This window comes from Cynocephalus volans, chromosome 6 (genome assembly GCF_027409185.1).
Source record: "Cynocephalus volans isolate mCynVol1 chromosome 6, mCynVol1.pri, whole genome shotgun sequence".
Classification (NCBI taxonomy): domain Eukaryota; kingdom Metazoa; phylum Chordata; class Mammalia; order Dermoptera; family Cynocephalidae; genus Cynocephalus; species Cynocephalus volans.
The window spans coordinates 149,615,946-149,760,124 of NC_084465.1; the positions used below are offsets into that span (position 1 = coordinate 149,615,946).

At 36.2% G+C, this 144,179-nt stretch overlaps 1 protein-coding gene across 3 annotated transcripts; it reads right to left on the reverse strand.

Moving 5' to 3' along the window:
* Positions 1-25,078: 25,078 nt before the first annotated feature.
* EPC1 (enhancer of polycomb homolog 1) lies at positions 25,079-116,442 on the reverse strand. Of its 3 annotated transcripts, none has more exons than XM_063100066.1 (15): positions 116,244-116,442; positions 55,308-55,467; positions 43,870-44,015; positions 43,147-43,353; positions 42,252-42,400; positions 40,953-41,112; positions 38,309-38,485; positions 38,131-38,220; positions 37,902-38,050; positions 36,103-36,455; positions 28,991-29,109; positions 28,842-28,910; positions 27,772-27,913; positions 27,298-27,661; positions 25,079-25,445 (listed from the first exon to the last, which is right to left on the reverse strand). In XM_063100066.1, the coding sequence occupies exons 2-15, from the start codon at positions 55,405-55,407 to the stop codon at positions 25,373-25,375; spliced, it is 2,298 nt and encodes a 765-aa protein (XP_062956136.1). In that variant the 5' UTR covers positions 55,408-55,467; positions 116,244-116,442; the 3' UTR covers positions 25,079-25,372. The 3 variants fall into 3 exon arrangements, with proteins under 3 accessions (XP_062956136.1, XP_062956133.1, XP_062956134.1); XM_063100063.1 differs by lacking the exon at positions 116,244-116,442 and adding an exon at positions 90,821-91,228; XM_063100064.1 differs by lacking the exons at positions 28,842-28,910; positions 116,244-116,442 and adding an exon at positions 90,821-91,227.
* Positions 116,443-144,179: the final 27,737 nt, after the last annotated feature.

Below are 144,179 nucleotides of genomic sequence, written 5' to 3' on the forward strand. Positions count from 1 at the left end.
CCTAGTGTTCTGGCTGCAGGCACCGCACCAGAGTTGACTGGGTACATACATACATTGGCGTGATCATCTACTGAATATGCATTGAACTGCCCATCAGTATGACTGCAGGATTCAAATGGTGACTACTAACTGGACACATGTGGCTAATCGTTAAAAGAACAGAACTACAAGCCTTAAGGCATATGGAATAGACGATAGGTTATGTAAATGTAAGGGTCATTTATCCTCACTAAGGGAACATTGTGGAAGATTCTGAATGTGTAGATTGTACTGCAAGGGACCCTGAAGGGATGGATTGTTGGGAAAATAGAATAATTTAATCAGGCCCCCTCACCTTAGGGATGGTTGGGGTGGTGCAGCACATTCTTTGCAAGCAAATTGTGTGTGGGAGGGTGGAGTTGGTGTGCATGTGTGGCGCCACAACCTTGGCTAGTGTCTGCCCACACAGCTGTGCTCTCCAACCTATGGCTTCCAAGGACCTGTTTGCCAGTTACCTAGCTCATAGACCTGCGAGTGAGGGGTCTGGTGACCCAGCCTGGCGTGTGAGGGGTTTGTGACCCAGTCTGTGAGTGGGCTTGAGGGGTCTGTGAGCTCCAGACCCAGCCCTAGCTTGACAATTGGCCCAGTCGGCAGGATTACAGGCAGGTAAAAGAGCATGACACCCCCTTTCCCCCTTTCCCAACTCTGGTAACCTCAGTTCTATTCTCTCCTTCTGAAAGTTCAACATATTACTGTGATTGTTGTTTCTTTCTTTCTTTTTTTATATATTTGCTTATTGTTTTAGCTCCCACTTATGAGTGAGGACATGGGGTATTTCTCTTTCTGTGCCTGGCTTATTTCACTTCACATAATTTTCTCTAAGTTCATCCAATTCTAAAAGTGGATAACAGTGAGGGTTACACATCAACGTGTCTGTGTGCCATTGGACTGTACTCTGAAAAATGGTTTAAGTGGTACATTCTATGTTATGTATATTTTACCACAATTAAAAAAAATTTAAAAGACTAGGAGGAAAACAAAAGAGTCTAAGGGATATCTCATGGCCTTTCTGAAACCCTGGTTCTACGTCATCATCTCTGGCCAAGGGGGGCCACCTTTCCCAGCACCTCGCCATGGGCAAGGTCCTGCCGGTCCTTTGGAATGTACAGAATTCAGCATAACAAACTGGAGAACATTTTAAGTTCTGTCTAAATGAGCTCTGGGACACTGCTGTCACTGAATTTAAAAGTCTTTTTCCTGAGAGGGGGAAAAAAATGAAGAGAAAAAATGGTTGCAGCTGGAGCCTGAATTAGCAGTTTTGTCTTCTAAGACCAGGAAACACCTGGTCCCAAGAGACTTTCTATTGAATTTTATACGGCTTTCAAAAATAGACTAATTCTTAGCTGACTAGATTTTAACTAAGCTCAAGCAATCATACAATATTTTATTTTGTAGCAGGGAGGGAGTATGCAAAATTACTGTCATATCTTTCCTAGATCAAACTGTGGTTTTGGTAACTCAGGAAACTTATAACAGAGAAAAGCACATACTATTGGAGAACACCTGAATCAGGATACATGACCGAAAGAGACTATACTAGAGACAGGGTTCTTGGACAAGCATTAGCATATCCTCAGAGTTTGTTAGAAATGCAGACTCTTCAGCCCCACCCCAGACCTACTGAATCAGAACCTGCTGTTTAATAAAATCCCTATGAATGTTCATTAAAGTTTGAGAAGCAGGCTGGCTGGTTAGCTCAGTTGCTTAGAGCATGGTGCTGATAACATCAAGGTCCAGGGGGTCCATCCCTGTACCGGCCAGCTGCCAAAAAAAGTCTGAGAGGCACTGCTATAGAGTACTGTACTCACAAGGTGGTCTGTAGATCTCCCTCAGCTAAATTGCTGGAATACTTATTAAAAACGCATATCCCTGGTGCCTTAGGCAAATGAGCTTGAGAACTATTGCTGTAGGTGTCTGTTACAAAAGCTTCTCTGATTCTGATACTTACCCCCACCCCACCAACACCTCAGAACCACAGTTGTCCGAACTGAGAGGTTTCCCAATAACCATGCGATGGGAGGAGAGAGAACTGAGAGAAGTGAAACGCTGTGTGCCAGTGGGGTTTGAGGCAGGGGTGGGGTAGGGTGGGGTGGGGTGTCCTTTGGCTCTACACACCTGATTTGAATACATTTTTAGGGACATTTCTATTATTCTCACATCATTCTCTCAATCTTAATTTCTCTCTAACCCCCCCAATACACAAATACACTGGGGCTGAGACAAGAAAGGGAGTCAGGGGAAGAGAGCCTTTGCACGTAAATCTTCTGAAGGATAAACTCTACACTGGTAGGAAATCAGACCTCCTGCTGAGTCATGGGGACTAGGTGTGGCTGTCACTACTGACCTCCTCTCGTTTTATTCTATAATGCTAATTATCTGGCAGCTTCTCCCTCAAAGGTTAGCTTTGAGTAACAGACTTGTGCGTGATGAGACCTAACGGGCCTAGGGACATTTTCTGGCCAGCTTGCAGTCACATCTGAGATTTCACCATGTAAGCGCCACTTCTCCAAGCTGAGCAGCGGCAGGTGCGGACATCCTGGGAGCAGCGCTCCGCAAGGCGGCTCAGCCAACACTGCAAAGTGGATTTGTTGATTCAGGCCATTCTGACCAAGGCATCTAGTTGGGAGCTTAAATCTACTGGTCCAAGATAAAGGCCAGCAGTCTGGGAAGAGAGAGGCTTGCAGCTTTGCAATACAGGGAGGAAAGAAGGAAAGGACTTCAATAAGAGATGTCACTTACTTCTTGGGTGCTGAAGACCAACTTTGGTAAGCTTAGATGAAAGCACACAATGGAGACCTATCCTCCCTACTCCGTTACCTCAACTACCTGTGGGGCCTGGATAAAGGTGACCAGAAGTCACCTGAACTAGATGCTGAAGCTGGAAAGCACAGTGCATGCAGCGTGGCTGTCCTGCTCATTCACTCTGCACATGACGATCCTGAGTCCCCAAAAGGCCCAGGCAACCTCAAGGAACCACAGAGTGGTGTGAAGTGGTGAGGTGTGACCAGAACTGTGGCTCTGGCAGAGAATTGTGGCTTTGGCGGTGTGATGCTCTCTCAAATGTATCTTTCTGCCTTCAGGCAGGAGGCCAGAAAACGGGGTTTATAAGAACCGAGTTTGAGTCTGGCATATGATAGACGATTTTGTAGCTGCAGCCAGATGGCAGGCAGCATGTTAGCTAAGAGAATAGCAGATAGACATTTAGCATCATTTACACATGGGTTCACGTCTGACCTACTGATTTGCTCATGGGACATAAGGCAGGTGACTATGCCGAGTTTCAGTTCCCATATCAGTAAAATGGGGAGAACACTGAAATGTAGTGTTGTTGGAAGGATTAATGAGGTGACATGAATAAAGTTTGGTTCCTCAAACCTGAATGAGCAGATGAATCACTTGAGGATCTTGTTAAACTGAAGGTTCTGGATTCGTGTTCTTAAGAGCTGCTGAGAAATTGCATTTCTAACACATTCCCAGGTACTTTCCAGATGGAGACAATTTTTTTTTTTTAATTTATGACTTTTAACTTTGAAATAATTTACACAGCAGAGTCGCGCAGCGGAAGCGTGCTGGGCCCATAACTTTGAAATAATTTTGTACTTGCAAAAAAGTTGGAAAAAAGAATAGTAGAAAGAGTTCCTGGTGAGCTTTCACCCAGCTTCCCCAAATGTTAACACCTTGCCTATAATCATAGGTCAGTGATCAAAACAAGGAAATTGGCATTGAAAAAACTCTATTAACTAGTCTTCAGACATTTTTCAAATTTCATCAGTTTTCTCACTAATGTCCTTTTTCTGGACCATGATCCATCCAGATCACACATAGTATTTAGCAGTCCTGTCACCTCAGTCTGCTTTGATCTGGGGCAGATTACATGTGAGACTTTCAGTGAGGGACAGCTGTCACACTGATAACCCACTTGAATTTCTTACACTTCTTTGAATTCAAGTGGTTCTGAAATGGCATTTGTTTTTTTTTTGTTTTGTTTTTTTTTTTTTTTTTTTAATAGTTAACCATTTTTTTTTTTTTTAATTTTATTTTGTCGATATACATTGTGGCTGATTATTGCTCCCCATCACCAAAACCTCCCTCCCTTCTCCCTCCCCCCCCAACAATGTCCTTTCTGTTTGCTTGTTGTATCAACTTCAAATAATTGTGGTTGTTATATCTTCTTCCCCCCCCCCCCGGTTTGTGTGTGTGTGTGTGTATGTGTGTGTGTGAATTTATATATTAATTTTTAGCTCCCTCCAATAAGTGAGAACATGTGGTATTTCTCTTTCTGTGCCTGACTTGTTTCACTTAATATAATTCTCTCAAGGTCCATCCATGTTGTTGCAAATGGCAGTATTTCATTTGTTTTTGTAGCTGAGTAGTATTCCATTGTGTAGATGTACCACATTTTCCGTATCCACTCATCTGATGATGGGCATTTGGGCTGGTTCCAACTCTTGGCTATTGTAAAGAGTGCTGCGATGAACATTGGGGAACAGGTATACCTTCGACTTGATGATTTCCATTCCTCTGGGTATATTCCCAACAGTGGGATGGCTGGGTCGTATGGTAGATCTATTTGCAATTGTTTAAGGAACTTCCATACCATTTTCCATAGAGGCTGCACCAATTTGCAGTCCCACCAACAATGTATGAGAGTTCCTTTTTCTCCGCAGCCTCGCCAGCATTTATCGTTCATAGTCTTTTGGATTTTAGCCATCCTAACTGGGGTTAGATGGTATCTCAATGTGGTTTTGATTTGCATTTCCCGGATGCTGAGTGATGTTGAGCATTTTTTCATATGTCTGTTGGCCATTTGTATATCTTCCTTAGAGAAATGCCTACTTAGCTCTTTTGCCCATTTTTTAATTGGGTTGCTTGTTTTCTTCTTGTAAAGTTGTTTGAGTTCCTTATATATTCTGGATATTAATCCTTTGTCAGATGTATATTTTGCAAATATTTTCTCCCACTCTGCTGGTTGTCTTTTAACTCTTTTAATTGTTTCTTTTGCTGTGCAGAAGCTTTTTAGTTTGATATAATCCCATTTGTTTATTTTTCCTTTGGTTGCCCGTGCTTTTGGGGTCGTATTCATGAAGTCTGTGCCCAGTCCTATTTCCTGAAGTGTTTCTCCTATGTTTTCTTTAAGAAGTTTTATTGTCTCAGGGTGTATATTTAAATCCTTAATCCATTTTGAGTTGATTTTAGTATATGGTGAGAGGTATGGATCTAGTTTCATTCTCCTGCATATCGATATCCAGTTATCCCAGCACCACTTGCTGAAGAGGCAGTCCCTTCCCCAGTGAATAGGCTTGGTGCCTTTGTCAAAGATCAGATGGCAGTAAGTGTGTGGGTTGATTTCTGGATTCTCTATTCTATTCCATTGGTCAGTGTGTCTGTTTTTATGCCAGTACCATACTGTTTTGGTTATTATAACTTTGTAGTATAGCTTAAAGTCAGGTAGTGTTATGCCTCCAGCTTTATTTTTTTTGCTCAGCATTGCTTTGGCTATTCGTGGTCTTTTATTGTTCCATATAAATGTCTGAATAGTTTTTTCCATTTCTGAGAAAAATGTCTTTGGAATTTTGATGGGGATTGCATTGAATTTGTATATCACTTTGGGTAGTATGGACATTTTCACTATGTTGATTCTTCCAATCCAAGAGCATGGAATATCTTTCCATCTTCTTGTATCCTCTCTAATTTCTCTCAGCAGTGGTTTGTAGTTCTCATTATAGAGATTTTTCACCTCCTTGGTTAACTCAATTCCTAAGTATTTTATTTTTTTGGTGGCTATTGTAAATGGGCAGGCTTTCTTCATTTCTCGTTCTGCATGTTCACTATTGGAGAAAAGAAATGCAACTGATTTTTGTGTGTTGATTTTGTATCCTGCTACTGTGCTGAAATCATTTATCAATTCCAACAGTTTTTTTGTAGAGGTTTTAGGCTGTTCGATATATAGGATCATGTCATCTGCAAACAGGGACAGTTTGACTTCATCTTTTCCAATCTGGATGCCCTTTATTTCCTTCTCTTCTCTGATTGCTCTGGCTAGTACTTCCAACACTATGTTGAATAGGAGTGGTGAGAGTGGGCATCCTTGTCTAGTTCCTGTTCTTAAAGGAAAAGCTTTCAGCTTTTCCCCATTCAGGATGATATTGGCAGTGGGTTTGGCATATATGGCTTTAATTATGTTGAGATACTTTCCCTCTATACCTAACTTATAGAGGGTCTTTGTCATGAATGAGTGCTGAACTTTATCAAATGCTTTTTCAGCATCTATAGAGATGATCATATGGTCCTTGTGTTTGAGTTTATTAATATGGTGTATCACATTTATTGATTTGCGTATGTTGAACCAACCTTGCATCCCTGGGATGAATCCCACTTGATCGTGATGAATAATTTTTCGTATGTGTTGCTGTATTCTGTTTGCTAGTATTTTAGTGAGGATTTTTGCATCTATATTCATCAAGGATATCGGCCTGTAGTTTTCTTTTTTGGTTATATCTTTACCTGGTTTTGGTATCAGGATGATGTTTGCTTCATAGAATGAGTTTGGGAGATTTGCGTCCGTTTCAATCTTTTGGAATAGTTTGTAAAGAATCGGTGTCAATTCCTCTTTGAATGTTTGGTAAAATTCTGCTGTGAAGCCATCTGGTCCTGGGCTTTTCTTTGTTGGGAGCCTTCTGATAACAGCTTCAATCTCCTTTATTGTTATTGGTCTGTTCAAATTTTCTACGTCTTCACGGTTCAGTTTTGGGAGCTTGTGTGTGTCCAGAAATTTATCCATTTCCTCCAGATTTTCAAATTTGTTGGCGTATAGTTGTTTATAGTAGTCTCGAATGATTCCTTGTATTTCAGATGAATCAGTTGTAATATCGCCTTTTTCATTTCTAATTTTTGTTATTTGAGTCTTCTCTCTTCTTTTTTTTGTTAGCCATGCTAATGGTTTGTCAATTTTATTTATCTTTTCAAAAAACCAACTTTTTGATTCGTTGATCTTTTGAATTGTTTTTTGGTTTTCAATTTCATTCAGTTCTGCTCTGATCTTAATGATTTCTTTCCGTCTGCTAACTTTAGGATTGGATTGTTCTTGTTTTTCTAGTTCTTTAAGGTGAAGTGTTAGGTTGTTCACTTGCCATCTTTCCATTCTTCTGAAGTGAGCATTTAATGCAATAAATTTTCCCCTCAATACTGCTTTTGCAGTATCCCACAGGTTTTGGTATGATGTATCATTGTTTTCATTAGTTTCAATAAACTTTTTGATTTCCTGCTTGATTTCTTCTTGGACCCATATGTCATTAAGTAGAATGCTGTTTAATTTCCATGTGTTTGTATAGTTTCCAGAGTTTTGTTTGTTATTAATTTCTAGTTTTAATCCATTGTGGTCTGAGAAGATACATGGGATAATTCCAATTTTTTTGAATTTATTGAGACTTGATTTGTGACCTAATATGTGATCTATCCTGGAGAATGATCCATGTGCTGATGAGAAGAATGAATATTCTGAGGTTGTTGGGTGGAATGTTCTGTAGATATCTGCCAATTCCAATTGGTCTAGAGTCTTGTTTAGATCTTGTGTTTCTCTACTGATTCTTTGCCTAGATGATCTGTCTAATATTGACAGTGGAGTGTTCAGGTCCCCTGCTATTATGGTATTAGTGTCTATTTCCTTCTTTAGGTCTAATAGAGTTTGTTTTATAAATCTGGCTGCTCCAACATTGGGTGCGTACATATTTATGATTGTTATGTCTTCTTGATGGATCAGTCCTTTTATCATTAAGTAGTGTCCCTCATTGTCTCTTTTTATGGTTTTTAGTTTAAAGTCTATTTTGTCAGATATAAGAATAGCCACTCCAGCTCGTTTTTCTTTTCTGTTTGCATGGTAAATCTTTTTCCATCCTTTCACTCTTAGTCTGTGTGAATCTTTATGGGTGAGGTGGGTCTCTTGTAGGCAGCATATAGTTGGGTCCTGCTTTTTGATCCAGTCAGCCAGTCTGTGTCTTTTAATTGGGGAATTTAAGCCTTTAACATTAAGAGTTGTTATTGAAAGGTGTTGATTTATTCCTAGCATTTTATTGGTTGTTTGGTTGTCTTAGGTGTCTTTTGTTCCTTGCTTTCTGATTTACTGTTTGGTTTCTTTGTTTGTTGGTTCCTTAGGTTGTAGATAGTGTTTTTGTTAGCTTGTTTTCTCTTCATGAATGCCATTTTTATTGTACTAGCGGGTTTAGATTTTTCTTAGGTTTTTATGGCAGTGGTAGTTATTTTTCAGGAACCAAACCCAGTACTCCCTTGAGGATTTCTTGTAAGGGTGGTCTTGTGGTAGTGAACTCCCGCAGTTTTTGTTTGTCTGAGAAATATACTATTTGCCCCTCATTTCGGAAGGATAGCCTTGCAGGGTAGAGTATTCTTGGCTGGCAATCTTTGTCTTTTAGTATTTTGAAAATATCATCCCATTCCTTTCTAGCTTTTAGGGTTTGTGATGAAAAGTCTGATGTTAACCTGATTGGGGCTCCCTTATAGGTGATTTGACGCTTCTCTCTTGCAGCTTTTAAGATTCTCTCTTTGTCTCTGAGTTTTGCCAATTTGACTATGACATGTCTTGGAGAAGGCCTTTTTGGGTTGAATACGTTTGGAGATCGTTGAGCTTCCTGGATCTGAAGATCTGTGATTTTTCCTATACCTGGGAAGTTTTCTGCCACTATTTTGTTGAATATGTTTTCAATGGAATCTCCATTTTCCTCCCCTTCTGGAATACCCATGACTCGGATATTTGAGCGCTTGAGGTTGTCTGATATCTCTCTCAGATTTTCTTCCATGTCCTTAATTCTTTTTTCTTTCTTTTAGTCTGCTTGTGTTATTTCAAACAGCCCATCTTCAAGTTCAGAGGTTCTCTCTTCAACTTCGACAAGCCTGCTGGTTAAACTCTCCGTTGTGTTTTTTATTTTGCTGAATAACTTCTTCAGTTCAGCAAGTTCTGCTACATTTTTTTTCAGGACATTGATTTCCTTGTATATTTCCTCTTTCAGATCCTGTATACTTTTCCTCATTTCATCATGATGTCTAGCTGAGTTTTCTTGTATCTCATTCAGTTTCCTTAGAATTATCACTCGAAATTCCTTGTCAGTTATTTCAAGGGCTTCTTGTTCTACAGGATCTAGAGTATGAGATTTATTAACTTTTGGTGGTGTACTTTCTTGATTTTTTGTATTTCTGGTGTCTTTTTTTTGGTGTTTATTCATTGTGGCAGGGGGTTTCACAGTCCACCGGTTTGAGACTAATGACTAACTAGGATGTTGCTGTGGTTGCCAATTTGGTATGGCTCCCACCGTGACTGCTCAGTTGGCCACTAGTGTCTTGTGTGTGTGGTTGCCTCGGGTCTTGGGCTTCTCCGGGGATCCACCTTTCTGGTCAGCTTGTACTCTGCTGGGCTGGTGGATCACGTACCACAGGGTGTGTGATCTCTGTTGAGCTTTCACTTTCTGTACAGGACTTCTCCCCGTTCGGTGTGCTCTGGCCCAGGCTGTTAGATCGTGCAGTGGCGACCCCACCGGGTGTGTGGTTTCTGTCGAGTCTCCGCCTCCCTGGCTGCACGTCTCCCCCCTCTGTGCACACTGTGCTGGGCTGGGGTGTGTCTTCTGCACCCCTCGTCTATCAGCTGGGCCTTCAAGACCCTGCTCAGCACCGCCTCGCCCAGGAAGTCTACCAGGTTTCTGCTAGGCACAGACGACCGGTCTCTCTGGGTGCCTTTGTAGCACTGTGTAGATCTTTCTCGGGTCTTGTTCACCTTTGTATCCCCCCGGTATAAACCGAGTCTAGTGCCCGCCTGCAGCCTGCTCTCCGGCAGGTTCAAGCGGACCTGGGAACTCTCCTACCACACTATTCCCAACCAGAAATTCGTTAGGCTTTTTTCCAAACTGGTGGTCGCAGAGATGGTATATGCCTCCCAGTAACAGGAAGTTTACCGGGCCGGAGTCCAGGGTGTGGTGGAGTGACAGTCGGCCCGCCCGTACTTCCTAGCCCTCCCAACACTGGTCGGGACGCCCCACACCCCCAGCCCCGCCAGAGAACCGCGGAGGGAGTTGGGGAGGGAGTGGGAGAGGAGGCCGGCCCGCAGGGTCCGGAAAGCCCCGCGCCAGGCCAAGCAATTGGGCTCAGTGATGGCCGAGCAGGGCGGAGCTGCCCGCACCTGGGAAAATGGAGGCAGCACCGGGGCAGTGAGTGGCCTGGTGGTGCAGGCGGGAGCCGCGCGGGCATCCACCCCCCGAACAGAGCTGTGCCAGGGATCACTCACAGTGCTGTGCCAGGTCGGGCACTCGCTCTGTCTCTGGTTTGTTGCCTTCCGTGTTCTCGGCGCTGCCGCCTCGGGCTGTTCAGTCGCGGCGCCGCTCGGGCACTCCCAGTAATCTTCTTTAATGCCGGCCTGAAACCTCGAATCCTGAATAGGGCAGCTGGCCGCCTTCAGTGCGGCCCCAGCCTCCGGGATCCTGGCTGCATCCACAGCAGCCCTGGCGCCGTGTTCCCTGTTTCAAGACTCGGTTTTGCAGCTAAGAATCAGTTCTTTTCCTGCTCCACACTTCAAAGCTGTTGCCTGTAAATGAGGCAGCCTCTCCTGCCGGGGGCAAAGTGGCGTTGAGCCCCCACGACCGGCCAGCAGCAGCAGTCCTCCCTTAAGAGATGGCCAGAGGAAGGTCCACAAGCTTCCCGGCTGCCTGAGGCCCAGTGGCCACCTTTTCCACCTCAGCTACTCCGCGCCAGCCGCCGCAGCCGCCGCCATCTTGAAAACTCCCTGAAATGGCATTTGTAAGACTGATTTTGTAGGGTTTGGGTGATGCTAGAGAATATGCATTTTTATCAGCATGCTGGGTGACTCTGATGCAGGGGGTCCGAGGACCAGATTTTGAGAAACAACGTCCAAGGGTGGCTGGCACAGTGGCAGTAAACATTTGCTGTGTGATCTCTCCTTATACAAGGCCAGACTCTGTTTCTTAACGGCAATTTTTCAAAGCATCACGTTCACGTGGTAACATTTCTAGAGATATCTGTGTGTAGAACTGCTTCCCAATCCCTACTCCCTTTCATGACACAAGTGGAAAAACAACAATGTACCCTCTGTTTTGCAGTTTTCTTTATCACCTAACACACCCTTTCAGTTTCCACGTTTTCTGGGCAGCGATGCGGTTTCACTTTTTCCCAGAGTTTGCCACCAGGGGGCCCCAGTGACTTCCTCCTACCACTAACTGCTCACAGAAGTTGCCTATTTATCAGGTAATTAGCGAATGTTTGGAGAAAGGGTTACAGAATGTTTTATCAGACAGTTTACCACCTATGGCTTGAGAAATCTGGATCTCTTTGCCTCTGATGATATTAAAATAAATTCCAGCACCAGTGACTTTGGGCAATGTCTCTATCACTAATAATGAAAGAGGTATGTTTCCAGGAGAGGTGGGGTGTTCAGGCTTGGAACAAGCCTGGGGACTTCTGCCTGAGGGGTTTGGTCTGAGCTTTCCCTGGTTAAAGGACAGTTGTGAATAATGCAGAAGCTGTGCAGAGGCTGGAACACAGAACTGTGCGTTTGACACGCTTTCCCCACCATCTTTGGGATCATTTTTACTTCCCTTTCCCTAAGCCTCTTCCTCCAAAGGCAGCCAGTGAACAAAAATAACACTCCTCGTGTGTTATCACTACTCACCCTCATAATCCCCCCAGCACCATCAAAGGTGCTTAGAAAAGAAAGGCCGCTCTGTGTCATTGATTAGTTTATCATTCAATGGCAGATAGGGCCCAAATCTAAATATATGTGGTAGGCCGCCAAACATCTAACAACCAATCCAAAAACAACCTATTTTTAATGTTAACCGATTTCTGCAGGGATAAACACTCCCATCATGGTTTGTTTCACATTATCAACATGGTGTCACTGAATGTGGAGCTGGGAAGAGATGGGCAGGAACCCAACTGTATGTAGTATGTCTACCATGTAAATACGATGCATGTAAACTCAAGAGCGTAGATAATAATCAATATACTAAAATAACTAGGATCTATAAGTTTTGAGTGTTTATTTTGTTTTTTAAAAATATTTAAATTGTGCTAAAGTACACAATACATGAAATTTACCATCTTAACCATTTCTAAGTGTACAGTTCTGTAGTGTTAAATGTATTCATGCTGTTGTGCAACCAATCTCCAGAACTCTTTTCATCTCGTAAAACTGAATATACCCATTAAACAACTCCCTATTTCTTCTTCCCCTAGCCCCTGGAGACCCTTCTACTTTCTGTTCCTATGAGTCTCACTACTTTAGTGGAGTCATACGTAGTTGTCTTTTTGTGATTGCTTTATTTTACTTAGCGTAATGTCCTAAAGCTTCATCCATGTTGTAGCATGTGACAGGATTTCCTTCTTTTCTAAGGCTGAATAATATTTAGTTGTATGCATATACCACATTTTCTTAGTTGATGGACACTTGGGTTGCTTTTACCTCTTGGTTATTGTGAATAGTGCTGCCATGAACTGAGGTGTACAAATATCTCTTCGAGATCCTGCTTTCACTTCTTTTAGATATATACCCAGAAGTAGAATCCCTAGATCATATGATAATGTTATTTCTGAATTTTTGAGCAACTACCATACTGTTTTCCATAGTGGCTAGACCATTTTATATTCCCATCAACAGTACCAAAGTGTCCCAATGTTTCCACTCCTCACCAAACACTTATTTTCTGCTTTTTTTTTTTTTTTAAATAGTGGCCGTAATAATGGGTATGAGATGATATCTCCTCGTGGGTTTTTTTTCCCTGGTGGTATTGATTTGCATCTTTTCATATGCTTTTGTCTTATCTTCTTTGGAGAAATGTCTATTCAGGTCCTTTGCCCACTTTTAAATTGGGTTATTTTTTGCTGTTGTTGATTATGTTGAGTTATAGGAATTTTTCATACAAGGTGTCTTCAAAAAGTTTATGGAAAATGTGTAATGTAAAAAAAACTAGGTATGGCTTTCAAAGAATTTTTTGCACCCAAATAAATTCATACTAATTTGATATAATGTATCTGACCAGAATCTAGTTTGATGCACTAAGGAAGATAAGAAATTGTTTGAAAAGAGCCCCTATCATAGCAACATGAATTCTGCTAAATTAAAGCAAGAACAAACATCAAATTTATGGTGAAGCTTGGGTGGAAGAATGGTGAAATCATTGATGCTTTACAAAAAATTTATGGGGACAATGCCCCGAAAGAAATCAGCAGTTTACAGATAACTTGTTTTAAGAAGAAATGAGACTATGTTGAAAAAGAATCCCTCAGTGGAAAACCATCCACATCAATTTGCAAGAAAAAATTTGATCTTGTTCATGCCCTAAGTGAAGAGGACCAGCGATTAACAGCAGAAACAACAGTCAATCTCATAGACATCTCAGCTGGTCCAGCCTACACAATTCTGACTGAAAAATTGAAGTTGAGCAAGCATTTCACTCGATAGTGCCAAAACTGTTGCGCCCAGATTGGCTGCAGACAAGAGCAGAGTTTTCAATGGAAAAATTAAGCAAGTGGTTTCAAGAGCCTGAAGCATTTCTTTGAAGAATTGTTACAGAAGATGACACACAACTTTTCCAGTAAGATAAAACACCCTCAAAGCCATGAATGCCAAGAGGTGGAAGGGGTCCAGTCAAAGCAAAAGCAGACTCCGTCAAGAGCAAAGGGTCCTGTCAACAGGGTTTTGGGATGCTCAAGACATTTTGCTTGTTGGCTTTCCGGAGGACCAAGGAACAATAACATCTGTTTTCTATGAGAGTGTTTGAAGAAAGTTAGCCAATGCTGTAGCAGAAACATGTCTGGGAAAGCTTCACCAGAGTCCTCTTCCACCACCATGACATTCCTCTTGTCAAACAAGGGCAATTTTGTGATATAGGATCAGAATCCTTGAACTTAGTGTTATAACATCGCGTTCTAACCAACTGAGCTAACTAGCCAGCCCTGTGAGAGTTTCCATGGGAAATCATTAAGCGTCCACCTTACAGTCCTGATTTGGCTCCTGACTTCTTTTTGTTTCCTAATCTTAAAAGATCTTTAACTGGCACCTATTTTTCTTTAGTTAATTATGTAAAAAAGAGTTCATTGACATGGTTAAATTCCCAGAACCTTCAGTTCTTTAAGGATGAACTAAATGGCTGGTATTATCACTTACAAGTGTCTTGAACTTGGTGGAGCTTATGCTGAGAAATATATATATATATATTTAATTTTTATCTTTTAATTCTAATTTCCATGAACTTTTTCAAGTCTTCTTGTACAGTATGGATATTGACCCTTTAGGAGATGTATGATTTACAAATATTTTTTCCCATTCTGTAGTTGCCTTTTCAAGTTGGTTGATCGTGCCCTTTCATGCATAGAAGTTTTTAATTTTAATGTAGTACAATTTATTTATTTTTTCTTTTGTTGCCTGCACCTTTGTTGTCACATCGAAGAAATCTTGGCAAATCCAAGAAGATTTTCCCCTATGTTTTCTTCTAAGATTATTATAGTTTTAGGTCTCACATTTAGATCTTTGACTCACTTTGAGGTAATTTTTATGTGGTGCAAAATCCAAATACCATTTGTTGAAGAGACTGTTTTTTCCTCATTGAAGTGTGTTGGCACCCTTGTCAAAAATTATTGACCATGGGGGCCGGCCCATGGATCACTTGGGAGAGTGTGGTGCTGACAACACCAATCAAGGGTTAAGATCCCCTTACCAGTCATCTTTAAAAAAATATATATATATATATCGACCATATAGTGAAGGTTTTTATATTTATGGGTTTTCTATTCTGTTCCATTGGTCTATATATCTGTCTTTATGCCATTACCACACTGTCGTGATTACCATAGCTTGGTAGTAAGTTTTGTAATCAGGAGCATGAGTCCTCCAACTTGGTTCTTCTTCAAGATTGTTTTGGCCATTTGGGGTCCCTCGAGATTTAAGATGAGTTTTTCTATTTGTGCAAAAATTACTATTTGTATTTTGATAGGGATTGCATTAAATCTGTAGCTCACTTTGGATGCTGTTGACATCTTAACAGTAGCAAGTCATAATTCATGAACATGAGATGCCTTTTCATTTATTTGTGTCTTGTTTAATTTCTTTCAGCAGTGTTTTGTAGGTTTCATTGTATAAGTCTTTCATCTCCTTGGTTAAGTTTCATTCCTAAGTAATTTATTCTTAGGAGTGCTATTGTAATTGTATTGTAATTGTTTTTTAAATTTTGTTTTGAGATTATTCATTCTTACTGTATAGAAGCACAATAGATTTTTGTGTTGATTTCATATCTTACAATTTTGCTGAATTTATTTATTAGTCCTAACAGTTTTTGATGGAATCTTCAGGATTTCTATATATAATATCATATTATCTGCAATCAGAAACTATTTTCTGATTTGGATGCCTTTTATTTCTTTTTCTTGCCTACTGCTCTGACTAGGAATCCCAAAACTATGTTGAATGGAAGTGGTGAGAGTACGCGTGTTAGTTCATTTTCTGTTACTTATAAACAGAGTACCTGAAACTGGGTAATGCATAAAAAAAGGATATTTATATCTTATAGTTTTGGAGACTGAGTCCAAGGTCCAGGGGGTGCATCTGGTGAGGGCCTTCTTCTTGGTGGAGACTTTCTGAAGAGTCTCAAAGCAGTGCAGAGAATCACATGGCAAGGGGGGAAAGTGGGTTAACACGCTCACTTGCTGTTCTTGTAAAGCCACTGGCGCTACTCTCATAATAACCCACTCATCCATTAACCATTAATCCATTCATGAGGGCACAGCCCTCATGATCCAGTCACGTCCCCAAAGCCCCACCTCTCAACACTACCACATGGGGATCAAGCTTCCACATGTGTTTTGGAGGGGACATTCAGACCATAGCAGTGGGCATTTTTGTCTTGTCTTGATCTTAGAGGAAAGATTTTAGTCTTTCACTATTGAGTATAATGTGAGCTGTGGGATTTTCGTATGTGGCCTTTTAATGTAGAGCTTTTACTCAGAACACTTTTTTTTTTTTTTTTTTAAGCCTATAGCTCCTGATATTCCCAGGTGGAATCTCACCCAAGTACTAACTGGGCACGACCCTGCTTAGCTTTTGAGATCAGAAGGGATCAGGCTCGTTCAGGTTGGTATGACTGTTGACTGCTCAGAACACTACTGACAATATGTGGGGTTTTTCTACACCAACAACCAGTTCTCCAACTCTAATAACAATAGGAAGAACAGGAAATTAAGAGTGTATCTGTATGTCAACATATTTGGCAAATAAACAAATAAAAAACTAGAACAAGTATTGAGCTGTAAATTATTTCCTCAATCCCCGTTTGACAGCATACGTTTAACAGCATAAAATTCAGTCCTTTCTAAGGGGAAGGAAATGTGTTCTTTATTATTATTATTATTTTTAACCTTGGCCTGAGTATTGTACTTGCACGATCTCATTTAATTCTCCCAACAATGAACAGTGTCGGAACTATTATTTTCCTCATTTTGGAGAAGACAAGTTTAGAGAGGTTAAGTAACTCCCACAAAGTCACACAGAGAGTCAGTGGTACAGCTGGGATTTGAACACAGCGGCCTCGGCCTCACCTGTCATCTGATCACACATTGACACGTACTAGGATATACATTGGCATCTGATTCTTGGTTATTCATACATAACTGTGTTCCTTGTCTTCTAATGCAGAGTCTCTGCAGTTCTGGCTCCATTTAAACTCTATCCACACTCTCATAGAAGCAAGGAGAAAATTTCAGCTGCCGTTCAATGCTACCTCTGGGTCAAGGGAAACTATGTTATGGAAGTATCTCAGGCTTTAGTCACCTAGGTATACCACAGTCATTTTGGGGGGAGATTTCTATTGGGTTATAATGTAATATTATTTGGATCCTTTGTAATATCTTTCATTGCAATTAATTTGCTAAGATTTTTAGAAGTTTTTTGTATTGATACTCGTGAAGCACCTTGGTCTATAGTTTTCTTGTAATTTTTTAAAAAAATTTATTTTTTCTGGTGGGAGTTTTGTTAATTTGTATCTTTGGAGGAATTTCTCCATTTCACCTAAGTTGCTAAATTTTTTGGTATAAACTTTTTAGTAATATTTCCTTATCGTTTTAACTAGAGTCTATAGTGATATAGTCCCTTCTACTCCTGATACTGGTAAATTGTGTCTTCTCTCTTTTATTCTAATTAGTCTGGCTATAGGTTTATTAATTTTATTGATATACTCAGAGGACCGGTTTTTGGTTTCACTGATTTTCTCCGTTTTACTTTTTAAAATTTACTTGATTTCCATTTTGATCTTCGTTATTTCTTTCTACTTTAGGTTTAATTTGCACTTCTCATTCTAGTTTCTTAAGAAGATAGAAGATTAGGTCATTGAATTTTTATTTTTTGTATTTCTTCTTTCTTGACAAAAAGAAATTTCCCTCTAAGCACTGTTTTAGCTATATCCCACAGCTTTTGATATTTGTACTTCAATTTTCATTTAGCTCAAAATATGTTTTAATTCTCTCTTTTGGTTTCTTCTTTGACTCATGTGATATTTAGAAGTTTGTTATTTAGTTTCCAAATATTTTGAGGATTTTTTTTTTTCCCTATAAACCCACTTTATTTAGTTTTTATTTTTAAATATGGCTTAAGTTACAGATGCTTGAGGATTAGAGGATGGTTACATTTTCCAGTGAAAGATTGGACAACAGTATTAAGGCTTAATGTATAACATTAGGATGAGAAACTTGTTTTTATTTTTTTCTTCACTAACGTTTTACCAACATTCCTGTGCCAGAGAGTAAAGCATAAATAAGAAATCAGAGCGGTGAAATTCTGGAGCCATTACAAATTCATCCCAAGATGTTTCTGCTCATCTGTCTTAATAAATCTCCTTTTACTAGTAATCAATAATGTTTGTGACTCACTGGTAATAATTCTATTAGCTGAAGAAAATGAAAGACTGCTATTATGTTTTTCTCAAAGATTTTGTAAGTGTAGCTGCCAGAACTTGTGCTTATGATAATTGCACAAGTAGAAATAAAATTTAGAGCAAAATAATAGTGATAATTACACACATTCCTCTTCAAAAACTCAATACTTCATAAACACATATCTGAACATTAATCACCTAGATATCTTAATTTATCTGAGGGTAGCAGATCTTTGACATATTTTTGGAATTTTAACAGATGAATAACTTTAAAATTCTCCTTGCATATAACTATTAAATTTTGGTGTATTCTTGATGTTATTAAATAAGGGAATTACATTAAAATGCACTTGCAGTCAATACAAGTTAATACAAAGTGGAAGAAATATCAGTAGGATGAGATCATTACACAGTACATTAGTATCTGGATGTCTAGTTCTGTCCTTGCATATAAGCACCTTCTGAAAGTTTACAGTGTAAACTTGAATCCCTCACTTTACTTTCACTAGCCTCAGTTTTGGATCTCTATTTAGAAGAGTGTAGATTTTCTAAAACTCAGATTTGATACAATTAAACAAAGCTGTGACAAACCCTTCCAAACTCAATTGCCTGGCACACGAAACTCTAAGTGACATATCTCTTTCTAGTTATCATCATATTCTGCCAAGGACCCCTGCTACCTTCTCCTACTGTATCTTATCAAAAGAAACTGAGTTCACAGAGCACCGGCAAGCAATTGAATGATTTCACATTTCCATGCTGCCAACCACCATCCTAAATATACTTAAAGAACTCCTGTTCCATCCTTGAGGATTCAGTTTACATATTCTCTCAATTGCAATTGTGGATTATTTCCCACCACTTTTTTAACATCCAGAGAGACATTGAAACACATCATCAATAGGCTCATCTTTCTTTCTGCATGGGAGGAGGCAGGTCCCAGAAGTCAAGGAGAACTAGTGGTCTTGGCCAACATATTTTACACGTCTTTGCTTCAAGATTTACAACTTGCTCATGAATCCATCTCCAAGACTTTTCTGCCCTATTTGCCTTGTGGATGCAGGAGGCTCACAGGAGCACATGGCCACTGCTCCCTATGGAGAGGAGTTTTGGAGGCAAGGAAGTCCAAAGTCCAGGGAACATATTCGATGAGGGTCTTGGTGGTGGTAACAGGGGTCTCACATGGCAGAAAATGGCAGAGCACAGATCTTGAGGATTTTCTGAACTCTGTTAATAACCCTAATTTAATTGTTGTCAGAGAAAATACTTTGTATGATTTAAATCCTTTCAAATTTATTGAGACTTCTATTATGGCCCACAGTATGGTACATCTTAGTAAATGTGTCGTGCATTTGAAGCAAATGCATATTATGCAATTGTTGGATAGAGTGTTCTATAGATGTCAATTAAGTCAGGTTGGTTGATGCTATTGTTAAAGTCCTCATTCATTTTCTCTCTACTTGTTCTACCAAGTATTGATGAAAATGTATTGAACTCTCCCTATTGTAAATGTGGATTTGCCTGTTTCTCCTTTCAATTCCATTAGTTTTTTTTTCCATTTATTTGGAATTTCTGTAATTAGATGAATAGATTTTTAGCATTGGTATGTCTTCTTGACAAAGTGATCTTTTTATCATTATGAAATTATCTTTTTAAATCCCTAGTAATATTCTTTGCTTTGAAATCTACTTTGTCTGATATTAATATATCCACTTTAGATTTCTTTTGACTAGTGTTAACACGGTATACCTTTCTCCATCCTTTTAATTTTAACCTATTTGTGTCTTTAGATTAGAATAAGTTTCTTGTAGGCAATATATGGATGGGTGATAGTCCGTTTTGTGCTGCTACAAAATACCTGAGACTAGGTAATTTATAAAGAACAGAAATTTATTTCTCACCGTTCTGGAGGCTGGGAAATCAAGATCAAAGTTCATTTATCTGGGGAGTGCTGCATCCTCTAGAGAGGAGGAACACTGTGTCCTCGCGTGACAGAAGGTGGAAGGGCAAGAGCAAGCTGGCCAAGTGCTGCGTGAAGCCACTTTTATAAGGGCCTTCCTTAATCCCATTCACAAGGGAAAAGTCCTCATGGTCTAATCATCTCTTAAAGGCCCCACTTCTTAATATCACATTGGCAACACCTGAATTTTAGAGGGGACACATTCAAACTATTGCAATAGGCTTTTAAAAATCCAGCCTGACAATCCCTGCCTTTCAGTTGGGTTATTTAGATCATTAACATTTAATATTTAATATTGTTGGGTTTAAATCTACCATCTTCATTATGTTTTCTACTTGCTCTATCTGTTCTGTTTCCCTTTTCTTCTTCTGCTTTCTTTTATGTCAATATTCAGTTTTTTACTTGTTTTATGTGGGTGGGAAACTAATTCTCCTCACTAATGCTTAGCAGAGCAGATCTACTTTTATCTATTTTATATATTGATGTTCTATAGAAGAATTCTTTCAAGAAAAGGATTTTGCTCTTTAAAAAACGTTTGAAAACAACAGCAACAATGAATAGACAAATAGTACACTGATCCCGCAAATATGCATTAACTATGTCAGGTGCTCTTGCTGTTGAGGACACAGCAATGCTTTATTCCTGAGTCTCATTTCTCATCTGTAAATTGAGGGGTGGTGGCAGTGCCATTTACATGGGACCACATAGGTAATAGCAGCATAAACTGTATAACTATATGCAGTGGACTTGTCAGGATCACGTGAGATAATGAAGCTCTGAGTGCAGTGCTGGCACCTCATAAGTGCTCAATAAATGTTAGCTGTTATTAGGGCTGGAGTAGAAAAGGTGAAGTAGAGAGGAATTCCGGGGAGCCAACAGAAGCTGGAAAAGGCAAGGAGCAGATTGTCCCCTAGAACCTCCAAAGGGAATGTGACCCTGCTGACATCTTGATTTCAACTCAGTGAAATTTATTTTGGACTTCTAGACTCTGGAACTGTGAGAGAATAAATTTCTGTTATTTTAAGCTATCCAGGTTGTGGTAATTTGTTACTGCAGTTATAGGAAACTTAATACCTGTAGTCAGAAATAAAGCCTTAGTAAGGGCCGGCCAGTTAGCTCAACTGGTTAGAACATGGTGTTATAACATCATCAAGGTCAAGGGTTCTGATCCCCTTACTGGCCAGCTGCCAGAAAAAACCAAAAAACCAGAAATAAAACCTTAGTAAACACTAATGTTCTACAATACTAATAGTCCTACATATTATATCAACCCTTTTTTGCTTTATTGTATTACGCATGTAGGGCAGATTATTCTCTAAGACGGGATTCTTTCAAAATGCATTGTTTCACATTTGCCTGTATAAAACATTTTTTAGCTTTTATACCTATTTGTTCAGAATATACCCTTGTGAGAAAAAAATGGAATTGTCACCTGGTTCTTCCAATAACGTGTCCCATAATTTCCAAGGCTACGTTAAGTATTACATTTATTTTTAAAATCCCAAGCAAGATGACTCAATTAGATATTTTCTTATCTAATGTTCTAACTTTTATATCATGTTTATTTAATTTTATCTAGCCTATCATTCAGTATGTCTCCTGGTGGAATGTAAGATACCTGGAGGCAAGGACTTTGATCACTGCTGTGTCCCCAACATATGTCCCTGACATAGCTGATAAATATTTGGTGATTCAATGTATTGTCTCTTCATTCCTCTATTGCTATTATTTCCAAACGTTTAAAAACCACTTTTATTGAAGAATTCTTATATAATACATCAATATAAAAAAATAGATAAAAGTAGACCTGCTCTACTAAGCACTACTGGGGAGTGTGAAGGCCTGACTACCTGGGTCTGTAATATATTATATATTGTTTTAATATTCATAAAAAATACTTCTAAATTTGGAGTTCAGGAAAGTTTTGATAGTCCTTTTGGAAAAATTAAATTTATATCTAGGGTAAAAAGTCACCCAGTGTGGGAGGCTTCTTGGGTTTCCGCTAGTGAAATGGACAAAAGCCTAACAATACCAGGGTAATAACAATACCAATTTCTTTAGAAACACAATAGGAATGAAAGTTATTAAGGAAGCTATGTTCAAATCTGTTTCCAGGATTATCCACAAAGTAGTGGTAGGCAAACAGCAGTACCTTTGGAGTCTGGCAGATATTGAGTTTAAATCCTAGACTGTTGCTCAATCACCATATAACCTTGAGTATAGTGATAATCCTAGTATCTACTTAAAAGGGTTATTGTGAGGATTAAAATAAATTATTATTATGCATAAGGTCTGCTCCATTGTAAATACTAAGTGGTAGTTATTAATTAGACTGTGTCAGGGTTCCCTGATGACCTATTTACCACGTTCCCTAAGGTCTTTAGTGTTTAAACTGCTCCTTTGTATTATTACATCCTTTACTTCAGTCCATTGCAACATTGGTAGCAAAGTATATGGAAAAACAGCAAGAGATTTAGACAGAAAACTTTTGAGAACATCTTCTTATTTTCAAATATGTATGATACTAATTTGTATTTTCTCTGCATTTCAGAGTTGGTGTGGCCAAAGAGAAAGTGCCACATGGATGATCATCATGGCTTGCCTGCTGTCATCCCCAAGGCAAAACTCATTTCACATTCCTGGTTGGGTATGCTTGACGAGGATCCACTTTCTTGTTGCACAATCCATTTATAAATTTGCCCGTCGACAGTGGGCATACTAGCAGATTTGGGGGACCTAGGCCACATTCTATCAGCTGGGTTTGTTTCAGACATTCTAATCCTAATCTTAATTATTCTTGAGTGTATTTAAACCAGCAGTTTACAGTTTAAATTTCTAGTGACGCTAATCAGCCGTCAAAACTGAAAGAATGTAGAACCGAATAAACAGGAGTAGTTATCCAAATTGGGAGCCTATACCTTTGAGACAGGAAATTCTTCTACAGGTAAGAATAACTCTAAAACGCCCCATCATTGACAGCTGTATTACACAGATTTAATTCCACTCTCTTGGTGATCTCACCCAGATTCATGTCTTTAAACTTCAACTATGAAGATGACTCTTTAAGGTTTGATCTCCAGCTCAAATCTCTCCTCCAAACTCGACTTTTACATAGAACTAATTGACATCTCTATTTGGATGTCTAATGGATATCTCAAACTGTCCAGAACAACTTCTGATCTTTCCCCAAGTCCCCTCCTCTCAGAGTGCTTTCCCTCTGTGGTCAGTTGCTCAAGCAAAATACCTTGAAGTTGTCCTTAACTCTTCTCTTTCTCATGTACCTTACATCTCTACTACATAACCAAGTTTTAATGGGTCCCTTTAAAATATAAACAGAATCCAACCACTTCTCACTACCATCTTTGTTGCTGTTATGGCCTCTCACTTGGATTATTGGCAATTAGCTTCCTAATTGGGGTCCCCCTGCAGCCTATTCTGAATACCAAAGCCAGAGTGAGCCTCTTCAGATCACGTCACTCCTCTGTTCCAAACTCCTTTCTTTCTCAAGCAGAGGAAAAGCCAAAGTCCATAAAATCATCACCAGGTTCTCTACCAGCTGGCTCCCATTACTGACCTTCGCCTACCCCTGCTATTCTATGTTCCCCTCCACTCCAGCCACACTGCTGTCCTTTTAGCACACTATGCACACTCCCACCTCAGGATCTTTGTATGTTTTGTCTGGCTGGAATGCTTTTCCTTAATTCTAAGTCTCTGATCAAATGTAACCACCTTTGAGCCTTTCTTTGACCACCCTACTCAAAACTGCAATCTCCAGCCCACCCTGGCACTGCTTTTTCCCTTCCTTTACTTCTCTTTCCAGTACTAATCAAAACACATTTTAAAATCTATTTATTTACTTATTTAGTTTTTCTCCCCCAATAAGATTATAAACTCCATGAGGGCAAGGATTTTTTTTTTTTTTTTTTTTTTTTGCTGTCGTAGGACCTAAAATAGTCCCAGGCATTGTAGTCATTCAGTAAATAATTGTTGAAAAAAATGAACTTATTAGTCATAACTCCCCATTTCCATCCCATTCTGACCCCCCCCCCCCCCCCCCTTAATGAATGACTATAATTAAAGTCACACAAAAGTTCTTGGGTTGAAAATAAAAGCAAAAGACCACTACACATTAGTTTGTCAACATGTAATGCCCTGGGTTTATTTTGTGAGAACTCTATCACAATTTTTCCAGGTGGGATTAAAAACTTTAAGGATAATGTATGCCATTGGACTGGGCATTCAGACTTCGGTACTGACAAAGCACTAGTAGTAGTCTGTTAAGTACCATTCTCTTCACAGAAGAGAGGTCAAATATTTCCAAAGGAAGGCACCCGATATTTGTGGTTCTGGCCTTGCAGCCTTCTGGAGAATCTTAAAAGGAAAAAAGCTGGCTGGCTGTTTTTAGAAACTGGAATGATGATACACGTACAGCAATTACTGCATTCTTCTCCCTTATATCCTTTTTGTAAGAACAAGTAAAGAATGAAGTCTTTAAAACAATTCGACAATAAAAAAAGTACATTTTTTGTGTGTGTGCTAAAAAAAAGGGCAAGACAACATAAACTCCAGTTGTAAGGACTCCATTTGCATACTTGATTTAACACTTTTTGGTGTGGAAGGAAATGGGACTACTGGGCTGTTTGTAGAGCAGCAACATAACATTAGTGCTTTAAGTACCAGAAACCACCCACAGCTTTGTGGGTAAGTGGGGATGGGAGGATTCAAGAGACTTCATTTTTAGCTTGTTACTTGTCCTAATGGTAGTAGACCAGGAAGATCCCCATTTAACAGTACATTCCCCATTTTTTAAAAAACTGATGCCTTTTTTTTTTTTTTTGTAAAGTTCTGTATGTATGTCACCATTTTTTTTCACATGATACACAGAAAACTCAAGGACCCAGAGGGGAACCAAGTTATGTTATACCATTTACAAAATACCAAGGAGTCCACAGCTACCTAACACATTTACTACAGCACAGGAACCAATGAAGGTACAGTGTACAAAAAACTGTAAACACGGCACAATAAATAGATAAAACAGCAGGTTCCGCACCATGCACATGATGTGATGACACTTCATCTCTATACAATCTCACATCTCACACTCTTTGTTGCAATTTATTTCCCTCCCACCCTCCCACCCCCAAGTGCAAAGCATCACAAATGAACATTTCTGTATTCAAGTAACATATATACAAGGGTATTACAAATATGCAGTATTGTACAGATAATTGCTGTATTCTTAATTTACAGATGTTGATTTTTTCCTATTAACAGTAAGAAAAGAAATATTGAAGCATGAGAGATGAGCATTGCTGTCAAGTCCCCACAGCTGCCACAGAAACGCATGTGCTGCATTCCATCATCCCTTGCATTCAAAATGCTACTGATGCATAGCACCTAATCAAGTCCCCAGGCTGCAGTTCCACTCCTGAGGAAGCTACGTCACCTCCATTGCTACTGTATTGTCTGCTATGTTGTTCAGTGCTGGCTTTTCCGATTCATGATTTTCCCTGTTGAAATAAAGTTGAATCAATTACTTATCTGCAACATACAAATTTAGCAAAAAAAGACTATCTTCCCAATAAAAAGTTTAATTACTTTTAATAACAGGAAGAAGTTTGACTCTTTTGGGACAAGACAGCAAGTAGAAGAATATAAATCTTTATAATTTATTATCAGGAATATACAATCAGAAATCAGACTAATGTTGACTATAAATTCCATGCTCAACTATATTACCGACAAAATTGTAGCAGCACCCAAGCAACCTAGATGTGAAAAACAAATAAAGAATTCCCAAGTTTTAGTAATTGTAGTTTCAATTCCCTCCTCTACTAAACCTGTCATGAGTTTAAGAAAAGGAACAAATATGACCGAGGTTCATGTCAGGATGTTAAGTTCTAATACATGGAGTTCAGTAGGATGGCTACTGAGAGACTAATTAGAATGCCAGCATATTAGTTATTCTATCCCATAGATTGCTGGGTGACTTTTGAGAAGGCCATAGGCCATTAACTTCTCTAGATCTCAGTTATCTCATCTTAAAAACAAAGGGACAAATGATATAAAAGTTCCATACACTGCACATATTCCATGGTTATACAATTCTATAGCACTATAAATCATGATATGACTTTTAATCATAAAAACAATAAAAATTATGATATATGTCAGAAATATAGGTACTGATTAGCTACGACCAGACCCAGGATAATAATAAGAATGGATTGGTATTGAGCAGACAATGACTAGTACAAGTTTGGAAGCAGACAGGGATGCATGGGTTTGGAAACTAAAGGCTACAATCTTTTGCTACAAACCCTGATCTTTTCTCTTTCCTTTTCTCAGTCACTACTGGCTGAAAAAAGTCTAAATATCAGTCTGGCATTCAAGGTGTTCCACAGTCTAGTCTCCTCCTGTCATTCTAATTTCAACTACTAACCTTCCCAGACCCCTAGAAAAACAAGTTTACTTGTTAAACTCTGAATACTTGTATTTCCCCAACTGTGTATTTTCACTTAGCCTACTCCACCAGCCTGAAGTGCTCTTTTTCTTTCTCTTCTTTGCCCAAACAAATTACCCCAGACCAAATATGATCTTATTTGTAGAACAGTCCCATCGTGAAGATTTCTCCTTATACTGAAATTACAGCCATCATCTGTATAATTAATTTGACAAGCATATAATGTCTATATATAATTGTCTTCTAGACCAATTTTAACCTATTATCATAGTTAACGTTATTTAACTTTCCTACTTTTATGCTTCCAACTAAACTAAAAATGCTTTTCTCTTTTTTTCTCCCATAGTATACTATTAATATTTAAAACATAATAGAGCCTGAGCAAAAACTCTAAACTATGGAAACCTGAGAAGACAAGTTAGCATAAGAAGTAATGGTTTTATTAAAAATTGACCTAACATAAATACTGTAAATCTTTACCTTATTTACATTATTAAGAACAGCTTAACATACTAGTGATGGTGGTGGTGGTGGTGGGGTCTATCAATTCTGTTTACTCAAGAGGCTGTGTAAGAAATCATTAAGAAACATTCTAAAGAGAACTCCTTCCATCCAAAGGTGGAAGAAAAACAAGATCATTATTAGCTACTATTATACTAAGGGATGTCCAAATCATATATGTGATACTCACTATGTCATTAGTTTAAATTCTCAATTAATGCGTACTGAATTACAACATTCATCTTTTAGTTCTTGAGTAAATAAGGAATCAATTCTCATTTTTAATGTACAAAAGGAAAATAGCAGAAAATACAAAGAAACAGGTAAAGAGCAATGCCAGAGGTCTTAAGTTAAATCTCATATTTTAAAAACATTTTAGGTTTAAAATAACTACTCACCTTGGAACTGAATCTACAGAGGATGAAGACGGAACCTTGGAAACTTGACAGTTTGCTGCGGCAGCCAGCTTTAAGGCAGATGATGGAACAGCACTTAAAGTCCTAGGTATATGTCGTGCACTTATTGGGGCAATAGAGTTTACAGTGGCAACTGATGAAGGTACAGTTAATCGAATGTTGTTCCCAATCAGAACCTGAGTTGTTGCAGAATTGGCAGCAGTTACTTGATGACTCAGTGCACTGTGGGAACTTGAAGTCTGTGTAATATTTGAAGGCTGTAACAAAGTTGAACCTGCTGTTGATGGACTTGTATGTACAAGTGCTGTTGGTGTAGTACTACTGAGGTGTAAGCCCTTGTATACTCCTAGAGAGAAAAAGAAAGAGGCATCTAAACATAATGTATAACTTTGCTGTTTGTATTACAGATACATGTTATAAATATAATCAAAACAATTTAAGTGCCTTTATCCTTACCTGAGGCTGGAAGGACGCCATTCACCCCAATTCCAAGCACCACATCATCCTTCATCTTGAATCCCATCAGTTGTTCTGATGTCACCAAAGCAGAAGCAGCAAATTGAGCACTAGCAGAATCCAAAGTCTTAGAAACAAAACCCTAAAAAGAAAATACAAAAGCAATTTAATCAGTATCACTTAATTTCATATTAATATTAAAGCTACACAGAAAGGTATACCAAAATCAGCTTGGATATAAACAAAAATGGCAAACCACTGAAATCATTTCTTTTGATAGTGATCAATGAGGAAGGATAAGTAATTTTCTAAAAATCAAGCGTTATGAATTTTGATCTTCATATATGACAATATGCAAGGGTACTTCAAAAAAGTTCATAGAAAGATTTGTATTATCTTTTAATTCTATTTTTCCATGAACTCTTTGAAGTACACTCATATAGTAAGTTCAAGTCAGTTACCAAAATAAGCCTTCTATAATGAGGAAACAGCAAGCCTCCAAGATAAAATGTTGGAAAGAAACATGGTAATAAAACATTTCAGTGATTTGCAAGGCATATAATTTGCAATTCAAGTGCATATAATGAACAAATGAATATGTAAACTTCTTGCACCTAACTTACACACACACACACACACACAACCAAAGGCACCTTTGGGACAGTAAGATAACGATTCCTTTAGAAATGAAAGTAACAAAATGTCACATGATAATTTAACCTAAAAATTCAGAGGCTCCTCGAATTTGTAAAAATTAATTTTTCGCACAAGATGCTTACAAACTCAAATTTCAGGCTTTAAGCCCTAAATGTGTTTAAATGGCAAGCACTTATCATGCTTTAGGTTTAAAAGTGATCTCTTTCAACGGTAAAAATGTTACTTTGGTATAATTTTAAAAAGTCTTAATAATTAAAATGCCCAAGATAATGAACTGGGTGGGGTTTTGTATAAAAGTGGTACATTAACGGACTACAGGTCAGACTCAAAGATTATGTCTCCATCTCATTTAACTATGCTTTTTAGTTTTACTTTTTAAAATAGGGAGCAGAGGCAACAGCTTCCATACTCACCTGTAATGTTCTTTCTAAACCCTGTACATTCAGGCGAAAGCCACTTTTCTGCTGGTTAGATGCAAGGTTCTATGACAACAGTTGGTAATTAGAGATGAACTCTGGTGGGAAACAATGAGGGATAATCATAAGACAGACAAATCCCTCACCTGTGAAGTGTTGGTGGAGGAATTACTATTTGCTTGCTGTTGCTGAATTTGTGCAAGCTGCTGTTTCTGCATTAGTGCCAGTTGCTGTTGATGTTGCTGGTATTGTTCGGCTGTAAATGCTGAACATAAAATGAGGAAATTCTTTATAAAAATGCACAGATATCATGTACATCTTACAATACTAAAACAAATTCAGCATTTAAAAAATTTGTGCAAAATTAAAGCATTTGACAAATGTTCATGATCTTGCTAAAGATCACTTCCAAATGAAAATTTCAGCATTTCTGCTATCACATTTAACAAGAGTGACTTAACTTTAAAGAAAAAGAATATTAAACTTCTTGAATTAAACCTAGGAAAGAGAACTCACTTCCCAAGTTTCAACACCATTATTTTCGTAAAGCTGTGACACTTGTGCTAGACAGTGTAGAAAGGTAGTATCAGCTTTTTTAATATACAGATTTGGAATTCAACTTTGCACTGAGCTTGAGAAGAAATATGATAATTACCACTTGGTTTCTATTTTATCCATATTACCTTCCCAATGCATTCAGATCACGATCCCTAACAGTTCTGTGTATAAATACTAACTCTTCTACGTATTTTCTAGTCTTAGTCATTACAAAAATTTCCTTTATATGAAAAATAAGGTTGTTATTTTATTAAAAAAAAAAAAAGAGAGAGAGAGAACCCATCCTTTAAGTTTAACAGGAAGACAAGAAGCTCCAATGTTAATGTTAATTAATTCTCCCCACCCAATTAACCCACCTGGAAAAAATCCAGTCAATAAGAACGGAGTTGTTTATGTTGATTTACTGTACAGAATGATGTCTGAGGAAAGACACTGTGTTATGCTACTTATGTTTGTCTATGGAGAGCTCAGTTCTAAAAAAAACAAACAAAAAAATGTTCATTTATTACCCCCCCAAAAAGTGTGTGCAGTTTTTAAAAAGGAAACCTTTTTCTTTTTTTCTCTGCTTTTTTGCCAATTAAAAAAAGGAAGGAAAAAAAAAAAAAAAAGCACATACAATCACAATACATCTGACTTTTAAGGCTTCTTTAAGAAGCCTGTGATGTCTGCGTAAGAATTATTTTAAAGTAAAAAAAGGGTTATCATGCATCCCTGGTTACCAGGGAATCTATAAATCATGCAAATTTCCTCAATCTGAAGTTTAATGTTTTCAAAGTACTGTCACCTAATTTGCTGCTATTGTTTAACTACAGTTTGATAACTTAGAATATCACTTCAAGTTTTATAATTTTCACTTATAACTCATGAAGAAACTTTCTCTATCCTCCAGGACACTGCTCCTGCCTGGTACAACTAGACAATGCTTAGGTACAAATTCCACCATATTTCAAATAAATCAAAAAATCATATTCAAGAAAACCTCATAAGTTATTAGCATTTACCCAGGTTCTTATGCGTGAGCTGTACTAAATTCCTGGGCTACAAGGGCAAAAAAGTAATTACTTGTTGGAAAAATTCTACTATTGATTTTCATATTTTGTGCGTGTGTCACAAATTTAGTTGATATCTGACATTCCTTTTCCTACTATGTTTGTAATCCACAGATCTAAAATCTACAGGGAAGACTTTTACTGACATTACTCTTAGAATGATCCCTAAATAACAGAAATGTGCTGCATCAAAACTTGAAGAAAATCTACAGAAAATAATTCTGCCCTGAAAAAATGTTCATAATTAAATCCATAAAAAATAATTGTCTAAACCAAAACATTCTTAGTTTATTAGATACTTTTACCAATCTATTTTTGAGATTTATACTTTAATTTCCTAAGTTTGAATGTATTGCCTAAGCCTTGATTTTTCTAGCAGGGATTGGTCAGTAAATAAAAAACAAAAAACAGACCACTTCAGGTCATTACATATCTAGAAAAACTATAATTTAGCATTTACTAAGACCTCCATTTATATAAATGGAAGCATTCTTTTGTAGAATTTTGCCAGTGTTTGTGATAATTAAAAACTTAGCAATAATTAATTGGAAATCAATTTGAATAAAATTTCAAATATTTTTGCCCGATTTAACATCTTAATCCTGGGTCTCTGAGGGTCTTGTGAATTTCACTTTTTTTAACTGTTAACTTCTTTCTAATACAGACTTAGAAATAAAAATGCAACCGACATTTCAGATCACTAATTACTCAACATTTCTGATTACTATATTACACTTTGTTAGCCTAGATATCACTATACTCTAGAGTCTATTAACATTTTCCTTAGATATTTTTGGTAAATGATCTAGAAGAAATACACAGAGCAGCACATAAGCTGGAAGTGGTGGTTATAAAAACCACAGTTCCAGGTCCAGGGATAAGAAACCTTAACTTTTTTAGTCTATCATAACTAGCTGAGTATTCCTGGACAAGTTATTTAAACTTCTGGACTTAGTATCTTCATCTAAAATGTGAAAGTGATTAAATTAGGTGATCATTAGGCCCCTTTTCAACTATAAGATTTTATATTTCTTCTGAGAAATAAAATTCCAGTCCAAATGAAGGGTGTGTGAATAAGTAGAAAAGCTTGAACAAAGATAAGGAAGTAAATTTGGGCAAATACAATCTGAAATGGGTTTACATTATTATTTATATGGAAAACTGAGAAGTCCTCAGGTCTCGATATTATTATAAGGCAAAAGTCTAACCAAAGGCTAAATGAAAATAAAACAAAAATGACCCTAAATCTCTATAAATGGATTGAGATATCAAGGTAGAAAGTTTTTAGGTTGTATGTCTACCTCCAGATATAGTGTAGTAGTAGTAAAATTTGTCATTCATACAAAGATGGGCAAAATGGTTATTGTGGACAGATGAACAAATTTAGAATCAGAACCATTTCACAGAACCCCCCAAAATTTGAGATCAGGAAGAACCCTTGGTGATTTCCTCCTACAACCTCATACTAGAGATGAAGAAACTTCTGTCTGAGGTCACACAGATTAGTAGTGGAAGTAAAAAAAAAAACCCCAAATCGATGAGATTTTAAATTTAAAAATAGACAAAATTCTGGTTTAGATTTAATGAAATAATTAAACTTTTTATGTACCAACAGTATCAATGAAGTGCTTAAGAAAACCTCATACGTACAGCATCTGACAAACAAGATTTTCTATAGGGGAGAAAAGTCATGTGAAGGATATGATTAACAGCCGAGAATATTTAACTGAGAATGGAGCTAGGGAAGAAAGCATGACACCACTTTCAATATTTGCAGGACACTATGATGCTGGAGAATGAGCAAACATACTTGGTATGCTGCCAAGGGCAAAACAGAAATCTGTGGTTTACATTTAATGAGGCAGCGTTTGGTTCAAAATATGTACAAACTCTCTAATCAAGATCCCCAAATGTAGAATAACTTAATCTATAAAGTTGGTGAATTTACCCTCACTAGAAATGCTTAGGCACAAGTAAAAATCTATCTTTGTTTTGATAGCTTCTAACTAACCAATTCTCTGGGGTAGGAATTTAGATGAAATAATCTAATACTCAGGAGTCCACTTCTTATACAGGGAAACCAAGGTGCGGTGTGCCACACCTGGAATAAACTATACTTCAGGCTGTAGCCTAGTCTCACTCGAGTAGCTGGAGCAGATCAACTGAAACAATCAAAGGAATAGGGGTGGGAAGGGTGACAAGCATTTAGGAAAAAATAAACAATATAAAAATTCAGCCAGGGAAGTTGGAGTCTAAATCACCAAAATATATATTTTGTTAAAAAACAAGAAAAAACAAACAAACGAAAAAAAAAAAAAAAAAAAAAAAAAAACACCCAAATGTCTATTTTAAAAGACAACCCTGAATTAAAAATTTCTTTGAGTGGTACACTATTTTAATATAGGAAAAACGGTAACTTTCAACTTCAGGTAGTTTATTTAAAGTATGATCCCCTATTTATAGTGAGCTTGAATTGACAGGGTTTATGAGCCCTTATCGGCCATCTAGAAATCTAATTTGAAAACCAAAGTTTGTTATAATTCACATGGTGGCAAACTATGACCAGACCCAAACTCATCTAGTTGCAAATGACTTAAAACATGAGATTATTTGTAGTCAAATACATCTCTTAGTGTGAATATTCTTGCACTTCACCATACAACTGTAGAACTATTAATGTATTTCACTACAGGTGCTACTCCAGACTCTGCTATGAATGTTATGTGATAAATCCACTTTCTACAGTAAAAATATTCTGAATTTTGAAACACATCTGAATAAAGATTAAGGTCCTACAGATTTACAAAATCTAATGAAATATCCAGTGCTCAAATCTAGAGTTCCTTTTCACAGTAAGATTAAAATTTTGTTACAAACTAAACTATACTAAGATAACTCAAACACATGCAAATGAATACTTAATCACTGACCAAACACAAAATTTTCAAAGGTGCTTCTGTGGATTTAAAAATACATTAGAAAACTGTATTTGGACACTGTCCAAATCACATATTAACTAAAGATTATTAAAAATAAAGTTTATCGTTAAGTACTAAAACCTAGTCCTAGAAATTCTAAATATGCAGATAGTATGTACTGCCAAGTTCTTCAATACTGTGTTATTCTGCTACACAGTATCCAGAGGACCATGCACTCAATACCTGACTAATAATAAGGCTGCCTCTAACACCTGACTAATTAGGCTACTTGTTTTGTTACTCAACTATCCAAAGTGGCCAAGACTGGGAAACCAGAAAAGAAGATTCTGAGCAGTTGAAACAGAGTTGGTGTGTTAAAGCTCATGTACTTAAAAATGAAGAGTCCTGATATCTCATTTAGAACTTCTTATGTAAAAATGAGAGTAAATAGGCCCTTATAAGATGATTATTTAGGAAAGGGAAAACCAGCCCAGAGGGCATCACTATGTCACAGCAGAAGTATAGATACTAATATTTATAGCAAAGACTGAATAATCAAAAATGGTTAAATTATAACCCACATACTTGGCTTAAGCAGCAGGAAAGTGTATCAACTGACTCATACCTCACATGATTAATTTCTAAAATCAGTATAGTCAAAATTAAGCCTCAAAAATTCCTTTAGAGAGTACCCTGATGGAGACTTTTCTCTTTCAATAAGCCCAGCACAGTCAGTGTTTCCTCTGGCATCAGACTAAGTCAGAGTCTCTTTGGTTAGGCACCAGATAAAGTAGTTTGTTTTGTATGTGGGGGCCATGCTGTATGAAAACAAAATTTTTATCTTTTAAACTACAATTACACTGAGTGAGTTGAGACGGTTTACCTACGAATGAAGTAGCAATGAAGGCACTGACAGGGTAAGGGGAACAGAAGATTCACTTCTTCCATTCTGGGCCCGTTCTGGAGAATACATTCTTTTGGTAGAACTGTATTTAGAATACTGTGTAACATTTGAACTGCTAAATTTTCCTTGTTTTGCCAGGGACCTACAGTTGAATTCACTTAAGTTAAATGCACATGCAATATGACTGCCCTGTAATATACTTTATAGTGCACAAACAGAAAAAGCTTTAGGTCTCTGGGAATATTCACAAATATGAAAGAATAGTGTTACACCCTATAGTAGTTTGCAAGCATCTATTCTTGAAGTATACAGGAAGATCTAGCAAAATTTAAGGGAAAATTTTAAACAATTAAGTACAACAGGCAAAAATAGATAAGCCCATTTCTTTAAAAAAAAAAAAAAGTTGTATTACTTATATGGGGGAAGAAATGATTAAGAAAAATTACAAGATTACTACAGCTTTTTTTTTTTTTTAAATTAAACTTTTGGTAATGTTCACCTTTTAATATTCTTTGGCAAACACAAATCCAGTAAGTTTTACAATTGATATTGATAAGCCTACTTAAGTAGTATAGCAAAACAATTTACATAAAAAAGATAATTATTAAACCCTTAGGATAGTTATACACTTAAACGTCTCTATTTTAAGGGGTAGAGAAGAACATGCCTATTTTCTCTGAGGAAGTCTCAAAGAATTTTGTACATTATAAAAAGCTTAATTATCAGGGAAAACTATTATAAGTTTACACTTTCAAAGTCTCTACACTCACACTATAGTTAAGTCTTTCTTCATATTGAAAAGTTCTTTGATTTTTAAGACTATAAAAAAGCAGAGAGAAACTGGCTTTTGGTGATAAAGATGCTAAAATTAATAGAATTATAAATAATGTGTTAGGCCTCAGAATAACTTTATCTTCCAGTTGATTTCTGAAATGTGATTATTTTTCTCATGAGCTGAAAGACTTCCACTGCATTGAAGTACTTTTTTTTTTAGCCACCAAGTAAATTAGTTTATGGAACATTTTCTGGAAGTTTTTAAGAATAAGAGCAAATTTTCTTATTTATGAGGTGGATTAACTATAACCCTACCAGGTAATTAGAAAAAACAGAATAAATATATAACAGACTTTTCAAAATCTATATTTAAATTAGCTTTACAAAAATGTGTTGTACGTAATTTTAACAGTGAATTTCTATAATCTGTATATGTCAAATAATGCAGACTTATACTTTTTTAAAAATAGAAAGCTAAGATTATAGGAATATTTTAAGTAGAAAGCAGCTATTTTAGACACATTTCACAATGTAACTATAGTAATAAAGTAAATATTGTCTGAAAATATTTCCAAGAGTATTAAAATAACCCTTTAATTTAAATGTTTTCTGAAAAATTAGTTTCTTATAAATTATTATGAATTATTGTGTCAGCATACAAGGTTATGCATAGCTACTGACTTGCTGGTCTCTACATTTTAGCAGACTAGGTAAAAGACTAGAGAAGTGTCAATTTAGGGTCTATTTTCTTTTCCTATTACTTAAAAACATAATTGATGAATCTTGTGGTTCACGAACTGCATCCAGGAAACAAATGTTACAAATTAAATAGTAATAAACCACCTTTTGAACATGGGCATGTTTAAATGAAGACAAACTCCTATAGCAACAAAATTCAAATAAATACTTAGACCTAGGTCTTTTTTAAAAAAACTGTTATGAAAGAAATGAAATTTTAGCTATAAATCTGAGACCACATATGCAAAAAAAAAAAAAAAAAAAATGGATGAACCCAACATTTCTATAGAAATGTACATCATAACTAATAAACATACCAAAGTGTGCTGAACCACTGCTACTTTTACTTTGCGTAGAGGTACTGCATGTCTGGGTCCCAGGTTGTGCTGTTCCTGTTCGATTTATACTCCTATATAATTTTCTACAGGAGACTTCATCATTGTCACTGTCATGTAGGGATGGTGTCCGAGGCCTAAAATGCCGCCATCTACATGATTTGATATTGACTAGTATCTGACTGAGGTCTTTAGACAAAGATGTGTCCGAGGTATTTGTTTCTGAGGTATTGGCAAACTGATTGACTGGAGAATGTTGTGGTGAGGAAAGCATTTCCAAATCCAGATGGCGAAACATACTGTCATAGTCTGAATGAGCTCTGTCCAGTAAGACCCTATTAAAAACAAGACAGGAAACATATATTTAAAGTAGCTATTCAAAGATTACAGAAAGAGGTTTTTCTTTCTCTCCCCAACTCCCAAAAAGCCAACTCATACTGAATATTTAAAATCTATAAAATTGATTGTTTCAGAATTTGGCTCTTTACAAGCTAAAAGCACAATTTATGATAAAAGTTCTTTCTTCAAAGATTTTCACTTACATTATAAAGCATGAAAACATACACTTTGTAAAATGTTGCTGACATATTTGTTTGTATTTACATAAAAACTTCATTCTTTTTTGGGGGGGAGAAGGGAAGGGAGGAGAAAAACAGTAAAAGACGTGATATTTTATAATATTTAAGATTTCTTACAGACAAAATATGAGACCCACTACTCTAAAGGATATATTTTTATGTTATCTGTGTAAACTTTATAAATGATGACATCTCAAAATGCTAACATTGATTAATTCTAGTATAATAGAATAAAATATAGCCAACATATAGAATTTTCACTACTACTGATGTCAACATAGTGATGGGAAAAAAGGGATTAAATAAAATGTATTTTAGTGCCCAAATAATTCTGTTTAAGTGATAAAAACTGCAATTAAGAATTAAAATGAAAGAAATCTATACATAAGCTATTAATTTATCATAAATTACACCCTTGGGTTTCTTCCTGAAAGCACCTTGATACCATTATCTGTTTTGCCTTTTGATTTTTTTCCACATTCCACATTAACATCTTTCCTTTTCCTTGCAATTCTTTTCCTCCCCCCACACAAACAACTTCTTACATAAAGGCATTCAGAGCATGCAGGAGTTCTATCAGGTTTAAACAAAGGAAGTACAATTAGATTCTGACTAACTGGGATGTCAAGATCAGGTCATGAATGGACCTTTTTCATTGATGAGTTAAACAACCCATTATAGTAGTTAATGTGACAATTCGTGGCCTATTTAATACCTTTTCCCAATATCTCCCAGAATTCCTGAAATAATTTTTTGTAATTTCTTTAACTTAATACAGTGTGTGCAATCACGATTTACACTTGTCTTCATCTGTTGCCTCTTCTCAGAATTCTATCCCTTGATAATTTATCTGAAGTTTTCAATGTTGGGGAGAAAAGCAGATCCATTAAGACCTGTTAAGAGTTAGGCATTAAAAGCTATGATTGTGTAAGAACCAGATAGCAAAGTGGCAAAAATATTTCAGTCAACAAATCAGTTAAGAACAGCAAATTGGAACTTACTGAGCTGTAGAGAAGGATTATCCCATTTTACTTTTTACTTTTTTGGTGCCTGACCAGTACAGGGATTGAACCTTGGACCTTTGTGTTATCAGCACCACACTCTAACCAACCAGCTAACTGGCCAGCCCCTCACTTTAAACTTTAGACTCAATTACCCTACTGTCTACAATATCCCTATGCAAGAAATACAGAAATACCTTACCTTCCACCACGCCCAACCCGTCTTCGTGCAAATCCAACACACTTTTGGGGTACGGTGAGAGTAGTTAAGCAGTATCTATATCGCGAATCCCCTAATCCTCCATCTTTAGGACTAGTCCAAGGCCAGTTGCCAGTTTGGTCTAAGTGGGGCTTAAAAAAAATATGAATTACTTTATTTTTTCAGCTTAAGGTAAACAGTTTGTTATTTACAAAGAAAGTCTGAAACTTACAGCATAGTACTGACAGCCTGCTTTCCTACGGAAAGCAAAAGGACCATCGGGGTCATTCTCTTCCTCAGCTTCTGAAGAGCCAGACAAAACCTTTACATAAAATAAATGAAGTAGGTCAAACATGTGACTTCCTACATTCCTCCTCTATATTCAGGTAAATATATATTCTTATATTTACCTGGGAGAGAGGTTCTTCGTCTGAGCTGGGAAAGTCATACTGATTTAAATCTTTAGCATTAAAGACTGGCAGTGCAGCAGGACTCGTCTGTTGAGGAGTAGCAGCAGCAGACGATGGTAAGACTTTGGGCTTCTTTTCATATTTCCGTTTCGGTCGGATAAGATCAGCTTTATCTTGCTGCAACAAAGCCATGAATTAATTATAGACTAGAAATCATGTTCAACAAAACTGCAGTTTTTTGAGAAATTTAAAAAAAAAGTTTATTGCTATAATCAAGGCATTAATAATCATAAGAGATACAAAACTCTTATATTTGGCCATATTATATTATAAAGACTTAGAGAAGTTAGCCTCTGTGAAAGCATGAATTTGTTCTACAAACTAAACGTAATCCTATAAACTATTCTGTTTCCATTAAACTAAAAGGAGAGAACAGAGGTTCTCAAGCTTCTGAATTCCTATAACTGCAATTAGTATTTACTGCTGGCTCCTCCACTTCAATATTTTAAATACAAATTCTAGGAGAAGATAAAAGGAAAAATGATATGAAATACTTACTCTCAAGAAATAGCAAATCAATACAGAAAAAATAATGAAAATGATTTTAGGGCCGAGCCCGTGGCGCACTTGGTAGAGTGCTGCACTGGGAGCGCGGCGACGCTCCCGCCGCGGGTTCGGATCCTACATAGAACTGACCGGTGCACTCACTGGCTGAGTGCCGGTCACGAAATGACGACAAAAAAAAAAAAAAAAAAAAAAAAGATTTTACATACACAGAAAGCAATTAACATAGTGGAAAATAAAGTTATGAAAGTTATAAAAATAAAATAGTAAGGATTTGCTAGCTGGCCAATGAAGGCTTTCTGGACTGATGAACTTCGAGCAGTTTTAGAGAATAAAAATATGAAATCATTAAATGCGAAGCACAAGAATAAAATGCAGAAGCAAGAGGAACATAGCACATGTTAAAAATATATATGGCAGATGATGGCAAAGATTAGAAGTATGAATTTGATGTGGAGGCAATAGGTAAGAAAGATCAGGAGCAAAAATTAAATTTACTGAGAAGAAAAAGACCACAGCAAGTATCTTGCTTATGTAAATATGCAAAGTATTTATGTTATAGGTTATGGCACTGTGATTTTTCTGGGAAACGTTACCTATTAAACTAATAGGTATATGTCCACAATTTCTACTGTTGCATCGACAGGACAGTCTTGAATCAAAAGCTGGTTACGGCAACACCAAACATCATTTAAAACTTAGTATCAATAATCAGCTAGAACTGTGCTTTTAAGACTGCATTATTACCTACTATTTTTCTTACACGTGCAATTCAAAAGCTTGAGCTTATTCAATAAAGTTTGGGATCCAATTACTTAAACTACAATAAAAAATTATCAAGATAACAGAAACAGCCCCATTACTGATTCTCATTAAAGAAAAGCACTTTCAAGTGTCAGGGCCTACATTTCTGGCACATAGAATAGGACAATTGAAAGAGCTTAATCTTGAAATATAAAAGCTGAAGGATAACACTGAAGTAGTCTACAAAGTCATGTAGGGTTCACACAGGGAAAAACCCTATTAAATCTTAAAGGCACATTTAGAACTAATAAATTATAAATGCAGAACGTAAAATTTAGATAAATACAAAATTTAAATGTGTCTATGGATGATATATTTATATGAACAAAGGAAACATTATTTTGGAGTATAACCCTTTCTAGATTATCAAAGAGAATAACTCTTTATTCTCCTGTCCACCCTCCCCAACACTTTCTTTAAATCAAAATGTCCATGTTTCCTCACAGTGGTCCCTGGCATTCCTCTAAATGACAGAAAACGAAGTCCAGGCTGGGGAAATGATTTACTCTAACTGATATGGCAAGTTGTACATTCAGGTTTGAATGTCTGTGTCACCACAATTAAAAAATAGCAGAAACACAGTATTAAACAACAAGGGAGAGATAACAAAATTGATGGCAGACTCACCTACTCCCCAAATTGAACTGGTATGGTGGGTTTTAAGTTTCATTATAAATTTCATACAAAAAATACACAAAATACTTTTTCTCCTCAGATGCACATTTTTCAAGATGGTACCACCTTCCTTTATTTCCCTCAATTTCTCTTCACTAATTTTATTTCCCATCACCAATTTTATTCTTTACATATTGTGATAGTATTTGGCTAAATTGTCAAATATTTCCATTTCTTAACCATTATCTGTAGAACAAACTATTAAAAAGAGAGACCTGAATTCCCTCATATTCTTCCTTCCATTTACACACATGTATGTCCACAAAGATAAGATAAACTCATCACACCAGGAAGGATTCCATGTCCTTCTCCCTCAAACTCCATATTTTGTTTGAATTATTTCAACACATCATAATTCTACAACTAGTAGCATATTCCTATTATCAGATTTAGTAACAAAATCTTCCTTGTATAACACAAGGAAATAACAAAAATGAAAAAAAATTTTAATTATAAATTTCTGCTTTTCTTCATAATATGCCATAATCATTAAAGTTTTACAGCATGGTAGGGTTTATATGTATTTTTCTTTTTTAATCTCATTCTCATAATAAAATACCACCCTATTATCAGATACAATTATTATAAAAACTTGAATCACCTTATTAACTTTAAACTCCTTCACATCCATTGCTTCCTGATGTTTACATTGACTGCTATTAGTAATAGGGATGATGGGGATGGCATAAGTAGGTTTCATTGGCTGTCTCTGTGCCATAACCTCAGACATGATCTCTCCATTATAGTCACCCAAATTATACCTGAAATTATAAAAAGAAAGTTTAAAATTGTACATATTCAAGAAATTCAACATAATGTTTTGATATAGGTAGATAGTGCAAAATTATTACCACAATCAAGCTAATTAACATATTTATCATCTCACATAATTACTCTGTGTGTGTGTGTGTGTGTGTGTGTGTGTGTGGTGAAATTACTTAAGATCTACTGTCAGCAAATTTCAAGTATACAATGCATTGTAATTAACCATGCTGTATATTAGGTCTCCAGAACTTATTCATTTTACAACTGCAAGTTTGTATCTTTTGATCAACATACAGAAACACACAATTTTTATTTGTCAATTATACCTAAATAAAGCTGGGGGAAAAAAGAAAGTTTAAAAAAGTCAGTTTTGTAAACACTTATCCGTAGAACCATTAATAACTGACTGGGATATAATTATAAACATCTGTTAGACTTAAGGTAAGATTATAGTTAAATCTGAACTATTTGCTGAATGTCTATTAAAATCAAAGATTACATAATTCCTTTTGTTTCTTCCTTCTACTTTTTTGGCTTACAACTTTATCTTGGTACATAAATAAATGACTGTGGGAAAAAATCAAAGGCTGGAATTTTAACTCAGCAATTTTGGTGAAAGATTTGGTGGAGAAGTTGAAGTTAATGCTTAAAATGGATCTGAGGAACTTTCTGCGTATTAGAATTGCCTGTGCTATAAAACTAACTTTTCTTAAAGGAAAATTTAACAATGGTTTTCTTTAAGGACAGGGACTGAGAAACAGAGCAGTAAAGGGCTTGAAGTTTTCATTTTGTCCTTTGCCAAAAAATTATTTGACTGTTAAGATTTATGAGCCTTTCCCCCTCATTCTTTTAAGTCCAGTATTTAAAAAAATACATATATTAGAAAGATTTTGAAATGGAAATACCTAGTATATTTTAACTTTAGTGAACTAAGTCACTTTTAAAGAATATAAAGGAACACATGTAAAATCATACAAACTACAATGTGACACCACACACTTAAACAGTCTCTAATTATTACTAAAAGAAGATATTTCTGAAATTATACATAATTAATTGCCTAGGAAATAAATTAACTCAATATACAAAATGTTAATGGTACCATACTTCCTAAAGCGATTAAAATATACTTTACCTCTTTTCCATAATTTCCAGTGTTAAGTGCAATAGCTCCCTTTTACTCTTTTCTCTTCTTTTTATCATCTCTAGAATAGTAACAGCCCGACTTAAATCTCGACGCAGCTTAAGCATTTTTTCGTAAGAGGCTTCATCATTTTTGCGATTCTGCAAATATGAAGTTGCTTTTTTAATATTAATAAGCATTTCTAACTAGTGACGTCGTGAGCACAGTTGATTCATAAGAATATATATATTTGAAGGGTTTAATTAGAATTTAAAGACACTAACAGGGAGCACGAGTCACCAGGAAATCAATTCTGTACATGATTTTTAAATTGACTAATGTTAAAATATACTACTAACAGGTTCATAATACATCTTAAGATCACCATGTTTTAAATTTTTTTCATTATAATTGTATAGAAAGTCATATTTAAACACAAATTAAAACAGCATTAAGATATTAAGGTATTCGTGATTATACATAATTTTTCTTATATAACAAATACTTCCAAGAAAAAAACCCATGCCTGTGATACAGCCTGAACCAATTAAAACAATATGCAGTATTCATTATTAAGACAACTGGACAGCTCTAGTCCAGCTCAACAGATATCTTGTCCAATGATCCTTGTGTGGCTGAGATCCCACTTCAACGAACTGGCTAGAAGCTACCTGTTGTGAAACTTTGGGTTAGTTAATATCTCACCATACTTATTTCTTCCACTATAAGCTGTCTAAATTTGATGAAATTTGCTTTTCCAGCTGTTCTACAAAATTATTTAAGTAGATATGGAATGTTTTCTTTTATGTGTTAATCTAACTGTAGTGAATATTTTCTACAACATGATTTATACATAAATTAGAACCACAAGAAAAGAAAAAAGAAAAAAATCCCCCAATTCACTTACTTTTCGAGTCTGCATTTTTTCAGTACGTCTTCTAAAAGCCACATAAGGATCATTTGTGCTGGAACCATCTCGCTTCTCTTGTTTTACTGATGGGATAAGAGATGGCCCTCGACAGTTTTTTCTCTTTTTAATCCAGTACTCATAAACTTCTCTAATTAATTCATCATCTTCTTTTAGTAGCAGTTTGGCTTCCTGCAGACTGACTGGCTAAATGTAAAACCATTATGTCATTTTCACATCATACATATATAAGGTTCAAAAGTATTTACCTCTAAATTTAAATGACAATAATAAAAATCACAACAGTGTTAAATATTAAACTTATGTGGATCTTATACAAGAGGTCTCCAAAACGTTCATGGAAGAATTCATATTATCTTTTAATTCCATTTTACTATGAACTTCAAAAGTTCATATCAGTCAGTCATTGAGCTAGGTATTTTATACACATTATTTTATTTAATTTTCACAATAATCCTATGATGTTTATTGTCTCTATTTTACAGATGGGGAAACCGAGGCACAGCGAAACTTAAACATGCTGCTCAAGATTACACAGATTACTAATAGGCAGAGATGAGATTTCAATTCATGCTTTTTAACTCCAAAGCCTGCTGGCTTACTGTCCCTTCCCCTGCAATATCAGACCATTTCATATAACACAGATAGAACTTAATATAGAATATGTACATACACACTTCTTATATACAAATGAAGTTTTACCTGCTGACCACTGCCTTTTTCTAGACGGTCAATCATCTCCTCAAATTGCAATGGGCAGATGTCCATTTTCTTTTTCAGTTTATTCACAAATACTTCATCTTCAGAATCCAAATCATAATCAGGCTGTTCAGCATCCAAACTAAAAGCTGACAGAAGGAACCATAAGCAATCATTTACTGTGTGAATTCACCAACAAAAATCTCTCACAGATGTCTGAATAAAAACAAGATCTAGATTTTCTAAAGAAATAGATTTTTTGGATTTTGTTTTCAGAGTCACAAACAATCTAAGCTTACAGATAGATATGTTTTCCACACTTAAACAAAGAAGATTATCTTTGTTATGAATACAGATGTAAGTAATAAAAGGCAACAAATGTGACATCCTCCACCCACTTCCTAAAAGTTTCTTATCAGAAGCCCATTATTACGAACATAAAGAGATCATTAAATGTATTGGGTTGAGCCATGTGAAAATAGCACTTTTGTAGCTCAAAAATAATTACCTACCAGCAATTTCATATAGTTTGATATCACATAAAAGGATAAGACTTTTCTAGAATATTTAAGTCCTATTTTATAGATTAACTGCTTTACCAAAAGCTAAGGGATTGGTAGGTACTTCAAACTGAAGCGCTAAGAGCCACTACCAAGAACAATAACAGCTATCAATTAATGATGGATTCTTGCCAAGGTTTGTTTCTGCGTGAGAATCACTGTCATAGTGATGAAAATGTGAGGTTTATTTCTTAGATATATTGGCAAGAACCACTGCTCTATATTCTATTATCAAATGTCATTCTTTTATCAAAATTAAGGTAGGTTGATACTAATATGAAAAGCAAAAATATTAAATAGCTTTATACTAAAATCTTGCCCTGCTACTAACCTTAGAGTCCAAATCCTTAGAATGGTATGAGGCCTTTTTCAACCTAGTCTCTCCAGTGTCATCAGTAGTTTATGATCTAATAATATCAAATTTCATATATTTCACACAGCATGCTATTTCATGACTTCAGGCCATTCCATTAGTTATGTTCTTCTTGCCCACCAACTAGGCAAATGCCTATTTAATCTCTTAAACACTGGGCCTGACATCACTCCTCTAGAATCCTTTCTTTACTGTCCCCCCACTCAATAAGTGGTTCCTAACCATTTTTATCTTTAGAAGCTATGAAGACTCTCCCCAGAAAAATGGACTGTGTAAACATATGACATTTTGCATAAATCACAGGCAATTCAAACATGATCCTTAAAAGCTTGCTGCACCACGGTTTAAAAATTGTGCTCTAGATCACTCTCCTTCTTTTGTACTATTTTACTATTTTTTGCACATACTTTACAATCTACTTGTTAAGCATGTTTTCCCTATCAGAATGTGATTGATCTCCTTGAGGGGAGGCATATATCTTCTTAATTATCTCTGTACCTCTAAGTGAAGAGAGAGTAACATGTTTTATTTTTTATGCCACCTCTACTTCAGTACTCTGAAAAGTATTTTTTTTTTTTAAATTTTTTTTTATAATTGCCACATTTTCCATTTTATTTTTGTCTTTTTCATGACCGGCACTCAGCCAGTGAGTGCACCGGCCATTCCTATATAGGATCCGAACCCGCGGGGGGAGCGTCTGCGCTCCCAGCGCCGCACTCTCCCGAGTGCGCCACGGGCTTGGCCCAACTGAAAAGTATTCTAATGTTAAGTTTACTCAAGTGGGAAAAAAACTCTGAAAAAACCCAGTTATCCATTGGCTGAAGTCTGTGATAGGTATAAGATGGGACTATTTGGTTACCTGCCATCCTTGGCTTCAAGCTTAGCGTAGTATCTGTCCTAGAGAAATCCAATAAATACTTGTAGAATTGAATGTATTATTTCACTGTTTTATTTTCCATTTTGATATAACATTCCTAGTTAAAATAAGTGAATATTCAGACTCTATAAAAATCTCTAGATTGTTCACATCTCTACATCCATGTTACTTGCAGCCATAAGCCCTCTAATGATTTTCTATCTTATTTTGTTTGTTTTTGCTATGAAAACAGACTTTTGGAGATCTTGAAATGGATAATAACTCCGTTAGATTAAAAATACTTGATTTTTTTTGTCCCTAACCAAAATAATCCAGATCTGTGTTGTCTAATATGGTAACCACAAATGGCAGGCCAGAGGCACAATGGATAATATGGTAGCCACTAGCTATGAGTGGTAAATTAAATTTAAATTAACTAAAGTTTAAAATTCAGTTCCCCAACCACGTTTCAAGTGCTAAATAGCTCCATGTAGCTAGTGGCTAGTGCTGTACCAGATAGCACAGATTACAGAACATTTCCATCATCATAGAAAGTGCTATTAAACAGCACTGGTTCAGATAATCCAGAAAGCCAAACTGATAAGGACCAATGTTATATTTTATATACTTCTAGGATCTCATTTATACATTACACTTTGACATCCTCCACTATAATATTTATTTTTCTTTCGGTGAAATCACATGTCAAGTCACAAAGCTTAATTATTCACAAAAACTAAACAAGCTTACCTAGTATCATCTCACTTTTGCATCAAAATACATTTGACATACTTCTGATATACAATATAGTATCATCAATGACCAGTCATACCCAAGTCATCAGAATTGAATCAAGACTGGAAAGATTACTATCATATGAATCAGGGAGCTCAGTGTCTTTCCCACTGAAGTTAGCAAGGATCTGAGCTTTTCTTTTAGTCAATGTAAGTACACCTAAAAGCTTAAACATGAAGAGAACCAAATCTTGTTCACATATAGAATATTAAAACCCTAGAGAAAAGCTAACATGTAAAAGTCTACTTTAAGATTTCATTTGACCCACCCCCCCCAAAAAAAAATCGCAGCAAATGACCTTGATAAATAATTTAGCTTCATCTGAACTTGTGGCTTCCAACTGACAGCTCAACCTGAGCTGATAAAGACGTGACATATTTATCATGGTCCTAGAAAGGGAAGTATCTTCAGATTTTGATGTGTTCCCAGTAGAAAACAGGGTCTGAAGAAAAACAGGCAAATGAGTTGCCTCTTCTAATTAAATTCTGTCAATTAAAAAAGAGACATAGCTAGCCAATAATTGTTAAATAATAGGAGCCACACTGTAGAAGCTGACTCCTTTTAAAATATTCTGACAGGAATAAACCCAGATATATGTACAGTCAAACAAAATACAGTATTATATGTAATACAGATATAGGAAGAAGTGATATAAAATAAGTCTAAGTGAAAAGAGCACAATAGTATACATAATTGATTATTTTTAAATGAAATACTAAGTGGTACAAACTACAGTACTTAAGAGTCTAGTAATAGAGATGAACTGTATATAAATGTCTACGTAACAAGTGCTGTTTAAAGCTCAAACTAAATGTGCATGGGTGGGGGTATGTCCGTAACTCTAAACAGCATTTCAAAAATACAGGAAGCAAACAGTAAAAGGCTATTTGGGTCTAAGAAACAGCACAAAATCTGACTCAGGAACAGATTGTTATCCCTGATTGAAAGGAAAGCATCATCCAAGGTTGAGGAGGAACTTCTCAGACCAGTTTCAACACAAGGTAACTCTACGTGATTCATAGTATCTACTCAAAAAGCTCCTGAGCAGCAGAAAAAAACTGTTGTAAAAGTGATATTTACTATGGGGTGGTATGTATTTGGACATCCTTGCTTTAGATATAAGATGACAAAGAAATCATGAAATTCTTCAACCTCTTTATGTTTAAAAGCTAGAGCTTGGAGTCACTTCTAGAATGTATTTAGGGACAATAAATTGGGAATCCCAGATTTGAAAGATTTGAAATCCCAGAGATGAAATCCTTTGTATATAAAATTCTGTGGTTGATCCTTGTGAAGGTTAATTCTAGATGTCAACTTGGTTAGATGAAAGAATGCTGAGAAACCTGGTAAAGCTATCTTTTTAGGTGTGTCCTTGAGGGTGTTTCCAGCAGAGATTATAGTATGAAAGTCTGAGTGGCCTGGGTGGGAAAGACCCACCCTCAATGTGGGTGGGAATTATCCAGTCTGCTGGGGGTCCGGAGAGAACAAAAGACAGAGGAAAGAGGTGAAGCTTTCTCTCTTGATCCGCTGGAGCTGTGATACACTCTTCTCTCCTGTCCATGGACATCAGAGCTCGAGACTCTTCAGCTTTTGGGTTCCAGGACTTACACCAAGGACACCATCACCTTTTCACTGGTTTTGAGGCCTTTGGACTTGGACTGAGCCACGCTACCGACATCCAGTTTATAGACAGCCTATAGTGGGACTTTTCTTCATAGTCACGTGAGCTAATTCCCCTAATAAATCCCTCTCATATAATTATAGCATATCCTATTGATTCTGTCTCTCTGGAGAACCCCGACTAATACAATCCTATAGATTTTATCTGTCAGAAAGTAATATCAGAAAATTATATGTTGTAGGGGAGATGCAGAGGCAGGCAAAGGAAAAGAGAAAATGTTATCTTTCAGAACCAGTGCATAAAGACGGGATATCTGTTCTAGAGGTAATAAAAAAAAGTAGATATTACTTCTTTTTTTAAAAAAATATCCATTTAAAAAAAACTTCTTTATTTGTAAGCCTAAACTTATAAAAATTGTAAATAAAAACAGTATAAGGAACACCTACATACCTTTTACCCAAATTCACCTACTGTTAAAATTTTACTCTGTTTATCATTTGCATGCGTGCTCATGCTTGTGCATGCTCTTGTTACACATTCACACACTATTCTTTCATTGTCTAAGCCATCGGAGAGTAAATTACATTCATAATGGCTCTTAAGTGCTAAATACTTCAATGTGTATTTCCAAAGAGACAGATTCTTTTCATAACCAGTCATAAACTGCATCAATTTACATTCCTACAATGACTTAATCTCTTGCCTATATTCCAATTTTGTCACCTGATCCAACAGTTTATAACATCTTCCCCCTCCAATACAGGATAAGTCTAGGCTTAGGTATTATTTTAGCTGTTGTCTCTTTAGTGTCCTTTAATCTGGACTATTTCTACCATCTTTGTCTTTTAAGACACTGATATTTTTGAAGAATAGGTCCCTTTTCCAGGCCTCTATTATCATTATCATTATTATTATTACTAGCACATTCCTCACTTTGTGTGTCTGATTTTTTTCCCTCATTGTGATTAGATTATGCATTCTTAATTAGAATGCTGCATACTACACACTTTTTAAAGTCCTTCTCAGAGTATCACATCTGAAGGCGCAGAGTTCATCTGATCCTCATAAGTGATGATAATTTTGATTGCCAGTCAAGATGATGCCCAATTACTCCACTGTATAACTAATATTTTTCTCCTCCCTTGTAACTAACAAGCAGTTTGTGGGGAGAGCTTAAAACCATCCAAATGTCCTGCTCCTCATCAAAATTTCCTCTTATATTAAGCATACAATGAAGATTCTTGTTCATGATCCAATATTGATCATGATAATTGCAAAAATGATCTTCCAAGTCTAGCATTCTTTCCACATTGTGTCATTCAGTTCTTGGCATTCGACCGTAAGCATGAGATAATCTTCTCCCTCATTTATCTATTTATTATCAGTATGGATTCATGGATTCCTACTTTTTCAATGGTTTATAATTTATTATTGTACTTATTTTGTTGCTCAAACTGTCCCAGAATTAGCCAGTAGAAATCCCCGTGTCTTTGTGACATGCCCCCATCATTTTTTTGAGTGCTTAATATCTGGCATAACAATATGTGCCAGGGCCAACCATTTTGTTCAAAGCTTCTTGGTTCCATTTGGTGGGGAATGGATTAGAGAATAGGTGCTAAGTGTGTTTATTGCTAGTGAATATTTTTGCTTCTTGGCCCTTTCAGAGGACAGAAATAGAAATACATATATTTATATATACTCCCACACACACATATGCATATAAAAATATATCGTGACTGCCCTTTTTAAAAAGGTTTCCTTTGAATATTAACAGGAGGGCCTTGAGACCCAGGTGCAAAGGAAAGAGGGAGAGAGAACTGTTACTGTCTATTCTTGGCAGAACTGTTTTATCCTAGAAAGGAAAACTCCTAACTGTATAATCTAGAAGCCTTACAGATTACTAATCAAAACAGAAACATTAAGGCCCTTTGGATCCAAAGATGTTGAGTAGCACTCAGTGAAATAGCTGAGAAAGCACCTACAGTCTGGAACTAAAGGGGATAATGTTTTTAAATGGGTTTCTTCTTGAAAAGCTCTGACTAGGATAAAAGGGAGAAAACTATGACCTCTTTGCTAAGCCAGTTGAAGACAATAGTTAGAACTGAAATTTCCAAACTGATGTTTGATGAAATGTTAACAGATAACATTTAATAAATACACTTGGCAAACGCTGGGTTAAAATAAGTTAAATAAATTTAATACCACAAGAATCCCAGAACCTATAATCATGGTAGTAATATGCATTATGACTTTGGGGGTGAGAAGGGGAATTTAATATGCAATAATTCCCAAACATATCCGATCATGGCCTTTTTAGAGAATGCTAATTATCAACTTAAAAAATCCAAGGAAAAGTTTGCATAACATTAGTTTAGGAGCTTTACAAATTAGAAATTAGGGGAACTGAAATAAACCAGTTCATTCATACACACACACACACACACACACACACACACACACACATACACGAGTTGAGAGTACTTCAGTTAATGGAAGGATGTGCATTATCTTTTAATTCTATTTTTCCACAAACTTTTTGAAGTACCTTCATATGTGTGTGTATTTATAGTTTCTAAAGAATTCAAGGCAATGTATCATTTACATGCATCTTACTAAACTACCTAGCAGTCAAGATTCAATTTCACCCTTGCAGAAATTTATTCTGTAATTAGTTTTTCTTCGTTTATTATTGTACATTAACATCAATTTCACACAATATCTTCCAGAAAACAGAAGACAGTAGTAATACTTCTCAACTCATTTTTTAATACCAGTATTACTCTGATACCCAAATCATATAAGGCAAAGCATAAAAAAAGAACATTTCTCATGAACTTAGATGTAAAAATCCTCTATAAAATTTTAGCAAAAATCCCACCCAACAATGTATGAACAAAATAATATGCCATAGTCAAGTGGATATATTCTAGTTAAGCAAGGCTGGCTCAATACTTGAAAATCAATCACTTAACCCACCATATTTACAGACTAAAGGAGAAATATTGTGTGATATCAATTGTTGCAGAAAAAGTACTTGACAAAATTCAACACCCATTCACGACTGAAACTCAGGACAGTAGGCGTAGAGGAGAACTTCCTAAATCTCATAAAAAGCAACCATAAAAAACCTACAGCTAACAATAATTAATGGTGAAAGAATGAATTCTTCTCCTCTAAGATTAAGAAGGAGGCAAGGATACTAGCTCTCACCATTCATATATTAAGTTCTGAAGTTCTAGCCACTATAAGGCAAGAAAAAGAAATTAAAAGCATAGAGATTGGAAAAGAAAAAAAATAAAACTTTATTTGCAGACTACAACATGATTATCTACATAGAAAATCCCAAAGAATCTACAAATACCTCCTAGGACTAATAAGTAATTTCAGTAAGGCCAGAATAAATAAGATCAACACAATTCAATCACATTTTTAGATAATGACAATGAACAAGTGGAAACCAAAATCAAAAATGCAATAATACCATTTTCAATTGCTCCCCCCAAAATGAAATTATGATATCAGGCAGAAATCTAACAAAACATGTACTGGATCTGTATGATGAAAATTATAAAGTATCAATGAAAGAAACCAAAGAAGACCTAAATACTTGGAGCATCAAACCTTATTAATGGCCTGGAAGACTAGCATAATAAAGATGACAATTCTTCATAAATTATCTATAGATTTAAGGCAATTCCTATCAAAATTTCGACAAGTTCCTTTGTAGACATACATAGGCAAGTCTATTTAGAAATTTATACAGACAGCAAAGACAGCTCCGATAAAAAAAAAATTATATGGAAAGGGAGACCCTAAAACATCCAGAATAGTTTTGCAAAATAAAAATAAAAGTAAGAGGAATCACTCCCCTTGTTAAACATTACTGTATAGCTGTAACAACAATCAAGACAGTGGCACTGTCTTGGAATAAACACAGAGACAAATGGAAGAGAACTGAGAATCTAGAAATAGATCCACAAAAACATGCCCAATTAATTTTTGACCAATGAGTAAAAGCAATTCAATGGAGGAGGGAAAGCTTTTTCCATAAATGGTACTGGAGCAATTGGACATCCAGAGGCAAAAGATAAATCTTGACCTAAATCTCATGCTTTGCCAAAAAATTTACTCAGAATGGATCACAGACTTAAACGTAAAATGTACTATAAAACATCTAGAACAGAGTGTAGAACATAGGAGAAAACCTTTGGGGTTTAGGACAAAGGCCAAGAGCTCTTAGACTTGGCACCAAAAGCATGATCCATAAAGGGAAAATCAATAAATTAAATCTCATCAAATTAAAACCTTTTCCTCTGTGAAAGACTTAAAAAGATGAAAAGGCAAATTACAGAATGGGAGATAATATTTCCAAATCCCGTATCTGACAAAGACCTGGTGTCTAGAATACATATTTTTTGAAAAACACTTGAAACTCAACATTAAAACAAACAATCTGTTAGAAACATGCAAAAGACATGCACAGTCATTTCACCAAAGAGGATATATAGACGGCAAATAAAAACATGAAAAGGTGTTTCATATTAGCCATTTAGGCAAATGAAAATTAAACATACAATGAGATATTACTTCATACCTATGAGAATAGCTAAAATAAAAAATAGCGATAACCTCACATGTAGGAAAGGATACGAAGAAACTGGATCACACATACACAGCCAGTGACAATGTAAAATGGTATATATACTTTAGGAAATAGTGTGGCAGTTTCTGTCCAAACTAAAAATGGATGACCTGGCAACTACGTTCATTGGTATTTATCCCAGAGAAATAAAAACATATGTTCACACAAAAACTTGTACAAGAATGTTCACAGAAGCTCTATTTGTAATAGTCAAAAACTGGAAAGTACTCAAATGTCCTTCAATGGATAAAAGGTTAAACAAATTGTGGTACATACATATCATGATATACTACTCAGCAATAAGAAGGAATGAACTATTTATGCATGCAACTGAATGAACCTCAAAGATACTATGTTGCATGAAAAAAAATACAATCTCAAAAGGATACATACTGCATGATTCCATTTATGTAACATTTGTGAACTAACGTAATTATACAGATGGAGAACAGATTAGTGGTTACTCCTTTACAGCCATCCCCATTTATCTTCTAGGGATGAGGGGAGGTAAACGGGTATGGCTATAAAGGAGTAACAAGAGGGAGTCTTCTGGTGATGGTACCATTCAGTATCTTGACTGTGTTGGTGGTTATACAAAGCTACACACGTGATAAAACTGAACAGAATGACACACACACACACACACACACACACACACACACACACACGCGCGCGCATAACTGGTGAAATCTGAATAAACTCTACAGATTGTACCAATGTCAATTTCTTGGTTTTGATAATGTACTATAGTTGTGCATGAGGTTAACATTGGAAGGCACTAGAGTAAGTGTGCAGGAGATTTCTCTGTACATTTCTTTGCAACTTCCTATGAATCTGTGGCAACTAACACAAATTTAGCTGTACTTTACTAATATTCCAATGTACACATTTCCAAAGACATCTCAAATTTATACTGATTAAGAATTTTTCCTTCCAAATAACCTGCAACTCTGCTACTGTTTTTCTACTACTATTTCATTACAGTGCCCGCAGAATCAATTCCTTTTTCAATACGGTGCCTTTGAACTTCTCTGACCACATTTAATTTACTAGTTACCAGTAAAATGTGTTTTGTGGATTTTGAGTAGGCCACTTGTAAGACATGCAAATTTTTTCCTGATAGTAATCATAATATAAACTGATTAATGTAATTTTATCTTAATCTTGCATTTGTGTAAGACAATAAAGTCTGTGGCAATGAAACAGAACGTGGCTCTAGTTAACATATGTAGGGAGGATCAGATCTATAACTTTCAGATCCACATTGACATGATTTTCCAGAGAACAGCTTTTTAGGTTATAACATCTATCAAGTTTGTTTAGAATGTCTGTATTTTAAATATAATTAAACATGAGTGCACAAATAAACACATGCCACTGATTTGGTTCACTTCAAAGTAACCCTTATTAAATTGTAGAAATAATTATTCTAAAGGCAATCAATGTTAGATAGAAGTTAGAGTTAAAGATGAAAAAACACCACAAGTTAAAAATATCAATGCCAAAATACTAATGATAAGAGCCAATCTGGATACTAGGTCTACTTTTTCAAACTTAAGAAATAGTAAAATAAACGTTTAGAATCCAAGACAGAAAAAACTGAATCATATGGAGGAAAAATTAAATGAGTCATAAAACTAGTTAAAACTGGTTCCTCTATGTGCTTATAATGAACAATTAAAACAAAATATGTTTAGACAGGCCCCTAGAAAAATCTCGTGATCATAAATGTCAACAAGACAACAATGAAAGCTACAGAAATTTTACCTTAGTAATCTTGCAACTATTTGTTTTTAAGTTGTTAACTACTTGGGAATTAGGCAAATGAAATATATTATCTTAAATCTACAAGCTCTCAGCTTTCATCACCAAATGGGATAGCTACCAAAGGATTGTATCTCATGAGGAGCCTGTCACTATCAAGTGGAACAAGTTCCCAATTAGATCACTAAATTAAAAAAAATTAGCATTACTCTACTAGTAGAAACACAGATCAGGGGTTGGCAAACTGTGGCCCATGGGCCAATTCTGGCCTGCCATTTGTTTTTATCAATAAAGTTTTATTGTAACACAGCCATGTACATTCATTTATGTATTTTCTATAGCTGCTTTTGCACTACAGGAGCAGAGCTGTGACAGAGACTGAATGATCCACAGATCTAAAATATTTACTATCTGACTCCCCCCCTTTTTTTAATAGAAAAAGTTTGCTGGCCCCTGATTTGTATCAATAACTTCTTTAAGACTATTAATATTACTAATTCTGAACAGGAAGAGAACTATTTCCATAACTGAGGCATATTCTTTATTCTACTTGTTTAAAACAGCATATGATCGCATGCTATGATGAAACTAAAAATCTAGGATAAATGCTATCTTTTTCTGTTAGGTAGCCTATGTCAAACGCCATTTTAAAATTTGAAAATGGGCTCAAATAACTCTCAAGCTGATGCTAATTAATGAATGGACTCTAAAAATGCTCAAGCTGATGCTGGTCAATGAAATAGGTAACGAAAATGGCCTTGAACAGATAAATCTGTGAAGTTACATAAGAAGGTACAGAAAATACAATCATTAAAAGAATAATTACTTACGCTGTATGTGAATGAGCTGCTTTGGCATCTTAAATTCCCCAGGATATATAGACTCATAATAAGCAATATTACTTTCTGCCTCTGGGACTGGTATAACCATATTATCCCTCTTCTCGCCATACACCTGCTGTGCTGAAATAGCCCGCTGAAGATGATGTTCCTAAAAAAGGGGGAAAATGGGTAAGTTTACGTATTCTTAAAAAGTAGCAAACAGAACACATAGTCTTACAAAAAGTCTTTTGCTCATTTGTTTTTAAAATAGAGGAATTTTAGTGGTGGATCTTGAAAGCATGCTGTTAGTAATACAACTAGTGGTAAGAAACATTTTAAGTAGAAATGAGGTTTTGTTAGAAACCCTGAATATTTCCTCGATTTAAGAAAAGGTACTATACCAAAACTGAGAAATTCCTAAAATAAAAAGTTGACTAAAATTGTTAAAACTTGCAATCTATGCATGAGATTCAAAGAGAGTTAAAAACATTTGAACTTATATGAAGAAAGCAGGCTATGGATAAAAAATCTTTTATTGATTCAATCTATTCACATAGTGCTTTGTAAATTAAAAAGTTACTTTCAAGTCACCTAATATATATATAATCTTTTCAAAGGGTAGAGATCTTTTGTCTTGAGTAAGAAACTTTCTTATGAATTTCCAGGGGCCTTTCTGAACAGTAGTAGAGTAAATAGAGGGACCAAAAGCACGTGCTCTAGACTCAGGCGGTCTGAATTAGAACTCCAACACAGAAACAATTTGTGACTCCTGGCAAGAAACTTCAGTCTTCTAAATCCGTTTCCTCCAGTTAAGAGAAAAATAGAATCTCCTTCATATAGTTGAAGACTTACGATAAATGTGAAGAAAATGTTTAGTATAAAGGCCTGGCATATAACAGATGCTACAAATAGACTTTGGTTTAGTCACCGTCTGGGAATGTTTTACCAGTTTCTGATACCACTGTCCTCACCCAGCACTATTAACACTGAATTTTGGTATATACACTTTGCTAAATTTAAATTACTATATATATATTATATATATTTAAATATATATGGGATCCTACTATATATATTATAGTAGGATATATATTATATAACTATGTATTTTATATATGTGTGTATATATGATCCTACTATGCAATATACAGAGCTTGGTCCATTTGACGTATCCTGGAGATCTTTCCATACTGATACTTCTACTACATTCTTTGCAATAGCTGCACTGTATTTCACTACATGGATAAAAAAAAACCACCCTTATATTATTCTGTACAAGATATCTGTGTAGACTTGTGAAAGCATCTGTAGGACAAATAAAAATGGAAGTGCTCAAAGGGTATATATGAGGTTAAAATAACACATATTCTTATTATCCTCTAGAGTAACTACTTCTCAACGTTCCTCTTGAATTTAAAAATCTTTACCCATCTTGTTAATTTAGGTTGATTCTTTACAAATGAGGGTTAAGTTTTTCTTCCCTCAAATGTTGCTCTTCTTTGCTCATTTTTAAAAGTGCTGCTTTTCTTTTTCTCATTGATATTGAAATACTTGGTTATTTTCTTTTTAATATTAAGGAAATTAGTCCCAGGTAATAAATTTCACAAATGTTTTTCTGCAGTTTTTTGACTTTGATTTTGTTTTTTTTCTATTGAGGAAAGTTATATTAATCCCTTATGGTTCTGTCCTGCTTATTAACAGATATAAACTGTATAGTTGCAACTAGGATGTGTAAATACATTTTTTTAAATAAGTCATTTTGACTTTTGATTCTAAACTCTCAGGCTGCCTAATGGCTCCTGGCAGCTGGTAGAAACTAAGTATGTGTATGTGAAGGGCAGAGGTGGGGAGGGGAAAGGAATAATGTGACTAATGATTAATTCTATCTTCTCATACTTTGGTAGTTTGTTGTCATATCTACTGGTCATGAATGCCACTAACACAGGGAACTTTTGTGAGCCCCAGACAGGAAGTCAGTAATATGTATACTCTTCTACTCTCAGATACCTTCAAATGTCAAGAGAAAATTTCTTTGACCTACCCCAAGCACACGCTAAACTCAAGGAGGGAGGGGGCAAGCAAGGCACATTATTCTTAGTTTGCATTTTCTTGCCAGCTCAAAAACCCTTAATCTGCCATTTCTGTATGTAGGTGAACATGTAAGAGGTATGGTTTATCCTTTGGACCCTCTTGCAAATCTGTCCTGTCTTACTCTTGGCAATGCCTTTGGAACACAGCATTCAAGAATTTGTTGACTTTATTACAATAGTTGATATCTGCCACCTGGTCCAAATGAGAGGCAGTGGTAGGTGAGAACAGAATATGCCAACGTCTGAGATTATTAGACAAAAAATGAATACCTCACATATTACAGTAGCCTTCCACCTCAAGATTATGATGAAGATTCACCTCTGTCAGGTTTTTAAACTACTTTTTAATTGTTTACTTTTATACCTGTAGAGACAGGGATCTACCTTTTCCCCCAAATAGTAAGCCACCTGTCCTAATGTCATGGATAAAACCATCTATTCTCCTTCATCATTAAAATATCCCTTTATCATACAATTAATTCCCCTTAAAACTGGAAGTATTTCCAAGTATTTTTTTCTCTGCTCTACTCAACTCTCCCCCCATGCCAATATTTAATGTGTTTTAAACAATGCAGCCTCATACTACATTTTATCTAAGGCAACCTCCCCGCCCAGATTCTTTCTTATCAGGTTTCTCTTTGATATCTCATTTTTCTAGATGAACCACAATAAAATTAATTTTTAGGTGTGAAACAGGACCAATAAGGTGTTTTGATTTTTATAAGAAATATGGTATTGCTAAGAATATAGACTTTACAATCAAGAGTGCCCTGGATTTGAAGATTGTGTACACAGTTTAACTAGGCTCTGTGACTTTGGGACTTGGGACAAATTAACAGCTCTTACCCAGAAAGTTTTATTATGTGTAAATGTACAATATATACCTACCATATGGGACTGTGGTTAAAATGCTAAGTATCCAATACATGGTATCCAATGTATACCTTTTATTATTAGCAAAGCCGAAGAGTTTTCCATATGCTCAGTTACCATTTATATTCTGTATAAACTGTTCTGTAGAAAGAACTTTCCTTATTTATGTTTATATCCATTTTTCATAACTGTAAAGTCAAATTTTTATTTATCAATATTATAGTGAATACTCACTGCTTTAAAAAATATTTGTGGTTATTTATTGTACAAAACATTTCACACAATTTCATCACATCTTGAACACTCAAAAAAATAATCTCCCCTTTATATATGGCATTTAGGAGTGAAGTGTGCAACATATTTTCAAATAGTGCAATAAAAAAACAGGATTTATAGAATAAGAATACTGTAAAATATTAACAATTGTAGAATCTGTGCTGAAGGTATGTAGATGTTCACTGTACTATTCTTTCAACTTTTCTATAAACTTGAAAATTTTTGTAATTAACAAGTTGGATAAAGAATAATAGTGTACTAAGGGCCTGACATGTATATAATATACAGCAAACATGGTTAGTTTCTACTAAGTCTTAAAAAAAAAAAAAAACTAATCACTGGGATAACTGGGATAACTATTACCTAATACTATTCATACTTACTCCCACCCCAAGTATGAATGATGAGTATGAGATAGGAAGGAGAACAAACAGAGAAGGCCATTGTGGCTGGAGCATGGTGAGTGAGGTAGGCGAGTGACAAATGTATGTTCAGAATATGTTTAAATACTTTTTTCAAGAAAAAGATATGCCAGATAGCTGATTTGTTTACTGTTGTCATCCACCTATTCCCCACCCCCAATCATTTAAGCATAATGAAAGCAGGGATTTTTCTCTTTTGACCAGCTGTATCACCACCCTAAAACAGTGCTGGGTACAAAGCATGGTGCTTAAATGAATATGTATGTATGTATATGTGTATGTACACACACATGCACGCACCCATGCATACACACACGCACACATATAAAATTTCAAAATATATACATCAAAAAGTTAACAGATCATTTTTTGGTGGTACAATTTTGAAACTCTCTGTTTTTTTTTTTGGCAGTTGGCTGGTACAAGGGCTCAAACTCTGGACCTCAGTGTCATCAGCACCCACGTTCTAACCAACTGAGCTAAAAAGCCAGCCCTGAAACTTTTTCATACTTTTCTTTATTTCTCATATTTTCTAAAATGTACTTGGCAATACTTTTTGAGAGAAAGAAAATTTCAGTAATTTCACTAAATGATTTTAAAAACAATGGTAATTTCTAAAAGACATAATTTATTTGATTCAGTAAAACCTTTCCCATTTAAGTCATTCAAGAGTGAAACATTCACTGTACTACAGCTTTCAGGTAATGAAAAAAATTTAAAACCCAAAGCTATATACATCTATTTCCATAAAATAACATTAAGTTATAAATGAAAATGGGATTTTTTTTGAGTAGGAAGAATATGTAGAATGGTGAAGAGAAGTAAAAAATGAAATCAATTAGAATACAATGAGTTCTGAATTCAATAAATTATTTATTGAACACCTTGACTAAATACCTAAGATTACACAACTCTAAATTACAATTATATAATTTAAGTTCAAATGTTCCTTGAAGACAGTACTTATCAATGCAATTATTGTTTGTTGTTGTTTTTTTTAAACATGACTGGTAAGGGGATCTTAACCCTTGACTTGGTGTTGTCAGCACTACACTCTCCCAAGTGAGCCAATGGGTCATCCCTATATAGAGATCCGAACCCATGGCCTTGGTGCTATCAGCACCACACTCTCCCAAGTGAGCCTCGGGTTGGCCCTTCAATGCAATTTTTAAAAAAATCTATTTGCAGCATTGAATAGACTAGTGTTCCCAAACTATGTTCACTAGAATACTAATTTCAAATTATCAATAGGCAGTCTAATAAAAAGTTCAATAGTTAAACTTAGATTTTCTTTTACTTTAGGACTTCTGAGACCTTTTAACACGTTAATGTAAATTGTAGTTCTTCATGAGGAAGGCTACAGCCATCTCAAACCTATAACCACAAAATCATTTTTTCAGAAATTATCCATTAATAGTTCACAGGAATACATGTTTTGGGAAATGCTAGTATAGGAAAAAAAAAAAAAACCCAAAAAACCCTAAAGATATGGAGCAGAATATCGGTGCTTAAGTTTGTTCATTAATTAACTTAGTCTGTATTTACCGAGTGCCAACCATGTGCCTGGCACTGGGTACACAATGGTAAATAAAATAGACATGCTCTACATGACACTGTAGAGTTTACACTCTAGTAAGGAAGACTAATAAAATAGTCCTAAAAATAAATGGTAAAGTATAATAAGTCTTATGAAGTAAACGTACAATGTGTTATGGGAAATATAAATAGCAAATGGATTTCAGGGACAGTATCATTTTCACTAGTGGAGAAAGTAACATTGAGGCCAATAGAAGCAGGAACAGTAGTTCAGGTGCAAGACTGTTTTAAGAAGAGAGAACAGCTATGTTTGAAGACCATTTACTAGTTTATGACACCTTGGGTGAGTTAAGTTTTACATAATAAAATATTTACAATAATTAGGCTCAGGTTCAATTTTAGAGTTAATCTCCAAAACATTTTTCATAAAATAACAGGGACATAAACTCTCAAATCAGCATGATCTTATAGGGAACAAAGTAAATAAAATTAAATAGTTTTAAAAAATCTTTATTTAATATGCAATCTTACAAAAATGGAATCAGATGAATCATAATTTATGACTAAGCAAATAGCTTAACAAGGCTTTTGCACTGCAGTAATTATGGATAGTATGTTTTCTATACATAGCAATATGAATAAAAAGAGGATCAGAAAAGACTGGACAATTATCTTTGGAAAGGCACACTTTCATGTCTCAGAAAGCACACTTTCATGTCTCCTAAAGGGCATGGGCTTTATAAACAGAGACTCAAGTGTGAATCTAAGCTTCATCACCTTAACTCAAGACCAACAAATCACCCTGTTATATATTTTTATTATTTGCATAATATATAGTTTTTATTACCCATCTTTCCCTCTCTTCTCTCTGGCAAGAAATGTTTTTTTCTTTTACTTTACTTTTTGCTATTTTTGGTTATCCCATGAAAAATATTGCCTTTTCAGGTGTCTTTCTATAGTCTCTGTTAAGTGCATGGGTTGTTAGGACAAAAGGGTTAACTGGCTCTAAACAGGGCTATCACTAATATTTGAGAAGTCAGAAAATATCAGTTTTTTATTAAATAAGAGTAGTATCAGCTACCTGCAGTTAAACTATCTGAAGGCGTAGGTTTTGCAAATGTGTTATAAACATCTGCTCTATGCCTGTGCTCACATGGATGGATATCTCTGCTGATACCACCACTCCCCATGCCCCCACCCCACCATGGGAAATTTCCACTTGTTCTTCAAAGTCTAGTTTAAAATTACCTTTTCTCTGCCTCCCCTAGGCAGAATTTGTCCCTCCTTTGTGCTCCTAGGGTGCTAAATTCTATACTTAGGACATTGTGCTGTTTATTTATTTGTTTATATAATGATTTCCAAACTGTGAGCTCCTGAAGATGAGAGACCATGTCTAATTTACCTTTGTATCTTTTCCTTCAAAAGACGTATTCTCGTAGTGTTAGCGGACTGTAAATCTTTTAAGGATGAGGACTAAAGATTATTTTTGTAACATACTCAGCATCTAGTATATTATTTTGGTTTACTGATGGTACTCATTATTTTCTAAAATACTATTACAGAAAGATGAGAAGAATCAACCTAAATAAAATGTGTGGGAAAAATATTATTTCTACTTGCTCTATAATATATTCTAATAAATATTACCAAAGTAAAAAGAACTATGAGGCTATTACTGTGTGGATTCCTAAGCAAAGATTATATTCACTTATTCATTACATTTTTATTTAAACAAATAATGACCTTAATACTTAGCCATAACAACAATAAAGACCACATTTAGATTTTTTTGTTATTGAATTTAAAACAGCTTATTAAAAGCAACAATAACATAAAATTCCTCATGGATAAATAAATGATGACTGACTAATACTATAAAAAGCTACTTAAGTTTAAATCCCTGATTATGTATGTATGTTGAGTTTGACTCTATTGCTAGTTGAACAAAAGGCCTGAGCTAAATTACGTTCTCTTCTATTTTCAAATGACATTTCTAAGAACCAAAACATTAACACTAATTTAGGAACATTACTCCAGCAAGTATTCCCTAGTTTTTCTACATCCAAACACCCAACCCTAGCCTGGCTCATTATAATAGACTTTTAACTGGTTCCCTGCTTCCACCTTTGTTTATTCTTCATGGAATGGTCAGAGTAATCCTGTTAATATGCAAGTCAGATCATGTCATTCTTCTATTGAAAATCTTCCAATTATTTTCCATCTCAGAATAAAAGCCAAAGTCCTTAAAATCGCTTACAAGGCTCAACATAATTTGCATTCCCCTTTCCTTGTTACCTCTCTGACATCATTTACTATTTTTCTCTTCACTCTAGTCAATCCTTACTGTTTGTCAAACTTATAAGAAACAGCATGCTCCCTTCTCACCTCCTTCAAGTTTTTGTTCGTAAGTCATCTTCCCAGACAGATCATTGCTTAACAGCTCTGCCACTATACACATACCAGAATTGCTAAAACTGAAAAGGCTAACAATATCAAATGATGTCGAGGATGTGGAATAACTAAAAATCTCATATACTGTGAGAAAATGGTGTGGCAAACCTTATAAAACTAAACATGCACCATTCACATGGCCCAGCAATTCCACTCCTAAGTATTTACCCAAGAGAAATGAAAACCCAAGCCCACAAAAGACCTGAACAAGAATGTTCATAATAGCCCCAAACTAGACACCACCCTTAAGTCCATTAATAGGAGGATAGGTGAACAAACAGTGGTGGTGGTGTGGTCACAGTGGAATACTACTTGGCAATAAAAAAGAACAAACTACTTACACATGCAGTGATACAGGTAAATCTCAAAAACATTAGTGAGTAAAAATAGCTTTCCACAAAAGAAGATACACTCAAGTCTATTTACATGAAGTTCTAAAACAGGCAAAATTACTCTGTGGTGGAAAAAAATCGTAACAGTAATTGCCTCTGGGGAGTGAGGGCAAGGATGGATTGGGAAGGGGAATGGAGTTGCCTGGGATAATGGTAATAATGTTCTATATCTTGATGGGGGATTGGGTTATACAATTATATAAATTCATGAAAATTCAGCTAATATACACTATTTGTGAATTTCGTTGCATGTCAATTTTACCTCAGAAGGAAGAAAAATAAAAAAACAGTACACCAATTCTGAACTCCAGTTAATGATATGCATGCTGAAGTATTCAGAGAAACATGCACTGATGTCTTTTAACTTACACACTGTAATTCTACATACTTCTTGGGTACAATCTGACATTCTGATACATATATATGTCGTATAACAATCAGGTTAGGGTAGTTAATTTATCAATCGTCTCATGTATTTATCATTTTTCTGTGGCTAAAACATAAAAGCCTCTTCTCTAGCTATTATGTAATATACAAAACTTAACTGTTAACCATAGTCACCCTACGGTGCAACAGAATATCAGAACTTATTCTTCCTATCTAATTGTAATTTTGCAATTTACTTTGAAATGCATTTAGAAAATAAGATGAATTGATGAACATATGAGCAATAAAAGCAAGTACAATAAAATGTTAATGGTAGAATCTAGCTAGTGAAGTATGAGTGATCACTGTAAAATTCTTGAAACTATACTGTATGTTTGAAAATTTCTGTAATAAAATCTTGCAAAAAAATATGAGATCTCCCTTCCCCAACCCTGCTTTATTTTTCTCTACAGCATTGTCACTTCCTTACAGACTAACTAATTTACTGTCAGTTTCCTCTCACCAAGAATATAAGAGCCATGAAGGTAGGAGTTTGATTTTTTTTTTGCTTTGCTTTACCCCGGGTCTAGAGTCTTGACTAACACATACAAGTATCCAATAAATATCTGCTGAATAAATGAGCCAGTGAATTGCACCTGTAATTCAAGGTACACAAACTATTCTGGTTTGGAACAGACTTCATAAAAAACTAAGATAAAATTTCATAAAAGCAAAGAAAAATTAAAACAAACACATTTGCTTTAGTATTTAAAATACTCAGGGTGAGTAATTAAAAGAGAGTATTTTGTAGAAAAAGAGCAACTTAAATTTATTATTTTCCAAATGATGAGAGATCCTAAGACTATTACTCTCTACTTATCCTTAAAGGTCATTACTCTGAAATTACTTTTATTTCTAGAATGTAAAACAGCAAAGGAAGACCTTTGCTATGGTACAGGTAAAATAGTCCACTTCTGTTATTTCTCTTCAGTGTTAAATATTTGCCAATTTACTACTTTCCTTATAAAATAATCAGTACTTAAAGTAAAGTAGCATGGTCAAAGGCAGACCTAGGCCTAGGGGAAAGGGGTAAAATTACATTTTTTTCCTACCCTCAGAATCTAATAGGAATGTTTCATAATCTAATTGGAATGTTTCCCCCAAAACCAAAAAATTAATTTCAAAAAGGCACAAAAAGCTGTTATCTTTGGTTGTGGTCTTCGTGCTGATGATTTCTGTGCCTCCAAAGTAGTCCCAAGAGCTGGTTTTACTTCCATCTGCCACTACTTGGTACCTTTTAACTCATGCAGTCAAATAAAATACAAATATTTCTTTTCTTTTTTCTTGTTTAAACACCTAAAAGAGTAGCAGAGAATAAACTAGACATGTAATTTAAACTTGTCTAGAACAAACATGTGTATGATCAATAGCACAAACAAAAGCTGTACCAAGACTTAGTCCTTAGCCCTTGTATTGACCCTTGCAATTTCATCTACTATCATAGCTTCAACAACCATTTGTATGCTGGCGATGATTCTAAATCTTAACTTCTAGCCCCGGTTTCTGCTATACTCCAGACACATGTATAAAGACCTCTTACCATATGTTCTACAGACATCTCTCATAACACCAACATCCCCCTATCTGTGACTCTCCAAATCTGTTCCTTCTTCAGTATTAGCTATTTCAGTGAACTGCACCATTCTAAGTCAGAAGCCTTGACTTTTCCAGCTCCATCTTGCTTCTTACTACCCCATTTCCAAGTCTGGCACCAGATCCTATAGATTTCTCATTTGTTTTATGTCTAGAAATTATTCAGTACTTTTTAATCCCATTGTCACAGTCAGGCAATTAGCCTTCTCACCTCTAGTATCACATTATTCTCCATTCCCCTTCTATAGCTACTGCTAGTGGTCTTTCTAAGAGTTTGACCACGTCACTCTCACATTTAAAACTTGGTTCTCTATTGCCTTCCTGGTGAAACTTAAGCTTGTCATGGCAAACAAGGCCCTTCATAATCTAGTTCTAGCTAATTCTTCCAGTCCAACACTTTACCACTTTTTACCCTGAATTTCATACTCTACCTGTAATAAGCATCTAATAGAACTTTCCAGTAACACCTACGTGTGATGTTCCCTGGCTAACTCCATCTACACCCCTTTCCATTCTTTGTAATTCTATTAGGATGTGTCTACTCCTCTTTTGAAGTCTTTCACAACTATTATGTCATACTATCACAATGGTAACAGAAAACAGGTAAAGGTTATACTATCAACTGAACTGTATTCCCCTAAAGGTTATTGTCTTAGAAACCTAATCTCCACTGTGACAGTGTTAAGAGTCTGAGAAATCCTATTATGTTAATCGAAAGGTGGGGCCTTGGAGAAGTGATTAGATTGTGAGAATCGTGCCCTAGTGAATAGATTAATCCACTGATTGTTTAGTGGTGGTCCTGGGCAAGGTTCTGATGGCTTTAGAAGGAGAGGAGTGAGGAGGTTAGTCTCTCTCTAGCTGTCACCTACCATGTGAGACCCGCGTCACTGTGTAGAGTCTACCACCACCAAGGCCCTCACAGATGACTTACCTGGACTTTGGACTTCCCAGCCTCTGAAACTGTAAGCAATAAATATTGTTTCTTTACAAATTACCCAGTCTCTGGTATTTCTGTTATAAGAAACAGAAACACACTAATATAGGTTATTTAAAAAATGTCTATCTTCATACATATTCAATTGAAATCTTTATGAAATTGAAAACTGAGCAAGTCAGAATCCAGAAAAGTTTTCCTGATAGAGATTCCACACCTCCTAAACTACCTGCCTCACACATACCAGAAGGGGCAGGGCATTAACAGATAGAGACAAACAGTAAATAAGAACAAATTCAATAACAAGATTTTTTAAAAAACACACTCATCTTGGATAAAGTATTATTTACTGGAAGAAATGATTTCATGAAGTCCTTTGCAGCTTATGGTTATGAACACTTAGGCTTTATTACTATGCCTATTATTCATCTTCCCAGAACTAAAAATAATAATAGCTAATATGTACTGAGCATTTACTACATACCAGACCTGAATGTCATATATCTTATTTCATTTTTTCATTTAAAGCTCACAAGAACCTTAAACTATAGCAACAATCACGCCATTTCACAGAGCAATAAACTTGCCTAGGTTCATACAGATAGCTGAGTTCAAACCCAGTGATGATTCCAGAGCAGGAGCTCTTAACAACTTTACTATATTGACTCTGAAAAGGATGTAGATTCCTCACAGATTGCTTATTTGCTGTAGGAGAAAAACAATAACTATACAGTGGAGAAATTGTTCCATGCTTTGACCAGGTGATCAAAATTAACATTACCAATGAGGTGTAGATGCATGTGTGTGCCTCCAGATGTGATGCCGTGAAGATACAATCTCTCTTATGTAATATTATAGCTTGGAATGCAAAACTTGGTTCTAATTGAGAAAATATCAGACAAACCTAAAATGGGATCACTCTATTAAAAAAAAAATCAGAAGGACTGTATTCCTCAAAATTGTCTACATCATAAAAGACTAAACACCCACTGAAATATTTAGGGGTAGAGGGCCATGATGTAAGCAACTTACTCTCAAATGGTTTGGAAAGAATATGTGTGTGTGTTTGGGGTGGGGGAGACAAACAATAAAGTAAATGGGGCAAAGTATTATCAGTAGGTGTATCTGGGTAAAGGTATACAGTGTTCTGTGTACTATTCCTTTTCTTGTAACTTTTCCGTAATTAAATTATTCCCAAATAATATTTTTTTTAAAGCTAAGACCAAAAGGAAATAAAACGAAAAAGTAGATTCTCTACTAAGAGATGCAAGTACTTCTAGAATTGTTGCCAAGTAACTTACATGATCTTCAGAAGTCAGTGAAAGTTTCTGTCTCTTAATTTCTCTATCTAAACTATATAGTTTCAGAAGACTATCTTCCAGAGATATCATTAGGTGTTATGTGAGGATCTCTGTGATTAAGTAATTTTGGGAAATGCAGAGAAGCAGGCATAAATTATGCTAAACAATTTCTTTACAGAAGAATCCTCACATATTTTACATATGCCAGAATGCACTATGATCTTCCAAATTAGTAATATAGAATTCAACATCTCTTAATTATTCATTTGACCACTGTTAGTGTGATTTATTTAAACGTTTGTTGGGACCCTGTCCCTAATTTGCAGTATTAAAACGTATGGTAAACACAAAATAAAGTTATAGTGTTAAGTTGTAGTATGCAAAAATCATTCTCTTCTACAACAGACTTTACCAATTTTGGGAAACACAACCTTGTGACTCCAGTCATTGTTCAACTCATAATGAGGTATTTTTTTGATAAGTTTATTTTTTTAAAAGGGGGCTGTATTTTGACTATGAAATCTCTCACAATGGAACTACCTTTTATGAGCCATGATACAGAATAGAGATTGCCTACCTACTCTTATAAATAATTTTATTGGAATATAGCTATGCTCATTTGTTTACATACTGTCCATGGCTGCTTTTGCCTCATACCAAGAGCTGAGTAGTTATAACAGAGGCAGTAAAGGCCTGTAGAGACTAAAATATTTATTATCTACTTCTTTACTGAAAAAGTTTGCAAACCTTGATGTAAATCTGTTTAATTTTTGATATTCAGCAGTCTGGTTGTGGTAAGGTGGACTAGTGTCTGACACTAAAGCATGTCCTACTATTTACATAGTAAAAATGACAGAGAAGAGGGAAATAGTTTATTAAATAAAATTTTCATCACTATGCTCATACCCTACATTAGACAATCTTCACGCTGAAGATTTATACCCATTTCACAGGGAAAGTGAAGCTCAGTAAGATTAATAAATCACTTGCCCGAAGTGGTGGAAGTAGGATTTGGATGGAGGTCTGACTCCAGAACCCCATGGTCTTTCTACTGTAGCTTAATTCCTCCTTCTTTTCTTCTTTTGCCTTCCCCATCTATGGCTGAGATCTGGCTGGCATTCAGGGGAGTACTCAGAATACTATGAGAGAAGCAAAAAGGACTTTAAACAGCTGAAGAGATGATCAAGAGCATTATGGCTACAAGGCCCATTGGGAAGCATCAACCAGTTAATTTAAGGAAATAAGAGCCGATTCCTAACTTCACTTATAGGATTCACTTTAGAGTGCTTCTACTTGAGTAGAGCTCTTAAGGCTTAACTGATGGTAACGTCCAGGCAAACTGAATATGAAGGGTAGAGCTGAGGAAGATCAAGTCACAAGAGAGTCAACACCTGGTAACTACTCTTAATTGCTCTTCATCCCTACATGCATAGAGGTTCACAGTAAAGGTAAAACATGTTTTTCTTTAATAAGTATTGTTTTATCTTGCTGAAATACAGAAAAATAGAAAAACATTAACATTTGTTAGTTCTTCCCCTGGACTTCCAACACTTTGCTTATATGTTTAACAAAATAATACAATTTCCTTTTTACAGAAAGTAATCTGAAATGTGAGTTTTCCTATAAGAAGGGAAATCACCTTTTAATTAAAAAGAAATTATGAAGAAACTCGCTTGGCTTTAGAAGTACTTTATTTAGGAACTATTATAAAATTTACTATAAAAGAAAGACACTAAATTATTTACCATCCGGAGAGTTAAGAACCTATGTGATGAACGAATCAGGTTGAAACTAAGCATCAAGTTAGACTAAATTTGACTATGCCCTGTTGTATAAAAATAATAGATTTATCTATTTTGTTTTCCTGCCAATGTAGCAATCAAAACTTAGATGTTGTTATACTTATTTTATTACATACTTTGTTTTACCCATCTAAAATATAATCTTTTATAGGGTGTGTATGAATACTAAGACTTCTGCACGTTTAAGGTAACTGTAGAATACTGTAATATGGCTAGTATAGAAAGAAATGATAGTTCATACAGTGTTATTATTCACTTCAAAAATAATCCTACAGAATTTTCTTCCTTTTCTTGTCACAAAGTCCCTTGGTCTTACCAGAACCATAAAACCCCCAGTGCAATTTCCAATATGTGTAAAAGAAGTAGTATCTTCCCGTAATGGTTAAAAAAGGGGGGCTCTGACAGTCTCAAAATTTTGTTGTTTAATTATATGTCTGTTTCCTTCATTTGCTCAAGCTTCTGCTCCCCCACCCCTTATACACGGTAATGAACAAAGTAGAAGAAAATAGATTGTATTTCATAATTTCAAATTGTTCTAATTAGTTAAAAAACCTGGATTGGGATCCCGATTCTGCCATTTACTAACAGTGACTTGACTTCTTTAAACCTCAATTTCCTAATTAGTAAAATCAGGTAACTGTCATTATAAGGATAAAGTGAGATTAAAAATGCACATAAACCTTTTAGCAAAGTACCTAGCACACATTTATTAGCTCTTCAAATAATGAAATCAATTTAACCTCTGTTTCATCGCTGGTAAAGGGCAGAAAATGCCACCTAACTGACAAGGTTGCTTTGAGGATTAAATGAAGTTATATCCATAAAGCCCTGGTGCATTTATTACTCTAACAGGCAAATTATAATAATAGCCTAAATTATTAATAGAAATGGTTTTACTGTAGCTATATATCAATCAATAAATTAAGAATAAGACTAATCCCAAATTTACGTGTTTTTTTAAAAAGATATCCTTTCTCCTAATAATTGTAAAGAAAGAAAACATTTTAAACCTCCAATTAACTTTTATTGGCAGCCTGTCACTGTTAACAAAATGACTGTTAACCTCTGAAGATAATCAAATCTCACTGCAGAATTTAAGGACTTTGCATGACAAATTTAGGCACTATACTATAATGACTATAGCCAGTCACTTCTTCAGCTTTTATGAGATCTCTCCACATAACCTAAAACATAATAGAAAAAAGAAAAAAAGTGTATCACAGTCACAAGGAAGCCTTGTCCACACACAGCTTTCCTGATCAAGTTAAATTAATGGCAGTAATTCATTTCAAAGATTATTTATACCACACACCTCATCCCACAATGGATATGAGATATCTCAATGGGACATTTTTAAAACTCTGAATGCTAAATGAAATAAATCTGCTTTCCTCTTTCCTATGGAAACAAGATAAAATGTATATCAATTTTAATTTGGGAAGGAAGGGGTGAACAGTTGCAAAACTTGAACATACTTATAACAAGTTCAGGTCTAATCCTAATACATTTAAATCGTTATCTCTTTAGATGGTATTTACAGCCACGACAGAAGAGAAATTATACTTCTTGCAAAGGTTCATGTAAACATCACACAAATTTATTTTGCAGCAGAAAGAGATGAATACCTCAAGTAAACAGAGCTTCCAGATAATATTTAAAACAAGTTTCTTCCAAAAAATAACTAAATCATGCTAAAAATTTGTATCATCTCAAGAATTCCATTAAATTTTGTCAGAATGAAAAGCTGGTTCTTCTATACCTAAACAAGAATCATCTCAATCTCATTTCAAAGCAGCAAACTGTGCAAGACACTCATTTTTTTTTTTAAAACCTCTATAAAGGCAAATTAACTTTCCAGTAATAAGTGGTAGCAGAGAATTGGTGTTACAACACCTGTACTTAATTAGGAATTTATTTTGGTCTGATATCAACCACAGTATGCCTTCTAGTAACTAAATGAGGTATTCATATTTATATTAAAATCTGACCAAACCATGGCCAGAATGCAAAATTTATTTTTAATAGAGGGAAGAAGGATAAATTGAAGACTTTCAACTCAGATAAAACATGGCCCACTGAAGCTATACTTCTTATCTGTCTTCACAAAAGTCCCCTAAATATGAGAAGACAGTTAGCACACTGCCAAAAATTCAAGGAGTTGTAGGATTAAAATTTATAATAACCTCTCTTCATCTTCTTTCCTCCCCCAATATGAAAAGATGAATACTGAAAGGGTGATAGTCTTTAATGCTGTTTATCAAATATTTCTGATATGACTGTACTTTCTGGCCCTCCTGTGGTTTGGTGGAGCTAAGTAACTAATTTTGCCAGTGACTTGTAAGTCAAAGTGATTTATAATATTTCTGGACCATAGCATTTAACTGTGGGTGAAAGATGTAAAAGCTTTCAAAGTACTCTTTCAAACTGTTACCATGTTTGAGATGTTGACTGTTACATCAGCCTGGTTCCCCAGCTGATCCATGATGATCCAAAATGTGACATGAACAAGAAACAAAACTTTTGGTATTATATGACACTAAGATTTTGGGGTTGTTGGTTATCACAGCATAACCCAGCCCATCCTAACAAATATAAACTGGAATCCAGAGGTGGGGTACTATCATAACAAAAAAACTAAAATATATGCAAAGGCCAGGCAGCAAGAATACTTCTCAGAGGCAATCCATATCATGCTGTACAAAATATTCGCTAAAAGTCAATTACGATAATTTGAAAAGCAGATAATGTACTTAACAAACCAGTAGCTCCAGGGAAAGAAGTTAAAAAACTGAACATTAAACTGCTGTGTTGGTTGTTTTGTGTTTGGTATTATAAGAAAAACAAATTTAAAACTGATCAATCTGTATGCAGGAGTAAAAGGGAAGACAGCACAAAAATTTGGGGTCTTGCAGAGTTGGAAGAGAAAAGTGCTTCATAACCCCAAGCCATAAATTTTAGAACCAAGAAGGCCTTTGAGCAGCAAAGGAAGAGTAAATGAGCCTTGAGGTAAGGTTCAAATCAAGAGTGGGATCAAGATACTCAGTTAAAACATGTGAACGGATGAGAAAAGCATCAGAGCACAGGCACGGTTAAAACTGTGACAGCCAGTAAATGCTTTTAGCTGAATAAAATGCTACACACACACACACACACACACACACACACACACACACGCACGCTAAAAGCATTTACTGGCTGTCACGGTTAAAACTGTGACAGCCAGTAAATGCTTTTAGCTGAATAAAATGCTACACACACACACACACACACACACACACACACACACACACACACACACACACACACACACACACACACACACACACACACACACACACACACACACACACACACACACACACACACACACACACACACACACACACACACACACGATGTAGCTCTTCTAGCAAAAGCCCAACAGGTTCATGGTAGCAGCATTTAGAAAACAGGAGAATTGTGCTGCCAACAAACAAACAAAAAACAAAAATTAAGAGCCTGGATTTAAAATCTGAGTGATTTTTATGCTTAGTATACTTAGGTCTCCAGCTTTTTATAGGCAGGATGTAGGCTGTAGGTTGTGAGCGTTTTAGCTCCCAAAGAGGGAATACTTTCCAACACCTACTCCAGATGAGGAAAAGAAATCTCCTAGATACCAATGACAACAGGCACAAAAAAACAATGAACTGGAGAGTCTCCCCAGTGGGGCGGGCTTAGAGCCTAAACAAGAATATGTCCCACATCCAGGGTAAGGGAGCCATTGTAAAGTCAGCCTGGTGGGATTTTCAATAGCTATGAATTAGAGACTGCAGTGTTTCTCTCACCCTTCCCTTATCCAAATGGGAGTGTTTATTGTGGGTATCCTGTCCCTGCTATTCCAAAGGTAGGGTGTTGCAGATAACATTCCCATTCACAGATATCCAGATCAAGAGGAAACACATCCAGACCTGACGAAGAGAATAATGTGTATCACCTGGAAATTCTAAGACTTCAAGTTTGATGCTGTAATTAACTGGGACTTTTGGGCTGGGTCCACCAGGGAGTAGAGGAGTATATTTTGTCTGTGGGAAGAAGAGTAAGCCAAATCTTTTGTTGAATAGAAGGGCAGATCTGTCAGTATTGTTTACCAAATATTTTTGTTTCTGCGCCTTTTTGTCATACGACAGGATTGTACCTCTTCATGGCCTCTTCACGGTTAGGTGGAGCTATTTTACTTGTTCTGGCCAATAAATAAGCTTGGAGCTAAAGTGACATGAAACTTCTGGCCAGAGCATTTTATTAGCTGATGCAAGATATGAGATCTTCCAGAGCTCTCTTCTCTCTACTATAGTATCCAGCAATGTTCAGGATGGAGTCTGCTCTGTCAGACTGGATCCCAGAGTGAGGTCATGTAGAACAGAAACCCCAAATCACCCCACTGGACAATGCAGTGCTAGAGATAAATCTCTGTTACAAAGCCACTACGGTTTTGGGATTGTATGTTTACAGCCTAACCTTGCCTACTCTTTTGATAAATACAGGGAGAACTTTAAACTCACTGAACATTCAAGTTAGAGGCAAACTTATAGATCACCTAGTTCAAGTTCTTTCTACAAATGATAAAAATCTAGTGGTTAAATGACTTTTCTAATCACATAGTAACCACATGGGAGAATCTGATGGAACCATCACTATCCTCATGTAATTCTAAATTACAACTGGGAGTTATGCTCCTAGTCTTTAAACACAGCTCTGAGATAGACTGAACTAGAAACATATGAATAAACTAACCATAGGCCAATCCAGTCATTCATTCAACAAATAACAGAGGCTTTAAGCTCCAATGCTAGAAGCACTTGGAGCTCAGAGTCAAGTGGTAAAAGACTATAATCAAATAATCACATAAATAAAATGGAACTTTACAACAGTAATTGCTATGAAAGATATGATATTATAAGAGCCTGTAATATAATGAGTGGAACACCTAAGGAAGTAACCTTAAGCTGAGATCTGAAGGATCAGTTGGAGATTACTAAATCAACCCACCATAGAAGAATAATGTTTCAGTATATGGTGAAAAGATGAGAAATGACCCTGTGGCTGAGAGAAGCTTAAGAGGAACTAAAAGGAAGTAGAGGCCAGATTACACAAAGCCTAGTATATATGCCATTTTGAAAATAATGGGTGCTCTACAGGTTTTTAGCAGAAGAGACACAATGAGATTTCCACTTTCAAAGGACCACTGGTTATGTTATGAATACTGGGGAGGCAGCAATTGTAGTCTTAGGAGGACTAGTTAGAAAACTACTTAAATCTACAATAGATAACAGTACTTGGAATCAGGAGATTTTAGTAAAATGGTGACAATAACATTTAAAATATTTAGGAAATTATTTAAACACTATCACACTTTATTCAGGGTATTTTAAACTTCTGTTAGACTATCTAAAACTTTCATTGTAGTTCTCTAATTTCTCCACTGTGATTCATAGTAAATCTGAACACATTAAACAGAGTGGAAGGACAGCCTAACACCAATTTGTTATGACTAGTTACAAAGCAAGAGAATTTATAGCAATCCTTTCAGAAGACACAAATGTACAGTAAAATTTAAAAATAAATTGGGGGGGGGGACAAAGAACAAAAATGTTCCATCACTACAAAAAGTTAGAAGGAATTTCTCAAGTCATGTACTATACAATATCACAGCATAAAAGTTCAAACAAAAGATGAAATAAAACTCAATGGATGTTTTAAAAGTGTTATAGAAAAACTCAAGACTAATCAAAGAATATATATTTATAAAGTTGATTCTACAGTACTTCCTGGTATACAGAAAAAAAGACTGCTATTTTATTTTATTGGAATTGCATTACAAAGAAAAAATTCACAAAGGGAAAAAAATTCATATGGAATCCTCATGTATAGTATCAAGAGGCCATTATGGTAAATGAAAACCTCAAGCCAGGTAATAAGAAAGTAATCACAACCCAAATCTTCATTTTCAAAATTTTCAGATCAGAGACAAGTTTAATGTAAAAAGTTCTAAATTAGAGTAAAATAATTGATTTTGATTTTATATGCTCTATTATTACTTATATTTTCTTCAAATGGAAAAAAAAAAGGGATGACTTTTCAGGAATTTAACATTAGAAGTTGGCTTTCACAGTTTTATTAGACTCTGATGATAACATATAAAATATCCAAAGTAAAAATAAATATTTCTGATGTTTACAACAGGGATTTAAAAAGACTACCTCAGGTTTTTATTTACACTATGAATTATAAGCCTGTTGAAGGAAAAGACATGTTTGTAGACTGTACAGTATTTAACATCATACTTTGTAAGTGTAAGTTAACAACTGCTTGATGAGTAAGTCATCTCACAAGTCAACACAGTGTACAAATACTTTTAGCAAAGCATTTCACAAAACACTTTTGAAAATGCCTAACATTTTCTCTGGCTTAAAATTTTAGCTTATTAGAATGTCCCATGTCCTTCCCATACACCATAGCTCAAATCCTACATTATTAGCCTCACTCCAAAACACAAAACAGACATCTGATTACCATTTTAGAATTTGTTTTCTAAAAGTTCAGGTGCTGTCATAGGGCTCGTACAGGCTACATCAAGAAAGGTTCATAAAATGTGATAGCAAACGCGTCTGTTGAGTGGATATAAGAAAGGGAAAAGTATTTGGGATGAAAAGGGGCAATGTAAGCAAAGGCAGAGGTGAGAAAAAGCATGGCACACTAAGAGAACATAAAGTTCAGTTGGTAGTTCAGTTCACTGAGTACAGGACTTGTGGTAACCAGCCTGTAAGTGACACCCAATAATCCCTAACTCTTGGTATTCATACCCTTGGGTACTCCTCTCCCACACAGGAGTTGGTCTATGTAGCAGGGTTGGTCTATGTAACAAACAGCATATGGCAACATGATGGTATGTCACTCTTAAGATTAGGTTATAAAAGACAACAGCTTCTGTCCTGGGTGCACTCATTCTCTGGTACACGCTCTCTCTTAGATCACTTCCTCTGGGGTAAGCCACATATCATGTTGTGAGGACATATAGGTAGTTAAGAGAGGTTTGCATGATGAGGAACAGAAGTCCCCAGCAAACAATCTGAGTGAGCCTGGAAGCAGAGTATGGAAGCAAAACTGCAGATGACTGCAACCTTGAACAGCCTTTCTTGCAGACCCTGAGCCAGAACCACCCAGTAAAGTTTCTCCTGGATTCCTAATCCTCAGAAACTAACATTATAAATGTTTATTGTTTTAAGCTGCTCAATTTTGAATAATTAGTTAAATAGTAATAGATAACTAACACATTATGTTGGTACTGAGAGTCCCTTCTGCCATAACAAAAAACTAAAATGCTGGAACGGCTTTGGAACCAGACCATGGCCTTTAAGGATAGTTAAGAAGCTGTTAATAGAAGCCTCATGCTGTTTGGAAGCCAGATGAGGGCAGATAAGTGAAGTATATGTTACTGGAAACTGCTAGGAAGGAGCAAAAGGTTTAATAACACTGTCACCTCTAGCTATGTGAAAAGTGAAAAATTTACCTAATGGACTGGGTGATTTAGCTAAGTATTTTCAGAAAGAGAGTTGAAAGTGCTGCCTTGCTTTTCTTCTGCTATACATAGTAGAAACTGAGAATTAAATGTAATCAAGACCTCTTAAACAAAAAGGAGCCAGGAATTTATGGTTTTGAAAATCTGGTCTCTCCAGATTGCAAACAGCACTAAAATTTAGAAATGCATTTTGAGCCCAAATCAAATCCAGGGCACTGCCAGAAAAACACGGTCCAAAAACTAAGCTAAGGTAGTAACTATGAAATCATGTTAAGACCTCAGAGAGATCACAGATGGTGCCTCAAAGTACTATTTAGTCAGACAAAAGGCCTGCTAAAGAGAACTACCAGCTTCACAGATTCAAACAATAAGGCTTTTAGGAAGCTTAAGGGTGTTGTCTCTCAGCAGAAGTTCAAGGTAGCAAACAGCTAATCTCAAAAGAAATTCATGTGTATAGGTTTCAATTAATAAGAGGACTCCAAAAAAGTTCACAGAAGACCCACAAAGTCTTAAAAATAATTATATATGCAGAAAAATCGCCAGCTTGAACTGAAAGAGACAAGAGATGATAGAAAATTAAAAGAAGCCCAAAATGTGGGCAGAAAGCAAGCTAACTACTCAGTTGCAAACTACAGATAGTTCAAAAAGTTTGTGGAAAAATAGAATTAAAAGATAATATGAATCTATGAACTTTTTGAAGTACCCTTGTACTACCTTTCAAGAAAAAGGTAAGCCTAATATTTGCCTGACTGGATTTTAGAGTTGCTATGGACCAGGGACTCCCTTGTGTTTACCATCTCTCATCCTCCCCCTCTCCTTTGAATAGTAATGTTTTGTAGTGCTTGTAGTAAGCCTGACCCAATATGGTATGTTGGGTATATGGGAGGTGGGAAGGGGCAGGGGAAGGGGCAGATATATTCTTTAGCTTTACAAGTCAAGAGGAATTGTACTAGAGAAGCTGTACTTAAGGAACTACATCCAAAAAACCTCAACTGTACCTGATCCTGATTTAGATGAGATTCTGTACTTTGAGCTAATATTGTAATGGGATAAGACTTCTGAGGGCTTTGACAGGGAGTAAGAATTGTTTGCATGTGGGAGGAATGTGAATCTTTAGGGACAAGAAGAACAACAGTGGTAGACAGCCCCCAATGATCTCTACTGGCACTAGCAACCTTATGTCCCCTTCTATGTTTTACCATGGTTAATCTATGTGACCAATAGCATATGACAGAAGTAATGGTATGTAACTTCTGAAATTAGGTCATAAATGACTGTGGCTTCTGTCTTGCACGCTCATTTATTTGTGCTTGCTCTCATTCTTTTGGATCTCTCATTCTGGGGGAAGCCGGCTGCCATGTTGTGAGGACACTGAGACAGCCAATGAAGAAGCCGTGATGAACAGAGGACTTAAGCCAGAGGGGAACTGGGGCTTGCTAACAACCACATCAACCAGCTTGGAAGCAAATTCTCCAAACCCAGTCAAGCCTTTAGGAAGACCACAACCCTAGCCAACAGCTTACTGTGATACTGTGAAAGACTCTGGGCTAGTGTCATCAAGATAAAGCTGAAATAAAAGTGTTTATTGGTTTAATCTGCTAAATTTGGGGGTCATATATTATGTACCAATAAGTTATTAACATAAGGCTTAAAGAGGAGAAAGGTAAAAGAATGGAAACGGAGACAGAGGCCATATCATGCAGGGCCCAGTAAACCTTATTAAGGAGTTTTACATTTTATTGTATGAGAAAAAGGAACAATTTAAGGATTTTAGATATCAAAGTAACAACCAAACACATTTTAGAAAGATCATCCTGAAAATTTTGAGCGAGTTGAAGCTTTGAAAATTAAAGTGGGGAGACCAGTTAAGAAGCAAATATAAACCTTCCTAAGGTGGCATCCTAATCTTTTAATAGGAATTCTTGGATTCAAATGCATTAATTTAAGCGACAGATAAACCTCGAGAACTTAAAAATCACAAAAATGTGATTAAAAGTGCAGAAAACTTTTTTTCCTTTGGGAGCCACTAAATTCTTCAAAACATGAATTTAAGTTGAGGAAAACAATCCATTTGAGTTGAGTCTGTCTACCTAAGGCCATAGTTTTGGATAGCTTGCTTATTATTATCTCACACTGTATCATTTTACAGCTAGGTAATGTATAAAAATCAGTGTCCACTCACTATCAAAACACTTCAAAACCAAAATCAGGTTATGATGAAAACTGGCTGAAAATTTTTTAACCTACTTAAAAAACATATTTCTGGGCTGATCCCGTGGCTCACTCGGGAGAGTGCGATGCTGGGAGCGCAGCAGCGTTCCAGCAGCGGGTTCGGATCCTATATAGGGATGGCCAGTTCGCTCACTGGCTGAGCGCGGTCACACACACACACACACACACAAAACAAACAAACAAACAAAAACCCCAAAACATATTTCTATTCTTCAAGGACTAAAAATGAAACAAAAATAAGTTAAAAAGATATAAGCACTTGCTATATGTAAGGCACCATGTTATACACTTTACACAGGATCACGTTCAATTCTTGTACCATGCTTGAAGAAACTTTTAAGTAGCACAACCAAAGCTTTAACCAAGCCTAATCAAAGCTCGTTTTAAAACCAGTGGAGTAGCTGTTCTCAGTCCTATCGGATCCAATGCTTTCTCCTTTCAAATTCCTTCACTAACCTACTTATACATAGTTTTTCAAATAATTAATGCAAGGACCTAATTGCAAAATAAAGTAGAAATAAAACGAAAGTAATTTACAATAAAATATGTATTTTAACATGCAAATGCTTGGGGTGTCTACCCAGGACAAAATAATCACAGATGCCTACACGTCTACAGAGAATCACTGTCAATACAACTGCTAAAAAACCAGACTTTATACAGGTGTGTACTACCATTGATTCAAATACCACAAATGGTATTGATGTTGATGAAATGATTTCCAAATAATAATAACTCTTACAAAGAGTTGTGAACAAGGCTGGCCAGTTAGCTCAGTTGGTTAGAACACGCTGTTATAACGCCAAGTTCAAGGGTTCGGATCCCTGTACTGGTCAGCCACCAAAAAAAAATGTTCTGAACAAAAAAGTACAATATGCCTTTACTTCACATACTAGTTGCATTCCTGGAAAATTTGATGTATCTCAAAACTGTACCAAAAAAAACCCCAAAACACAAAACTTCACATGTAAAATGGAATCAGGTCCTAGACTCAGATGATTTATAAATGGAAATTTCATCTACAGGAATGCTCTATGGAATAGTCAAAATTCACATGGGCAATTCTTAGTTTTACAGGTCTGTTTTTTGCATGGTAGGGCTTCTATTATTCTGGGGTTCCTCTTATTAAATGCCAATAGCATAACTCCAATAATTGTGACAATCAAAAGCACCCCATCAATTTCCAGAATGTCAAGGGAGGGAGGATGGTACAGCCCTGCTGAGAATCACTGCAGAGGAGGGAGAGGTCTCAGATATTTAATAACAACCTTTAAAAGGTCCATTTCCTGAGTCCCCAAAACAAATGTGCTGCTACAAAAATTCTTCATTGTAAAGATATTTATACAACTCTGCAGCAGGAGTGAGAGATATGCCTTGGAGTTCAAGGGGTCACCAGCTTCTAGCTAGTGGGGCTGCCTTTCCCTCATGCTATCACATCATCTCAAGTTGCAGGAATGGTCCTTACAGTTGAAAATGTCTAGTTGGAGGGTATCTTGAATTGTTTGTTCATTTGAGGTTGGCTGGATACATCCCATCATTCTTCAAATTCTTTACCATCAGAGTCCAAGACTTAACAGCATCACCCCAGCTCTTACTATGATTCTGATCTTATTATCCCCTGATCTGACCCAATCTGCCACTCTTCCACTCTGTTCTCTAGAACTTTATCCGTAACTCTTCATATTCATTCTCAACTTATTGCTGTAACTGAACCTGGCAATATCTTCCAGAAACAGTACTCCCTACAGCCCTTTCAAGCAGAAGTTGTTTATTTTCCCATATCCCATATACTTATAGATAGGGTAAGTATTCATCCTCCTTGCTTTTCATTGCCAGTTCTATGCCATTCCTTCTTTGCTGTCCTTTCAAAACATACTTCTTAGAAGTCCATACTATCACTTTCTCACCAAAGTTGCCATATACATTCTCTTGGTCATAGTCACAGAGCTCATTGTCTTCTCAGCTACCATACTTCCAGCATTATTCTTAATAACAATATCTACATAAATGATAATTTAATATCATGACCTTCTCACCCATGCTGACCTTTCCTCTACTCCATCTCACCCACCACTCCTGTGGTTATACTCTGTATCTTGACTTCACTAATAATCCTGCCAGTGATGCAATCTAAATTCTAGCATCCCATTCTTTAACCACCACTCTCCTGACTTGGTTTCAGCTATTCAGACACTCCCACTCTAACAAATTGGTTCCAGAATCTTCTATTCCAATGAGTCCTACCACTTTTCCACTTTTCATCAGCTCCCTGATGTTTTCTTTACCAGTTTAGATCCCATGGTCCATCACAACAATCTACTCTACAAATACTTTTAATTCCTTCATCCCTCACTTCCTCCTTCCTTTGTACTTGCTGGATAAACCTCAACCCGGGATAAACCCTATTATCTACCTACTTTGTGCTAGAATTCAAGCTGACTGGACTCACTTTAAATGATCACAAATATTGTGCCTTTACCAAGTCCATCAATCCTACTTTATTTCTCTACTAAGTTAGCTTTCTCATACCTACCTTCGTTTCTCTTAAGGCTCCCCCCTCACTCTGAGGTGATGACCTCACTTCATACTTCATAGAGAAAATAGAATTGTAGGATAAACTACCTCATCTTCTCATTACCAACTCTACTGACTTGCATCTTTTCTCTTACCTGCCCTTTTTTTTTTTTTTTGGCAGCTGGCCAGTACAGGGATTGAACCCTGATCTTGGTGTCATCAGCACCATGCTCTAACTGACTGACCTAACTGGCCAGCCCTTCTCCTTACTTTTAAAAAGAAAACAGTATTCCTTCTCTAATTAGTAACCAATGCCTTCGTGAAATTGATTCTAAAGACAGGAAATACCATAGTTATGAGAAACAGTCCTTGAGTAGGAGAGGGAATGGGATTATTTCATCCTTTTAGTGAAATCATTCTATTATACTAGTTCTAATAATTCGTTTTTATTTATAACTTCTTTTAAACATTTTTTATCTACTAATTCTATTACCCAAGTTATTTCTATGTCTCTTTCTGTTGATTTTTTTCCTCCTACTTATGGATATTTTTCAGCTTCTTTACATGCCTGGCATTTATTTATTTATTTTTGGTGGCTGGTTGGCACAGGGATACAAACCCTTTGACCTTGGTGTTATAACACTGTGCTCTAACCAACTGAGCCAATCGGTCAGACTTTGCCTGGTAATTTTTAACTGGATGCCAAACACTGGGTTTTATATTACAGGATATTTTAGTATTCCTTTAAACATTTTTGGCCTTTGTTCTGGGACACATTTAAGTTATCTGAAATTTACTTTGATTCTTTTGAGGTCAGTGTTCAATCTTTGTTAGGGTGAGCCTAGAACAGTCTTTGGTCCAAAACTAACGTGGCCCCTCTACTAAGACCTTTCTAAAGGCTCTACTTGACGTCCTGTGTATTATGAGGCCTTTCCATTCTGGCTAGTGGGGATGTAACACATTCCCAGCCCTGAGAACTTCCAGAACTGTTCCTCCTACTTTTCTCCTGTTGCTTTCCCCCTGCACTTGGAAGTTACATCATAGACAGGCTCAGATCAGTTTTTAGCCACCTCTGTAGATATCTGGAGCTCTCTTTCTGTACACCTCTGGTACTCTGCCCCGAGGTCACTTCAGCCTCCCCAAACTCTGAATTCTCTGTCTCTTCAACTTAAGGAGCTGCCAAGGCTCTGTTTGGGATCTTCCCTCCCTGTGCTACCATCTGAAAATTCTAAAGGCAGCGAACTGGACAATCTAGGGCTCAGTTTTGTTTGCTTTCCTTGTTTGTGTCTGCTGGAACTTTGTAACTAATTTTTAAAAGAAATAATTTGTTGATCCCTCAGCCCTCTCCAGCTACTGACCTATTTTTCCTACTTCCTTTCACAGAAGAGCTATTCCAAAGAATCAACTACACTTGCTATGTCCCCTTTTTTCATCTCTTATTCTACTCCAACTGGGCTTTCCTTCCCACCGCTACGCCAAAACAGGTCAATGACACACATCTAATCAAATTAATCAATCACTTTCCCATACTTACCTTCTCAGTGGAGACAATTAACCAATGTCCTTCTTGAGACATTTTTATCCGCATTTTCTAATACTGTCCATACACTAGACTTTCAAATGTATCTACAAGTACCTATCCATGACTTCTAAATTATATACTTCTTAATGTACTACACTCTCACATAATTAAATTTGGATGAATGAGAGGCATTTCAAACTGAACAAAATCCACCCCCCTTCCATATCCTCCCACCCCCTAATTTTCCCTATCTCAGTAAGTGGCCCAATCATCTATCCAGCTGCTCAAGCTAAAAATCAAGTGTTCACTCTTGATTCTCTCTCTCCATCTAGTATATTCAAATCCATTGGCAAGTTGCTGGTCCTACCTTCAAAAAATATCTTACATCCATCCATTTCTCTTCGTTTCCACTATCACCCTCTGCCCGGTATGACTCATTCTCTACATGATAGCCAGAATAATCTTGAGAAAACATTCTATCAGTTCATGTCATTCCCCTTCCTGATACTCTCTGTAACACAAATTGCTTAAAGTAGCCTACGTTACCTGATCTGGATCCCCTGAAAACTTACGGGTCCTCATCTCATAATATCCAATGCCTTGCTCACTTGGCTCCAGTCATCCTGGTCTTCCTTCTCTGCCAGGAGTGTTCTTCATCCAGGGCTGCTCATTCCCACCATTCAAGTTTCAGGTCAAATGTTCCTTGACCATCTATGCAAAGAAAACTATCCTCCTCTTTCTACCTAAGATTCTGTATTATCCTGGTCCACTTACACACAAGAGTCATGTTATATTTTACTTTTACTCCTTTGTTTCTGTATGTGTTCTCTCATTAGAATTCAGTTATTCAATTAAACAAATAATGATCTTGCCAAGCACCATTTTAGGTGCTGAAAACACATCAGTGAATAAAGCAGATAAAAATTCCTGCCCTCACAGCCCACAATCTAGAATGTAAGACCCATGAAACAATCCCTGTTTACTGTTGTATCCACAGGGCCTTATACCAGTACCTGGCTCATAGCAAATAAGCAACAAATATTTGCTACAAAAGTGTATAAAAATGGATTTATCTATATTTTCTCAGCCTTTGTACAAATATCCCACCTCAAATATTTCTACTCGGCTATTGGAACAATGATCAAATTCTCATTTTAGAATTCAAAACAGCCATATTTATATTTTGTTTCACCTTCGGACTATATAACCTTATAGGTAAAACACAAATTTGCAAACATCACTACAGAATTCTGGCTCTAATCTCAAACCCTTTAAACAATAAAAGCATCTGTGACTACTGCATCCATTTATATTCTTTCAGTCCTTTAGAACAGTTTTAGAACTTGAGCCTTCCTAGACTACCTTTACTTCTGTGTAAACTATATTTATATGACATGCAAATGAAGTCATTAATTCAAGATTTAATGACTATTCTATAAACACATAAACTACATTTGGAAATAGACTTAAATATAGTAGCAACACAATGTAGTCATTACAACAGGAAACTATCATAGGCCTACTTCTTCATCTTACAGTTAAGAAAACCTTGGTGTATGGGGGCATGCATGCACACCAACTAAGTAGAGGGCTGGAGTAGGCCTTAGGTCTAACAACTCCCAGTTTGATGTCTTTCCCAATTAATAATTACTTAAATTTAAAGAGAGTTTTTCAAAATTAGATCATATATCTCTTTAAAGAGAGAAAACATCTAACACTTTTATGTCACACAATCCCAAATACAAGGGATTATATAAATGTTAGATCATTTTTGAGCACCAAAAAAAGCACAGCCATTCTAAAAATTCAATTAGTGTTTGGTAAAAATGAAATTCATCTGTACATCATTTTTACATATACTGCCTTATTCACTCCTCAGAGTTACCTTGTAAGGTAGGTTAGAAGACTGTTACTATATATAAGACTAAAAGTTCATTCAGTGAGGTTAAGTGACTTACCAAAGGCCACAAAGATAAGGTGCATTTTCTCAGAGGAGATACAATTGTTTTTTGGGATTCTAGATTATCAGTAACTCACCCCAATATATAAAAAGAGTGAAACCTATATGAAATCATCTACAGAACCTTTTAAACCTTGGGTTATCCTTGCCCCTGAACTTACTCTAAGGCTACATCCTATTTCTTCAGCCAGTACTTGCTATACTGAGGAAAATTCAACCAAAATGATTTGCTTAAATAATGTGATGCAAAATCCAGCAAGCTATGTCACAATGCATATCCAAAGCTGAACCAAACTTTTTAAAGATAACCTCTATTATAGCAAAGAGTTGAGAAAGGGCTCATCTTCTAAAGAACTGATTATATCTGCATTCATCAAAACTACAACTCAGATAATGTGTGGCAGATTTATGAAGTACAGCAAGTTTGTTTTTTTTCACCTACTTACAACAGTGGTGCTGGTGAATAAAATCCACTTCAAGTATTTAAAGTGCAAAGATGTGTGTCTACTGTGTTTAAAATAGTGTAATAGCTCAAAATCACTACCTATAATCGCAGGGTTTAAATTAATAAACTTGATCAAGATGAAGATTTGCTACAATTTATAAATATACTGAAGGCAACACAGTGTCAAGTAATTGATTGAAGGCAATTCTAGCAAGTTGTTTAAAACACGGAATCTCTTGTTTTCTCACTGATTTCCCCATAATTTGATTTATTCTTACTCAAAAGTATTGATGTAACTCACATTTTAATGATCCAAGTTTACTTTAAAATAGTACATACTCTAGTTCTATCTCTAAAAATATTTCATACTGCTCTTGCGCCTACAGACTCACAATTCATTTTACTCCCGACCTTCAATAAAATGAAGTCTAAGTACAAACTAATCCAAAATTTTAAATATTAAACTGCACACAAACAAAAGTTAATACTAACACTTTAGGTACCTAGCCACTGAAATTTTCAAGAGGCCTCTTTTGTAGTTAGTCCTCAGTCTCTTCCTGGATTGCCTATATTCCTTAATTTTTTCAATTATCCTCTTTCTATTAAGTCTATTTAATAACTACCACACTGAGATAAAACCAAAATGACTCCATTTGAAATTTCTAGGACAGCAGATCTTAATCTTGAGCTTTCTGCCCTGGCCCATTACCAATACCTTGAGAGATTGATGACAAACAAAAAGAAAAAAAGAAATTGATGACAAATATTAAAACCTTCTCCCTAGAAAAATACATCACAAGATTTCATATGCATATTGTGGGAATTCACTGACTTCCAGAATTATTTCCATATAACCCTCAGAACCTCAGCTTAGAAACTTCTATTCAAAAATATCTAGGGCAGGGTAGAACTTTGAAATTAGACTTTATTATTATTTCTCAATTATCTTTGATCTAGACTAATTGTTTGCTATCTAATGTAAAATCCCCAAATACTCTCAATGCCTTTGTAATCCAAACTATTTGTAATTAGTTTCTTTGCTTAACTTTACTTCTACTTTGAGATTTCACATATTTCTCTTCACTTCCAAGACAGTGGACATAATGGAGAAATTTAGATCTTTACAGCTCCTGATAAAAGGACTAAAAATTCTGGTTTAAAATATTAAAGTAGAGCGCCTGGCTAGTTCAGTCGATAGAGCATGAGACTCTTTATAAAGATCAAAAACAAAACAAAACAAAAAAATATTGGTTTCTTCCAAAAAATGAGAAATCAAACTTTAAAGTTTATCATTTAAAGTGATTTAAACTTATTTTTATAAAACTGAAAAACTAGATTCTTTCATAAAGTTTTGAAACTGTAGTGCTTAACTTTTTTTTCTGATATCAGGGATATGCACCTATTTCCAATTTCCCCCTAATTAAAAACAAAAAAACTGTCTATTTTATAAATAATCCTTAGCTTGGGCTTAATAATAACACTGTATACTGGGCCAGTGATGGAGAGAAAAGGTAGGAGTATAAGATTATTCTGTCTGGCTAGAATGCTATAAAACCAAGGTGTTGGATTATGATGGCTAGACCCTACTTCTAACAGTCTCAAAGGTGGCTGTGTAGGGTAACATCAATGTGATATCATCATTAACATTTTGATTATATCAAACATCCTGCCCAAACCAGCCTAGGAAACAGAAGGAAATTAAGTCCCCAACTGTCATAAATTGAGCCATGCACCCTAGTTAACCAGATGAAAAGTTAAGAATGTCTATCCTAAAATGATAAGTTTCTATAGAGGATTTGTAACTTAACACAAAACCTCAATTTTAATCAAAACAAGGTTGTTTTGTTTTGTTTTGTTTTTGGTGGCTGGCCTGTATAGCAATCCAAACCCTTGACCTTGGTGTTACCAGCACCCTGCTCTCCCAAGTGAGCTGACCAGCCCCAAATAAGTCAATTTTAATAATAACATTTGACAGTACTAATTTCTTTCGCACATTACCCTTTCAATTAAATGTGAAACTTTGGCACTAAATTTAATATTATAAGATTATAAAGATTAAATTAAATTATAATCTTAAAGTTAGAAATGTTAAATTATTATAAGGGAACATCTACCCTCCCCCCTTTAAATTTTTTTTAAACCCTCAGAGGGACTCATTTACCTTGAGTTGATAACCTATTGTTTCCCTAGAATTTAAAAATTACATTGTAATTCTTAAATACAAGGCTTCCATCATCCGTTACTTTTTGATTTAGCAAGCTGAAACTTATTACTTTCTACAAATTAAGACACTGAATCTGTAACACCTATAACACAGTCAAGTCTTCCAATTTGTTACAATCTGGAGTTATTTTTCAGTGCTACTACAATAATAGAAAAAATAAGTAAGTTCTAAAGTTGAGTAACATTTTTCATTTCAAAATTCACTTGGAGGGGAGGAATGCTTCTATTTAAAGCTGTTTCTTAAAAATTAAGAAGCATGCTTTAATTAGCCCAGTGTGTTCAAGCTTATTTTATCATCAAAATTGGCTAAGTGGGAGTACATTAATAATAGTTATTTTCCCAGTGTTAAAAGACTTAGATTTCTGTCAAGTTTACCACAGAAACAAAATATAACAATTACTAGGTATATTTCACACAATTTGCAGACGTATTTTGATCATGAAATACTTTCTTAATGAGGTGGTATATTAAGAAAACGTCCTCATCTAAATTTGTCTCCATCTTTCATGATCAACGTAAGATTATATATACTTTTACTAAGCTATACAGTCAGTTCAGGTTCTAGGTTACTGAGACCTAGAGAGGAGGCATAACTAGCGTGTCAATCAAAGGCAGAAGTCTGTTTTAACCCTTCCTCTTTGTAAGAAGTACAAATCCTTCAGAAAATTATCAAAATCATCATTTTTCTAAGGTTAACTTAGAATTCGTTTACTTTTATTCATGTTTAATATACATTTTCAATACTGTATAACATGCTACTTTCAATACTGTGATCTATATGGCCTACCACTACCAGCATGAGCCATACGACTGTAGAGCAGCTTGTTTACCAGGTATTTTTTACATTCTTCTATTAAGTAAAGTATTTATTCTTGAAGCCTACGCTGCACGGATCATAGTTTTGGTTGGATATGAAGTAAAAAATTTGAAACAGATGATGGAAAAAGGTAGTCTGAAGGGGAATAAAATTCTCTATGTACCTCAAAAAAAGGGACTCCACATGTTACAAACTAATGACAGCCACTGCAATATAAGATGTCAAAATTATTTCAAAAATTATCTAAAATTTAACAGATACACTTGGGCTCAGCTCTGATTTCAGGTTGTAGCTCTTGGGACTGTCCAAAGTATTCACTTAAGACTTAACTAAATTTCTGGAGTGTACTGTAGTGCTATCTTGCTTTAATCAAGGCTTTCACCCTCCTTGGCTGCAAAACAAGAACTACAAATTAATTTCCAGGGCAGGGTAACACCAACATCCCAACTTGAAAATATTATCTGTAAAACTTGCAAACAGAAACAAAAATAAAACGAAAAGACAAGATTCTGCAGTCACAAGTACTTTAATTTTTAAAAACAAATCACTTATTTAGAAATAAACAAATAGCACCATTCTACTCTAAAGTTGATACAAATAAGTAAACTAATGGATACTGTCTCACAGATAGTGTGCTGAAAGTTAGTACTACACTAGACAAACTCGACTACTACATACACTTGGTACTTGGCTTATCTGTAAAGTTCGATTTAAGGCACTACTCTGAAAACTAACATTCGACTGTCACGACTATTTTACTTTAAAAGGTAAAACAGTTTACACAGCTTTATTGTCATAAACAACATTACAGAGCATAATTTCTACATTAAAAATTCTTACAGTACCAATAGAAGTATTACAGTACAATTTTCTGCAACAAAATTGTAGCACAGAAATCCACGCGATTCCTTGACTTCCTTGAACTGTCAATACATTGCACCCTGTTTAAATGGCTGTACCTGAAAACCAAGGTATGCAATTCCTTAGAAGTCATCAAGTTATACTGTCAAGAATCTGGGGGAAATGAGAGGAAGATTCTATTATCCTTGTGTCTTAACCCAACTTCCACGACGAGGTAAAGCTACAGCTACGATAAAACGTCTATTAGCTGTCAACAGTCATTTAAATACCAAACCCGCCCAATTTAGGGATCTCAATGTTAAGATTTCTTTGAATACATTCACTTAACTTTAGTTCGGCTATCGATAAGAAAAGGACTCTGAAATTTAGATCCATTTACATTTACTTAAATTGGGTCTTTTCTCCCCCTACATTGAGAGACCAAAAGCAGGAGAACTTTAAAATTTATTTTACAAATAAGTAATTAAATAATAAAGTTATAGGCTTTAGAAGAGCCACGTACTGCAAACAAATGTGCAAAATATTGTCAAAAATCAAAGAAAAGTCAGGGATAGCCGTTTATTACCCTCCGATGACTAGCACTGGGGAGGGATGGATGTAAAAGTCTCAGAAAGAGGATACTGAGAATAAGTCTTTTCTGCTATGAAAGTAAGCTGGCCGGGCAAACACGCAGCGCCCTACACATTTCGTTGCAGGGAGGGGAGAAAAGAAGCCTCACAGACCTGCCGTCAACATTACATGCCCCTCTGAGGCTCCACGTGGGGGCTGCATTGAGCCCAACAAGCTTTCCAGGCCACGGGGAAGTCAAATTCCCCGACTTGCACTTCCCGGAGCCTGCAGCGGCGCTCAAGGCCGTCGTGGCCCTAGAGCGCCACCCAGCGGCACGCCGAAAGGCCTGCAGGCGGGTCCTCCGCGGCTCCCGGCTCGCCGCACCCCAACCGCCACCCAGCCCGTTCCCCTCTCCGGATGCACAAGGCCCAACCCAAGAACTAAGACCACAAAATGGCTGCCGGCAGCCTCGTCACGTGACCCCTTTGTACCTTTCGGGCCCCCGAACTCCGCGGGACCCGGGTACAAGTGGCCGGGGTCGACGGGTGGCCTTCGAGGAGGCCCTGCCGGGCCGCGGCGGCAGGGTTCGAGGCCGGGGGAGGCGGGGTAAAGGCCCGGCCGGCGACTGAAAGTCGGCGGCGAAGAGAAGATGGCGGCCATTTTGTGTGGGTATGCTGCTCCGCCGCCGCCGCAGGCAGCAGAGGGAGCGGGGCCTGGCGGTGGGTCGGACAGGGGAGTTAACACGTACCGACTCCTCTTCCTTCTCCATTCCGGTGGGCATCTGCGGCACGGCCCGGTTTATCGAGGCGTATTCGTGCAGGTCGGGCAGATCCTCACAGCGGAAAACCGGCAGCGGCTTCGAGGCGTCTAGCGCCCGCGCCCGAAACGACAGTTTACTCATCTCAGGCGCAGCAGATACCTCTCCGCTCTGGGGAAACGGCCCCGGCCAGCGGGATCATGGAGAACCGGGGGTTCGGTCCCCACTAGCCTACCGCTGCCGGGGACTTGAGGGGCGGAGCGCAGAGCCCGCCGTCCGGGCACTAACACCAGCCGGGAAGGTGGGAGGCTGTGCCGCTCCGCTCCTCTCTCGCTCGCTCTCTTCAATACGCCATGGCCAACATGGCGGACATTAAAACTCCACTGTGCGCTCTTCAGCCAACCCCAGCCATTCCCCACACTGCATCGCGCAGCGGCGCGGGCACGCGGGGGGGGGGGAGCGCGGGCTCGAGGCCGGGCGCCGGCACGGAGCGCGCGTTCCGCCAACCCCCGGCACCCGGCGGCCTCGCTCTCCGCGCCTCGCCGCTAGCGGCCCCCGCCCTCGGCGGGCCCGGGGGCGGACGGGGCGCCCGGACGCCGGGAGCGGCTTCCCGGTCCTGCTTTCCCTCTAGCGCACACGCTCACGTTCTCACGCTCGCTCCCTCCCAGTGCCGTTTTCTGACGAGTGAAGGTGCGGCAAAACTATCTCCACCTGCACCCCGGCTTTTCGAAAGGCAACCGGGGAGGAATTGCGAGGTGGTGCTTTTGCCCGGCGGGCTCGGACACCTGTGTCACCCCCGCCAGCAGCCGGCGCGAGGGGCTGGAGCGACGCGCAGGGGCCAAAGCCGCCACCGCTGGGGTTTCTCCGTGAGCCGCGCTCCACAGGCGCTGCGCGCGGGTGGCAGATGCGGTGGGGGATGCATATCTTAGTTACTGCAGCGCTTTAGGTTTTTAAAATAAAAATTCAAACGAAATCCGGGGCAAGGTGCTACTCTGGGTAAACTTTTACCAGCATTTTTTTTTTTTTAATTTTTATGTCTAATGAAACTGCGTTATAGTATTTGATAGGCTCGCCATCAAATCACTGGTCAGTTTCCCACCGTTTGGGCTGAGTAGCAATGGTAGGCATCCTATTCCGCTCCTGCATTTTACCTACGCGTATTTACTCTTTTCTTGTAGTTGAAGCAAAAGGAATTATTACGGGACGCTAACCTTCAGGGAAAACATTTAAAGCAAGATCTACTTCAAAATTTTAAAGTGAAGTTTATGATTTTGTTTGTACGGAAGGAATGCTGTTTCAACATAGCCATGGGTCATACTTGTTTTCTTAAAAACTTTATAACATTTAATTACATAAAGACATAGTACTCCCGCCAAACCAAAAAAAAAAAAAAAAGAGAGGGAAAACCCCGAATTTTCAGAAGAGATTTAGATGGATGTGATAAGTTGCTAACGTTTGGTTTATATTACACATGAGAAGAGGTATCCAGAGATATTTTTAAAAATAGGAAAGATCTTTGGGGTGGGTTTAATAAGTTTGTCAGCAAAATTTTAAATGTTCACCAAGATATAAAAATGTTTTGTAAGTCTCCTTTTCTCCCTGAGGGCTACATAGTAAAAATAATCGCTACTCTTAAATGCTGGGTTTGATATGAACTGCTATTAGCTTAGGACACATAGGCAAACTGCTCTTCCAGGATGGTTTGGCTGTGCTCCACCGGGTGGGCAGAAGACAAGGAGAGCATATATGTCAGTTCTCCAAAATTATCCTAAATCTCTAATATTTATAACTCATCTCTGTGAGGCAGGGGGACTTTGACCTACATTTCCTATACCGCGACCATGCATTTATTCATTCGATGATCGAATGTTTATTGAGCCCTCGTAGCCTTCTAAGGATGCTGCTGAGTATTTGATACCCAGAGGGCTCCTGGAGGAGTTTACATATTGAAGGAGAAAGACCTGTGAATGGCAATTGCCACACAGTGAGGTAAGCGTTATGATAAAAGCCCAAGCTATTGTGGGAACCGGCAGGAGTGGCACCCAATCCAGGGGATTGGCTCTAATGAAGAATTCAGGGAAGGCTTTTTGGAGGAGATGATATCTGAGTAAAATTATGTAGGATAAGTATGGGTTAACTTTGAAAAAAAAAGGGGGGGGGAAGAAAGGTATCTTAGGCAAGGGCAGCAACATGTGCAAAGACTATGGGAGCATGTCACGTTCTGGGAACTACGTGAACTGCCAACCCCACTGGGGAATATGACACCTATCGAGCCAGATTTAACAGTTCTGAGAATACTGGCTGAATATTATTATAACAGTCCTCTCCAGCCTACAATATTAGATTCCTGAAAATCCTTGTAGAATTTGTGATTGAGGAACCTAAATTTTATAGAACAAAATAGGGTCTCTTAAGTCATGAGTCAACCAAGGAAATGAATTTTTTTAACCTTCATTAAAATAACAAATTACTATTTCCACATAATTGTTTCTACATCATACATTAGTAATAATGGGTACTATACAAATAAATTATTTGTTATCTAGAAATTCTAAAATCACCCTCCACAGCAAGTTCAGAGTTAATGCTTACAAATTCTTGCCCTTTTTGCAGATAATATGCTGGCAAGACATCTTTTTTTCTCATCAGTTCTCCATCCAGCTCCCCAGTGCCCTGGATTTCCAACTGTCAGGTCCTTTTGGGTTCCCAAGGACCCAAAGGCTTGAGTTCCTAAGCCTCTCTTATATAAGTCAGTTCACTTCTCTCCATCCTACGGGGCAGGAGTGCAGCAATACAAGTTCAGGTTTAATTTTCCTCAGCTTCCTTTATCCAACCAAAACGTTCCTTGAAAAATAGCTAATCCTGCAATGACTTTCACTTTAACTTTCCTTTGTATAACAACTTAAGCTTCCCTTTAAAGTATTCCCAACAAAAGTGATGTGAAATTCTTGATGTTGCAAAAAATGGACACTAGCGTAAAGCTAAATATGCTAACCTTTCCTCAAATGGAAACTCTTGTTTGGGAAAGAATTTGCAATATTTAAAGTAGCTTGAATTAGTGTCACAAATATGTATTGAGTAACTAGGTAACCCACAGTTCTATTACTATACAGGATACAAATAAGATACTGGTAAATGGATACCTAGTTAACCAAGTGACAAGGCAGTAAAGTGAACTGCACTGCTATGGAAGTTCAGAAAAGAGAGCAGTCAGTTCCAGCTGGGTTGATCAGATATCATGGAGAAGGTAGCATGTGATTTGGTTCTGAAGGATGGCTAAGATTCTGACTGGTGACGGGAATGAGATAGCAGAAGAGTGAAACAGTATGAACAAAAGGGTGGGAGGAGGCAACTACCTGGTGTGATTGAGGATGAGGAGGTTTATTTGGCCAGAGTTCAGTAACAGACTCCAGCAACAATCCAGTAAAAGAACGTGGGTGGATGGAGTAAGGAGTATAACGTAAAGAGACTAAGTTTTAATGGTAGTAATAATGACATAATATCATCTTGAAATGTGATTTCTGTTTCAAATACAGAATTTCTGCTTAAAAACAAAACCAAAAAACTTACAGAGAGTGTACCATTACAACTGTTCTGACATTGCATTTTGCTGAAAGTAATAAATTTGAAATATACCTCAATATTAGTTTATGACCAATATATATCCAAGTCTTATTATTTGTTCTTGGAAATTATTTCTAGGATTTGCCTCCCTATTTCCATTATCTTATGCATAGTTCTAGCTCTTATTACTTCACACCTAGAAACAACCTCCAATCCAATTTGTTCTTAATTCATTCATTCCCTCAATAAACCATTAATAGGCTTCTACTCTATAGGAAACTGTGCGGGTACTCTCCTAGTAGTGGCTAGTGGTAACCAATAGTGGCTGGTAGAGGCTGTGGGTCCCTGGCGATATGAAGAACACAGTCCAAATTGTGCTCTTCATAAGGCTGCATAGTGCATGACACCAAATAAATGTGCCTAAAACCCTACTTCCATTCTGTATCCTCCCTTCCAATTCATATAAATGCTCTTTATTTTTCCCTTTAGATAAAGCCATATTTTTTTGGTATGGTTGTCAGGGCCTCCTATAATCTTGCCTCATTCTTTCCAACATTCTCATTATTGCTTAAGACAAAGTCTTCACTCTAGCTGGTAAGTCTCATTACCATCTTCAGAAATCAGCATGTCTTTGGTTCCTGCAAGTTTTTATTCATTCTTTTCTCTCTATGTTCCAGGTCCAGCTTCAGATTGACTGTCTACTTCTAGCTACTGAAATCCTATCTCACAGGAATGTTTTGAGGATTAAATAAAACAATTCATGTAAAGAACTTAAAATGGATGTAAGCCATTGTTATTCCTTCAAAATACAACTCAGATATCACCTCCTCTATGAAACATGAGTGAGCAGTTATGTGAATTCTTAAGCCACATCAATCTTTCTCATCTCTGAACTCCTATTTCACTTCTAATCAGTAAGAATAATATCTACCATTTATCAAACATTTACTATCTGCCAGGTGATGCAGAACCATTTCACTTAATTTTTATGACAGCCCTATGAGGTATATCCTGTTAGGTTTAGAGAGGTTGTGTGACCTGCCTGCCTATGTCATGAAGCTGGTGAGAGGTAATTCTGATTTTAGAATTCCTGGTGTCTGTTTCCAGAGTTGAGTCCCAAAAACCAGATAGAAGGAAGGAAGGAGAGATGTTTCAGAAGCTTCGCAATGAAGGAAGGGGAGAGAGGGACAAGGGTAGGTAGCTTTTTGGGTCAAGGGTTTTGCTGTTTTAGAAGGTGGGAGAGATGTGGGCATGTTTGTATACTTAAGTGAGAAAGGACAGATGTTTCAGAGGCTTGGCAATGAAGGCAGGAGAGAGATACATAAAGGGGTAGGTAGCTATTCGGGTGAAAGGTTTTGCTGTTTTTGAAGGTGGGATGAGATGTGGGCATTTATGTATACTAAAAGCAAAGAATCATGTTAACTTTAGGGCCGTCTTCCTCTGAGGTAGGAAGGAATGAGGGCGAGAATGGATAGTGATGCAAAGAGTTAAATTCTCTTTGATGGGACAAGATTAAAATCATAATACTGGTTTTGTTAGCATGAGTCCAGATTCCTTATTTCTTTGAGCACTCAAAAAATATTTATTGAATGTTTACTAAGAGCTAGGCAAAGCAGTTGGAGAAGCAATAACAAACAAGACATGGCCCCTATAACCTCACAGAAGTAATTATAAAGTGAGATACTGCATTTGTATTTAATTGTGAAAATGTGAAATTAATGTCTTTCAAATGTGAAGGCACAATGATCTCAACATTAAAAAGTGACACAGTGCTATGATTGAAAGCATCGTGAAAAAATATTAATACTGAATTACATTTTCACTTGAAGTAATCATTTCTCTTAATTTTCTGCTTTTTATTTTCATAATAAGCTATGTGAAGTATTGACAGCAAATAATTTTCTAACATAACATTTTGGAAAATAAAAACTGGAAGCCCTTTTTTCATCTAGGAAATGTTGGAAAAGAAATAGTACAATTGCATTGCAATATATTTAATACAATGTCACAGAAACAATATCTGAACTACTGATTTTTCTACAGTGATTCATGCATGGAATTCTGTATGTAATATTTAATAACTATGTTTGATATAAAATAAAATAATTCAGAATATATGCAGAAACAATCCATCTCTAAGAAAATAAATGGCAAATTATCAATCCTAGCAAACTAGCAGGATGAACTCAAAGTTATTTCAATGTAACTTTATCTCCCAATAACAACTTAACCCCCCCCCCATGAAAAATATATGACTCAGACAAATGGGACTGAGAATAATTTAAAAATTTAGAAAATCCACAAAATGGTTCCAGCAGTATAGGGATTTAAAAAAAAAAGATGACAGTACATCTTATTGTGTAATGTAAATCTTAAGGTAATAGAAAATCTATTCGGAGCACAGGAATGATTTTGCCAAACCTTTAGAACCTCCAACCCTCAGAAGAGGTGATTGGGTGAATGTGACCATTTTTAATACTTGCTTCCTTCAATTCCCAGGCCCTATAAATCATGTGATCTTTTCCTCACCATGCTGGAAAGCAGCTGAGGCCTCTATGACAACATTTTAATGAGGATACTAGTAGATACAGTTGGAGAAGTGGTGGGAGGCATAAACAGGAAATCATTTGGAAGTTGAACTTCAATAATAAGTTAGTACTTAACAGAGGAACTATTTAGTAGTCTCTTCCATGTCATACATGCCAATAATTAATTTGCCAGATAAATAAAAGTCCATCTTAGGAAAATAACAAAAATTTAAGAATTAAACAAACCATTTATATATATTTAAAAATTTGGTAGTATGTATCTAAACTGGAATATGTCAAATTACTGTTAACCCATTTAAAGTCATTGACTGGCACTTACTGGCAGACTACTGTATAGCCCAGATGCAAGTTTGTAAGGGGCAGAAGTTAGTGCAAGTTTATAAGGGGCAGAAGGATAAAAACGAGAGAGGAGAGAGGGAGAGAGAGAAAGGTAGCAACTTTTAAATGCTTTACCATTTTAAGTAAATAGAATGTACTACTTGAGCATTAGTTTTCCTACATAACACATATACAAATCAGTATGGTATTAATGGTGCATGAGGGGTGAAGGGATGAAATTTACAGAAACAAGAGAAAAAACTGTTACTAAGTGGAAACTGACGTTGGAAGGTTTAAGTCAAATTTATCGGTGGGTGGTGGACAAATCAAGATTGACAGGGAAGAGATCATTCAAGAGAGGGAATATAATGTATTACTATTGTTTCTATAATCTGAGGAGGGCAATGATTAACATGTTTTACTTTCATTATATTTATTCATCTTAATGATAGTTTGAGTAACATTGTGCCAATTATTTAGATAAGCACTCTGAATCCAGTTCTTCCTTTCTTCCAGAGTAGGGAAGGGAAAGCGAATGATTTCAAACCTGTGGAATGAGATTATAGGTATGAAGAGTGACTCACGGAATGAGAGGATTAAGTGATGGAGATTGGAACTCCGGGGGAACAGCAACATCTAGGAGATAGCACAGGGAGAAGAGCCAGGAAAAGAACAGAAGAGGAAGAGTCTGGGAGAAGCCTGAAGACAAGCCCAGTGAGGTCAACATTTCAAGGGGATCAACTAAAAGAACCAGAAAGAATGAAGAGGTCATTAGAAATCATAGCAAGCATGATTTCTATAGGACTTCGGGGGTGGAAAATAGATGCTGGTGAGTTGAGGTGTGGATTGGAGAAGTTATAGGCTGAGTGGTGCCTGAAGCATGTTAATCAGTCACTTGCTGGGCAGGCCAAAGCCAAGTAAAAATTTGAAGTGATTTCTCTGTACCCTTCTATAATTATTTTCTAGGTGCTTGCTTACAGAAGTGAGACTACCGTGATGCCAAAATTAGTTTAGCTCCAGGACATAGCCAGGGACACAGAGTGCATATTATGATCAGCACCTCCCACATTAGAAGAGAATACATTCCAATATTTTGTGAGTGTTCACAACATCCTGGTGAGGGAAGAAGTAAAATATATCTTCTATATTTAAAGTTGCAGAAGCTAGTAAACAAAAGACCTACCTAACTTGCCTAGCTCAATTACTGACAAAGGTATAAGCCACATCCAGATCTTAAGATTTCTCCTGAATTAGGTTTCTCAAACACGAGACTCATAAGCCAAAAAACAAGATAAGGACACTGTGTGGTAGCACATATAATTTGGATGAGATAATATATTTTGGTTTTAACTGATTTATTCATAAAGTTAACATTTTGGTGCTTTTGTTTCTTCCAGTCGTTTCTGGTTTTGTCAGTTTTTGTTTTTGATTTGCTCGTTTTACAATATTGGGATAATACTGTATATTCTGTTTTGTGGCCTTTACTTTCCAATATAATTTGAGAATGTTCCCACCTCATTAAATATTCTTCTAAGAAATTTTTTTACAGAGATACTTATCCTATGTATGTATCATAATTTACTAAAGCATTACCCTCTTAAGGGACATTTAGTGCGTTCTGACTTTTCTTTATTATAAAGAACACATATAATCTTAATAAAACATTTAAAATAAAAAATGCGTTAAAATTTTCCTGGTTTAATGCACAGAACAAATGTTTACTGTTCTTGAATAATGACAATGCCATCTACACAAAAGACGGTTGGCAATTTTATTGTCCATCTGAGTAGATGGCAAAAACCTCCGTCTTAAGTATCAATATTTGTTTCCAGATATTAACTTAGTAGTTTCCAAAGTAAAACACTAATCTCAGATGTTCTGAGATAAGAATTACATAAACAATTACATACAAAACTAGTAAGTTAGCAAAATACTGCCTATCATATCTTCCTCTTAAAGATAGGTATAGGCTCAACATACAGGCTCAAAAAAGTCCTGCAAAAAAGAAAATTGTTTACTGTTGCTTAGCACGGTGTATTCCAAATTTTATCTGACCGTGGAACCCCTTTCCATGTACCATTAATTATTACCTTTAGTTCTATAAGAACACACTTTGGGAAATTCTATAAATTCCACTTAATACCTTAAAAAGTCTGACACATAAAGTTTATGACTTTTCAAGTTTTCAGACAAGTTTTCAGACTTCAACAGAAGTTTTTCCAATCAAGTTATCCACTTAATAACTACGAAGTCTGACACATAAACTTTGAAAAAGCATCAAGATTTTATAAATATAAAGTATTGTCTTTATTACCATTTATTACTTTTTATCCTGCTAAAAACAATGCAAAATAAGACATTTAAATATAAAACTGGACAGAATTCTGTCAGGCACTAAAATTGAGCAGATTGATACACTTTGGCAATATATTTGATGTTTAATACTAAATTAGCTAGAAGTGTTTTAGTTACATCTATTTCCAAAAGTTTCTCTACTAAAATGAACATATTGAATTTTGATTCAAAATTTTTTACTCTAATTTAAGCTCTTGGAATTGCAGTATCCGCATCCATAAAATAGTAATCATAACATAATCAATCACCTAGGTTGTTGCAAGGACTCAATGAAACAACGCAAAGGATGCAGCATGGACCTGACACCAAAGTCATGCTCAATAAATGAGCTATTTTTCAATGATATTTTTATTCTGTTCGTTTGAATAAATCATATTACTCTTCTGAGCTTTATTTTTTGTATGTACAGTATAAAACATAATATTGTTTATAAAGGCTTTAAAACTCTTAGCCAAGGAAACAATAACAAAGAAATCCTCAAATGAAACCAAAGACCTACAAGATATTATATAAAACTAATTTATACAAAATATTACATTCATCGTCTAGAATCTTTTTGTTTTGTTTCCATTTAGTAGTTTTGTATCATTCATATGTTTAAATCTATAAGGAGCCCTGTTGCCTCTTTCCCCCCATTGTCAAGTGATTCATCAGGTGGTTATCCAGTGCCTGCTCAATCTCAAAAACTGGTCAGGCAAGCTCCCCAGGGGGTCAAAGCCTCTCTGCACAGGTTGCTACTGCTTGCCTCCAGGTAAATGCTTTGCGCAAAAACAGTCAAATGATAAGTAATAGTTTGCATTCAAAGTAGCTACGTGGTGTAGTGAGACACAGCATGCTGTACTGGAAGGAACACTGGCTTCCATGTTTGCAGATCTGGAGCCTGATCTAATATCCACCATTTACCAGAGGTAGAGCCTACAGAAATGATTTAATTTCTGAGCCTTAAGTATCTCACATGCACAGTCTAAAGAATACTTGTTCTTTTCCCTCTTAGGCCATTATCAAGAACAAATGAGATAATGAAAAATCTTTGGAAATTCCAAAGTGCCATACAAATATAAGGAAGAATATATAATTTTGTTTCTGTTTTACCATAGCGGTTAGGAAGGGTACACAACCTCCAAAAGAACACATTGGAACAGAAAAGCTATGACCTGTTCATACCACGCAGTTAATCACCAAAGACTCAATAGCTAAAGTAGGTCCATTGCACATTTCCTTAAATGGGAAATTTACAAGATAAGACAAAAATTCATCCATTTTCTTTATGTTTTAATAGCCCTTTTCACCCCTTTTAATTTATCTTGCCATATTTTTTCAATGTAGTCTAGAGAATGTCTAGTACAAAGTAAAGTTTAGGAAAAGTATGGTAAGTTTGCATTATTTTGTGATAAGAAATTTATCTGCATTATAATTTTTACTAATACAATTTTTCAACATGAAGCCTCTTCCTTATCACGACCCCATTTAGAACAGAAAAATCAATATAAAAACATTTTCTTTCTGAATTTCCTCTGCTTACTAATTACCCCCATTTTGGGGGAGGAGGGGGTGGCTGGCCAGTAAGGGGATCCAAATCGCTGGCCGTGGTATCACGAGGCTGCGCTCCAATTAATTGAGCTAACTGTACAGCCCTAAATTTACTCCATTTTTAAAGCAGTAATAAAGGCTGCTAGCAAATGATATGCAAGTGCTTTGAGAAAACAAACTGTTAACAGATACAGTGATGTGCAGTGGTTACAAGTTCTGGCTCCAGAGTCAAACGTGATTAGGTTTGAATCTCAACTCTGAGCTTTCCTAGCTCTGTAGATTTGAATAAAATTCTGAACTTCTATGAGCTTCAGCTTCCTCCTCTGTAACACATAACATGGTTATACCTCTTGGTATTGTGCTGGGGCTCAGGACACACCACCCCAAAATATGACTGTAGGGGACTGGAACATGCCACCCCAAAATATACTTCTCTGGCATATTCTGAGAAACTGCAGACAAAGGAGTAGCTCTGAAAAGCCATCCTTTTGTAAAAGATATTTACATCTACAAATGAAATCTACGTTAGTAAAAGTATCTGTTCGAAGAGGCAGGCTACTTCAGGCAACTTCTATTACCCGAGAGACCTTTTAATCTGCACAAGAAGACAAACTTTACTCACCATACAATTTCTCCTCTCACCCTCCCTTAACTTGTGTCACCACCACAGAAGCCCCAATCTCCTATTCTTTTCTGTAGCTCAGGATGCTATATAAGCATCGATCATCTGACTCTTCCTGGAGTCTCCTATTTTGTGGGACTTCTGTTTGTACGTACATATTAAACATGGTCTTTCTTCTGTTAATCTGTTTTATGTCAATTTAATTTGTAGCCCAACCTAAGAACCCAGAGGGCGGAGGGAAACCAGTTTTCGTTCCCCTACAGTTGTTTGGGATAGATAAATAATCCACAGAACCAAACCTACTGAGTTCTTACTTTTGGCTGGGTGCTTCACATGCATTATCTCATTTAATCCCTACAAAATTTTATATCTTCATTATAGTAAGATTTAGATATTGCTATTATTAGTTCACAAAAAAGCTGAGCATTTTTCTTAAAGAAAGATTAAGGAATAGTTTCCAGTATAGCGTGGAAAGTCATTTGCCCCTGAGTAGGCTGAACCAGGTCGTAATAACCTATATTTTAACATAAATGTTAAACTGGGTTTAGTTTACACTAGCTGTTCAGTCCTTTCCCTTGATCAAAACCCAGATCTTAAAAAGAAAGAAATGCTTTTTTGAATAAAAAAAAGTGTTCCTTCTTGAATAATTTTTCAAACCCTATTCTTACTCCTTCCATTCACAAAAATATGAGTGCACACACACATATACACACATACCTCTTTACATCAGGCTTGTAGGGGACACTGTTTCCCTTGTGTTTTAATAGAACTCTCTTTGCCTTTGTTTTCTTGAGTTGTTTCAATATCTGTGCTTTTTCAAATAACTAAACTTTCAGTCTACTTGAAAAGCAATGGCTCCTTAGCATGTGTTTTGAACTATTCTTCATATAATGGTCTTTTTAAAAATTCTCTTTTCTTAATTCTCAGTAGGAATAAAAAAACAAAACAATTTTAAGTATAGAGAAAAGAGTCTAATTTTATAATAGTACTGCCTCCACCACGTTGATTTTTTTTTTTTTTTTTTTTTTTTGTGACTAGTAAGGGGATCGCAACCCTTGGTGTGGTGTCGCCCGCACCGTGCTCAGCCAGTGAGCGCAGCGGCCATCCCTATATAGGATCCAAACCTGCAGCCTCAGCGCTCCCAGCACCGCACTCTCCCGAGTGAGCCACGGGGTCGGCCCCACCATGTTGATTTTTAAAACTGTTTTTAATTAGCAAAAAGCTTCTAAAGCCATGTGATATTTTAATAATTGAGTCACCAATGAATTAAAAATTAATTCATGCTAGGGTATCTTACCTGTGTTAAAGTTATTTATGAGCATATTATTTTAAAAGATGTAGGTTCCAGTCCTGACTGTGCCTCCAACTAACTGTATGATCTTGACCTGAATCTCCCTGGACCTCAGTCTCCTCAATTTTGAAAAGAAGGACTCAGACTTGATCTTTTCCCACTCTTTCAACTCTCAAACTTTATGATTATCTCTACTTTTCTATAGTTGGTAGAAGAAATGGGAATACAAAAAAACTTTTAAATGTAAAAAGCTAAGAAAAGATAATTTATTTTGAGCTACTAGTGATTTCTAAAGAAACTATGCCTTTGGTATTTCCTGACTATGTTTGCATAGTATAGAAAGCACTTATAAGAACAAATAAAGTCCTGGAAGATATGCCCTAGAGAGAGTAATTTCAGTGACTGAGTCAAAGAGGTCTTACAGGATGATTAGTAGAAGTAGCTTTGCCATAATTGTGGTCAATGTGATTTGAGGAATCCATGTAGTTTACAAATATATCATTAAAACTTGAAAATACAGATTTAGCATTAAAATGAAAAGAAAGAAGGGCTGGCCGGTTAGCTCATTTGGTTAGGGCATGTTTATAATGCCAAGGTCAAGGAGTCGATCCTGTTACTGGCCAGCCGCAAAAAAAAAAAAAAAAGAAAAAAAAAGAAAGATGCAAACTTCAAAATAAAGTCTGAAGCTGAACTGATTAAAATAATTGTCTACTAATAAAAAATCTGGAATTAGTATAGTATTCTCACTGGAAAAGCTCAGGGAATTTCTATTTAATAAATTAAGAAAATAATTAACCCAATAGTACTGTTTAGGCACTGAGAAACATACCAAATGACAACAATAATAGTAACAATTTAACCAGTTTAACAATTTGAAAAGTATGATGAAAATATGAAGAGGGCTAGCCGCTTAGCTCATGTGGGAGAGTGTGGTGCCAATAACACCAAGGTTAAGGGTTCAGATCCCTGTACTGGCCAAAAAAGAAAAAAAAAGTGTGAAGACTGCATTTAAAAACTTGATGATGTTTCATATACTTTAATAAGTTTTTCTAACCTTGTTTTGTTTATTGAGCCCCACCTCTACACAAGCATTGTATTATGAACCAAGGGAGATACAAAAGAAAAAGATGCTGTTATTGTCCTTAATGAACCTAATTCCTATAAACACAAATAGAGTACATTCTATTTGTATAGTCTGGTATACCCTGGTTTGAAAGGTAACATTTTAAATAACTTAATATCTTTTTTTATTTTGGCAGCTGGCAGGTATGGGGATCCGAACCCTTGACCTTGGTGTATCTGCACCATGCTCTCCCAACTGAGCTAACCTGCCAGCCCAATTTGTCATTTTTATAGTCCCAGATTTACAAAGGATAGAAATAAAATATACAGGTAGTGTTTCATAAATTTATAAAGTAATTTTTTTCTTCTCTTTTCATAATAGTGAAGAAGTAATTTTCATGTTAACTAGCTTAAGCCAAAATTTATTCATTATTTCAGATTTTCCCTAATAAAATTGGGAATTAACATTCAAGAACCATGGAGTCAGCCATCAATTTACTTGCCCATTTAAAGTGACAAGTACAAGGACACTTCAAAAAGTTCACGAAAAGGTTAATATTATCTTTCAATTCTATTTTTCCACAAACTTTTTGAAGTGCCCTTGTATAAGGTATTATATCAATACATGGAAAGAAGTATATGTAATAAAGTGAAATATCAGAACAAAAAGACACTAGGAACAAACCACACAGTCATTACAATCTCCAACACATGTATAATGGATATTGAGAGAATGACGAAGGAACAGAGAGAAGTTTCTTCATTAGGTGTGCAGTGTATGAAGCGGTATGACCTTCCACACACATTTGAGAGATTTCAGGTGGATGTAACGTAGCATTTGCAATGGCAAATTCTGGAGCAGAGAAGAATCAACATGGAAACCTCCAATTTTCTATTCTTAACATCACTAACCATCTAAACTTTTAAAAAGGTTTATAAAGGTGAGTTTTCCCAGAAAACGGCAGGCCACTCAGCTTAGTTGGTTAGAGCATGGTGCTGATAACACCAATGCCGGGGGTCTGATCCCCGTGCCGGCCAGCCAAAAAGCAAAAAATGTGTAACAGTGAATTTCACTAGAAAAATCAGATTAAATTTAGTTTAGAGAGTTTTGAATTTTAGATATGAAGAAAAAATCTCATAATTATAAAAACCCAAATTTAAAAATTCTGTATATTTGGTATTTAAAATAAAATGTATATTAAAGTTTCAATTCATTATTTAATTACAATTTTATTTACAAGAGTTTTTCCACTTTTTACTAGCTCCTTTATTTATTTACTTATTTATTTTTGGTGGCTGGTGGTACAGGGATCTAAACTTTTGTCCTTGGTGTTAATCAGCAACTAGTTCCCTTAATACAGTGTTGCTGAACAAATGTATTTTAAAAATATGAAAAATCTTAGAGTCATATAAAGGTATGTTTTCTAACTGAAATTTACACATTTGCGAAGAATTCTGAGTTCCTATTCATTTGAAAGGATATAATACATAGATAGCTGTCTATTTCTGTTCTCTCAAACTGCAATGCCACTCTGCCATTAGCTGGCCTAACATAGTGCAGCTGTTATTTTTCTTCATTAATTTCTATTCATTGTTGGGAAAAAAAATACTAAGTTATTAATATAAGTAGTCTAATAAATGTAAACTCATAATTGTCAAATGTTACATAAGGAAGTCTATGCATTCTTTCAACCTTTTGATGCCCTCATGCTGCCCCCTGCTGCCCAGCCTGTATACTTACAGAAAAGTATCCCAAACTTAAACCTTTTCCACTTCTCTTTTACTCGCCCCCATCAAAACTTACCTAGCCAGAGATCCAGACCATCAGAGTTTTCCTCTACAAGGCCAGTGGATTAACAGGTTAATTAAAGAAAGAGGTAGTTCCCTCCTATTAATCCCTTCACTATTTCCTGGCCAGTTAACACAAGCATTTGAACTGGTATTCTGTGGGCAATGACTGATATCCACATTCCTTGGCTTGAGATTCCTAACCCTCCCTTGTGCTGGTTCCAAGCTACCATCATGAACCCATCTCTGCATGGGACTCCTAGTTGCGTTTCCAGATTCCAGGTGCTTTGTCTCCTCCTTGCCTTTGCTCATGCTGTTTTCTGTCCCTGGAATGTCTTCTTTCAATTTCTATATGTTGAAAGTCTACCCGTCCTTTAAGGATTTACCTACCTTTCCCATGAACTTTAGCTGTCTTTTCCATGAAGTTTAGATTTAGCCCAATTCCCAAATGCTTTTTCTATTCTCTCTTTAATCCTATAAGGCTCAGCACAGTGGTTTTTGTTTTTGTTTTAATGTAGTAGAAGTTCAATAAGATTTATTTAATGAGTGACAAGCACATAATATGGAAACCCTAACTCTTGGAAAGGCTATCTGACTCACTGACTTTTAACAGAGTACCTGGAGAAGATAATGGTCTATTCCAGGGAGGCTTTTTAAATACTGCAAAATCTATACACCCAAATAGGGTGATCTTTTTAATTCCCAACACTGTCTAAGGCCTATTTTGATATCTGAAATCAGGTGTGTTTATGAAAAAATGAACTTAGAGCATGTATTGAGTACTTATGGTAAATCAGGCACTATTCTTGGCACTTTAGATGCATTCACTGATTGTACCTCACCAGCCCTGTGAGGTAAGCAATATTACATTGTTTCAGAGAAGAGGAAACTGAGGATCTGGACAAATAAGTAACTGGCTCAAGGTTGTACAAGTAGTAAAGAACAGAACTAGGAACTCAAAACAGATCAGTCCAAGCTGTATACTGTACTTAAAATGTTCCCATAATGTCTTCAATAGAAATATGTATGGAGAGGCTTTTGGTTAGCTATCCTGGAATTTAAAAAGCCTTGTCAATAGAATAACCTTAAATATTGTGACCACATAGTAAGGAAACCATGAGAGGGATTAAGAGTCAATCAAGTATTTGCAATATCTGCAAGAGTTGATCGTCCTACAAGACAAAATGTGAAGGAATGTGGCATTCTGCCAAGTTCAAAGGTCTTTTAGATTTTGATATTAACAACAACAAAAAGTTATATATTCTAGAAGGCTAAGAAGTGCAAAATCCAAATATATGTCCATTGATGTAGCCACTTGTATGGCAACCATAGACTCTAACCTGACCTGAAAATAGGTAAAGATATGACTCACTATCTAGGGCAGATAAACCTTGTGAATACTTTTTTTTTTTTTTTTTAATACAGTGAATGTACATAAAGTTCAGCATGTCCCATTTGTGTTTCAGACAAGGTTGTAGTTGTGTCCCAACCAAAATCTGCTCACCAAGAAACCACAGTAAACTGAGAAGGCAGACCAAAAAATTCACTTGGGAAGGTAACACCCCAAATTGTTTCACAGACAAATAACCAAAAAAGAAAGAAAGAAAGATACAACAGTCACAATGGTTCGTTGAAAGATACAACAGTCACAATGGTTCTCTCTTCCAGGGGAGAGAATGGAATTGGAGCTGCCTGGAGTGGGAGGAGGGGAATGGTGAAAGGTTGGTGAAGGGCCACAAAAAATTATTCCATTGTATAACAACGGGTGTAGTAATCGTCCTGATTTGAGGATCACATATTGCACACAGGTGTTGATGTTCAATGCTACGCCCTACAGATGTGTACAATCAATTATGTTTCAATTACAAGTAAATAAATAAATTTAAAATATAAAAAAGCTCTTTAAAAAACATTTTTTTCTGCCAAAAAAAAATTGTTTCATAGGATATGACTGTTCTTTTAACAGGTAAGCATTTTTTATCAGCACCGCACTCTCCCGAGTGAGCCACGGGCCGGCTCAAGCATTTTTAAATCCAGCAAGATTTAGAATCACAGTAGAAAGTTCAGTAATGTTTTTTAGTGTAAACAATTGTACCATTCTATGGAGTAAGAGGTTTTTAACTCCCACCAAATTTGTGTATAGTATTGAAATATAAAAGAGAACGTGAGAATCACCATATTTAGAAATTTAATTTATTAGCTAGTAAGACTTTCTTAACTACTTGAAAATGTTAACTAAGTATCAAAGAAGGCAATTGTATGAAGTAAATTTATAAATTCAGTACAAAAATCCAGGAGGTGTTTAATTAAGTAATGCTATTAATGAAACCAAATATTATTCAAAAGACCATGATTTCTAAAATTTCCAAGATTTATAAATATGACAAAATTTAACTAAATTTAAAAACGTAGGGAAGAACTACCTTTGAATATGTAAATTAACAAAATTATTCATTTATTTATTTATTATTTTTTGGTGGCTGGCCAATATGGGGATCCGAACCCTTGACAGTGGTGTTATAACACTGCGCTCTAACCAACCGAGCTAACCAGCCAGCCCTAATAAATCTTATATAGTTTTTAAAACTCAAATTAACTTCTAAATAGTCTTGTAATATAACAACACAGCTCACTGTTGAGGGCATCAAATAACTGATAACTGAAATTAGCTGTAGGACTTTTCTTCTTCCAGCCAGAGGTTATGTTCATTAGATAGTCAACTTAGTGTTTCATTCCACAGAACTGGTTTGACTGTCTTTATTTAGGCTTGGACCTCCCTCATCTCCTGGGAGATGGATTGTGCAGCTTTTGAAAGACAGATGAGAAGTGGCAGTATTAGTCTACTGACACTGCCCACCCCCCCACCCCCCAAATTTTTTATTTAATGGCTTGCTTCAATATCCATTACCCTGTTTGGCGAACTTTGCAGTTCTCAACCCTAGCTGCATGTTAGAATCCTTCAAGACAGTTTTTCAAAAATACTTATGGCCAGATCCCATTCAGACCAACTAAGTCAGAATCTATTGAGGTGGGACACAGGCATTTTATATTTAAGTTTCAGGGTGATTCTACATATAGGCAGAGTTGAGAACCACTGGTGCAAGAGTGTGAGCCTACCACAGTCTCACATGGTCCCAGGGACATTCTAGGCCAGGGCTATCCAATAAAACTTTGTGGAATGATGAAAATGTTCTATTAATCTATGCCATCCAATATGGTAGCCGCCAGCCAGGAATAGCTATGGACCACTTGAAATGTGCATAGTGTGATTAAAAAACTGAGTTTCAAATTTTAAATTAATTCAAATTTAAACATACATAGCCATGTGGCTAATGACTACCATATTAGGTAAAACAGTTGTGGATTTTAGGCCATTTTAAATGATCCCAAATGAGCTAACCGGCCAGCCCCCAAGTGATCTGAATCTATTACTAAATAGGTGCTGAATGACTCTTTATACTGGGCCACATCAGCCCAAAATTACTACTCGTGACTCTTTGTGGTGCTTCATATTGGCTTCCTGACAAGACCTCCAGTGGTACGGAAGGATAGCTTGAAGCTTATGAGGATAGTAAGGATATTGAATTTGCTGCGGTTTTTTTGTTGTTGTTTTGTTTTTTTTCTTCTCATTCATGTTGGCAATTTGTTTCTTGAAAAATAAGCAAAGGCCTTCAGAAAAATTTCTTAAGTCTCATAGCTTAATCATGGAGCAATAACACAATTAAACTCATGGAAAAGATCCTCTTCACTCTTTGGCATATTGTAGTGTTTTTTGACTGAGGGTTGTGACCTCTGTCTTGGAAGATGGAGAGTTTCCAGTGGATTGGAGCGGTGACCTGAGTTTCAAATCTAAATATAGGTCATTGGCATGGCAGCCTCACCTTCTCAGTCTCATCCAAACCATGTCCTATTAATGAATGTGGAGCATTAGTGGTTGGTGGAATAAAATCTTGAGAAAAACCAGCAAAATGACACAGATACAGAAGACTTTTTCAGATGGAACTTGCTATTAAGCAAAACTAAATTCTATTTTTACCTACTTTTAAAAATAACTTGTAAATTATGCATTGCTATTTTTAAAAAATAGTTTAAAATACACACATATGAATTGTCAGCAAATAAATCTCCAACGTGATATTAATGCTGAGGCACAAGAAAAATCCTCCTTCAAGTCTTTGTTCAACTCACCTTTTCAATGAGGCTACCCTGCCCATCCTATTTAATACTGAAATATGGATTTATTCATTATATTTGCCAAATATTGAATGACACTCTTTAAAGTGGGTGATCCATATTTCAAAGCCAAAATATTTACCATGTCAGATAACCTGTGATTCTCTAGAGCAGTGTTCTCAAAAGGTGGTCCCTGGATGAGCATTAGCATCATCATCTGGAAACTTGCTAGAAATGCAAATTCTTATGCCTGCCACAGATCTACTGAACCGGGAACCCCAGGGATGTGGCCGCCCAGCAATCTGCATTTTAATAAGCCCTCCAAGCGAATCTCAAACTTTAGTGTGCACCAGCATCACCTGGAGGGCTTATTAAAACACCGATTGCTGGGCCCCACCCCTGGAACCAAATTACTTTGGTCTTTATCTCCTTTGGGATAAATGCAAATTTTCCTCTTGGCCTTGTATGTTATGAAATAGAAGCTGATATTCTAATGTTATAAATCATGAATTTACCTACTTTAACAAGGCCTCACTGAATCTCTAGCCTTTGATCTTTCTCCCCTGTAAAAATTCTGCCTCTGCAAGATTTTCATGAGACATTCCTGAAGAAATGAGATGCAGTACAAATGTACCTTAAGCAAATTCAACATACAGAAATTCAAATATACACTGCTGATAAATTAGGAGGGCAATTACTCATTCAATGAAAGGATTATTAGATTTATAAAATAATAAATTCACTAGAGCATTAAACAGTGATATTATACAGTGCATTGAAAATATGTCAGTTTATAGCAAACAAATTTACAAATATCTAATGTGACAGGAGAGAAGAGGAGGTAAGTGCAGACTCTGATTTCAGGCTTCCCAAACTTAAATTCTAGCTTTTTCAGTTACTATGTAATGTAGGCCAATCCTAAGGTGTGTAAACCCCTCTGTGCCTCAGTTTCTTCATCTGTAAAATGGGTACAATAATTGTCCTATTTCCTAACTTTCTGTGAGGAGACAGCAGAGGTAGCATTTAGGGTAGACATAGGAACATAGTAGGCTCTAATTAAATGATGTTGTTATTGTTTTTTTGAATTAGTCCACCTGTGACAAGTCTGGTTCCTATAAAAACAGACAATAATGTTATATCACTCGAGAATATTTATACAAGCCAGTCAAAATTTATACAGTGTGTATATAAGAGCCAACCACATACAGCACTAGATACACAGCAGGTGTTCACCTTCTAAGCGTTCTTCCCTAGCCAAACCAATCATGGTCATTTCAATCTCCTTGTCAGTGACTTGTGCAGGTATGAGCAGCCTAACAAACCTGAACAATGAGCTGTAAGAAACACTGTGCTCTGGGGCTTCTCTGATTGAATTTCTTCCTTTATAAAAAAGATGAATAAGAGAAACTTTCCTCACTTTACAGACTATAATATCAGGGCATGATTCTTGGATCTGCAGCAGCCCCATTGTGAGTATGAGGAAGAACATGACTGACATAATAGCGATGTGAAAGGGTGAAACCTATCAAGGAATTTGATGACATTGTTGAGCTATTGAACCAACTGGAACTGGCTTGCCACCTGATTACTGATTTAGTTGACATAATAAATGTCCTTATTTTTTATGCCACTATCTGTGGGGTTCTATGTTAGTATGAAAGCAAACTAAATGTTATAATACAACTAGCTAGTATGGCTCTATGACAAAATAATTTGGTGACTTTATTCCTCAGGTCATTTTAAGAGAATGCTTAATAACTAGTTCCATCTCTTTCTATACAGATATAAACAACATCAGTCTTAATTTCCTGCTCCATACCTGATGTGCTTAACTAATTAACCATTAGCTAAATGTCTAATTATATTATCTTCATAAATTAAAATATTTGTTTTTATTTTTAAAATCTCTGTTATATATCATTAGAAATTATTACAGAAGTTTTAAAATAAAACTAAATATTTTAGTTCTAACATCATCCTTAAATACTAAGCATATTTCTCTACCACATCTTCACAGTTTTTATTTACACCCATTTTTATTTCATGACAATGTGAGCAAAACAAGCAAAATGAGGCTCTACCATGTTTTTAAAAAAGTCTTCATCATCAAATGGACCTCACAGGGACATGCCCAAAACTTCTGCTACCAGAGTGATCCTCTCAGTCTTTCTTCTCAATCAAATAAGTCAATGTATTTTCACTTCACAACAGGAATTTGCATTAGGTAGCCATCTATTTATGTAGCATTTACTTGGGCTATACCTAAAACGTGAGGGCTATTTTCACCCCAATGTGTCAATATTTGGTGCTCAAATAATGACCCTTTAATGGAAGGACACTTGCCAAATCCTATATACACAGATCTAATTTTAAAAAATGTTTTACTCCAGAAATCTTATTTGGCCTTCATTCCCAAATGGGAATCACACACATCTCAGGCCTTGGATTTAAGATATCTTTAGAACTTTGAACCATATTGGATGATGAACTCCATGAGAGCAGTTAATATCATACCCTAGCATCTTATCATATTAGCACATAATAGATGGGGGTGGGAGGGTGCTCTAGAACAAACCCCGAAATAAAAATAAATGTTGAACAAATATAAAACATGCTTTTATCTTTTTCATAATGAAGTCATTATCTTTGCTTTACTTTCCCTTTAGATTCTCCATTGGAGATTCATGTTGGAAACACTGAAAACAAAGTCATAACACAAACACCCATTTTGTATATTATTTTCCCCTTTCTCTTCCTTTTTAAAACCATGCTGAGAACAGTAATGTATCTGTATAGTCTTATGGAAAGTAGCAATATGTCCAGGAAATAGCGGAGGTAAATATGGGCAAACAGTAGTTAGAACTGGAAATATATACAATTTCAGGTTTGTACGGAACTTGATTTCAAAGGGTAAAATTTTTAGTTATTTTTCCTTCTTCTGAAAAAGTTCATTCCAAGGTAGATTAGATTGGTCCTGGCTTACGTTTTCAGCATTTTATGTTAGGTCATCTCAATATCTTTAAATGTTTCTTCTCTTTGTTACCCATTACCTAATGGGTTTGGCTAACCTGAAATTTCCTCAATTTTTAGCAATATTAATGAATACAGATTCATAAATTAGAAAATTACATTGGCTCATGACATTGTCTTAATATAATTTTCTGTTTATTTCTGTTATTGACCAAGCTCCACAACTTCAAGTTCATTTTTCTGAGTTTTATTGTTTAGAATTTGATTTACAGGTTCTCTGTCTTTGGCATCATGTCTTCTTTCTGCAACCTGTTTTTTGGCCATTTCACTACTTATTAACTCCTCCCTCCATCAGAGGGATGGGCAGAATGAAAAAAATGATATGACATTTTAATATAGTCGATTTTACTACTTGCTACTACCTGTGATAAAATAGTATGCAAGATAGAAATAAGTGTGGAATTGTTGACTGAATTGACATTTTGGGATTTTTTTAAAAATAATTTTTTATTGTCTATGCTCTAGCAACTGTTACCATGAAAAACTGAATTAGTTCTCTGTATACTACATTTAATAAATAAAGGTTTTTTTAGTGATAAAGAGTCTATTATAATAATTTTAATGGTAATCACACCAAACTCATGAACTAAATGACTACAAAAATGTTATCAATTAAAAAATAATTAACATCCAAGGAATCAAGGGCTAAAATGAAGCACAAGGTGGATTTGAAAATGGAGAATAATATAAAATTGTGAATTGTTTTTACCTCGTGGATTTAAACCTCCTTACTTACACAGTGATGTAAGAGTCACATATAGAAGAATATCTTGAATGTAAATATGTATGGATAATTTTAAAAAGTGAAGATGTAACTATAATGGTTACTTCATAATCAATGATGTAATAGTCAATGATGTAGGAGAACAAAGAGCATTGCATAGCTACATATGGACTTCATAGCATCAGTTGGTTTTTAAAAGGGGGTCTACGTTATATAAGCATTTTTAGTATTTAGAGATTAAATAAAAAGAAAAATATCACTACTGTGAATAACAGAATATTTTAGCAATAAATGTGTTGGAAAGAATATTTTATTCAATAAATCAACTTCAGAGAACTAAACTCTCTAGCATAACTAGAGGGTTAGATAATATATTTACACCTGCAGTATTTCATTCTATAAATAATCTATCCTGTCAAAAATCAGTCTTGATGGGGTATTTACATTTTACCGGGATAAAAAGTTAAAGTGAACAATTTCAAATTTTTATAGCACAGTATAAAAAAAAAGGTATAATACATCATTATTATTGAAGTTCAAGGAAAGGGATATACATATAAATTATAGGTACACAAAAATCAGAAATACTATTTCTAGTCATTTTCACACATTCTTTTACTTCAAACTGTTAAATGATTAAATGGTGAAATGAGCATTTAAATATTTTAACGTGAGTAAAAACAATAATAACTCCTGAAATTTTCTCTATCTCAGGAAATAATCTATTCAATTGTATGGGAAGGTGGTCTAGGATACTATATCAGTTGTTTTTATTTTTTTGGCAAAATAGTATGTTTTACGGTACAATTACTGATTCTTCCCACTTTCTTTTTAAACTAAGGGCGTACTTACCATCTTCATAAACAGCTAAAATGTTTACAGAGACCAGTAAAACCTATGTCATATCATAACACATTTTTGTTCTTGAGGGCTTTTGGGCCTAAATCCTGTATTCTTTAATCAGATAACTCTCAATAAGAACAAAGATGGAAAAGATATAATCCTGCATTTAGGTATGTGAACATCAGTATTTTTAAAGTTAAGAGCTGTGCACATATTCTTTAAAAATTATCTTATTCCAAAATATTTGCTCTTTTTTAAAGACTATGCATAAATTCAGTTGAAGTATCATTTTAAAATAAAACAAATAAACAATAATGTAGGCATTATTATACAACAAAGTACTAGAAAATCCTCAGAAGAAACTTAGAAGTTATTTAAGAAGTCCCTAGGTTCAAAATGAAATTCAACTTTTACAATGTTCAGGGAACTAAAACTCAAACGGTTTGTTAAATTAAAAAGACACTAACACGCATGATTTTGTAAGATAAAGAAAATACAAAATGTTACTGCGGAAAGAGGATAAACCAACAGCCTATTATTGAAGAATTCTGATATAGAGATAATAAATCAGATCAGATAAAACACAACTGCAAACTGCATGCCTGTCCCTGATGTTCCCTGGACTGGTCGTGACGACATGTCTGCTCTAAACATAGTTCACAGTTCACAGAAAACATTTGAATACAACTGGATATTTCCACTGACCAAATTGAACTTTCTTTAGGAAAATAAAGGGATAAGATAATAGATCAAATCTCGCCCCACCTCTTTTTTTCTTCCCTTTTTCTTTTAGTGAAACTGACATAAATTGTCGAGGAGCACTACAGCGCCACCAACACAGATCAATGCAAAACAAAAAAGATCTCCCACCGTGTGCAAAAAGAAAAAAAAATGAGAAAAATGCCAAAATTACAAAATGTCTCCCAAATGTACCTTTTTGGTGAAAACCAAGAAAGCTGTGCAAAGATTATTTAATGAAGAGCTTCAAAGAAATAATATCATAGACTGTAAATTTAGATCTGATCAGCAAAGAAAAGATCCACTATTTAGTAACAGCCATAACTTAATATAAACCCGGTTATGTCAATCTCCACCTTCATTATACCAAGGGCAGCTTTTCTGTAGTTTGTATCCAAGTAATCCATCGAGAGAACCACAACATGCCTATTTTTAAAAAACTACATCGATAGTTTGCCTGCTGATAATTTAGCCCTGGACAAATTAGGTAATACATAATTTTTATAAAGAGGATATGCACATATTTGGCATTACCAACATTGCTGGCACAAAACAAGTCCATCTTGAAATATCCTGAGTTCCCCCGTAGTTCACAGTAATGAGAGTATAATTTATATTATCAATATTTAGCTTTAACAATGAAAAAAGCTATTTTTTTTTTTCTTTTGGTAAAATTAACCAGACACGATTAGGTAAAACGTGTAGAGATCAAAGCTAAAGAAAAATACAAAGATTGGTTTTGTTAGAAGAAACACAATGAAAACCCTTTTTATCTGGTGGCTCATTCAAACACTTAATGCCATAAATGTTTAAAATTACAAACTTACCCTTAGTGTAGCCAAAGAAGAAGGCAGTTCTTGAAAAAAAATTGTAACAATATAAGCTGGATACTTGTGTGCCTAGAAACAACAGCCTCCAGGCAGCATATGGTTCTTCAAACATCTTTAAAATATTTGGTAAATAAAGAGTCATACTTTCTTCCATGATCGGCGGCTGAATGGGGTGGCTTCCCCCAGGATCTGTGGGCGATTGGGAGAAATCGGGGAAATATCCACAGAAGATTAAAAGCAGAGGAGACAGCGGCAGCCAGAAGACTCTGGGGTTAACAACTTTGCGATGGCAAGCAGGCGCGTTCTGATTGGCCAGGAGCGCAGTGTCCCTACCGTCTGCACTATATCCCCCGCGTCCCCCGCCCCCCGCAGCTCGGAAAAAAAATGCAGTGTGTGTGCCATTTTACACTGGGCTTTTAAAAGCACAGCCGCCCAAACGACAAAAGTCTAAGCTCGCTGTTAAGTGACACTGCAAAACAATAGCACCCACGACTGCTTTGTTAGCTCAGGAAAATGCCCTTTTAACATCGTAAGGAACACTTTCGTTTCTCGTCTGGGGTTTTTTGGTTGTTGTTTTGCTTTTACGGACGATCATGATGTTTTTCTTAAGCCGATTGTTTATCGTTCCGAAAACGTCGATATATCATCTGGATACAACTATGGCCATTTAAAAACGATTTCCATCAAAATATTTTTTGTTTCGACATCATTAAGGTACCTAAAGAAGCCAGTTTTCCTTGAACAAAATTCATGATTCCTTTAGCTCTGGAAGCTTTAATTCCGTGAAAAAAATAATAACATTTGTTAGCCATAATAACTACCATTTGTGCAAAAAGTAAAATAAAATAATGATTTTAGTGGTTAAATTAAAAACAATAGGCATGCCCCTCCCCCCTTCCTAAAAATTGTGTTTTAAAAACCTTTGCTGGCTGGCAGAATTCTGCCACTCTGCCTTACAAACAAAATGGCTGTGGTACTGAGTTTTTTTGGAACCTCCCACTGTGCCTCCTCCTGGCCTCCAGGAAGTGGTAAAAATCCAAAGTAAATACAGTCTAAAAGTACATTGTCGAGTCTGAACTCTGGGAACCCTTTGGTATCTTAGAAATATGTTGCTTTGTATTAGTTTTTTTTAAAAAAAATTGTTTTGAAAAGAACATCAATCACTAGAGATTCACTTGACTGTAATTTGAACTTCCTGCTTTACATATTTATAAGGTCTTTCACCTATCTTGGCAAGCTTTCAAATTAAGTGGGCTGGGAAATTTGATGCTAGCTCTCTAGTTGTGAGCTGAGTCAGGTATTTGGCGGTTGCAACTAGGCTTTTAAATAAAGACAAAGTCTAAAACTTTAAAAAAAAGGTTAAATGCAACACAGTGATTGATTGCAATGCAAAGTCACAAAAGTCAGCAAATATCGAAATGTGTCAAATGCTGCATTTATGTGTTAATTGAACACATTCAGTGTAAATTTTTTGCCGGCTAAATTTCTAATGAGACAAAGACAGAACAGGGTTTAAAGGAAGAAGAAAAGGGTGGGGAATTGCCTACGTTCTTTACGACCTTGTCCCCTTTGTACACCCCCCACGCACACGCACACACAAGTTGGTCTCCTATCCCTGCCTGGCATTTAACAGTTAACATTCTGAAAAAGATGTCATTAGGGTGACTATATAAATTACCATCTAAAACAGGACACTTTGAGAGTGAAAGGGGGCATATTACCAATTACAGGACAACTGGAATAAACAAGGCTTGTCCAAGGTAATCCAGGAGGTAGAACTCACTATATATTTAGAGACCTCCTTAAACTTTTGTCAGATAGGTCACTTATAGGCATGGGGCCTGGGCTAATTTTTGTAGAATCTGAGCTAGACCCCCTCTCTGGGCTGCATCTACTGCCCTTGTTCTACTGTCAATTGAAGTATAGACAATCTGAGTAGACTTGCATTCAGATTTATTTAATAAACAGCCATGGTAAGAAAAATATTTAGATACGCACATCCATCCATATACATATACTAACGCACATACATATGCTTTTATTATCTATCTAGCTTAGAATATTCTGGGCACTTTGCACAATATGTATATTTCTAATTACATAATTTCTTGTTTCTTGTTTGTTTTGGTGAAGGTAAACTGTAGAGGAAGTGTTTTAGAAAAATTATCACAGAAAGACCTAGGAGAAATAATTCCTATGTTACTTATTCAAATAGTTCTTGAGAACTTAGAATGTGCCAGGTATGATGTGTGGTGCTACATATATACTACTGAAAAACAGATAGTTTATCTCTTCCTTCATAGAGTTCATAATCTGGTGGGGAGACAGATAAATAGAAACAAACGAATATATAATTGCAAATTATAAGTGCTATTAAAGAAACAGTGCAGTGTTAGAGAATAACAAAAAGAGAAACATGTAAATAAGATGGGAAGGAAGTTGTTTCTATGTAGGTGACATTTAAGCTGGACTTGAAGGACAAGAAAGAGCCAAACTTGAAAAATACCTAAGAAATAGCAGACTACAAAGAGGCTACAACATGTGCTAAGGACCTGAAGCAGAATGGAGCTTGGTATATTCCTGGAAGGGAAATGAGGCCAGTGTGGTCCCAGCATATCAAGAGAAATGGAAAATGGCATCGGGTGAGGTCAGAAATGTAGGTAGGAGTGATATCCTGCAGAGGTTTGTAAGCCACAGAGAGGAGTTCTATATCTAAGAAAGTAAACTATAGACAGAGTAGAATGTTGGAATTTGGGATTTTGGAGGTTTTGATGATGATAAGGTCCAGAGAAGCTGTGGTGAAGTGGAGAAAAAACTCAATGCTAATTTTAAATTTACATAGCTACATCACAGGATTTTCATATTATATTTTTACAAATTCGCATTCCGTCCACATAGTTATAGCCATTGGTTATAATTCAGCTCATAAATAAATATGAACCAGAAACAAATATCTAAGAGCATACGTATTATAGTACAATGAAAGGAGGAGCTGAGGCAACTATTTGCCTCAGTTTTCTGTTCTGCTTCTCTTTACTAGTGCTGATTTTGGTATATTTCGATTCAAAAAATGTTACGTTTTATATCAGTTGAACAAAACTAAACCTTTTCTTACAAAAGGGGCAAAGCATTATTAAAGTTAGATATTAATATAATTGAAATAAAAAGTTATTCTTTTTCAATTTAGGAGCTGATTGTTAGCAAACCAAAATTCTATGTGCACATGGACAGAAATAATGTGTTGAATTTCTTAGATCTAAGACATACAAAAATTTTAAAAGCAGTTAGGTTAAATCACTGATGTATAATCCTTTGAAAGAGCTTTGATAGTAAGAGGATCTGCAAACAAATCAAATTATGAACCAATTAGGTATAAAATCTTTACCTCACAGAACTGTGAGGTGAAGGAAGATACGTTTTGGAATTTAGATTTATTTTCTGAATTTTAAAGAATAAATATGGTGCAGCACCCCATAATCAAATGCAGTAATATTTTCTCAGTGACATATATGATTAACCACACTAAATGGGGTAAAGAGTATAAGTAGCTCCACATCAGTTCAGGTTAGTTTTACCACCAAACTGGATGCTGCAACTTGCAAAAACCCTTTCAGTTTTCAAAGATTTTGGGAATTCATAATTGTGCATAAGGAATTGTGGATCTGTAGATTTTCGTCCCATTCAGATAGTTTTTTAAAAAACTATTCTTAAATCAGAGCTCATAATCCTAATGATTAAGAACAGTTACAATTTGAAAAGGCCAGATTTCCATTTGTGGGCCCTAATTAATTAATGTACACACTATTATTAAATTTTGTGTGGTCTTAGGCAAATCCTATGAATTTTACCCTTTATGATTTTCTCCGTATTTCCCTTCTTAAGAATAGTAAAAAGTCACACTTTTTTGTAAGTTTATTTTATTTTATTTTTTGGTGACTGGCCAGTATGAGGATTCAAAACCTCGATCTTGGTGCTGTAACACCGAGCTCTAACCAACTGAACTAACCAACCAGTTCCTGCAAATGTATTTTAAAGCAGTACCTCACCAGATTTTTTTTTTCCCGAATGTTTTAATGTCTTTAGCAGAGGTTATAAGAGTGTTTGTTCTGGAACTCATTACCCACTGTGGGATGATCTTTAGATTGCATTTACCCATTGCAAGCGAAGTAGCGTTTTTCAAGAAAGGTCATTCACGGGAGCAGTTTGTGACCATCCGTGTGGCTGAGATCACTAGCTGACTAACCAACCTCCTTCCTCCCTTTCTTTCTTATTCATAAAACCCAATTTCATTTTGGGTTTGCCACTCGAAATTGTGTTGTAAGACAATTTTAACCAACAGGATATAAACAGAAGTCATTTGGTCAGGCTTTCAAGAAAGCATTTTAGAGGGGCTGACTCAAAGGGTGTTGCCTTTTGCTCTTTGCCTTTGCCCTTTGTCCTGCTTGGATGGTGGTCACCATGCCTGGGTGGAGTCACTGTATTTTGACAACCCAGGGGAGAGCTCCGGGCTAAGGGTAGCTGAACAGAAAGAGGAAAGCTATGTTCTGTGGAGCTTCTATACCATCTCTCGATGGCCTGCCTCTAGACCTTTTGTCACATGAGAGAAAAGGAAAACAACTAATTCATTTAAACCACTGTTGTATGGGGTCTATTCTTCATAGCTAAACGCAATTCCAAATAAAATTAGTGTGAGTAATTTTCAAAGTATTTTCTCTGTAAAAATCAGCTGCTTTTTAATTGCCGTGTAGCATTAGACTGAGAAGAAGAACAAGGGACCTTATGGGATATAAGAAATCTTCTGCGTCTTAATCTGGGTTGTGGCTACATAGACATGAGATAAGCATATATGTATGCATATATGTGTTATATATGTACACATATATCACATATGTAAAACTATTGAGCTGTACATTAAGATTAATGCATCGAATATATTTTATTTTATGTACGTTATCCCTTAAAGCTATTTTAATATATTACAGAGAGCAATGAAATCTGATAATTTGAATATAGACATTGTAAAAGAGCTGAACAAGTCTAATCCTTTAAAAAATACTCAATAATCTCTTTGTTCTAAGTGCCCCTATTATGCAGAGTGCCTAAGACAACTGCCTGTTTCTCCCACAAAAAAATGGTGCTTCTGTATTTATACGTGTTTCCTTGTAATCATGTTGCTGACACTCAGTGGGTCCAGAATTGCATATTCCATCACTATTTACTCTCTCAATATTCTTTTCCTTATATTCTTATTTTATAGCTATATGCATGCCTTCATCAGCAGCAGCCATCTTACTTCACTTTATGAGCCCTAAATCTTGGGTGATCTCAACTGTCACTCAAGATTCTCTTTCGTAAATGGCTTCTCAGTAATCCTGGCCTCTGTGGTAACTGACCTATTGTGGACTAAGTGGAGGTAAAGAGGTTAAACAGCAAAACCCAATTTCTTGTAATATGAAGTAGAAAGTATGATAGTGAAAGCACAACAGGGGAAATTTTTCATCTAGTATTTAATATAAAAGTTATTCTTTTTGCTATTAAAAAAACAAGACTGTATTTGGATCCTGGTACCAGCCAGCCGCCACACACACACACACACACACACACACACACACACACACACACACACACACACACACACACACACACACACACACACACACACACACACACACACACACACACACACAAAAAAAAAAAAAAAGACTCTAATAGAACTTTGTACCCTTGCAGCTCCCACTCCATCCTCACCCCCCAATGCGGGGTAATGATGAGAAAACTCATACATTGACAGAGACCATACTGTTTAAAATTTCAGCATTGCACAGATGTATAAGGTAAAAGAGGAAATGGAATAGCTACAGCAATAGAAACACAGTTGGTAAAGACTCTCACTTAAGTAAGAACCTTGAACTATTACAGAAAGGTAGACTGAGAATTTTCTGTAAGAGATCATTAAAGCTTCCATACAAGACAGACCATTTACTGTTACAGAATATGAATCATTCTTGGAACAAAAAGAGAGTCAGCAAATAATTCAGGCCTAGGATAACAAAGGAAGAGGAGTTTAACAGTATCAAATCGTAAATAATTTCCCTAGCTATATCTAGCTAAAGCTTCTTATAATTCCTTAGTGGAGGGTACGGGGGTTGATGTTAATGACAGAATCTACACAGGTGGTTTAATGTATTCTTAATATTTAGGCAGATATTCTTAATGAATCCTATTGTCTTTGTACTGCATTGCCTTGAATGAACACTTTTGGCATTGTTTTAAGCTATATTTTGAGACTGATTAGCTCTCAACTGACAATCGCAACAGTAATTCTGGTGCATCCCATACAGAAATGTGCTTTTTACAAAGCTTACTCCTGTCTGTCTGGGTTAGCATCTTACAGGGCCACATACTGGGAAGCATGGGGTCTTTATGTTGCCAGTGAGGATAACTAGTTAAAGACAGGCAGTTCTTGCAAAGCTGGATTGCCAGTGTAATGATTCACTTCAACTTTTTAATCATTGAAAGAAGCATTATTTGATATATATGTGATATAAATGTATATTATATATATTTATAACAAGCAGACTATTATCCAACGTCAAATCTAGCTTTTGGGTTTTCTTATTGACAAAAATAACTATTATCTAAGTGACCCTTACTATTTTTATGTGTATTATTCTCTTCTATTGTGTTCATTTTTTTTTTCAGATGGTAAAAGTAGTATCAACTCATTACCAGCCATTTGGAAAATAGGGAAGGAGTATACTAACCACTTGTAGTCTCGTTTCTCTGAATCTCTTTAGAATGTCTTTGCCTGTACTTTTTTGTGTTGGCAAACTTTCAGAATAAAGGGTGCCAAGTCAGCGATTCCTATTATATAACTGAACAAGTATATGTAATAGCAGCCACAAAAATAACTCAGACAGGAGTGATTATATAATTAACACAATTGTACCCTACTTTGATAAAGGGCAGAGATTTTGCAAGAGGCATTAGGAAACTGTCCCCCCTCTATAGTTCTAAATTATTTGTAAAATCATAGCACAAGTACAGACTTCTTTAAATGAAATAATATTGCTTGCTTGCTTCCTAATCATTTACCAAGATCATCTGAGCTGAATAAAGGGGTTACATGGGAGTGAATATTGACTAAGGGGTAACTCTAGGGCATGAAACCCTTGGAAAACAGTGAGAGATAGCCAATGGACAAAAAAAAAAAAAAAAAAAAAAAAAGAAAGAAAGAAAAAAAAAAGATATGGGATTCCTAGGGAAAAAGGGAGAAGAGGAATCAAAATAAGAGAGGTAGAGCATAAAATAAAATGGGAAGGTGTAATAGACAGTATGACCAACAATTTACAGTAAATCTAGGACATTTCCAAGATTAAAAATGGCACTGTACTTGGACAATCAGGGAAATATAGTCATTTGATATACATATGGTCTCTTTAAATATAGGGAAAATCAGCAAATATGGTCACTTTAGATAAACTTTTTAAAAACAGACCTATAGCCCTGGTGGCAGCCATCTGTTTGCTACCTTTACCAGATGCATTATAAGTTCTTTTTTTGTTGTTGTTGTTGTTTAGATTAATTAATTAATTAATTGAAAGTTTCATTAGAACTTGTACAAAAACAGGATATTTACAGAGCTTCACAATACACCTCCTCAAAATACTGATTAGTTACAAAGGGAATTAAAAAATTATGTTTACAGTAGAGAGGACTGGCAAACACCATCTTAATCAGGTGATCTAAGTGAACGTCATTAGTAATGAGAAAAACTAAAAACATGCATCAATTGATAGGATACAATAAGAACACAGCCTCACTTCTGTAATTTTTCTGCCCAAGATGAATAACTTGAATCTAGTCATGAGGATCACACATAAAATAAACCAAGGAACAGTCTGAAAAATAATTGGCCTGTAACCTTTGAAGCTAACATAATAAGTTCTTGATATTACTGTCCTTAATTTTTGACTTGCCATCATTTACCTCTTACTGCTTTTCATTAGCAAAAGGAAACACCCGTTGGGCACTATTTATCTTCCCTGAGAGTTCTTTAAAGAGATTACTTATCCGGGAATTAGTGTAAAATGTTGATGAGTCCATGATCAGGTTTTGGTTATCATGAGAGTGAGTTAGCCTCACTCTATTTTAGGGTCCAGACTTCACTATCAGAACTGCTAGTAAAGATCTGTGTTAGTGTGTTAACAGCGCTTTATCTTAAGAGAATTTTAAGCCAGAGGCTTACATGTTGGACTCCATCTTGGCCTCTCTGTTGCAATATATTTGGTGTCATCACAGAAGGCTTAAAATGTAATTTTCACTGAAGGATATCTTAAACTGCATTTTCGAGTCAGTTTGCTGTGTCTGTTGTATATATTTGGGAAGCCAATACACCAAACCTTAACTTGCTAGCCATAATTAGAGGGGTGTTTACAGGGAAACACACTGAATTCTTTTCTATTTTGAACAGTGCTTCTGGGCCAGCTTTCACCCTGGGAAAGTTGATGTAGGGGCTGAACTAACTGTCTATTGAGAATTTTAGGCTTGAGACTTTGACCTGAACATGATGCTGGGAATTTGCTGTTTGCAAAAGAACTCCTGCAAAAGAGCCCTCTGCCATTCTGAGGCCTCTCGAGCCAGTATGTGACACTTGGTACCATCAGAACAGATTTATTGTAGCCAAATCTCTCCCAACTGCTCCTCCTTCCCTAGTGATTAATATTAAAACCGGACGAAGACCAGCTAGAATCCATCTACCTCAAGATGCCCTGAAGAGTGCTGGGTACATGATAGAAAGGGATGGAACCTTGGAGGAGTACAGAAGGCCCTTGGAGACTTGTTGCTCTTACTAGAAGGAGGGGTGCTCCAAGGCTTTCTCTCTGGCAACAGACTGGGATAGGGTTGCATATCACATTACAGAGACTCTTTGGTCACCTGCTTTTTTAAAGGAATACCCTGTGGTGGGATTCCTTATAGTGGAGACACTGGTGTCTATAAGCTCTGTGTAAGAATTTTTAAATGTTGTATTTTCATTTCAAGAATAATTTTAAAAATGACGTAAGCATAGCCTGGATCATCTGGTTGACCTCCCTGTAGCCTGTGATTTTAGTCTTGTTTGTGTTTATAATTGAGTTAGCACGGAACAATTCTGCTTTAATCAGGGAGCTGATGAGAAAAGAACCAAAGCAGACTGAATATGTAAATGATGAATTGACACCAAGCAAAGACCATATAATATCACAACAAGCTGTAGGAGCAAATGGTTCACAGTAATTTGAATGAAAAAAAGTGATGGGGAGTTGTCATCTCACAGTACCTGGTAGTAATCTGACCATAAATAATATCAAACCATGCAACAACCGGTCATGAGGAAACAATATGGCATGTCACATAAAATTAATAAAACCACTTAGTGGTTTTATTGCTTGGCTTATATTCAATTTATAGATTAATTTTTAATAATAACATAAGTGCTATAAGCATAAGCTTATACCTGGTTGCATGTGTACATGAGGATGGTTAAGAGCATAAATTCAAGAGCCAAACTTCCTGGGTATCAATCTTAGCAGTGCCACCTATTAGCTGAGTAACCTTGGGAATTGACTTAACCTCTCTGTGCCCCAATTTCTTCACTGAAATGAGGACAATAATAGTACCTAATAGATTGCAAGTAGTAATTGAATACATGTAAATTATTAGGACAGTGCCTAAGAATGATGAAGATATATATCTATGGTAAAAAATAATTTATCTCAGTAATTTAAATGAAGGTCCAGAAATATGAGAAGGCTGCTCTCCTGGGTAAATTAAGGTATATAAAATAATAAGTAACATTTCCATAGCACATCAAGTTACGAAATACTGTTTCATATACATTATTCCATTTAATCCTCAACATCTAACCTGACAGCCAGATAATATTTTTCTTGTTTTAAGGATGAGGAGACTAAAGCTTGGATGTTTGAAGTGATATGCCCTGAAAAACATGTTTCCTATGAACATTCAGTAATTTTTTCCCTCATGGAAAATGAATGAATATATTGTAACTGAACAGTTCTCAAATTCCTTCTGGGTTTCCAAGAAGCCCAGAGCTAATTTTGTACTTTGGTACACATTAGTACTTGAGTAGGACTTATCGGACTGAATATCTACTTATATTTTCTCTCCTGACCTTGATTTTCTGTTCTAATTTATATTTTCTCTGATTCTGAAATTTTGTGTATACTATTTTATTGTTTGAAATGCTGGTCATCTGCCTTATGCATATTTTGGAAAATTTTGAGCCATAAGTAAATAGATTGACCCATGGTCACCTACCTAATAAAACCCAGATACTGACCCGAGTTCCTTTGGCTTCTGTTGGGAAGTCACATTTATTGAGCACCTGGTATGACCTCATGTTTTATATGCATGACATGATGAAATCCATACATAAACTGGTATAAGGTAGGTTAGTTATTACTGACCTCATCATTTTCAGATGAAGAAATTGAAGGTTATAAAGTTTAAGATTTTCCCTAAGTAAATAAATGTTGTTCTAATTTCTGGCCCTATAAATTGTTCTTTAAAAGAAGCATGAACAACTTCTTCTAAATTCCGTCCTGGTGTTCAGGCTTTAGGGCCAGATCTTTGTATCTGCCATCCCCGACTCCCCTACAGCGCACCAAGTGGATTTTTCCTCTTGTGGCTTTGCCACAAGCAAAAATTAATATTCTCCCTAATCTTGGCCAGCTTGTCTGTTTCTTTATTTGGGCCTGTTCTGTGGTTCCTACAGAACTTGAAGACATTTGCTCAGATTTGCATCTTTTCCACATGTTCCCTGCCTATTTCAAACCTGTGACAGGATTTCTCCTCCAATTACTAGCTAGTGAAAAGGGTGGTAAAGTCAGTTATTAGGGGGATTAACACAGAACAGAAAATCTGGGTTTAGCTCTTGCCATTACGACCTCCTATGTCATAAGGAGGCACAGGAAATGTCATTAAATATCACCCAGAGAATAGAAAAAATGACTCTTGAATTTCAATTCTTTTGCCATCATTTTATACCAGTCTTTATAGTGTTTCCCAAATAGTGATGTTTCCCAAACTTTGTCATTTGATTGTTACAATTTTTGCCATATCCTCATATCATCTTTACTATTATTTACTTAAGTTTTCTTTAGATTAATGACATTTTAAATTAATTATATTATTTTAAAGGGAGACTTTATATTGCTACTATTAACAGAAAGCTAGTATCACTTACTATTAATAAAAGATAATCTTAACACTAAATACAATGACAAGACAATACTATTAAGTTGTTTCCAGACACAGGAATTGGGAATTAGGATGCTTATAGTTTATTTCTAACGATTACATAAACTATTCATAAATTATTGAACAATATGCTAGCAATGTAACTTTCTGTGCCACAATTTTTCATTTCGAAATAGGTTTGAAACTATTTATCATGTTCACTATAGTCCATTATCAGTGAGAAAAGAGGAGAGTTCCTGTGCCAAATGTAGGAAGTAACTTGAGATCATAGGACATTAGATTATGGCGTGAAGGAGCTAATAGAGGTTAGAAACTACAAATAACGAGAATTAGCAGCATGATGTAGAGCTGAAACCAGAAGGTATCAAGTATGACAAAAATTTCCCTCTTCGTTACAGCTACAAAGTTTGGTGAGCCCTATTAGCAGATTTTAACTAGTGAGATGGGTGAAGAAAAGCAAAAGGCATGATAAGAACTTAAAACTTAAAAAAAGGGCTCAGAAACTGTTAAGTGAGGGGGGAAAAAGATCACAACAGTGGAGAGATTAAGAGTGGAATAAGAAAGGAAAATAAATGTTCCCAGCGGTAAGAATTACAAATCCTGATTCCTAAGCAAAATTCTCTTCCTGATGACCATTCCAGGTTCATCCGTTGACTTTAGAAACATACATGCCACCTTTACTTTTTTATGGGCTTATAAAATGCTGCATGGGTTGCTTAAGTGATAGCTGTACTTGTAGACATTATTGACCACTGGATGAGAAAAGAAAGGTCCCAAAGTCTTTTAGGAAAAGTGCACAGATGTAAAGATAATTTATTATTCAAGAATATTCAAATAAATCACTTATTGTCCAAATACAGGGATTATTTTAGGAGAGCCTGATTAAAATGGCACTGAGGATGATTATCAGAGACATTCTTTCAGTGATTCTGCTGCCAAGAATGAAAGAGTATAGCTTGGCTTGGGGATGACGCAAGTTATGATTTGTTTTGGAAGAAATATATGGAGCAAAATTTAAATTGATGGTTATTTTACTAATTCTACTAATTTGGCTGAAAATAAGGAACGTTTACAAATAACTGTAAAAGGAAAAAGGCTGCAAAGATAACATGGCAGCAATGGAAAAAAGATAGAAGTTTCTTTAAATCAGTTGAGCAGAATTCAGGGTGTAAATAGGTGTGATGATAACAACGTGGTAAGAATTAGTGAAACAAACCATCAACCTTGAACTCTTTATTACAGAGAAATGCTGCTGTGAATATATTCAGTAGCTGCATATTTCCATTAAGTGTGGATCTAGGGAACAGTTGAGTATTTATTACCTTAGGAATAAATCGTTTCTTAGAAAGCCAAATGAGAGTTCAAAAACTTTTATGTGAGTGACATTTTTGAATCCTGTGGAAAAGGAAGAGATAAAGAAATAAATTTCATTTCTCTTCTTTTTCTTTTCCAAAGCAACAAAAAGCCAGTCTCCCTCCCACACCCCCCCAATTTAGATTCCACAGCTTTTACTATGGCTGTAGGCCTGCATTATTTTGAAGAGGCAAAGAATCTCTAGGGCATGGGTCTTTCAAAAATATCTGCTTCTTAAGTCTAAAAGATGGGATAGCAGCTTAGCAATTCTAGCTAATTGATTTTAATATTCAATTAAGAAATTTTAAAGAAGATGGTTGACTCTGCTTCTGGAGGTGTTCATCTGTCATGATTGGACTTCACTACCTCCACAGGAGGAGCAGTCTCCAGGCCTTGAAGGTGCCTTTATGTTGAGTAGGCTCTCAATCATGTATTGCATTGGCAAGTTCAACTTGGGGAGAGTCAGCTTTCTCAAAAATATTGGTATAAGCATAGAAACTCCCTTGTCCCCAAAAGTTCTCTATCCACAGAATGATACCCACATGGTTGTAGAGGTATCCAATTCAAAGATATAGAGCTAAGGCTGGTCAGGGTAAGCTGGGATTGGGACAGAGGAGAAGACCATGGCCACAGCCAGTGGGCTTATAGAATTCTGTTCTTTCCTGAGTATGTTGGAAAGTGACCTATGAATGGTCTTTTGTCCCTGAAAACTTCTGGATATCCTTAAGTATCAACTCAAGGAATCCTCTGAGGCATACTTATTTTAGAGAATTTAACATACATACTAAAAACTATACAAATTCTAGTGTATGGCTTGATGAAATTTTACAAAATGAATAGGACCCAGATCAAGAAGCGGAATAGTATTAGAATCATAGGAACCTCCTTTGTGCCCTCTTCCAGTTACTTCTCCACAAACAACTACTATCCTGACTTCTAACAAACAACACACATTGGTTTTGTCTAAGTTTGAGGCTTATATAAACAGGATCATACAATGTACACTTTGATGTTTGGCTACTTTTACTCAACATTATGTTTGTGACATTTATTCATGTATTATGTTAAGTGACATAAGACAGGCACAGAAAGAGAAATACTGTCTATTCTTGCTGAGAGAGAGAGAGAGGAAAGAAAGAAAGAGAAAAAGAAAGAGAGAAAGAGAGAAAGAAAGAAAGAAAGAAAAATAAAATAAATACAGAAAATGAAAAAAAAGAGGAAAAAAAAAAGTAAGTCGTACTTTCAGAAGGAAAGAGCAGAACCGTAGTTACTAGAGGCAGGAAAGTGGAAGGGGGAGATAGTCAGAGGTTGGTTAATGGACACATAATAGCTAGACAGGAAAAATAAGTTCTATGTACAGCTGAGCTAGACATCTATAATTAACAATAATTTACTGCATGTTAGCAAATGGCTAGAAGAGAGGAGGTTCAATATTCTCATCAGAAAGAAATGATTAAGTTTTGTAATGATGAATATGCTAATTACCCTGAACTGATAATCACACATAGTTCACATGTATTGATATTCAACTCTGTACCCCACGAATAGGTATAGGCAATACATTTCAATTAAAAAAAGATTTATTCATGTTGCTGTGCAGTTGTAGTTCACTCATTGCTGTATAATATCCCACTGTTTGAATATACCACAATTTATTTATCTATTCTACTGTTGGTGGACAGTTTGGCATCATTTTAATTCCTTGCTGGATGGACTAGGCCCAGAAAACTGGCTTGTGGACTTTAAAGGAGCATTTCTGATCCGCAGTCAGACGCATTTTCCATTGTATCACTGGCCCTGCACAAAGAAACATTTCTAAAGGTTGACTTGAATGTGATTCTGCTGAGGAAGGCTAAAAACACCTAGGCAAAAGAATTACATGAAGGATTAGTTGTTATCTAAGGAGGGATTCAGATTATCATTAGAGTTTGCTAAGATTTCTGTCTAAGAGATAGTGAAGAATATCCTTTATATTGGACTTCTGTTGAAGTCTTCCAAGCACAAACAAATATTTCTACTCCACATGTCTAAAGATGATTTTATATCGTTTCTTGAATGAGGTTATGTGTGCCCTAGAGTTTCCTAAATTGCAGGGCCCAATTATACATCATCATTACCCTGAAAAATTAAGAAATTATTACTATTTTTCTCTAAAAAGAATGCCAAGACCTTTTCTAGAGAGGATGAAGGACTGACAACTCCTTAGAGTGTATTCTTGTCTTTCTATTTAGTCCCCAAGAGCCTGAGCTTTTGATATAAAAGTTTGGATGGGGAAGGGCTCCTTTTATCCCAGCTATTGCAGCATAGTGGTTGATCATGGGAGAGCATGTGAGTGTGAATTAGGAGAAATATAACTGTGGAGCCCAAATGGGGATACTGCTGTGGCACTGGCAGCAATATCCCCAACCATAATCACAAGGTCTATATAAAAGCCTCTGCAGGACTCTGTGAGACTGTTATTTAATAGGAACTTTTAGTTACTGCAAGAAGCATAGGCAGTTGAATACTGATCCGACTCTCCATTTTTTCTTTTCCAATTTGGCATTTGAAAACAGGATTGAACTCTTCCCTTTGATTAAACCCTTATTTTTTGGGACAATCTGTAGGCTAGAAGCCTTACGATGAAATTATTGGCCTTCCTGTCTTCCTTTCTTCCTTTTTTCCTTCCCACTGGGGCACTCTTCCCATGTATTCTCCTCCCTTGGGGAAGGCCGAAGCTGTGGAGGTGGCAGTCTCTGGAGGCTGAGGAGGCAACTCGTATGGTAGACAGATCAATTACATACAAGGAAATTGACCAAATAATAAACATTGAAGATAATGAAAGTCAAGTTTCTCAGTGTTGGAGAAGGGATTTACAAATAAGGAAGGAGGAAGTCTGGAGAGAACCCTGAAGTGCTGGATTAGAGTTGAGTTTGATTGATATGTAGACTAATGAATTTAAAATATATATACATTGAGAGATATAGAAATATATGTATGTACATGTATGTTTGTGTGTCTATGTGTATACATGCATAAATCTCCTGGCTATGTTGTTCAAGAGGGTGTAGAGACAATGTTAGCCCAGTAGAAACAAGCATACTGAGTGCCCAGATCTTGGTTTCTGAATGTCAATATTTACTAAAAGAAATCAGTACTTGTTGGAAATGATTAGTTCAGGGTTGAGGTAAGGAAATACAAGATGATTCTGATCACCTGAAATACTCAAAGAATGACAGAGACTTGTGAAGAGAACAGAGAAGCCAGCTTGAAGGAATCCCCACTGGCAAAGTCCTGATTAATTTGAGCACAAAAGTAATGATAGTAACAGATTCCAACTCATCGAATAAAGTAGGAAGCCACGAGTCCATACTGATACAAATAAATAAATAGGGAGAAGTGAAAGCTTTTCCTACTAATAGAATGTCAAATTTTCTATAAATCTGAAATTATTCCAAAAAAGTTAATCCATGCAGTACAAGCAGATAGTGTTCTTTACACAATTATAGTTCCAAAATTGTATAGTTTTAAAAAGACAACAGTAAAAATGCTGGCATGATTCCAACAAACACAATTGTGGTAAAACAAGTCATGGATGAAGCAACAGGGCATATTTCACTTTTTCAGTAGAAACAAGTTTCTTTCTTCCCTTTGGATAAAGAGTTCTCATCAGAAATTCATTTTTTCCTGCCATCCACTAGCACTAATACTTGACGTCAGCAAACATGATTCATAGCAAGAAAAACTGAAGGCTATGTTTTCATTCCCTTTCAACATATGGCAGAGAAGGTAAAAATAAACACTGGGCTATTTATTCATTAGAAAAGAAGTTATTGGAGTTTGGACTAAAGAAGCAGGTGAGAGATAGAGATAGAGAGATAGAAAGATATATATATCTCATATATATATATGACAGAGAGAGAGAGAGAAAAAGAGAGAGAGAGAGAGAGAGAGAGAGAGAGAGAGAACGCCTTATTCCTTGCTGTATCCTGAAGTGCAAATATACAGGTCATATTGGCTACAAGTCCTTCTGAGCGTGGGTTTGGGCCACTTGGAGTAATGTGATAGGTAGCAAACGCCTCTCTCACTACCAGCTGAGACTCAGTTTGGTGCTGTGAATGGTAGACAAGGGCCAGAGAACAGAGTCCAATAGTACGTTATGGCCAGGAGGCTGTGGCATACCTGGCAGATGTCCACCACGTGGTATGCAAGTGTTTTCAAGATCTAGTTCCCATTTGCCCCTCCAGCCTCATTTCTCAGCACTCCTTCCACTCTAGGTTCTAGCCATACTGAATTACTAAAATATGGTATGTCCCTTTCACCTCCTTTCAGGATGTAGCATCCTCTCTCACTGTTCTCTGTATCTGAAATCCTCTACCTAAACCCTAGCCTGATGGTAGGAACTTCCTGAATGCCCGAGTGTATTTTCGAGTAATCCCTATTCTGTACTACTTATTGCCAGGTGCTGCCACCCACCTCGACAGCCAATGCTGAGTAAACCTATGATCTGTTAACTGTGACCATGTAATTGGAATATGAACTTGCTTGCCAGAATATGAACTCCTATGGAACCCTGGACCTCTTAGTAGCATTATCACACTTGTAATTATTTTATGTTTGTCTTTGCCTTTAAGCTTGTGAAAGCAATGACTGTCTGTCCTCTTTATTACTCTGGTTTAAGACTTAAACCAGAGCATGACTGAATTCTGTAGCACCTAGAGTGGAGTCTGTTCTTCCACTGTCTGTCCCACACAGTTGGTGTTTTAGTTCCAGACCCCAACCCCTTCCAGTCTGCTCTGCCACCTGGAGGTGTTGATTTGCTTTGCTGTGTACTGTGGTTGGATATCCATTAAGATGGTACTGAAGGTCAGATTTTTAATTACTGGAACCATTGCCTATAATTTCAGAGCTACCTTGTTCAGTTCTCGGTAACCGACTGTCATATGCCAAGTGCCGCTGGGTTTCCTAACTAGCCACACAGGGCTGTTATACGGGCTTTGGGCATCACCCCTGCCTTTGCTAATTCTCCGATGGTAGCTGTAATCTCTTCATGCCCTCCAGGCAGTTTGCACTGCTTAATGGTGACTACACAGCAAGGCCTAGGTAGTTTCACAGGATCCCAGTTTGCATGCCCCACCAATACAGGTTTGACTAGCCGAATGCATAGCCCGAATTCACATACTGAGGTCACGAAACCCAAGTCCTGCAGTACATCTACTCCTAGTATATGTTCCAGAATTGGGGAAATATATACTAGGAAAAGACAGAGGTGGGGAGGTGGGCAGCTGCCCAATTTGTAAGTACAGACTGGTTTGTTTAACTCTGATTATTTGGCCCCCATATCCATCAATGGCTCAAATCTCACCTCTAAGTTTAGTGATATTGCCATAAATCATAGTACACTCGGCCCTGTTATCAGTTAGAGCCAGTACTATTTGTTTATTAGTATGGGACCAATAAATGATTAATTCTACATGTGGCTCTGATCATCCTCCATTGCTTGCACCAGAGAACAATGTTGTCCCAGCCCCTAGTCTCTAGGGGTTGGGGTTGTCATCTCTCAAAGTCCTCCTGGAAAGGAGGGTCACTGGGTTGTGTTGATGGTTTTTCTATACTGACTTAGGAGTAAATTTCTTGTCCTTTGGGAGAGATTTCCATAAGGTTCGAAGGACAGAATTTGGCTTCTTATCAGTGTCCTCCTTTGGGGTGCCCACTACTACCAGATCCTGCCATAACTGCTTATAGGAGACCCAAGCGGGGGCCTTGGTGTTTTGCATTCCCTTTCTCAGAGTCTTTGGTTTTATCAACCTTTCTATTAGCCTTATGCGAATTCTCTCAGTTTCATTTAAATCAGCAAGTGTAGATGCTACAGCCTGGATGGGTCAACCTATCACTGAGGTGAGCATTGAGACTAGAATCCCATACCAGGCTCCTGGAGCCGATTGCAAGATTCTGTCTTTCATTCCTGCCATAAACAACTCTTTATCTGGTCCCCTAATGTGTGGGGCATACGGAATGTTTCATTCCTAGTATCTTACTACATCCTGCAGTTCTTCTATAGTGGTCCATCGTAATGGGGAAGATGGCATGTCCCCTTTGTTTGACCAAGTCAATTTTACACCCACCTGGACCCATTCTATCAGATTGGCCAGGAGGCCTTGGTTTTCTCCAGCCCCAGCAGCACAGGGCAGGTTGCGCTGTCATAGATGCTGTTTTCAACAGCTTAGAACCATTTAGCATTATGCTCTTTCCTCCTGCGGAGTAACCATGTGGCTATTCCCTCTCTAACTTTCTGTTTGGACTTACAAGTCAACTCTGCTAGTTCAATGGAGGAGTATTCCTGCATGGTAGTCTTAGTACTGGCGGAAATCTCCTCCCTATCATTCTCTGGCTCCCTAGTAACCTAGTTTTAGTTTGAACCAAAGATCATGCCTTTAATTCAGACATCTCCTCTTCCTCTACGATAGTGTCCTCATCCTCTGATGAGTAATTATCCCAAGGATCCCATCGTTTGGGGTCCCAATCCTTGTGAGCTGATAGTTCTCACATGGGCTGGTGGCAAACTCCTGCCCTGCATTTTTGCCACTTTGCAAGCCATGACTTCAATTTGTTTCTCCTGTTGCTGAATCCTTTTTGAAAATAAATCCGAATTGGTGGAGCAGCTGTTCTGATATCTCACTCCAAGGCTAAAGCCTCCTTAGGCTATTTTAACTTCTGCTGTGGCTGCAGCTCCTTCTCCCTGCTGAATTTCAAAGCACAGAGGAGGGGCTAAGTCACTGCAGCAGCAGCTTGTTCACTTTCCTTCTTCTGTTTTTTATTCCTGACAGCTTTGGTTAAAATATCTAACCATCCCTTGGGTGTTTTGGGGGCATACCTGTACATACTCAGCCACCAGTGTGAAGCATTCAATAAACCAGGTCTCCCCACACGGAAGTTGCTGGCCAGCCTAGGATTTCTCCCACAGACCTGGGATTACTCCTGCCACATCCCCCTTACTCATTCTTGCTTCATTCTCTGTCTGCTCCTGGGTGGCTCATCAACTGGGGGAGGAGGGGATAGAGTATCATACACCTGAACCGAGAAGGACTTTCAGATCAAAGAACAAAGCAGGCAAATCCATAGTTTACAAAGAGTTTTAATGAAGGGTAACTTACATATGGGGAAGGTCACATGCAGTGAAGAATCAGATATCTACAGCAAACGAGAGCTCTAACTCTTTGGATTTAAAGTGCATACAGCAAAAGCAATATTACTAAAAATAACTTCAAGAAAATGGCTTAAGGAAAATAAGTTAACATTATTCACCATGTGTTTTATAATCTATGAAGAAAGGGTCTTAGGAGACTATTGCACAGTCTTACTGATGCCACTTGCTGTAATAAATTACCTAGTCCCTTAGACCCATGTTCCCCTTAGGCTTGCTTCAAGGTTACCACATAACTAGCCAGTGAGATAAAGAAGAGTTCAAGCAGGAGTCAACATGGCGGGCGGGACACAAGATGGAGTTAATCTTGCTCACCGTCCAACAGGTAGGAATAACAATAAAGTGAACTTTAAATTTTAATATGCTCACAATCCCAGGAGAGCAAAGTATATTCAGCTTTTGGGTTCTCTTCCTGTCCATATTCATGTGCATAACTATAAACATTACAGATAAATTTTCAATTTTGCCTTTTTCACTTTGTCATAACTGTTTTATTATATTGCTGTATAGGTGTCAAGCAATGACACCAAATTATTGTTTTCCTTTGCAATTTTTATTAACTCATTGAAGTTTTTTTATGTTTGTTTACTAATTGTGTACACATTGTGTAAATTATCTACTCACATCTTGCCCATTTGTCTACTAAAATCTTAGCTTTTTTCTTATAAATTTGATTTCATTTACAATATAGACATTGTATATTCCAGTCTAGTGACAAGATAAAATTTTATTTTCTGTGGCTCTGCAGCATTTAAAAATATGTTACATATAGAACCTACCTAGATTTATTTTTGTGTTAAGTATGAGCATAGGTCGAAATTATAATTTCAAATTATACAATGACAATTTCTTCAACAATGTTGTGGAATTACTTTTCTCCCTGGTTTTTATCTCTAGAAATCAGAGAAATGGTAGGATAAGATGCACAACCACGCTGTGGTAATTAAAGGATGTACCTTATCAACAACATACTACCAGATCTGAAAGAACAGCAATATGTTTATTCACATGTTCCACACACAGACATTGAGTACTTACCGTGTTCCGGGTAATATTTCAGGTGCTTGGAGCATACCAATGAACACAAGAAAAAATACATGCCGTACAGTCTCACATTCTTGTGTGTGTGTGTGTGTATCAAACAAAATAAATGAGCAAATAGAAACTTATTAGATGATGATGAGTGGTACAGAAAAAAATAAAACAGGACAGAGGGTTATGAAAAGTCAGATGAGCTGTGAGGACTGCAATGTTAAGTAAATTTGTCTGGAAGAGGTTCACTGTGAAGGAGGAGAGCAAAGTCAAGTGGATATCTGATGGAAGACTATCCCAGGCAGAAGACACATCAAGAGCAAAAGCCCTGAATCAGGAGCATTCTGTGTTTGAGGAACAGAAAGGAGGCCAGTGTTGCTGGAGTGGAATAGGAACAAAAAGGAGGTCAGAGATGCAGTGTGTGCAGATTGTATAGGTTTGGAGAGCCTGAAAAGCATATTTAATTAAATCTATAAATTGAAACACAGAGAACATTTGGATTAATATGAAAAGAGAAAGAAACTAGGTGGTGCTACTATGGAATACAATACAGACTGTCAGGACAAATGCAGGAGATGGATGTCTCACTCCTAAGTGGATTTCAAACCTAGCGCAGATGTATCGTGAGAGGTATACGGGCCTTGGGACTATACTAGGGTACTTCAAAAAGTTCATGGAAAGATTTGTATTATTTTTTAAAAATTTAATTTAATTTAATTTTACTTCTCAAGATACATTGTACTTGATTTTCATGCCTCTTTACCCGTTCCTCTCCACCCCCTCTTCACCCCCTCACATCATATCTGTGCACTTGGCTTAAATAGTTCAAGAAATTTTTGTAGTTATTCTGTCTTCTTCCCCCCACCCTTTATTTGTTTGTGTGTTTTTTTATTTATTAATTTTTAGCTCCCACAAATAAGTGAGAACATGTGGTATTTCTCTTTCTGTGCCTGACTTATTTCACTTAATATAATTTTCTCTAAGTCCATCCATGTTGTTGGGAATGGTAGTATTTCATTCTTTTTTATAGCTGAGTAGAATTCCATTGTGTAGATGTACCACAGTTTCCTTATCCACTCATCAGATGATAGACATTTTGGCCGATCCAGCTCTTGGCTATTGCATATAGAGCTGCGATGAACATTGGAGAACAGGTATACCTTCGACTTGATGATTTCCATTCTTCTGGGTATATTCCCAGCAGTGGGATCACTGAGTCATCTGGTAGATCTATCTGTAATTATTTGAGGAACCTCCATACCATTTTCCATAAAGGCTGCACCATTTTGCAGTCCCACCAACAGTGGATGAGAGTTCCTTTTTCTCTGCAACCTCTCCAGCACTTATAATTCTCAGTCTTTTGGATATTAGATATCCTAACTGGAGTGAGTTGGTATCTCAGAATGGTTTTGATTTGCATTTCCTGGATGCTGTGAGTGATACTGTGCACTTTTTCATGTGTCTGTTGGCCATTCGTATATCTTCCTTTGAGAAATGTCTGTTCAGCTCCTTTGCCCATTTTTTAATTGGGTTATTTGTTTATTTGCTGTAAAGTTGTCTGAGTTCCTTGTATATTCTGGATATTAATCCTTTGTCAGATGTATATTAGGCAAATATTTCCCCCCACTCTGTTGGTTGTTTTTTTACTCTGTTGATTGTTTCTTTTGCTGTGCAGAAGCTTTTTAGTTTGATATAATCCCATTTGTTTATTTTACCTTTAGTTGCCTGTGCTTTTTGGGTCCTATTCATGAATTCTGTACCCACTCCTATTTCCTGGAGTATTTCCCCTATGTTTTATTTAAGGAGTTTTATTGTTTCAGGGTGTATATTTAATTCTTTAATCCATTTTGAGTTGATTTTGGTATATGGTGAAAGATATGGGTCTAGTTTCACTCTCCTACATATGATTATCCAGTTTTCCCAGCACCATTTGTTGAGAAGGCAGTCTCTTCCCCAGTATGTAGACTTGCTGCCTTTGGCAAAGATCAGATGGCTGTAGGCATATGGGTTAATTTCTAGGTTCTCTATTCTGTTCCATTGATATGTGTGTCTGTTTTTATACCAGTACCATGCTGTTTTGGTTATTATAGCTTTGTAATATAGTTTAAAGTCAGGTAGTGTTATGCCACCAGCTTTATTTATTTATTTTTTTGCTCAGGATTGCTTTGGCTATGTGTGGTCTTTTGTTGTTCCATATAAATGTCTGGATAGCTTTTTCCATCTCAGAGAAAAATGTAATTGAAATTTTGATGGGGATTGCATTGAATTTGTAGATCACTCTGGGTAATATGGACATTTTCACAATGTTAATTCTTCCAATCCAAGAGCATGGGATATCTTTCCATCTTCTTGTGTCCCCTTTAATTTCTCTCAACAGTGGTTTGTAGTTCTCTTCATAGAGATTTTTCACATCCTGGGTCAGCTTTATTCCTAAATATTTTATTTTTTGGTGGCTATTGTAAATGGGCTAGCTTTCTTGATTTCTTTTTTTCCATGTTCACTGGTGGAGTATAGAAATGCTACTGATTTTTTGTGTGTTGATTTTGTACCCTGCAACTTTGCTGAAATTGTTTATCAACTCTAGGAGTTTTTTTTACAGAAGCTTTAGGCTGTTTAATATATAGGATCATCTCATCTGCAAAAAGGGACAGCTTGACTTCATCCTTTCCAATCTGGATGCCCTTTATTTCCTTCTCTTTTCTGATTGCTCTGGCTAGTACTTCCAACACTATGTTGAATAGGAGTGGCGAGAGTGGGCATCCTTGTCGAGTTCCTGTTTTTAAGGGAAAAGCTTTCAGCTTTTTCTCATTCAGGATGATATTGGTAGTGGGCTTATCATATATGGCTTTAATTATGTTGAGATACTTTCTGTCTATGCCTAACTTGCAAAGAGTCTTTATCATGAAAGGATGTTGAATTTTGTCAAATGCTTTTTCAGCATCAATAGAGATGATCATGTGGTTTTTGTCTTAGCTTTTATTAATGTGGTGTATCACATTTATTGATTTGCATATGTTGAACCAACCTTGCATCCCTGGGATGAATCCTACTTGATCATGGTTTATAATTTTCTGTATGTGTTGCTGTATTCTGTTAGCTAGTATTTTATTAAGGATTTTTTGCATCTATATTCATCAAGGATATTGGCCTGTAGTTTTCTATTTTTGGTGCATCTTTGTATGGTTTTGGTATCAGGTTGATATTTGCCTCATAGAATGAATTTGGTTGTATTATCTTTTAATTCTATTTTTCTATGAACTTTTTGGAGTACCCTTGTATAAACAGGCTCAAATTCAAGCAGAGTAATCTCAGGAAAGCTGATGAAATTTCCCAAGACTCAGCTTCATCATCTATAAAATGGGTATGTAAAATGTATACATACCCATCATATGTAAAATGGGTATAATACCTATGGTGGATACATCTTTAGCCAGTATTGAGAGAAGCTATTATAATACTCCACAGGCTACATACTTTATTCCATGGTCTGTAATTGATCTGTTTTGGTTGGCATTTCTTCCCTTTGTTCTTAATGATGAGACACTGTTAGAGTATCCTCTCAAATAACATTTAAAAAAATCTACTAACAAAAATACGAGATAATCTGAACTTACTTTTGCATACAGGATTTTACCAGCACCTTTCTCCTAGTTTGCGAATAGGCTCATTTTTTTGATAGTCATTTTACAACACAGATGTTCCTGAACTTCACAAGCCTGGGGCTACAAAATAAGGTCTCATTCCTTCTATATCCAAAATACAATAATTTTGAGCCCCCCACAATTAGATTAGCAAAGTCCTGTCTCTTGCTTATCTCTCATGGGTAGTGTTGATTTTTAGTGTTCTTCATTTTTAAAAATATCTTTTTCTATTTTTTACCTGTCTTCCCTGTCTTGGTTTTTTCTTTATACCACAAGACCATGCCATGTGCAGTTTTGTGTATAGCCTAATGTACTTTTTCTATATTCATATATTTATTTATAAATATATTTATATGCATACTTACTTTTGCTTCATTTGTCCTACATAAATGGAACTATACATACTTCTGTGAAACTTACTTTTCTCACTCAGTAATACTTCCTGGAAATCTGTCAGCACTGACCAATTTCACCATTCTGCCCCTGATGAACAAACAAAAATAAAACAAAACAAAACTCTTGTTCATGCTGCCAAAGAACAATACACAGAACAACAGGGGGAAATATAACTAAAGGGCTTCTTCAAGTATGCTTCCAAAAGAGAGGAAATTTGTTCCAAGGTGTAACTGATGTTGTTACTGCTTCTGGCAGAAAACGTCTTGCAATTTTTAAATAAAACTTCGTCAGATTCAAAACAAAACCAAAAACCAAAAAATAGAACCCTACTTTCACTAGGCACCCTGTACCAGCCTGATGAACTGACTGGTATTGAAAAAGGACACACATGATAGTCTTGAGGTAGGATATTGGGAGTGCTGGGATCTACCCAGAATTTTTTCAATGCTCATAGGTGGGAAATGTCTGCTATCAGATGCCAAAAATTTACCAGAAGAAAAGGGATGCTCTACCTTCAAGTAGTAAATGTTGGATTTTGTACTTAGGTCAGTAATTTTATAAGTTTTATTAGCATAGAAAGGGGAGAACTGGTGGTAGAAGTTGATGCGAAGGATGGCTGGGTAGTTCTAGTAAATTTCAAGTTTAACATGAGCAAATAGTGTTAAGCTGTTATTGAATAAGTAATGTAATCTTGGGCTCTATTAATAGAAGTGTACCATTCAGATCCCAGTGAGTAACAGACAGTCTATACTTACTCCTGTGGTCAGTTCTTATTTCTAGTTCAGATGTAGCTGCCACATTTTGAGAGGCACATTGAAAAACCTCCTTTGGGGAGGATAATTATAGGGGACTGAGTTGCAATTTCACTCATAAGGCACTAACTCTTTTGTAAAAAAGGAAAAAAGTCTGAAGTAAATTTTAAAAATGCTAACATTTATTCATTTTCAGGTGTAGGTACATTAGAGTCTAATACTATAGTTTATAGTTTATAATAATAGCCCCAAATACTACTGTTAATTTCTCACTAGTCTTTTCATTAACCTCTTGTTTTGGGCATGTTCATCTTCTCTTTTTGTGACTTGGTGTTCTTTTTGGTTATGTTACATATACTATTCTCTATACTAAGAATTCCAAAATATTGATCGAGCCTTTTCTAAATTCCAGATGTATTAGTTAGGGCAAAGTATAAGTATGAGAAGAGCTCAAATGATGATGTGGCAAAAAGAACAAAGATGTTTATTTCTCTTCCATGTAATATCCAAGGTGTACAGTTCAGGTTAGTGGGATAGCTTTGCCCTGGGCAGTCACAAAGTAACCCAGGCTCTTTCCAACTTGTGGCTCTGCTATCCCTATGGCCTGGTTGTTGTCTGCACTGATAAGGCTGAGTCACAGCCCTGCTTGGGCTCCAGTCAGTGGGAAGAGAGAAAAGGACAAGGAGGAAACACAACCACTTCTAAGACAGAAACTTGGAAGTGGTAGCCATCACTTAAGTTCACATTCCATTAATGAGAATTTAGTCACTGGCAAGCGAGTTTTCTCACAGAAAGGGAGGCTTGGAAATGTAGCCTAGCCATGTGCCTAGGAAGAAGGGGAGCATGAACTTCAGTGAACTGCTACCAGTCTCCAGCTTACTAGGTAATGCACTATATGCTCCGGAGTTTTTTCCTTGGGGTCCTGGAACAGGACTTTAGAGAAAAACTAAGGAAAACAGAATAAAGTATGGACTTTAGTCAATAATAATGTATCAGTATCATTGCTTGCAGCCATAAATGTCAAGTACAATATGGAACTAGGTCCAGATTAAAAAGGAAACCCTTACAGCTGTACTTACAGAGTCCAGAAGCTTCACAACCACCCAATCAGCCACGTCTACATTGCAAAAAATTGTAATGATCACAGCTGTATTTTTAAAATGTAATACGATTCTAAATGCCTATAATTTTGGGTTGTCTCCTTTAGAAGCAAAAGCAATATTTCCAGCTATCCAATTTTTTTTGTTCTAGCCTCACTGACAGAGTAGGATGACTGAGCCAAAGAAAGAAAGAAGCAAATTTAGGGAAGGATCCATGAAGTTGACATACGTATTATTCAAAATTTAACAGTCTTCATAAACCCATGTTCCCACCCCACCCTCACAAAAAATGTTTTCACCTGCTCTTCTCCATCAATCTCGGACTCTTGTTTTCTTCAAAATTAACCTTAAACTTCATTTCTTCCAGGAAACACTTTTTAAAGAAGAAGACAACCCTGCTCTGCTTTCTTTAATTATGTGTATACTATGAATTTCATTTTATCTGACAGCTTTAAATCAGTCAATAAATATTTATTAACAGCTACTATGTGCCAGACACTAGCATGCTGGGAGCAAGAAATAGATGGCTTTGACCCAAGGATGAAACTAGAAACAATTAGAGGGAGCTGATGAGAGAAAGATTTTGAATAAATTAAGAAAACAAAACAAACAAACTACAATACTCTGTCAAATACTGTGTCTAAAAGACTACCTTATTAGGTGATGAATGTCTGTCACCAGAGTTACTTAACCAGAGGTGAGAACATCCTTTGTTAGGCACGCTGGGGAAGAAATTCCTGAAAAGAACTGGAAGTTTACTGACCTAATTGCTTATATTCCTTTCTAAGGTTTTTGTAACTTTTTTTCATGCATAGTACATCAATTAATAGATTAAAAACGTTATAACCAGAGATGCGAAGAAAACATCGAACATAAAAATCATGTAAAATCATCATGGTTTTTCAAGTTGATCTCTTCTGCTAATGATTTAGAGAGGACTATGCAATAATTTTGAAATGCTGAATAATTTACTCCGGAATGATATATAAACTTTTACTGGTTTTTAGGTACTAGATCCTTATCTCCTCCAGATGTTTTGGGCAGAGGCCTGAAGGACAGAATGGGTAGGCACATATACTATGCCTTCAGGCTATTTCTCTTAATAGTGTTTACCTTTATGGTTCCTTTTAATAATGTAGATGGTAAATGTGATTGGCAGAGAATATATAATCACAGCAAGAGGATGCTTATTAGATAAGACAAAATATATATAC

Bases quoted from the DNA above. Each gene is read 5' to 3' on its own strand.
- EPC1 (XM_063100063.1), bottom strand. From the start codon at position 90,973: ATGAGTAAACTGTCGTTTCGGGCGCGGGCGCTAGACGCCTCGAAGCCG. The intron at 36,456-37,901 runs GTAAGGTATTTC...TGTTTTTAATAG, and splicing joins CGGGTTGGGCGTGGTGGAAG to GGTCTTACTGGACAGAGCTC. The intron at 27,914-28,841 runs GTGAGTATGGAA...TTTTCTTTTTAG, and splicing joins GTTTAGAAAGAACATTACAG to GGTTTTGTTTCTAAGACTTT.